This window comes from Somniosus microcephalus, chromosome 2 (assembly GCF_052327205.1).
Source record: "Somniosus microcephalus isolate GS21.2 chromosome 2, FLI_Smic_1.0, whole genome shotgun sequence".
NCBI lineage: Eukaryota > Metazoa > Chordata > Chondrichthyes > Squaliformes > Somniosidae > Somniosus > Somniosus microcephalus.
Window position 1 is genome coordinate 233,500,252 of NC_140988.1, and position 144,179 is coordinate 233,644,430.

Here is a 144,179-nt window from a genome sequence, read left to right on the forward strand (position 1 = left end):
CCCTGGAGGGGCCGGCTGCTGACTGCTCCAACTCTGCTTGGGCGGCAGCAGTCTGTCCAGCGGCTCGTGGCAGCTGCAGTGGCGGAGTGGCAGTGACGGCTGCAGGAATGGTGCCAACCTGACAGATCGCAGGTGCTCCCTGGTCGCCTGATACATTGGCACTCGCACGGGCCAGCACTGCAGCATGCGCAGCAAACAGCTGAAGAACAGATTGCTGGGCTGCTGCTGCGCGGCGAGTGCCCTGGCGATGCCTGGCTGATCCAGCGAGGGTGGCAGCAGTTAGTGCCCGTGTGGCCCTGGTCTGTGTCCGCCTGACAACAGCCAGTGAATGGACGGCACGACTGAGCACTTGGCTCGAAGCCGCCTGTGCTGCCGCGAAGTCCTGCAGACTCCTGGCCTGTGCTGCACTGAATTGATCCAGACTCCTGGCCTGTGCTGCTCCAAATTGCTGCACACTCCTTGACAAAGACTCAATGGAGTCAGGCATCCTTGCCACTGCAGCCGTGAGCTCATTGTGCCTGCGCTCAGCCTGGACGGCCATTTCCTCCAGGAGCCGCACCTCCTCTGCGCTCACCGTCGCAGGACTGGAGGCCGCACTCACCCTCTGGGGAGAAGTCCGCCGAGCTTCCCCACCCCTCCCGCATTGCTGCAGCCTGCTGGGCCCCGGAGCTTCACTCTCCTCCGACCCTTCCCCCCGGCTCCCCTCCAGGGAAGACGTGTCCCCTTCATCGCCATGGGCCTGCGCGGCTGAGGGTGGCACTGATGGGCTGGCTTCCTCTTCCTCCTCCTCTAATTCGGAAGCACTGACAGTGGCAGCTTGAGGGCCCGCCTCCTCACCTGGCGATTCACCATCTGAAAGCAGGAAGGCACAAGAATAGCTTTAGAGTGAGGACAGGGTGGCAGCGAGGGAGGCATGAGTGCTGCCATTCACTGCATTGGTCGGACAGTGGCAAAGGATGCTGATCTGAGGCGCAAGTGGAATGAGAGAGGTCAAAAAGGTGATGCCCTTACCATTGGTGCCCAGAACAGGGTCGGCATCTCCACTGGCGACGGGGCCAATCAGCCGGCCTGCCATAATGCGCTCCACACGCTGGTCGAGGTCGGAGAGCTCTTTGACATCAGGACGGCCTCCCCCGGTCTCACTTCATTTCCGCCGGTTGTGCGCCACCTTGGCCTGCAAGAGAAAGGACGGCCTCTAAGTACAGTGTGAAGCCCTGATCTTGTCTGCACTGCCTCCCATGGTCGAATAGCTTGTACAGTGTGTAGCCCTGATCGTGTCTGCACTGCCTCCCATGGTCGAATAGCTTGTACAGTGTGAAGCCCTGATCTTGTCTGCAATGCCTCCCATGGTCGAATAGCTTGTACAGTGTGTAGCCCTGATCGTGTCTGCACTGCCTCCCATGGTCGAATAGCTTGTACAGTGTGAAGCCCTGATCTTGTCTGCAATGCCTCCCATGGTCGAATAGCTTGTACAGTGTGCAAAGTGCTGAATGTGCAAGTGATTTTCATGACAGTCCCATAGCTGCTGGATGAGAGCTGGCCATTAGGGCTTTCAGGTCCCTTTGCCCATAAAGTGAGGTGCACATGCAGGGATGAGGAGGACACTGGAAAGGGTACTCACCCTGACAACCCGAGTGAGGTCGTTGAACTTTTTCCGGCATTGCACAGGAGTCCTGGCAACCACGCTGTTGGAAGACACCCTGTTTGAGACCTCCCTCCAGGCTTTCCGGTAGGCGCTGGGCAGCGGCCTCTTGCCACCTTCTGGGAACAGAACATGGCGCCTGCGCTCCACTCCGCCAACCAGCAGCCTCAGGTCACCGTCGCTGAAGCGCTGCGCTCTCTCCCTGGCCTTCTCCATAGCCCTGGGCGTTGTGCAGATGAAGCTGAAGTGGTCAGGCCTAGGTTGAGGGCTGCAGTGTGCAGGGCATGGCAGGCAATCAAATCCACCCTCCCCCTTTAAGAGCTGACCGGCGCCAGAGTGTCTGCCGTCAATCAACAACTCGCTGCACCGGCGCTGCGCCCGGCCTCGGGGGTATCGCTCAGCACCGCCGGCTTAGCGCCTAAAGATAATCGTGCATCGCCTGTTTTAGCGCAGCAGCAGCCTCTTGGGGCGATGCGACTGAATATCAGCGAAGGTGGCGCGACTTTGCGCCGGGCGCAAACTTTAGCGGCCGCCCGACTTTAGCGCCCCAAAAGTGGCTATACTGAATTTCTAGGCCATGGTGTAGAGGAGAAGGGCCCACTGGTTGTCCCCCTGGGTACACAGAGCTGGTGGTCCCCTCCAATAAACTGCCAGGAGTAACCCAGGGCAGAGACTCTGGAGGCATATTGATTTGGTTTAAAGCAGAGCTTAGGAATTACATTGAATTTATAAAAAAGGGCGAAAACCACTTCTGGCTCAAGATTAAGAAAGACATAATTTCTAGCATGCAAAATGTTTTCATTTGCGCAATCTACATCCCCACTACAGAATCCCCGTACTTCAAAGAGGACACCTTCTCCAACATTGAAAGGGAGATTAACCATTACCAGGCCCATGGGAACGTGTTGACCTGTGGTGACCTCAACTCAAGAACTGGTGAAGAACCAGACTTTATCAGTACTCAGGGGAATAATTACATATTTGGAAATAACCAGTTTGATCTCCCTTTACATTCACACAGGTGTAACTACGACAAACAGATAAATGCAAACGGAAAGCAGCTCCTGCAGCTCTGTCAAAGCCTGGGTCTGTACATCGTCAATGGTAGGTTCATAGGAGACTCCCTAGGAAGATCGACCTATTCTTCACCTCTTGGCATCAGCACCATAGACTATATGATTACAGATCTGGACCCATCCTCTTTCAGAGCATTCACAGTCAAACCACTGTCAGATCACAGCCAAATTACTGCGTATCTTAAAAGGACAGAAGCAACCAACACAGAAACACAGCCCAGTAAGCTGTACAACATTAAAAAATCCTACAGATGGGCCCAAAACAGTACGGAAAAATACCAGAAAGCAATTAGCAGCCAATCAACTCAATCCCTCTTGGACACCTTTCTGGAAAACACACACACTCACAATAAAGAAGGCGTAAACCTGGCAGTGAATAACCTAAATAATATTTTTGATAATTTGGCAACAATGTCGAACTTGATATCTCGCAAGAGTAAACCCAAAACACAAAACCATGAAAAATGGTTTGATTCAGACTGTCATAACATGAGGAAAAAACTCAGAAAAATATCAAACCAAAAACACAGACAACCAGAAAATGAGGAACTACGCCTTGCTTATTGTCAGGCACTAACACAATATATAAACACACTCAGAGCCAAGAAAGAACAGTATATTAAGAATAAACTCAGCCCCATTGAGGAATCTATCGATTCTAATTGTTTCTGGGACAACTGGAATACATTACACAAAAAGCAACACGACGAATTGCCCATTCAAAATGGAGACATATGGGAAAACCATTTTGAAAAATTATACCAGAAAAACACACTAAGCCCAGAGCAAGATCTAATATGCAAAGAATTGTAAAAGCTCGAACTGGCCATAAAAGACTACCAAAACCCATTAGACCACCCAATAACTGAAAAAGAGCTATTTGAAAAATTCAAGGACCTGCGAGCAAGAAATGCTTGTGGTGCAGATGGCATCCTAAACGAGATGATTAAACACACTGACGATAAAATGAAATTGGCTATCCTAAAACTCTTCAACTTGGCTCTGAGTGTTGGTTACTTCCCTGATATCTGGAACAAAGGACTCATAACGCCCATATACAAAAGTGGAGACAAAGTTGACCAAATAACTATCGAGGCATCTGTGTGAACAGTAACCTGGGGAAGGTATTCTGTAGTATCATAAACCAAAGACTTATAAACTTCCTTGAGGAGCACAATGTCTTGAGTAAAAGCCAAATTGGATTCTTACCAAATTATAGAACATCGGACCATATTTTCACCCTACACACCCTAATTGACAAACATGTTCACCAAAACAAAAGCAAAATTTTTGTCTGCTTTATAGATTTCCAGAAGGCTTTCGATTCTATTTGGCATGACGGTCTATTCTTAAAACTTATTGAAAGTGGTGTAGGGGGAAAAACATATGATGTAATTAAATCAATGTATACAAACAATAAATGTGCAGTTAAAATTGGAGACAAACAAACAAAATATTTCTCACAGTGGCGTGGCGTGGTGCAGGGCTCGCCTATCTCACCGACACTCTTTAATATTTACATAAATGAATTGGCAAAACTACTCGAACAATCTATAGAACCTGGCCTCGCCCTATATGACTCCAAGGTTAAATTCCTCCTCTATGCAGATGACCTGGTTCTGCTCTCACCAACTGAGGAGGGTCTGCAGCAGAACCTGGATCTGCTAGAGTCATTCTGTCAGACCTGGGCCCTGACAATAAACTCCAAAAAAACCAAAGTTCTTGTGTTCCAGCAAAGATCCAGACATCAGGGACCCAGAATAAACTTCACACTAGGAGCAACTAAAATTGAACAAACTACAAATTACACATACTTAGGCTTAAAAATCAGTTCTACGGGAAACTTTCATTTGGCTGTGAATGAACTCAAAGAGAAAGCAAGAGGGGCTTTCTATGCCATTAAAAAGTCAATCCAAATAGAAATTCCAATTGGCATTTGGCTCAAAATTTTTAAATCAGTAATTGAACTAATTGCACTCTATGGCAGTGAGGTGTGGGGTCCGCTAACACAACAAGAATTCGCAAAATGGGACAAACACCCAATTGAGATCCTGCATGCAGAATTCTGTAAAAGTATCCTCCGGACTCAGAGGAAAACCACAAACAATGCATGCAGGGCAGAACTAGGCCAATATCCACTACTAATTAATATCCAAAAACGAGCCATCAAATTTTGGAAACACCTAAAAATGAGCAACCCCCACTGCTATCATTACGAAGCCTTGAAATGCCAAGAGATTATCATAGAGAAGAGTCCTCTCAGTCAACTAGTCCTGGGACTCAGTGAAGTAACTACCAACACTACTAATAATAACCAGCCCCAGGACAGTGACATCCTAGCACAGAGAATTCAACCCAACACAATTATCACTAAACAAAATAAAAATACTTGAACTATTGGACAGAAAGGACAAAAACCCAAAACAAACTCGATTGCTATTTGGCCCTAAACAGACAATACACCATGGCTGAATACCTGACCATGGTAAAGAATAGCAAACTGAGAAAAGCCTTGACAATGTACAGATTTAGCGAACATAGACTGGCCATCGAAAAAGGCAGACACAGGCAGACCTGGCTGCCCAGAGAGGACAGGATATGCTCTCACTGCAGTCATGGAGTGGTGGAGACAGTGTTGCACTTCCTCACAACTTGTGGAAACTATCAGGACTTAACGGAGAATTTCTACCCAAAATTCACAAAAATATGCCCTGAATTCAAAAATTTGAATGACCACCAAAAACTCCCATATCTATTGGGGGAACAGAGAAAATGTGTAACTATAGCAGCAAACTATGTTACAGCTTGCCACAAGCAGAGGGACAACCAGTGACCATCAAATCTAAGAAAAGATTATATGCATATTATATGTGTGTATATCTATGTATAAATGGGTATACTTGTCTATACACTATGTCTAGATCGGTGTTTATGTGGTCAATCATACATGTATTTTTGTGCTTTGGCAACATAAGATGTATCATGTCATGCCAATAAAGCAATTTGAATTGAATTGAATTGAGTGTGGAGTATTGGGTACTGGAGTGAGACTGGTGCATGGAGAGTGTGGCTATTGGGTAGTGGTGTGAAACTCGTGGATGGAGAGTGTGGATTATTGGGTACTGCTGTGAGACTGGTGTATGGAGAGTGTGGAGTATTGGGTACTGGTGTGAGACTGGTGAATGGAGAGTTTGGAGTATTGGGTACTGGTGTGAGTCTGGTGTACGGAGAGTGTGGAGTATTGGCTACTGGAATGAGACTGGTGTACGGAGAGTGTGGAGTATTCGGTACTGGTGTGAGACTGGTGTATGGAGAGTTTGGAGTATTTGGTAAGGGCGTGAGAACTGTGAATGGAGACTGTGGAGTATTGGGTACTGATGTGAGACTGGTGTACGGAGAGTGTGCAGTATTGGGTACTGGTGTGATACTGGTGTATGGAGAGTGTGGAGTATTGGGTACTGGTGTGAGACTGGTGAATGGAGAGTGTGGTGTATTGGGTACTGGAATGAGACTGGTGTATGGAGGGTGTGGAGTATTTGGTACTGGTGTGAGACTGCTGTATGGAGAGTGTCGAGTAGTGGGTAAGGATGTGAGAGTGGTGTACGGGGAGTGTGGAGTATTCGGTACTCGTGTGAGACTTGTGTATGGAGAGTGTGGTGTATTGGGTAATGGTGTGAGACTGGTGTATGCAGAGTGTGGAGTATTCAGTACTAGTGTGAAACTGGTTTCTGGAGAGTGTGGAGTATTGGGTACTGGGGTGAAACTGGTGTATGGAGAGTGTAGACTATTGGGTACTGGTGTGAGACTGGTGTACGGAGAGTGTGGAGTATTGGGTAATTGTCTGACTCTGGTGCATGGAGATTGTGGAGTATTGGGTACTGGTGTGAGACTGGTGTACAGAGACTGGAGTATTGTGTACTGGTGTGAGACTGGAGTAACGACAGTGTGGAGTATTGTGTACTGGTGTGAGACTGGTGTATGGAGAATGTGGAGTATTGGGTATTGGTGTGAGACTCGTGTATGGAGTGTGTGGAGTATTGGGTACTGATGTGAGACTGGTGTATGGACAGTGTGGAGTATTGGGTACTGGTGTGAAGCTGGTGAATGGAGAGTGTGGAGTATTGGGTACTGGTGTGAGACTGATGTATGGAGAGTGTGGAGTATTGGGTACGGGTGTGAAACTGGTGTATGTAGAGTGTGGCGAATTCGGTCCCGAGGTGTTACTGGTGTACAGACAGTGCAGAGTATTGGGTAGTGGTGTGATACTGGTGTACGGAGAGTGTGGAGTATTGGGTACTGGTGTGAGACTGGTGTATGGAGAGTGTGGAGTATTGGGTACTGATGTGAGACTGGTGTACGGAGAGTGTGGAGTATTGGGTACTGGTGTGATACTGGTGTGCGGAGAGTGTGGATTATTAGGTACTGGTGTTATGCTGGCGTACAGAGAGTGTGGAGTATTGGATACTGGTGTGAGACTGGTCTATGGAGAGAATTGAGTAATCGGTACTGCTGTGAGACTTGTGTATGGAGAGTGTGAATTATTGTGTACTGGTGTGAGACTGGTGTATGTAGAGTGTGGAGTATTGGGTATTGGTCTGAGACTGGTGTATGGCAATTGTGGTGTTTTGGGTACTGGAGTGAGACTGGTGCACGGAGAGTGTGGAGTATTCAGTACTGCTGTGAGACTGGTGTATGGAGAGTGTGCAGTATTGGGTACTGGTGTGAGACTGGTGTACGGAGAGTGTGCAGTATTGGGTACTGGTGTGAGACTGGTCAATGGAGAGTGTGGTGTATTGGGGACTGGTGTACTGAGTGTGTGGATTATTGGGTACTGATGTGAGACTGGTGTATGACGATTGTGGGGTATTGGGTACTGGAATGAGACTGGTGTATGGAGGGTGTGGAGTATTCGGTACTGGTGTGAGACTGCTGTATGGAGAGTGTCGAGTAGTGGGTAAGGATGTGAGAGTGGTGTACGGAGAGTGTGGAGTATTCGGTACTCGTGTGAGACTGCTGTATGGAGAGTGTGGAGTAGTGGGTAAGGATGTGAGAGTGGTGTACGGAGGGTGTGGAGTATTGGGTACTGGTGTGATACTGGTGTATGGAGAGTGTGGAGTATTGGGGACTGGTGTGAGACTGGTGAATGGAGAGTGTGGTGTATTGGGGACTGGTGTACGGAGCGTGTGGATTATTGGCTGCTGATGTGAGACTGGTGTACGGAGAGTGTGCAGTATTGGGTACTGGTGTGAGACTGGTGTAACGACAGTGTGGAGTATTGTGTACTGGTGTGAGACTGGTGTATGGAGAATGTGGAGTATTGGTTACTGGTGTGAGACTTCTGAGTGGAGAGTGTGGAGTATTGGGTATTGGTGTGAGACTCGTGTAAGGAGTGTGTGGAGTATTGGGTACTGATGTGAGACTGGTGTATGGACAGTGTGGAGTACTGGGTACTGGTATGAGACTGGTGTATGGAGAGTGTGGAGTATTTGGTGTTGGTGTGAGACTGGTGTATGGAAAGTGTGGAGTATTGGGTGCTGGTGTGAGACTGGTGTAATGACAGTGTGGAGTATTGGGTACTGGTGTGGGACTGGTGTATGGAGAGTGTGGAGTATTGGGTACTGGTGTGAGACTGATGTATGGAGAGTGTGGAGTATTGGGTACGGGTGTGAAACTGCTGTATGTAGAGTGTGGAGAATTCGGTCCTGATGTGTTACTGGTGTATAGACAGTGCGGAGTATTGGGTAGTGGTGTGATACCGGTGTACGGAGAGTGTGGAGTATTGGGTACTGGTGTGATACTGGTGTACGGAGAGTGTGGATTATTAGGTACTGGTGTTATGCTGGTGTACGGAGAGTGTGGAGTATTGGATACTGGTGTGTGACTGGTCTATGGAGAGAATGGAATAATTGGTACTGCTGTGAGACTTGTGTATGGAGAGTGTGAATTATTGTGTACTGGTGTGAGACTGGTGTATGTAGAGTGTGGAGTATTGGGTATTGGTCTGAGACTGGTTTATGGCAATTGTGGCGTTTGGGTACTGGAGTGAGACTGGTGCAGGGAGACTGTGGAGTATTCAGTACTGCTGTTAGACTGGTGTGTGGAGAGTGTGGAGTATTGGGTAAGGGTGTGAGAGTGGTGTACGGAGAGTGTGGAGTATTCGGTACTCATGTGAGTCTGGTGTATGGAGTGTGTGGTGTATTGGGTACTGGTGTGAAACTGGTTTCTGGAGAATGTGTATTGTTTACTGGTGTGTGACTTGTGTATGCAGAGTGTGGAGTATTGGGTATTGGTGTGAGACTGGTGTATGGCGATTGCGGCGTATTGGGTAATGGAGTGAGACTGGTGTACGGAGAGTGTGGAGTATTCAGTACTGCTGTGAGACTCCTGTACGGACAGAGTGGAGTATTGGGTAATGGTGTGACTCTGGTGCATGGAGATTGTGGAGTATTGGGTACTGGTGTGAGACTGGTGTACGGAGACTGTGGAGTATTGGGTACTCGTGTGAGACTGGTGAATGGAGAGTGTGGTGTATTGGGTAATGGTTTTAGACTGGTGTACGGAGGGTGTGGAGTATTGGGTACTGGTGTGATACTGGTGTACGGAGCGTGTGGATTATTGGGTGCTGATGTGAGACTGGTGTACGGAGGGTGTGGAGTATGCGGGACTGGTGAATGGAGAGTGTACTGGAATGAGACTGGTGTACGGAGAGTGTGGATTATTGGGTAAGGGTGTGAGAGCGATGTACGGAGAGAGTGGAGTATTCGGTACTCATGTGAGACTGGTGTATGGAGAGTGTGGTGTATTGGGTATTGGTGTGAGTCTGGTGTACAGTGAGGCTTGAGTATTGGGTACTGGTGTGAGACTGATGTACAGAGAGTGTGGAGTATTCGGTACTGCTGTGAGACTGGTGTACGGAGAGTGTGGAATATTGGGTACTGGTGTGAGACTGGTGAACAGAGAGCGTGGAGTATTGGCTACTGGAATGAGACTGGTGTACGGAGAGTGTGGAGTATTGGGTAAGGGTGTGAGACTGGTGTATGGAGGGTGTGGAGTATTCGGCACTGGTGTGAATCTGGTTTCTGGAGAGTGCGGAGTATTGGGTTCTGGTGTGAGACTGGTGTATGTAGAGTGTGGTATACTGGGTACTGGAGTGAGACTGTTATATAGAGAGTGTGGAGTATTCGGTACTGGTGTGAGACTAGTGTAACGACAGTGTGGAGTATTGGATATTGGTGTGAGACTGGTGTATGGAGTGTGTGGAGCATCGGGTACTGGTGTCAGAATGGTGTAACGACAGTGTGGAGTATTGGGTACTGGTTTGAGACTGGTGTATGGAGAGTGTGGAGTATTGGGCACTGGTGTGAGACTGGTGTAATGACAGGGTGGAGTATTGGGTACGGGTGTGAGACTGGTGTACGGAGATAGTGGAGTATTCGGAACTGGTGTGAGACTCGTGAATGGAGAGTGTGGAGTATTGGCTACTGGAATGAGACTGGTGTACGGAGAGTGTGGAGTATTGGGTAAGGGTGTGAGACTGGTGTACGGAGAGTGTGGAGTATTCGGTACTGCTGTGAGACTGGTGTATGGAGAGCTGTGAATGGAGAGTGTGGAGTATTGGGTACTGGTGTGTGACTTGTGTATGGAGAGTGCGGAGTCTTGGGTACTGGTGTACGGAGAGTGTGGAGTATTCGGTACTGCTGTGAGACTGGTGTATGGAGAGTGTGCAGTATTCGGTACTGGTTTGAGACTGGTGTACGGAGAGTGTGGAGTCTTGGGTACTGGTGTGAGACTGGTGTATGGAGTGATTGGAGTATTGGGTACTGATGTGATACTGGTGTATGGAGAGTGTGGAGTATTCGGTACTGTTGTGAGACTGGTTTATGTAGAGTGTGGAGTATTGGGTAAGGATGTGAGAGCGGTGTACGGAGAGTGTGGAGTATTCGGTACTCATGTGAGTCTGGTGTATGGAGTGTGTGGTGTATTGGGTATTGGTGTGAGACTGGTGTATGGAGAGTGTGGGGTATTGAGTACTGGTGTGAAACTGGTTTCTGGAGAATGTGTATTATTGTTTACTGGTGTGTGACTTGTGTATGCAGAGTGTGGAGTATTGGGTATTGGTGTGAGACTGGTGTACGGAGACTGTGGAGTATTCAGTACTGCTGTGAGACTCCTGTACGGACAGAGTGGAGTATTGGGTAATGGTGTGACTCTGGTGAATGGAGAGTGTGGTGTATTGGGTACTGGTTTTAGACTGGTGTATGGAGCGTGTGGATTATTGGATACTGGTGTCAGACTGGTGTATGGAGACTGTGGAATTTTGGGTACTGATGTGAGACTGGTGTACGGAGAGTGTGGAGTATTGGGTACTGGTGTATGGAGAGTGTGGTGTATTGGGGACTGGTATACGGAGCGTGTGGATTATTGGGTGCTGATGTGAGACTGGTGTACAGAGGGTGTGGAGTATTCGGTACTGGTGTGAGACTGGTGAATGGAGAGTGTACTGGAATGAGACTGGTGTACGGAGAGTGAGAGTGTGGATTATTGGGTAAGGGTCTGAGAGCGGTGTACGGAGAGTGTGGCGTACTCGGTACTCATGTGAGACTGGTGTACGGAGAGTGTGTAGTATTGGGTACTGGTGTGAGACTGGTGTACAGAGATTGTGGAGTATTGGGTACTGGTGTGAGACTGGTTTATGGAGATTGTGGAGTTTTGGGTGCTGGTGTGAGACTGGTGTACGGAGAATGTGACGTTTTGAGTACTGGTGTGAAACTTGTTTATGGAGAGTGTGGAGTATTGGGTACTGGTGTGAGACTGGTGTATGTAGGGTGTGGAGTATTGGGTACTGGTGTGAGACTGGTGTATGGAGCGTGTGGAGTATTGGGTACTGGTGTGAGCCTGGTGTACGGATATTGTGGAGTATTCGGTACTGGTGTGAGACTCGTGTATGTAGAGTGTGGAGTATTGGGTACTGGTGTGACACTGGTGTATGGAGAGTGTGGAGTATTGGGTACTGGTGTGAGACTGGTGTATGGAGAGTGTGGAGTATTGGGTACTGATGTGAGACTGGTGTACGGAGAGTGTGGAGTATTGGGTACTGGTGTGATACTGGTGTACGGAGAGTGTGGATTATTAGGTACTGGTGTTATGCTGGCGTACAGAGAGTGTGGAGTATTGGATACTGGTGTGAGACTGGTCTATGGAGAGAATTGAGTAATCGGTACTGCTGTGAGACTTGTGTATGGAGAGTGTGAATTATTGTGTACTGGTGTGAGACTGGTGTATGTAGAGTGTGGAGTATTGGGTATTGGTCTGAGACTGGTGTATGGCAATTGTGGTGTTTTGGGTACTGGAGTGAGACTGGTGCACGGAGAGTGTAGAGTATTCAGTACTGCTGTGAGACTGGTGTATGGAGAGTGTGGAGTTTTGGGTACTGGTGTGATACTGGTGTATCGACAGTGTGGAGTATTGGGTACTGGAGTGTGGCTGGTGTACGGAGAGCGTGGAGTATTCGGTACTGCTGTAAAACTGGTGTATGGAGAGTGTGGAGTATTGGGTACTGGTGTGGGACTGGTGTATGGAGAGTGTGGAGTATTGGGTACTGGTGTGAGACTGGTGAATGGAGAGTGTGGTGTATTGCGGACTGGTGTATGGAGCGTGTGGATTATTGGGTGCTGATGTGAGACTGGTGTACGGAGAGTGTGCAGTATTGGGTACTGGTGTGAGACTGGTGAATGGAGAGTGTGGTGTATTGGGGACTGGTGTGCTGAGTGTGTGGATTATTGGGTACTGATGTGAGACTGGTGTATGACGATTGTGTGGTATTGGGTACTGGAATGAGACTGGTGTATGGAGGGTGTGGAGTATTCGGTACTGGTGTGAGACTGCTGTATGGAGAGTGTGGAGTAGTGGGTAAGGATGTGAGAGTGGTGTACGGAGGGTGTGGAGTATTCGGTACTGGTGTGAGACTGCTGTATGGAGAGTGTGGAGTAGTGGGTAAGGATGTGAGAGTGGTGTACGGAGAGTGTGGAGTATTGGGTACTGGTGTGATACTGGTGTATGGAGAGTGTGGAGTATTGGGTACTGGTGTGAGACTGGTGAATGGAGAGTGTGGTGTATTGGGGACTGGTGTACGGAGCATGTGGATTATTGGCTGCTGGTGTGAGACTGGTGTACGGAGAGTGTGCAGTATTGGGTACTGGTGTGAGACTGGTGTAACGACAGTGTGGAGTATTGTGTACTGGTGTGAGACTGGTGTATGGAGAATGTGGAGTATTGGTTACTGGTGTGAGACTTCTGAATGGAGAGTGTGGAGTATTGGGTATTGGTGTGAGACTCGTGTAAGGAGTGTGTGGAGTATTGGGTACTGATGTGAGACTGGTGTATGGACAGTGTGGAGTACTGGGTACTGGTATGAGACTGGTGTATGGAGAGTGTGGAGTATTTGGTGTTGGTGTGAGACTGGTGTATGGAAAGTGTGGAGTATTGGGTACTGGTGTGAGACTGGTGTAATGACAGTGTGGAGTATTGGGTACTGGTGTGAGGCTGGTGTATGGAGAGTGTGGAGTATTGGGTACTGGTGTGAGGCTGGTGTATGGAGAGTGTGGAGTATTCGGTACTGGTGTGAGACTGATGTATGTAGAGTGTGGAGTATTGGGTACGGGTGTGAAACTGCTGTATGTAGAGTGTGGAGAATTCGGTCCTGATGTGTTACTGGTGTATAGACGGTGCGGAGTATTGGGTAGTGGTGTGATACTGGTGTATGGAGAGTGTGGAGTATTGGGTACTGATGTGAGACTGGTGTACGGAGAGTGTGGAGTATTGGGTACTGGTGTGATACTGGTGTACGGAGAGTGTGGATTATTAGGTACTGGTGTTATGCTGGTGTACGGAGAGTGTGGAGTATTGGATACTGGTGTGAGACTGGTCTATGGAGAGAATGGAATAATTGGTACTGCTGTGAGACTGGTGTATGTAGAGTGTGGAGTATTGGGTATTGGTCTGAGACTGGTTTATGGCAATTGTGGCGTTTGGATACTGGAGTGAGACTGGTGCACGGAGACTGGAGTATTCAGTACTGCTGTTAGACTGGTGTATGGAGAGTGTGGAGTATTGGGTAAGGGTGTGAGAGTGGTGTACGGAGAGTGTGGAGTATTCGGTACTCGTGTGAGTCTGGTGTATGGAGTGTGTGGTGTATTGGGTATTGGTGTGAGACTGGTGTATGGAGAGCGTGGAGTATTGAGTACTGGTGTGAAACTGGTTTCTGGAGAATGTGTATTGTTTACTGGTGTGTGACTTGTGTATGCAGAGTGTGGAGTATTGGGTATTGGTGTGAGACTGGTGTATGGCGATTGCGGCGTATTGGGTAATGGAGTGAGACTGGTGTACGGAGAGTGTGGAGTATTCAGTACTGCTGTGAGACTCCTGTACGGACAGAGTGGAGTATTGGGTAATGGTGTGACTCTGGTGCATGGAGATTGTGGAGTATTGGGTACTGGTGTGAGACTGGTGTACGGAGACTGTGGAGTATTGGGTACTCGTGTGAGACTGGTGAATGGAGAGTGTGGTGTATTGGGTAATGGTTTTAGACTGGTGTACGGAGGGTGTGGAGTATTGGGTACTGGTGTGATACTGGTGTACGGAGCGTGTGGATTATTGGGTGCTGATGTGAGACTGGTGTACGGAGGGTGTGGAGTATGCGGTACTGGTGTGAGACTGGTGAATGGAGAGTGTACTGGAATGAGACTGGTGTACGGAGAGTGTAGATTATTGGGTAAGGGTGTGAGAGCGATGTACGGAGAGTGTGGAGTATTCGGTACTCATGTGAGACTGGTGTATGGAGAGTGTGGTGTATTGGGTATTGGTGTGAGTCTGGTGTACAGTGAGGCTTGAGTATTGGGTACTGGTGTGAGACTGATGTACAGAGAGTGTGGAGTATTCGGTACTGCTGTGAGACTGGTGTACGGAGAGTGTGGAATATTGGGTACTGGTGTGAGACTGGTGAACAGAGAGCGTGGAGTATTGGCTACTGGAATGAGACTGGTGTACGGAGAGTGTGGAGTATTGGGTAAGGGTGTGAGACTGGTGTATGGAGGGTGTGGAGTATTCGGCACTGGTGTGAATCTGGTTTCTGGAGAGTGCGGAGTATTGGGTTCTGGTGTGAGACTGGTGTATGTAGAGTGTGGTATATTGGGTACTGGAGTGAGACTGTTATATAGAGAGTGTGGAGTATTCGGTACTGGTGTGAGACTAGTGTAACGACAGTGTGGAGTATTGGATATTGGTGTGAGACTGGTGTATGGAGTGTGTGGAGCATCGGGTACTGGTGTCAGAATGGTGTAACGACAGTGTGGAGTATTGGGTACTGGTTTGAGACTGGTCATAGAGTCATAGAGTCATAGAGTAATACAGCACGGATAGAGGCCCTTCGGCCCATCGTGTCCGCGCCGGCCATCAAGCCCTGTCTAATCTAATCCCATATTCCAGCATTTGGCCCGTAGCCTTGTATGCTATGGCATTTCAAGTGCACATCCAAATGCTTCTTAAATGTTGTGAGGGTTTCTGCCTCCACAACCCTTTCAGGCAGTGAGTTCCAGACTCCAACCACCCTCTGGGTGAAAAAGTTATTTCTCAAATCCCCTCTAAACCTCCCGCCCTTTACCTTGAATCTATGCCCCCTAGTTATTGACCCCTCTACTAAGGGAAAAAGCTCCTCAGCATCCATCCTATCTATGCCCCTCATAATTTTGTACACCTCAATCATGTCCCCCCTCAGCCTCCTCAGCTCCAAGGAAAACAAACCCAACCTGCCCAGTCTCTCTTCATAGCTGAAGCGCTCCAGCCCTGGTAACATCCTGGTGAACCTCCTCTGCACCCTCTCTAACGCGATCACATCCTTCCTGTAGTGTGGCGACCAGAACTGCACACAATATTCCAGCTGTGGCCTAACCAGTGTTTTATACAGCTCCATCATAACCTCCTTGCTCTTATATTCAATGCCTCGGCTAATGAAGGCAAGTATCCCATATGCCTTTTTTACCACCTTATCCACCTGTTCCGCCGCCTTCAGGGATCTGTGTACTTGCACACCCAGATCCCTCTGACCCTCCGTCTTGCCTAGGGTCTTTCCATTCATTGTGTATTCCTTTGCCTTGTTAGTCCCCCCAAAGTGCATCACCTCGCACTTTTCCGGGTTAAATTCCATTTGCCACTGTTCCGCCCATCTGACCAACCCATCTATATCGTCCTGCAGACTGAGGCTACCCTCCTCGCTATTTACCACCCTACCAATTTTTGTATCATCCGCGAACTTACTGATCATACCCTTTACATTCATATCCAAGTCATTAATGTAGACCACAAACAGCAAGGGACCCAGCACCGATCCCTGTGGTACCCCACTGGCCACAGGCTTCCAGTCACAAAAACAACCTTCGACCATCACCCTCTGCCTTCTGCCACTAAGCCAGTTTTGTATCCAATGTGCCAAGGCACCCTGGATTCCATGGGCTCTTACCTTCTTGACCAGTCTCCTGTGCGGGACTTTATCGAAGGCCTTACTGAAATCCATGTATACCACATCCACTGCGTTACCCTCATCCACACACCTAGTCACCCCCTCAAAAAATTCAATCAAATTAGTCAGACATGATCTTCCCTTGACAAAGCCATGTTGACTATCCCTGATTAATCCTTGCCTCTCCAAGTGGAGACAAATTTTGTCCCTCAGGATTTTTTCCAATAATTTTCCTACCACTGATGTTAGGCTCACTGGCCTGTAGTTCCCCGGTTTTTCCCTACTACCCTTCTTGAATAATGGTACTACATTAGCGGTTCTCCAGTCCTCTGGCACATCCCCTGTGGCCAGAGAGGTCCTGAATATATGTGTTAGAGCCCCCGCAATCTCCTCCTTTGCCTCACACAGCAGCCTGGGATACATTTCATCCGGGCCTGGGGATTTATCCATTTTTAGGCCAGCTAAAACCGCCAATACCTCCTCCCGCTCGATGTTAATATGTTCGAGCATATCACAGTCCCCCCACCCTATTTCTATGTCTACATCGTCCTTCTCCATAGTGAAAACAGATGCAAAAAATTCATTTAGAACCCCTCCTACATCTTCCGGCTCCACACACAGATTGCCACTTTTGTCCCTAATGGGCCCTATTTTTTCCCTAGTTATCCTCTTACCCTTAATATACTTATAAAACATCTTCGGATTTTCCTTTATTTTGCTTGCCAGTGTTATTTCATGGCCCCTCCTTGATCTCCTAATTTCTTTTTTAAGTATCCCCCTGCACTTTTTGTACTCCTCTAGGGCTTCCTCCGTCTTTAGCCTTTTGTATCTACCAAAAGCCCTCCTTTTTTTCCTAATCCATTCTCGTATATCCCCTGTCATCCAAGGTTCCCTGTGGTTTTTGGAACCACCCTTGACCTTTACGGGAACATGTTGCCATTGTATGATCTCAATCTCCCTTCTGAAAGCCTCCCATTGCTCCGATGCGGATTTTCCTACAAGTAGCTGATCCCAGTCCATTTTGGCCAGATCCTGCCTTATCCTATTAAAATCGGCCTTCCCCCAATTTAGAACCTTTATTTCTGGCCCATCCCTGTCCTTTTCCATGGCCACCTTAAATCTTACCATATTATGGTCACTATCACCAAAGTGCTCACCTACTAGCACTTTTTCCACTTGGCCGGCCACATTCCCTAGAATTAGGTCCAGTACCGCCCCCTCTCTTGTAGGACTTTCTACATGCTGGCTCAAAAAGCTCTCCTGGATGCACTTTAAGAATTCTACACCCTCTGAGCCTTTCACACTCTGACTATCCCAGTTAATATTGGGGAAGTTGAAATCCCCCATTATTATTACCCTATTATTTGCACATTTCTCTGAGATTTGCCTACATATCTGTTCCTCTATCTCCCCCTGACTGTTTGGAGGCCTATAGTACACTCCCAGCAAAGTGCTTGCCCCCTTTTTGTTTTTAAGCTCCACCCATATGGCCTCATTAGAGGACCCTGCTAATATATCATCCCTCCTTACTGCAGTAATTGACTCCTTAATTAATATTGCGACACCCCCTCCTCTTATACCTCCCCCTCTGTCTCGCCTGAAGATTCTGTACCCCGGAATATTGAGCTGCCAGTCTTGCCCTTCCCTCAACCATGTCTCCGTGATAGCAACAATATCATACTCCCATGTGTTTATCAACACCTTCAGTTCATCCACCTTATTCGCAAGACTCCTTGCATTAAAATAGATGCCATCCAGCCTTGCCTTTATATATTTGCCCTGTCTACCAAGCTGACTTGTTTTTTTCTCTATAATTGGCAGCACATCCCCCCCTATTTCAGCTCCCCTCTGTATCCCATCCCCCTGCCAAGTTAGTTTAAACCCCCCCCAACAGTGCTAGCAAACCTCCCCGCAAGGATATTTGTCCCGCTCTGGTTCAGGTGCAACCCGTCCGACTTGTACAAGTCCCACCTTTCCCAGAAGCAGGCCCAGTGATCCAGGAAAGTAAAACCCTCCCCCCTACACCAACTCTTTAGCCACGCATTCATCTGCTCTATCCTCCCATTCCTATACTTACTAGCACGTGGCACTGGGAGTAATCCAGAGATTACAACCTTTGAGTTCCTGCTCTTTAATCTGTTACCTAGCTCCCTAAATTCTTGATGCAGGACCTCATCCCTCTTTTTACCTATGTCGTTGGTACCAATGTGGACCACGACCATTGGCTGTTCACCCTCCCCCTCCAGAATGCCCTGCAGCCGCTCAGTGACATCCTTGACCCTGGCACCAGGGAGGCAACAAACCATCCTGGATTCACGTCTACGGCCACAGAAATGCCTATCTGTTCCCCTTACTATAGAATCCCCTACCACTATTGCTCTCCCACTCTTTTTCCCCCCTTCCTGGGCAGCAGGAGCACCCCCAGTGCCAGGAAGTTGGCTGCTGCTGCCTTCCCCTGGTGAGTCATCCCCCTCAACAGTATCCAAAGCGGTATACTTGTTTGAAAGGGGGATGCCCGCAGGGGTTCCCTGCACTACCTGCCTGCCTTTGTTGCTCCGCCTGATGGTCACCCCCTGTGCTGCCCTGCCCTGAGGCGTGAACAACTCGCTAAACGTGCTATCCACGAGCCTCTCAGCATCGCGCATGCTCCAAAATTCATCCACCTGCATGGAGAGTGTGGAGTATTGGGCACTGGTGTGAGACTGGTGTATGGAGTGTGTGGAGCATCGGGTACTGGTGTCAGAATGGTGTAATGACAGGGTGGAGTATTGGGTACGGGTGTGAGACTGGTGTACGGAGATAGTGGAGTATTCGGAACTGGTGTGAGACTGGTGAATGGAGAGTGTGGAGTATTGGCTACTGGAATGAGACTGGTGTACGGAGAGTGTGGAGTATTGGGTAAGGGTGTGAGACTGGTGTACGGAGAGTGTGGAGTATTCGGTACTGCTGTGAGACTGGTGTATGGAGAGCTGTGAATGGAGAGTGTGGAGTATTGGGTACTGGTGTGTGACTTGTGTATGGAGAGTGCGGAGTCTTGGGTACTGGTGTACGGAGAGTGTGGAGTATTCGGTACTGCTGTGAGACTGGTGTATGGAGAGTGTGCAGTATTCGGTACTGGTTTGAGACTGGTGTACGGAGAGTGTGGAGTCTTGGGTACTGGTGTGAGACTGGTGTATGGAGTGATTGGAGTATTGGGTACTGATGTGATACTGGTGTACGGAGAGTGTGGAGTATTCGGTACTGTTGTGAGACTGGTTTATGTAGAGTGTGGAGTATTGGGTAAGGATGTGAGAGCAGTGTACGGAGAGTGTGGAGTATTCGGTACTCGTGTGAGTCTGGTGTATGGATTGTGTGGTGTATTGGGTATTGGTGTGAGACTAGTGTATGGAGAGTGTGGGGTATTGAGTACTGGTGTGAAACTGGTTTCTGGAGAATGTGTATTATTGTTTACTGGTGTGTGACTTGTGTATGCAGAGTGTGGAGTATTGGGTATTGGTGTGAGACTGGTGTACGGAGACTGTGGAGTATTCAGTACTGCTGTGAGACTCCTGTACGGACAGAGTGGAGTATTGGGTAATGGTGTGACTCTGGTGAATGGAGAGTGTGGTGTATTGGGTACTGGTTTTAGACTGGTGTACGGAGCGTGTGGATTATTGGATACTGGTGTCAGACTGGTGTATGGAGACTGTGGAATTTTGGGTACTGATGTAAGACTGGTGTACGGAGAGTGTGGAGTATTGGGTACTGGTGTATGGAGAGTGTGGAGTATTGGGTACTGGTGTGAGACTGGTGAATGGAGAGTGTGGTGTATTGGGGACTGGTATACGGAGCGTGTGGATTATTGGGTGCTGATGTGAGACTGGTGTACGGAGGGTGTGGAGTATTCGGTACTGGTGTGAGACTGGTGAATGGAGAGTGTACTGGAATGAGACTGGTGTACGGAGAGTGAGAGTGCGGATTATTGGTTAAGGGTCTGAGAGCGGTGTACGGAGAGTGTGGCGTACTCGGTACTCATGTGAGACTGGTGTACGGAGAGTGTGTAGTATTGGGTACTGGTGTGAGGCTGGTGTACAGAGATTGTGGAGTATTGGGTACTGGTGTGAGACTGGTTTATGGAGATTGTGGAGTTTTGGGTGCTGGTGTGAGACTGGTGCATGGAGAATGTGACGTTTTGAGTACTGCTGTGAAACTTGTTTATGGAGAGTGTGGAGCATTGGGTATTGGTGTGAGACTGGTGTATGTAGGGTGTGGAGTATTCGGTACTGGTGTGAGACTGGTGTACGGAGAGTGTGGAGCATTGGGTACTGGAGTGAGACTGGTGTACGGAGAGTGTGGAGTATTGGGTACTGGTGTGAGACTGGTGTATGGAGCGTGTGGAGTATTGGGTACTGGTGTGAGCCTGGTGTACGGATATTGTGGAGTATTCGGTACTGGTGTGAGACTCGTGTATGTAGAGTGTGGAGTATTGGGTACTGGTGTGACACTGGTGTATGGAGAGTGTGGAGTATTGGGTACTGGTGTGAGACTGGTGAATGGAGAGTGTGGTGTATTGGGGACTGGTGTACGGAGCGTGTGGATTATTGGCTGCTGATGTGAGACTGGTGTACGGAGAGTGTGCAGTATTGGGTACTGGTGTGAGACTGGAGTAACGACAGTGTGGAGTATTGGGTACTGGTGTGAGACTGGTGTATGGAGAATGTGGAGTATTGGTTACTGGTGTGAGACTTCTGAATGGAGAGTGGAGTATTGGGTATTGGTGTGAGACTCGTGTAAGGAGTGTGTGGAGTATTGGGTACTGATGTGAGACTGGTGTATGGACAGTGTGGAGTACTGGGTACTGGTATGAGACTGGTGTATGGAGAGTGTGGAGTATTTGGTGTTGGTGTGAGACTGGTGTATGGAAAGTGTGGAGTATTTGGTGTTGGTGTGAGACTGGTGTAATGACAGTGTGGAGTATTGGGAACTGGTGTGAGGCTGGTGTATGGAGAGTGTGGAGTATTGGGTACGGGTGTGAAACTGCTGTATGTAGAGTGTGGAGAATTCGGTCCTGATGTGTTACTGGTGTATAGACAGTGCGGAGTATTGGGTAGTGGTGTGGTACTGGTGTATGGAGAGTGTGGAGTATTGGGTACTGGTGTGAGACTGGTGTATGGAGAGTGTGGAGTATTGGGTACTGATGTGAGACTGGTGTACGGAGAGTGTGGAGTATTGGGTACTGGTGTGATACTGGTGTACGGAGAGTGTGGATTATTAGGTACTGGTGTTATGCTGGTGTACGGAGAGTGTGGGGTATTGGATACTGGTGGGAGACTGGTCTATGGAGAGAATGGAATAATTGGTACTGCTGTGAGACTTGTGTATGGAGAGTGTGAATTATTGTGTACTGGTGTGAGACTGGTGTATGTAGAGTGTGGAGTATTGGGTATTGGTCTGAGACTGGTTTATGGCAATTGTGGCGTTTGGGTACTGGAGTGAGACTGGTGCACGGAGACTGTGGAGTATTCAGTACTGCTGTTAGACTGGTGTATGGAGAGTGTGGAGTATTGGGTAAGGGTGTGAGAGTGGTGTACGGAGAGTGTGGAGTATTCGGTACTCGTGTGAGACTGGTGTATGGAGAGCGTGGAGTATTGAGTACTGGTGTGAAACTGGTTTCTGGAGAATGTGTATTGTTTACTGGTGTGTGACTTGTGTATGCAGAGTGTGGAGTATTGGGTATTGCTGTGAGACTGGTGTATGGCGATTGCGGCGTATTGGGTAATGGAGTGAGACTGGTGTACGGAGAGTGTGGAGTATTCAGTACTGCTGTGAGACTCCTGTACGGACAGAGTGGAGTATTGGGTAATGGTGTGACTCTGGTGCATGGAGATTGTGGAGTATTGGGTACTGGTGTGAGACTGGTGTACGGAGACTGTGGAGTATTGGGTACTCGTGTGAGACTGGTGAATGGAGAGTGTGGTGTATTGGGTACTGGTTTTAGACTGGTGTACGGAGGGTGTGGAGTATTGGGTACTGGTGTGATACTGGTGTACGGAGCGTGTGGATTATTGGGTGCTGATGTGAGACTGGTGTACGGAGGGTGTGGAGTATGCGGTACTGGTGTGAGACTGGTGAATGGAGAGTGTACTGGAATGAGACTGGTGTACGGAGAGTGTGGATTATTGGGTAAGGGTGTGAGAGCGATGTACGGAGAGTGTGGAGTATTCGGTACTCATGTGAGACTGGTGTATGGAGAGTGTGGTGTATTGGGTATTGGTGTGAGTCTGGTGTACAGTGAGGCTTGAGTATTGGGTACTGGTGTGAGACTGATGTACAGAGAGTGTGGAGTATTCGGTACTGCTGTGAGACTGGTGTACAGAGAGTGTGGAATATTGGGTACTGGTGTGAGACTGGTGAACAGAGAGCGTGGAGTATTGGCTACTGGAATGAGACTGGTGTACGGAGAGTGTGGAGTATTGGGTAAGGGTGTGAGACTGGTGTATGGAGGGTGTGGAGTATTCGGCACTGGTGTGAATCTGGTTTCTGGAGAGTGCGGAGTATTGGGTTCTGGTGTGAGACTGGTGTATGTAGAGTGTGGTATATTGGGTACTGGAGTGAGACTGTTATATAGAGAGTGTGGAGTATTCGGTACTGGTGTGAGACTAGTGTAACGACAGTGTGGAGTATTGGATATTGGTGTGAGACTGGTGTATGGAGTGTGTGGAGCATCGGGTACTGGTGTCAGAATGGTGTAACGACAGTGTGGAGTATTGGGTACTGGTTTGAGACTGGTGTATGGAGAGTGTGGAGTATTGGGCACTGGTGTGAGACTGGTGTAATGATAGGGTGGAGTATTGGGTACGGGTGTGAGACTGGTGTACGGAGATAGTGGAGTATTCGGAACTGGTGTGAGACTGGTGAATGGAGAGTGTGGAGTATTGGCTACTGGAATGAGACTGGTGTACGGAGAGTGTGGAGTATTGGGTAAGGGTGTGAGACTGGTGTACGGAGAGTGTAGAGTATTCGGTACTGCTGTGAGACTGGTGTAGGGAGAGCTGTGAATGGAGAGTGTGGAGTATTGGGTACTGGTGTGTGACTTGTGTATGGAGAGTGCGGAGTCTTGGGTACTGGTGTACGGAGAGTGTGGAGTATTCGGTACTGGTTTGAGACTGGTGTACGGAGAGTGTGGAGTCTTGGGTACTGGTGTGAGACTTGTGTATGGAGAGTGTGCAGTATTCGGTACTGGTTTGAGACTGGTGTACGGAGAGTGTGGAGTATTCGGTACTGCTGTGAGACTGGTGTATGGAGAGTGTGCAGTATTCGGTACTGGTTTGAGACTGGTGTACGGAGAGTGTGGAGTCTTGGGTACTGGTGTGAGACTTGTGTATGGAGTGATTGGAGTATTGGGTACTGATGTGAGTCTGGTGTACGGAGAGTGTGGAGTATTGGGCACTGGTGTGATACTGGTGTACGGAGAGTGTGGAGTATTCGGTACTCGTGTGAGTCTGGTGTATGGAGTGTGTGGTGTATTGGTGTGAGACTGGTGTATGGAGAGTGTGGGGTATTGAGTACTGGTGTGAAACTGGTTTCTGGAGAATGTGTATTATTGTTTACTTGTGTGTGACTTGTGTATGCAGAGTGTGGAGTATTGGGTATTGGTGTGAGACTGGTGTACGGAGACTGTGGAGTATTCAGTACTGCTGTGAGACTCCTGTACGGACAGAGTGGAGTATTGGGTAATGGTGTGACTCTGGTGAATGGAGAGTGTGGTGTATTGGGTACTGGTTTTAGACTGGTGTACGGAGCGTGTGGATTATTGGATACTGGTGTCAGACTGGTGTATGGAGACTGTGGAATTTTGGGTACTGATGTGAGACTGGTGTACGGAGAGTGTGGAGTATTGGGTACTGGTGTATGGAGAGTGTGGAGTATTGGGTACTGGTGTGAGACTGGTGAATGGAGAGTGTGGTGTATTGGGGACTGGTATACGGAGCGTGTGGATTATTGGGTGCTGATGTGAGACTGGTGTACGGAGGGTGTGGAGTATTCGGTACTGGTGTGAGACTGGTGAATGGAGTGTGTACTGGAATGAGACTGGTGTACGGAGAGTGAGAGTGTGGATTATTGGGTAAGGGTCTGAGAGCGGTGTACGGAGAGTGTGGCGTACTCGGTACTCATGTGAGACTGGTGTACGGAGAGTGTGTAGTATTGGGTACTGGTGTGAGACTGGTGTACAGAGATTGTGGAGTATTGGGTACTGGTGTGAGAATGGTGTACGGAGAGTGTGACGTTTTGAGTACTGGTGTGAAACTTGTTTATGGAGAGTGTGGAGTATTGGGTATTGGTGTGAGACTGGTGTATGTAGGGTGTGGAGTATTCGGTACTGGTGTGAGACTGGTGTACGGAGAGTGTGGAGTATTGGGTACTGGTGTGAGACTGGTGTATGGAGAGTGTGGAGTATTGGGTACTGGTGTGGGACTGTTGTGTGTCGAGTGTGGAGTATTGGGTACTGGTGTCAGACTGGTGTACGGATATTGTGGAGTATTCGGTACTGGTGTGAGACTCGTGTATGTAGAGTGTGGAGTATTGGGTACTGGTGTGAGACTGGTGTATGGAGAGTGTGGAGTATTGGGTACTGGTGTGAGACTGGTGTACGGATATTGTGGAGTATTGGGTACTGGTGTGAGACTGGTGTATGTGGAGTGTGGAGTATTGGGTACTGGTGTGAGACTGGTGTATGGAGAGTGTGGAGTATTGGGTACTGGTGTGAGACTGGTGTATGTGGAGTGTGGAGTATTGGGTACTGGTGTGAGACTGGGGTATGGAGAGTGTGGAGTATTGGGTACTGGTGTGAGACTGGTGTATGGAGAGTCTGGAGTATTGGGTACTGGTGTGAGACTGGTGTATGTGGAGTGTGGAGTATTGGGTACTGGTGTGAGACTGGTGTATGTGGAGTGTGGAGTATTGGGTACTGGTGTGAGACTGGGGTATGGAGAGTGTGGAGTATTGGGTACTGGTGTGAGACTGGTGTATGGAGAGTGTGGAGTATTGGGTACTGGTGTGAGACTGGTGTATGGAGAGTCTGGAGGATTGAGCGTTACTGCAGGCTCTGACTCGCACTCTGTCGACTTTGAGAGCACTCTACACATTCATGCGTAATTCTCCACTCTGCTTGGCTCAAAGTTGAGGCCCAGCTTTCTGAGAAAATTCATATAAAGCTCGACACTAAGTTTGTAAAGTGCCCACGAGCTTACACAGACTATTTCAGCACTTTTTTAGACCTGGATATATACGAGACTGTAGTTACATTTACCTCTGCCAAACTCAACCAATGCGAGATGCTCTCCTGGTAGGGGATTGAGCGAGGTGGTGGTGTTGGGGGCTTTGGGGGCTTTGGGGGAGGTCTAATACTGCCTGGCTTTAGTACACTAGGGAGATTGTTTGGGATCTGATTCTTGAATGATATCGATTAGTCCCAATGCACAGCCCAAACCAGTTTGCAGGCCGCAATCAACAATATAAAGGATATATATGCATATACTCTAGAAATAATACAGTCTGAATATTGAATAAAAAACGCGACTGGTTGAAGAGAGAATGGAGTTGACGAATCATACACTAGTTTATATTGAAGAGTTAACCAGTGATCTGGATCATAGTAGAATGAGTTAGATGGGTCGAGTGGGATGTGAGCTTTCCTCATTCCCCAATCCCTAAATAAAATTATATCACTTGAGGTCGAACCTGATGTGCTCTCACATTGAAAGGCCCCTCTTCTTAAAAAATGGAGTTAGTAGCTCGGACAAGGCTGTTATTGACTATTTTAAGAATATTCGTGGTTGAAACAGACAGTACGAATGGATTTCCAGCCAATTAGATGCGTTTCTGGGGAAAGAAGCGGTTGATGGATGCAGTGAGGCGGCCAGTGGTTGCAGTTAGTCCATCAAAATGCCTTTGCCTGTTACTAAATGTCCTTGAATCTGATTAGATTGTTAATCTATTCCAAAATGACCATGGCAGTCCAATAAATGCTGGATTCCTGTCAGAAAAAAAGAGTAACAACAGACACGATGGTCGTGGAGCTAAACAGATAAAGTTGGGGAATTCACCCCCAGGAGAGAAATACATTAGTACGGTGCCACTGGAAATCAATCAAACCTTTTTTTCTGGCGAGAACCTTAGACTGGTAAAGACACAACAATACCGCTCAACATTTAATTCCATACAGACACCCGCGACCCAACAAACCATCCGACATCCAAAACAACCCCGATGGTTTATGATCATAAAACAAAGCTCGCACATTGGAAACAATTGCGTTAATTGTTGTAAATTTTAAGCATGGACGAGCATCGGCTCGTAAAACCGTAGTTTTAAAGATGGGATCAAAAGCCAGAGAAAGTCTTCGTTTACAGTGGAGCCACGGGCTACACCGAACACTGTGCTCACATTTACTCAGAGACTCGGTCCAAGTAGTTTACAATTTAAAGCTTTCCGCAAAAAAATAATAAAACTACCCCTCCCTCCCCCAAAAAAGCTTCAGCCATTTGGAGCAAATTATTTGTCCTGAAAAAGAGGAATAGCGCTCACTGCAGGGGCTGTGGGCATGTCACAGAGCCTGAGCTCTATTCGTGCTCACTTTGAACAAATACAAGCTTTGTGCAGGAGGCTAATGTTTTACTAAATATTCGACAAACACATTGGGAATGATAACAGCCTGTTATCATTGTGATCGGTCATTTTGTCTCCCAGCACTGTGTGACATATGGTCAGGGGAGCTTGCATTGAGGTGACTGGGGACCCTCAGCAAGCCATCGAGGGACACATATGGTGTGCATTTTAACGCTTTCTATCAGACGCATAGCCTGATAAGAAACAAATAAACAAACAGACCTGTCAATTTGGGAGAGATTTTTTACCCTCCTTTTACCCATTAGGACCACACAGAGCCACCCTGCTTGCTGGGCAGTTTCCTAAATTGCCTTTCCCGGCAGATTTATTCACTCCACTACAAGGAAGAGTCCAGCTGGCCCGATTTACTTAACACACCGCGTTAGGTGAAAGCCACAGAGAGGGTGGAAAATGTTAGGAGAAGCTTTAAATAATGGGATTCGCAAATAGTGTCCCACTTGGTGAAATGTTTTTCTTGGTCTCAGTGATATTTACATCGATGCTGCCCTAATAAAGTCGAGGCAATCAAATGAGGAGCTTGTCTTCTCTCATTAAATTAAATTAAGCAGATTAGCTACCAAGTGAAGACTAACTGCGTTTCAGGCACGGAGCTGGCTTTGCACAGCCAATCCCCTCCTCCCGCCAAACTCACAGAGCTGCAAATAATTCTTCACACAAGGGAACTTTTTTTTGGTAAATGTTTATTAACGAGCGCGAACCAGAGATTATTGGAATGAGACTGGTAATTCGAGTTAGATGGGCTAAAAGGAGCCGGGGTCATGCCTCATTCCCCAGTGAGTGACAGGCTCGGCTCTCTGGCTGCTGTCCCGCGGATGCACTGAAGCTCCATCCACTCACTGGATGATCATAAACAGGACGATCCTTTGATTTCCGTTCTGTAACGCTGCTGTTTGGGACAGTTTTGCTTGTTTAAAAGATACACATCAAAGCATTCATTTCGAATAAGGTCACAATACAAATGGAAAATGAAACCTAAGTAATTGCCGGAGTGCAGAATGCTGCAGCAAATCGCATCTTATTACATGAAATAGAATGAAATCTACGGGGTCGCCTCCACCCAGACTTGGATATAACAGCAATGGCTATACTTATAATGTTTAGAATAAACCTTGACGAAGATTATGCTTGCATTAGGGTTATTTGTATATGAGTGGCCTATCATCTTCAAATATTTACGGGGTTATGCTGTCGTGTGTTTGTGTAAAGAGATATATGATTGCATATCTGGGTCCGTTATCTACAACGTATCTATACACATCTGGAGTGATCGTGTATACAATAACGTTGGGATTCAGTGTTTCCCCTTTATCTATGAAGGAAACAATCCCATCCAATCTGGGCCAATGCTACGTTAACACGTTTGTGCATGGGTACAAAAATGTCCTATTCGCAGAAGCACAATTGTCACTATTTCAGTAAGTCTGGAATTAGATGGCAACATTAGAACAGGAACAGTGGTGGTTTCACACCATTCTGCTGTGTTCAGGGCTACTTGAGTTCAGATGCCCAGCGGTAGGTGAGGAGGGCTCCTCTGCATCAGGGTATGAGGAATCTCAGCTAAGCTCATCATGGGACAACTGGTTTCCCCAACCAATCATGCCAACTCTCGCTTTCATCCACTCCCACAGATTGTGTGTAGCCTCCTGGGGGGAGGGGATTAATGATGTCCCTCTAGTGTGGAATTGGTTTCAAGATGACGTGTTTAGTGATGAGAAGTTGAAACTGGATCCTCCATGGCAGACAGGTAATCTGATACCCGAGCTAGGCAGGCCACTGATGGTGATTGAGCCTGGCTATATGGTCATTGTCCAGATTAGATGGTCATTGTCCAGACGAGGAGAGGTAGGCTGATCACTGGAGGTGGCATTCTTCCAACCGATTCTAGACAACCCTGCAGGGCAATGCACGGAAGGAGACTGATCTGAGCCGAGGCGCAGCGGGTAACCAAGTGCTGGTAAATTGCATGGTTTTAGCAGTTGAGCAGCAGAACCCCCACCCTGCCAGTTCACTGTACACCAAGTTTGCTCTGCGCTTGACGTTCATCCATGTATGCATCATCCCGACAAAGTCGATAATCGGTATGTTTCCAAGAGCCAGCAATGGCTTTCAGAGTACAACAAGCTCAATCAATTGGAAGCACAGGATAACTCCGTCTGTCCAATGTTGTACACTCAACAGGTCTCAGGCCTGTAAATGTAATATAACTGCACTCTAACCAGAATGGATCATTATCATTAATCAATTGCCTATAAGTTAACGGAATTGGTAGTTTCAAAGGCAGCTAAAAATTACTAACTTATTTTAAGTTAATTTCCTAGTATGAAGATAGTTAAACAAAACTGAAACACGAGTATGAGTGCCGCACGCGCATATACGGACAGTGGGGTGAAAACTAGACAAGGCCGGGAGAAAGAAGGCGAGAAAAACAGAGAGAAGTACAAGGGGGGCAGAAAGGATACGAAAAGGTAGACAGAAAGAGAGGAGGAGGAGGAGGAGAAGCAAAGATACAGATGAAAAGAACGAGAACTTTTCCCGTTTATAACGTGCCCTTGTTTACATCAAAAACATTCAAATGTTGCCCCCGATAATGACGATGCTCTCAACTGGTTCTTTCGGGGTAATACGGTATCTGCGAGCATCCAAAAAACAAGAGGCTGCCCAGATTGGCCTCGCTGTTGCCTCCAATGATTTCCTGAAGCACATGTGGAAGTAATAGTTCGCCTGTACATTCACAGCGCTGAAGATATATTACTGCAGCTAGCGGCTGGAAGCAAGATGAGAAACAGCACAGAGCAACAAAAAAAACAGGAGACCATCAAACTTTCAGCAGAGATCCAGAGCTGGCACGTACTTTACACACCCGCTTACAGCCCCCGCACTTATTGCAATGTTTCTCTCCCCACCCCCAATCCTTGGGCTGTTTTCTGCCCCAGCGATGATCTGTCCGTAATGAAGGGGGACAGGGCCTGAGCCTGCGAGACAAACAAACATTGCAAAACGACCTTATTATGCATCCTGTTAGGATTTTCTATGCACAGGGACGAGGCAGTCGTCAGCATCACCTCACAGTTGGTCAAGAACCCCCTAGAACAGAGCAAGGGCGCCTCCTTCTCTCATTGAGGGCAGTTGCTTTCTGTCATTACACAAAACGATCAATTTACAACATAGTAAAATAATTATACCCAGTATTAAGGAATGCGTGCTGCTTTTCTATAACCCTTAAAAAACATTTTTTATCTGCAACTTTATTGTGGCTGACAACGTCCAGAAAAATAAACGCATTTATGCAGTCCCTCCCCCTAAAAAACCGTCCAATTTCCCCTCAACCCCAAATCGCTTTCATTTGAGTTAAACTAACGCCGCAAATGCAAGTTATCTCTTCACGGGTAGGTTTGCACTGAGAAGTTGTCCCGATAAATTCAACAGCGGTCAGCTTGAGATGGAAATCCATTCATAAAGAACAGGATTCCGCCAGCGCATTCTCAGAAGAGGGGGGCTCGAGAGAAAAAAAACATTTTTCTTCACATAAAACTTTCTTCAAAAAAAACACATATGGCAATTTTCTGAGCAGGACAGCCCTGGATGTGACTGTGCCCTGCGTGGATAAGAGTTTAGGAGGCCCAACCTCCAGAGCCTGAAGCCAGCATGACTCCAGGCGCTGACTGAGAGCTGCCGACTCTTATTCTGAAGCGACCACAGGGGCTCCATTTCCTGACAGTTATTTACTTAAAGCAGATGATTAGTTTTTTTGGAAGGATGGACTGCAACATTGAATCAATTACAAGCCGCCGTTCTTTGCGCCCATTAACAATCTGAGCCTGGCTCCAGCCTTAAACCTATATGCTGCCCCTCGTTGTAACAGGAGTTTGTGGATTTACCACTTTATGCAAGGTAAGGGGAAACGAAATCTAGATTTATTAAGGCGGAGGTAGTTTGTTTTATCGCCTTGTGCAACCGATTTAGTGAAGAAAGCTCGCGTTCCAGAGGACCAACGGAGAATCCGGATTGTCAGCAGCCCTGCCTCGCCGCCCTTGCACTTATTTCGCTGCCGCTTTCTGCCAGTCTGGATGCACACACGCACCCAAACACTTGGTAGAATTGTTTCGACGTTATTCTCTGAGAGTTTTTAGCTCGTTGTATTAATATCGCCGACTATTCTCAGAAGATTGTTGTCTTTGGCAAAAAAAAAATCGTGTATGAAGATTGTGCATTGCTTGGACTTGGATGAGGGTTTGAGGTTTGAAGTTAAGCGCTTAGGATTGTAGTATGTTTGTGTTTATTGCTATTGAGTGAGGAAAGTAAGCGGTTCTCTGCACCGTGTAGTGTCAGTCAGCCCGCCCGCTGCACTTTACTTGGACAGCCCTTTGGATGATGGCTCCATTGCGCAGATTCTGTAATGACAAACACATTGGCGGTGGATGTGGAAGCCATCGGGTGCCTGCGTCAGGGATTTAAGGAATTTCGAACGGGATACAGGCTTTCTTTTTCTGGGAATACTCCGCTGTCCTGGGATCGAGGGTGGCGGAGGGAGAGATTTTGGGATTGTTCGGGAGCTCTGCCATGCGGATGAATCACGTAAACAGGAAGGAAAGGAGAAGTGTGCCAGGAAAGTTGGACAGTCTGTGAAGTAGGCGATACCGAGAGGCTTCTGCGAAACTTTCGCTGGGGCGAAAAGGAAAATTAGCAGAGAGGCTATCGAGGTAGGAATGAAACAATAATTTATTTCACTTGTCTGACTCTTGCTTTGTCTTTGAGTTTTCGATCCGCTTCTCTCCTCAGCACTTCGCTCTGTTCCATCCAATCCCCGAGTTTCCATCTTTTCCCACCCGCTTCCATCTCTTTCCCCTCTCTCCTCATTCTCTTTCACACGTTTTCTCTCTTCTCTCCTCTCACTCTTTTCTCCCCCCCCCCTCCCTCTCTCTCTCTTACTTTCTCCCTCCCTCCCCCTCTCTCTAATACATCTGTAGTCTATTATAAGTTTCTGGGTTTTTCTAAAAAGCATTTGATCCCGCAGTTGCCCAGCTCCGCTTGCCCAGCCACACCGCTCCCCTTTTCCTTTCTGTGATATTCTCGGTGCAATCTCCCCCTTTCCTGTCATTCTCGCCCCCCCCCCCTCCCCACCCACATTTTGCCAGATTTTCACACAGGAGATTGAAAAGCAGCAGACGGGCGATCGAGCTACCATTTGGCTCGAAGCTGTCACAGCTCTTTATCCAAGTGCCAAAACTCAGCGGGAAGATCGAAGCAGCCGGGGCTGTGCTCGGTGGCACTGAAACGGTTAACATGAGCCAAGGCGATTAAAGAACCCGCACAGAGAGCGGCCATCCGTGCTCTGTCGGTAGCTGGCACTTTAAGGAGCAGCACCGTGCTGCTTTATTTAGATATGTAAAGTCTGAAACAATGGAGCTCTTGTAAGACTATCTTTTGATAAAGCAATTTCTGTCACAGGGAAATCCCTTCTGTTTGTCTCAGTTTAATCCCCTTATTTGACAAACTTGAGGCGACTGTTTTAAACTATTATAACCTGGTCTTTTTTGATTGTAATGATCGTGTGGTTATGTAAGTTCATTCTGCGCGCGAACAATTCAATCTTTTATTCAGAAAGATTTCGAACGCGGACTCAAAGCAGCCATTGATGCTGGTCACTTTTCTCAGATGCGGGATGTTAATAGCAGAGAGGAGAGTTTCTCCTCGACGTATTCAAGTTGCCAGCTCAAATAAGCACAGGGGGCTTTCATTAAACAGGTCCTTGATTTGTAACAGGAGACAGGCGCGCTTTGCCCAATCGCTCCTCTCAGTTTCTAAGGGATTGAATGTAGGATTTTGCAACAAGGGTCGCGAATCCTGGCGGTGGTGTGGTTCTGTCCCTGTCAGGCTGTTGTCTGCTCCCCTTTTTGATGGACTCCGGAAGTTGAACATTAAAGGGGGTTCGCAGAGTCTGATCAATAAATACTCCGCAGGAATAGTGTCTGACTTTTACTACAGTAGGTAGTGTAATAGTTTACACAGAACCCAAGTATTCTTCAAAGCACTTGGGTTTACACTATGCAGTGCTCAGGTAAACTCATTTTACTTGAACAACCTTTGGCGGACAAGAGGAGAAGTGTGTGTGTGAGTGGGGATCGATCTTTTCACTAGAAATCGTCAATTATTGGGGTCCAAATCAGAAACCTCAACATGTATAGGTTTGAACTGACAAAAAATACAATTGAGTGGTATCGACCTTATAGCCCTGCAAGGTTAATGTTTGTAGGTGTTTGGTGTTGTATTTCTTTGTAGCATGGAGGTGTTACAAAGTTGTTCTTTGTCTTTCTCCAAAAGGCACGTCGTTTGAAATGAGGAATATTGGATAAATAATAATTGAAATCCTGAATGTCACTTTCTGTTCATCTCTCATCTTACAACCATTAAAAAAGAGGTTTAAAAGTGTCACAACAATAAGACAAATGGCGGCCTCCCGCAGATATACATGTATGGTGAGAAAACTGAAATGAGGAAGGTTTAGCTTTGTATTTATTTTTCCTAATTTGCAAGTATTTAGAGAATGTAATGTGTATATATAGAGAGAAACTAACGTGCACAACATAGTACTTCGCTCAACCGCGCACTTATGTCTGCAGTTATATAGTATAACAGTTTACATATATGTAAATAGAAGCCCCATGTGTGCATCTATCACTCCCCCTATAGACGTAGAGTAGAATTGCAGGCGGGATTCAACAAAAGGTAAATCATTGTAAGATAGCAAAATACTGCAGATGCTGGAAATCCGAAATAACAACAGAAAATGGTGGAAAAACTCAGCAGGCCAGGCAACATCCGTGGAGAGAAATTAGAGTCGACGTTTCGGGTCGAACCCTTTTTCAAAACATTGTATGTTGTTGCAACGCCCCTCTTGTTTCCTACTGACTGGGAATAACTGACTAGGAATAAATAGCTAGTTTTCAGGAAGTGACATTTCTAGGGGTAATCGAATTGACGAGGATTGCTCCCAGTCATTGTCTGTGTGAAGCCACAATGCCATTGTTACTCTTGCCTGTATCGGGGGAGTGACACACACACGGGCTTCTGTTCACACATATGGACACTCAGACACTACCCGGCTATTCGGATTCGCTGCCTTCACCGCACTGGCGAGTTACAACAGGCCAACCAGAAAAGTAAAACAAAACAAGCACTGACTGCAATGTTATGACAGTTGATGCCACAATATTGGCAGACGGATTACTGAAGTGACATCGCCAATGCAGGAAGAGCCAGTTTGCAGGCCTTCTCTACATATCCCCATGTACATCCGTTTACTCCACGCAGAATATGGGAAACACGAATAATATCAACGTTAATTAGATGTAATGGAAAATTTAAAATCTGGTGTGCTTCACTGGACTTTGCTTGAATGATGTTGGAGAATTATATGTTCTCAGATGTACCAGAGAACTAGACTTTGGTTCGACGAAGTAATGCAGGCATCTCTATGGTAATCCCATAGCGCCATCGTCTCCGAAAGGGGTCAGTGTTGGTTAACTATCATGCTTATTACATGCTTACCGCTTTTAGTTTTACTTATAATCTATAATAGCCTTCATTTAACGAACACAGTATATCTTTAAACTAAAATAGCTATTTCTGTTTCCTCTCCGAGCCTGTGTTTTAAAGTGGGAAATACTCCTATTTATCCAAAACGAAATTGCAGGATTAAAATCCTGGGGAAGTTTATACACCAGCGCCTGATTTAAATTTAGTTCCGAAATCTGGCAGTTCGGTTCGCAGTAAATAGGATTACTCGGTTTCCCAGAAATAAATGTTTTAAGTTTCTGCTTGTTGGGACGCATTGCCGTCACACCTACAGGCAAATCACTGCTGGATTCGGAAAACGCCTTTTCTATAGATTCGAACTTCCAAGAAAGGTTTGTTTTTGTACTCTTCCGTGCAATGGTTTCCTGCTATAACTCGTCTGTTACAGAGGATGAGAATGAGAAATCGCTTTTTGTCTTTGTTTATTTTATCTGGAAAAAGTCAAAATCAGGTTAATCTGATTGGTTAAATACTCTACGAAACGATTAACCAGATCAACAACAACAACTACTTGTATTTATATAGCGCCTTTAACGTAGTAAAACGTCTCAAGATGCTTCACGGGAGTATTATAAGACGCAAAATAATTGATTAGAATATTCGAATTTGTGTAAAGTAAATACATTTTACTTATAGAGGCGGGTTGCTCTTTAATGTGTTGACGTTAACATTAATATCAATGTAGAGATTTTGCTTTTGGACCTGTTTTTTTCTGGATCGGAGTTATTTAGATTTATTTGGGTGACAATGTAACACGTTGACGAGTTGTTTCCATTTTCAGAGGCAAAGGCTGCAGGCTGCAAATACAGTAGTATATCCAAGTTTGGAAAAAGTACAAAATTACAGTGTTGGGAAGTAAATATATACTGCAAAATATAAAGTCAGGAGGATGTTGTGTCTGTGCAACGGAGTTGTGCGCGCCTCCTGCCAGTCTAAATGATAGGGTGGGGGTGGGCTTGTACACTGGCTCTTCAGGCAACACCCTGCTGTCGGCTGCTGGTCAGTGGAGACACAGCTCCCCCTTGTGGACACTCTCTCGTAGTATGAAAAGTTACACTGTTAACCCTTCCTTTACTGGCTTTTCCAGCAAAGTTTTCAAATAGACTGCTTATTGCTTTCTGGCGGAACACAATGTATAAGCTCATAGACAAAGAAATCTATGTAAATGGTAATGCTATCCTTATTACTTTTTAAAATCAATAATATTATTTAAATTAATCAATTCGTAAATAACTGAGTTAGTTCTAAATTTAGAAGAATTTGACTGAAAAATCCAGCTGCGAAAAGTGTTAAGAAATCGCTATCTAGTCTTAGTCCCAAGCATATTTCAATAGTTACTGAACGTGTAGTAAAGAAAGTGCGATTTGGTTAAGCGTATATTTCAAAACTTTTTTTCCCTCTAACATTACAGCTGGTGCATTCAATTCAGCCCTGTTTTGAACTATAGAACTCCCGCAACTGTAACAACACTGGGACTTTTGTTTTCGTAACGAATTTGCTTTAAGATATTTGCTTCGAGCTGGTTGGCTGAAACCGACTCCCATCGCAACCCCCGAATACAAATCCACAATTCTGAATTCGGATTTATTTCTAAAAAAACCAAAGCAGCATAAAAGATCAAAAACAACAGAAGATCACCCGAGTGGATGATTTACCCGCCGGCATTTTGACCACCGGTTTTATTTTGCAATAAAACTGTGTTTAAATATGCGAATGCACAGGTTAGGTTGGATCTGCGGTGCTTCAGTAATGTAAACGCACTGCCCAGTGTGGTACTGAATTGTACAGGTGACCCTGGTCGATGCCACAGTAACTGCCTCGGGTGGGGGCGGGGGAATCAAAACGGGTTCCTTCCTGCTTGGGCCTGGTTGTGATACCCCGCCCTTCCCAAGTGTGAATAGCCATCGCACATTAGCTGTCCAGATTTGAACAGTGAAGAATGGGGTGTTGGGACTGGCAGTAGGAGAGCCAGGCTACTGGTGTAAATGGCATCATAATACAAATAAAAGGTGCCCGGGTGGAGTTTGGGAATTGATCTGAAGACAGAACAACTGCACGAGAAAAAACATCTGTTCATCTACACATTCAATAAATCTGGTTTGGGAGAAAAAGTGAAAAAAATCTGGATTATGGGATTAGGTTTTATGTAATTAAGTGGGCGAATCTAAACATTCCGCATTATCAGTACTCAGGATCGTATACATACGTCAATTGTATTTGTATCTGTGCTCTAAGATCAGAGTGAGGGAGGATGTAGTGTGGAAGATGCAGACTTAGGCCCTGGGGACAGTGCTTGTGTTTTCTCTGAGGGTCAGCATCTTGCCAGTTGCAGCAGGCTTTCAATGAACAGAGAATTTCCTTCCATTCACCGATCATCTGCTAAATGAGATTCTAATTCTAATTTGCCAAGTAGGATCTATACAGAAATGTACAGAATCGTACATTTGGGGGGAAATTCGGATTTTGATGTCATCTAAAGAGTCACAGCAGGTAATCAAAATAAACTTCACACCCCCTTTGGCACCAGGGGAGGGGCTGGTTTGTCAGTATTTCGAGTGAAATGGATACGCGTTTTAAAAGGTTACGATTTTACTAGAAATTCCGACCTGAGGAAATCTGGATGAAGCCATTTAGATTTCACTACAGGTAAAGACTAGAACATCCACCCCGCCCCCCCCAACTCAATAGGATGCAGTTTTCTCAATTCGCCTGCAGGCTATATCCAAAACTCGTGTTATTAAGAAAGATCCACCAAAATCACAGAACTAAGCTCTGGAATTCCCCCTAAACCTTTCCGCCTCGCTACGTCTCTTTCCTCCATTAAGACGCTCCTTAAAACCCACCTCTTTGACCAAGCTTTTCGTCACCTGACCTAATATCTCCTTATGTGGCTAGGTGACAAGTTTCGTTTGATAATGCTCTCCTGCTGCGCCTTGGGACGTTTTACTAAGTTAAAGGCGCTATATAAAAGCAAGTTTTTGTTGTTGCTGCTTCATAGCATACTGGCCGAGTAACCTACAAGTACAACATATTTATAACGTATTCTAATTTCTACCCTTATGCCCCTAATCTCTCCCCATCCTACATACTTTTCTATGATGTATGTGAGAATGTTGTAGGAGATGCCCCTTCCTGTCGCCCCGGCAATTGGGCAAGGAGTGGGAGAGGCTCGAGACCTCTCCATAGCAAGCATGGTTGTCATCGGAAGGAGGACATTTCTTGTGTGCTCTGTGTGGAACGGAAACATACACAGATTCTTTATAAATGAATCTACGATTTTGTTACTCATAGCATACGCACCCCCTCTCCCCACCACACGTGTAGGTTCAAGGCCACTAACCCACGCCCTGAGCTCCTGCTGTATATTGCTATCATATGTTGCAAAAAAACGCAACTGTCGACTTCTAAGGGTTAATGTAGATGGCCAGGATGAACCAATTTGGAGTGACCGTGTGCTGAAGCGCTGGGTGAAACAGTGTAGCAGTCCAGTCACTGGACTAACTGATGCCTGTGATTGAAAGCTGATACAAGTTGTGGAAACCTTTGATCGTTTTCAGCAAAGTTACTCTCCATTTGAATGACTTTTTTTCAAATGAGGCTGTTTAATTCACTGTTCACAGTGTCTATACAGTGTTTAATTGTTCATCAGAGACACTGAGTGCACACAAACTGACGGGAGAAGAGAAAGAGCTGCAAGGACCCTGGATTGCTCAGCGCTCAACAGATTTTGCTGAGTTTAATCCCCAAGCTGTTTCAGTCTGCAGTCATTTCCACTGATGGAATCACTACCACGGCTTTCTCAACCCAGCAGGAGAGGCAGTTTTGTGGGGAGGGTGGTTGGATGCGGGGGTGGAAGGGGCTGGAGATTGGGTGGGAGCATCCTTCTCACCAACCACCTAAGGTCTTTCTCTTCTCAAAGATCACCTGGCTGAGCCCGGGGAAACTCGCCCTCTGCAGGAAGCCGCTGTGAATGGAGGTCAAGCCTGGAATCTGAACTTTATAAATGCAAGTCCTATCCTTTCCTTTTCCTTTTGAGTCTCTCGCTCCTTTTGCCTTGCTTTCACAGTAATGTGCTGTAACGTGTCACAATTAAGAATAGAGGAGATTGAGATTTCCCGATCATGGTATATTCCAGAGCTATTTTCTTACTGGAACTTTCACATCTAGGCTATCAGTCAATCAAAACAAGTAAAAACAAAACTCAATAATATCTTTAATTTAATCTATGGACATCACTGTAGCAATATGAAGGCTGAAATACTGATTGGTAAAAATGGCTTTAGGGAACTTCTTTCTTAATGTTGCTATTGAGTAATACAGGGAGTATGGATTGGTATTTATAAACTCTTGAGGCTTTAACTAAATGTCTTCAGCAATTATCAGTGCAATAAAGTGAAATACTTCCTAAAGTCGCCTTGTTTGTTTAAAGGCTGTAATGATTTGCAGTTTCCTATCCTCGCCCTTCTTATCAAACACAGCTCCATTTTCAGACCTTATTTTCCCTTTCCGCTAACAGATAATTATGGGGACACCATTCTTCAAACAATCAAATAAAGGAACCTATTGTGCTACATATTGAATAGCACTGTAACTGTCCTGTTCAGGAGGGAACTCTCCACACGCAGAACTCCTCTTCCAACAGTTAGAAATTTAAATGTTTAGAGAGGGGAAGGGAGGGGAAAATCTCCGATCTCTAAAGATTTCAAATTAAGGTTGTGTAGGTTTATAAATTGTCCAAAAGGTCCAACAGTCCCCCCTGAACACTTCACAAACCTGGTTTGATGCTACTGGGCTCACTCCATGTGGTGTCAAACTGTACAGAGGTAATAGGAACTGTGTAAGTTTAAATACCAAGTTTACCAAATATTCTAGCACAAGATTATTATTTTGTAAACATGTAAACATTTACATTTGAATTTCTGTGACTAATAAGTTCATGGGATGATCCTAAAATGTATGTGTTTTTATACAACTCTGCATGTCCACAAACATGTCCCTCTACCCCTTGCGCACATATATACCCTTCCACCTCTGGGCACTCATTCAAACATCCTTTCATCCCTGTATACACACACACAAACACACACACACACACACATCTCCATATCTGTGCATGCACACAACATAAAGGTGTTTATATATTGCACTTAGTGGGGTGCTAGGACTGCTGGCTCCTATAACAAGGAGGACATATGCAGCAATAATCAGTGGCAATTCCAGAATAAATTGTTGGGTTTGCTGAGGCTAGATGCCAGAAAGACCAGGTCAAAAAGTGGCTAGTGCTGGTGAATCCAGAAAGTTTATTCTGGGCTTTCTTCCATCTGTGTGAAACCTGCAAGTTAGAAAGCTCTATCACCACACCAAATGCAATGTTACAGCAGCTTTTATCATCATCAGGCTCCCTCATAACATCTGTTCTTCCTGCATTCAATTTGAGCTGGAGGGCAACCCAGAGTTAAGTGCACATACTCTGTCAATTTAGCCATTTCCACTTCACACTGACACTAAACTTCCAGTTTAAATCTGGACTCAGAGCCTGACCTGGACTGAAGTGGTATAAGGGTCCCTGAAGATGGTAGTCTCACACTGTGACAGTTTGACACCACATGGAGTGAGCCCAGTAGCATCAAACTAGGTTTGCGAAGTGTTCAGGGGGGACTGTTGGATCTTTTGGACAATTTATAAACCTACACAACCTTAATTTGAAATCTTGAGATCGGAGATTTTCCCCTCCCTTCCCCTCTCTAAACATTTAAATTTCTAACTGTTGGAAGAGGAGTTCTGCATGTGGAGAGTTCCCTCCTGAACAGGACAGTTACAGTTTGAGCCAAGCAATGTTGGTGCAAAGCAAGTAAAAGCAGAGTGAGAGTCTTGAGAGACCAAAGTCTCTCATCGCTTGGGATTGAGACCATGTGAAGTGTAACAGCAAATTTACCTGGAGTTAATTTAAATGTTTAGAGAATGCTCAGGCACTGGTGTGTAAATGCACCACAAAGTACCCTGATAGTACTTGCCAAACAGTATTGGCTGGCAGTCAAGATGAATGGAAGCTGATTTATTTTGTGCAGCTTTGGCTGGCGTTTACAAACTATTGCTTTAGTACTGCAGTATTTCATATGGTTCCATGGAGCCCTAGGAAGCTGCAATTAATATGGCCACTTAGCCTTTACTGTTGTTTGTATAAGCCTGCATTCTTATATAATATCTGGGGAGTCTAGGCTGGAGACTCCGTGCCATTGGTACTGTCCCATCAGCAACCAGCAGGAATTGTAGCTCCTCGGGATCCATTCTTACGCCATGGACTGAACTCAAAGTGAATCGCTCCCAAGTTCACTTGGAGTTTGAAAGCCTCATTCATACGGGAATGTCCAAAACTCGGTATGTGCTGATGGTGATGTCATGATGCATGTTACATAAAACTGTTTTGAACCTTTTATATATATTTGAAACTTTAAGCTCAGGTGGGACAACAAATTAGGGAATGATTTTTAAAAATATATTTAATTATTATTGTCACCTTGGCACTGATAAACTTTGCCCTTTGGGACACCAACAGTAGAAAACCACTTCTACACTGCTCTCTGAAACCATGGGGTGCCAATGTTAGTTGGTTCTGATCTTGCTTCAGCCTCTGCCATCTACTCATTTACACCCCATCTTTAGTTGCAGAGAATCAGGAGCAGCTTTCCACAACACTAAAGATGATTCATGATCATAGAATCTTACAGCACAGAAGGAGGCCATTCGGCCTATCATGGCTGTGCCTGCCCTTTGAAAGAGCTGTCCAATTTAGTCCCACACCCCAGCCTTTTCCCCATAACACTGCAAACTAGTCCTCTTCAAGTACATGCCAAATTGCCTTTCAAAAGTTCCTATGGAATCTGCTTCGACAACCCTTTCAGGTAGCGAGTTCCAGATCTTAACAACCCACTGTGTGGAAAAAAATTCTCCTGTTTTCACCTCTAGTTCTTTTGCCAATTATTTTAAATCTATGACCTCTGGTTACTGACCCACTTGCCAGAGTAAACAGTTTCATCCTACTTGCTCTATTAAAACCCCTCATAATTTTGAATACCTCTATTAAATCTCCCCTTAACCTTCCCTGCTCTAAGGAGAATGATCCCAGCTTCTCCAATCTCTCCACATAACTGAAGTCTCTCATCCCTGATATCATCCTGGTAAACCTCCTCTGTACCCTCTCAAAGGCCTTAGCATCCTTCCTAAAGTGTGGTGCCCAAAAATGTACACAGTACTCCAGCTGAGGCCTAACCAGTGATTTGTAAAGGTTTAGCATGATTTCCTTGTTTTTGTATTCAATGCCCCTATTTACAAAGCGAAGTATCCCATACGCTTTCTTAACTGCCTTATCAACTTGCCCTGCCACCTTCAAAGATTTATGAATATGCACCCCAAGTCCCTCTGCACTTGCACCCCCTTCAAAATAGTACCATTTAGATTATACTGTCTCTCCATGTTGTTCCTCCCAAAGTGCATCACTTCACACTTATCCACATTAGATTCCGTCTGGCCATTTCACCAGCTTAAGTCCTCCTGAGGTCTGCTACTATCCTCACTATTTACTACATTGCAAAGTTTTGTATCATCTGCAAACTTCAACATTTTACTCCTATTATCACGTCCAGGTCATTTATATATAACAAGATGCACCCTTAGTTTCTTCCTCCTACTGACAGAGGTCATATTCCATCTCCAAAATCAAGAACTCCAACACAAACTCGCTCATCAAGGGTAGCTGAGTTTGAATGGGACTCTCCACATTGAGGTTTGCATTGTGCCCATTAGGTAGGAGGTCCAGACTCTAGGTAATCTTCAGCCAATTATTTACATTTGGCTTAATCTTATTCCAATATAAACAATTATTTATTATTACCAAATTGAATATTGAATTTGAATCCCCTGTGGGGTTTTCTATCAGGAGCTGACTATAGTCTAGTATGCGGATGATAATTGTTACGGGGAAAAAAAGGAAAACCCTTAACCAAATATTAATATGAAATGAGGGATTTTAATTCTTCCATGATCATCAAACGGCTCAGAGATAAGAGCACCCTAAGATTATCGCTGGTAAGAACTAAAGCCCAGAAAGGCATGACCATAACCACCAAGATCAGAATGAACAGACCAAAGGTGTACAGTACACCTCCTTCCCTGAATGGCGCCCTGACAAGTCCACTCACTGACTATTTACATTTGCTTTGGATTTTGATTTAACATTGATAACAGTCTTGTAATACGCTATCCATATAGCTTCACTTTCCTTTGGAGTGTTGGGCCTTTGTCTAGACCAATGCTCAGATTCAGCTTTCAGAATGTGTAATGCTGCACATATCAAATCTCAACCGGGTAGAGTTACACAAATGGAAAAACTGACCGTGCCCTTCCTCATCCCTGCAGTAGGCTTTCAATCAACTGATTCCAGCCAGCATTGACATCACAGTCTGAAAATGGTTGGAGACTTGTGGTTGCAGGAATAAGTAAAAAGCCTAAAGAGAAGGACATATTACAAAAACAACTTTGTGTTGTCATCTGTTTTTATGCGCTGCACTCTGATAAATTTTCTCTTCAGCAGTTCCCATTAGCAGAATTGAGCTGATCTTATGCTGTCCAGGACACACACACACAGAAATAGAGAGAGAGAGTACAGTGAGAAAATGTATAAATTACCTGGTAGAGTAAAATGTAATCAGGCCAAGCGGGTGATTCCCCATGGAATGCTGAAGAATAACAGTCCAGGTCTGAAATACTGCACTGGCGTCCAGTAGGAATGTGGGTGTTCTTGGCAATGTAGGTGGGGGATTTGGGTGTGAGAAAAAGAACGAGACACCTTGTGAAACCGATCAATGGACAAATCTGAGTTTATTTAATTTTCAAACTGTGGCCGCATAAAGTATACATCCTTTGCCAGCTGCAATGTTCAAAATCCACACAGCACATCTCCCATGAGAAGGATTGCTTGGAATGGACAGATTTCCCTCTGATTGTCTTGGCTGTGATGCATCAAAACCAGGCTGCTGCGTACCAGTCCGATCAGATCATTCGGTGAAGGAAAAGCCCAGTTCAGATAAGACCAAGCAGTGCCTGATGATGGGAAGACAAGAAAGCGACCAAAAAATAAAGGCATCAAAGGACACTGTTCTCAAACGGCCAAGTGAGATCCAAGTAATTCATCCCTACTGGGAGGCAGTTCAAGTTTAGATAGCTGAAGATTCTCATATCTTTCAACTCTAGTTGTAAATTCACAGTGCTTGTTAATGATTGGCCCTGGAATTGCTAGAATAGTGCATCTCGTGGCGAGTGCCGTGAATTGCATTTTTTATCTCAACCTTCAGATTGTATTACTTTTGCGCTGCTAATTGCTAGAAGTGCGAGTTGATAACGGAGCAGCAATGCCAACGGGGCACCTTGGACCTCGGGAATGTCATGTCCTATGGTCTATCTCCTTAACCAATTATATTTTAGGATAGAGAAAGGAACGGAGCAAACGACAGAGAAGGAAATAGGATGAATTAGAGTCAAATTAGATACAGAAAGAGAAATAAAGAGAGGGAAAGAAAGAGTGGATTAAGAGAGAGAAAAAAGAGACAGACAGGAAAAGGATCAAAAAAATGTTAAAATTAAAAAAACCTCTAGGAACAATTAGTACCTGCGGGAGTGTGACTCCACAGTTTTTATGTCTCCAAGGTTGAGTGGTATGTCAGGACTATGAATCATGTCATTAACAGGGTCCTTATGACATGAATTACCAGCCCTAAATGACTGCGGCAAGATAACAACATAAATCCAACAATTTCATGACACACAATGGGAAGGCTCACGGTGAAATGGAAATTATTTTGGTTTTGGCGAGGTTCCCGGCGGAGCGGTGCAAATCTTCCAGCTTTTTCTGGCAAACTGGAACTTAGCTCTGGTCAAACAGATTGAGGTCAGGGCCCCCTCGCTAGCGAACAGGGGGCAGAGGGCTGAAGTCTCCCTGTAGGTTTCTATCATAGAGTGTCAGCTGAAAGGATGCATTTTAAATTTATAATGATGCATATTATAAAGGGTGGTAAGGGGAAGTGACTGTACTATAGAAGCTTTATCATTAACGGTATATTGTGAATATGCTGATCTACAAATCAAAATGTTATTTAAACTTGAATTGATCTTAGCCCGAAATACACCCTTGCATATGTAATTCTGTATACCTACCATTTTCTGAAAATCAGCAGCGAAGTCAAGCAAATGGCTGTGACACAAAGGGTAGTGACATGGTATCAGGTGAGTGATACAGGTTCTTACTGGCTGAGAGTGGCAGGGAAATAACATACCTTGTACATAATAATAAACTATAGAACATCTACCAATGTTTCTGGAATAATGTACAGACTGTCCCTTTTCTCTTTTTATTCAGTAATTTTCTGCAAACATGGGCATATTCTGGAAGATATTCCTGATAGTGGATTGCTTCTTCCTGGGAGTCTTCAAAGGTAACCATCTCAGTATGTTGTTATAAGTGAAAATTCAAAAAATGCAACTCTGGTAGTGCAATACCATTGAAAATATTAAACTGACATAAAATCTTAATATGAAACAGAAAAAAATGTTCCCCCTTCTGTTTGTTGTGGTCCTGGCCTAGTCTGGAATTAAAATCTCCAAGGAAGATGAGCTTGTCCTCCTTTGGGAAAAAAGGAGATGGTCTGGTGCAGATTTTCATAGCATTTCTCCTTCTTGTCGTTGCTTGTTTGGTACATGGGTAGGCACTAAAGATTGTATGATCAGATTTTAGGAGTCATGAGACCATCACCATGAGTCAGTGATTGATCTCCTTGGGGAGGCTTTCACATCTGGTCATAAACATAAGTACATAAGAATTGGAGCAGGAGTAAGCCATATGGCCCTTTGAGCCTGCTCTGCCACTCAATAAGATCATGGCTGATCTTTGCCCTCAACTCCACTTTCCTGCCCTATCCTCGTATCCCTTGATTTCCCTAGAGTCCAAAAATCTATCTATCTCAGCCTTAAATATACTCAATGATGATGATTCAGCATCCACAGCCATTTGGGGTAGAGAATTCCAAAGATTCACAACCCTCTGAGTGAAGAAATTCCTCCTCATCTGTCTTAAAAGGCTGACCCCTTATCCTGAGACTATGCCCCCTAGTTCTAGACTCTCCAGCCAGGGGAAACAACCACCCTGCCAATCCCCCTCAGAATCTTATATGTTTCAATGAGATCATCTCTCATTCTTCTAAATCCTGAGATTATAAGTCCAATCTACTCAATCTCTCCTCCTAGGACTACCCTCTCATTCCAGGGATCAATCTAGTGAACCTTTGTTGTTAGGTCTCTAAGGCAAGTATATCCTTTCTCAGATAAGGAGACCAAAACTGTGCACAGTACTCCAAGTGTGGCCTCACCAAAGCCCTGTACAATTGCAGTAAGACTTCCTTACTCTTGTACTCCAACCCCCTTGCAATAAAGACCAACATGCCATTTGTCTTCCTAATTGCTTGTAGTACCTGCATGCTAACATTCTATGTTTCCTGTATGAGGATACCTAAATCTCTCTGAACAGCAACTTTAAATAGTTTCTCACCATTTAAAAAATATTCTGTTCTTCTATTCTGAATAACCTCACATTTCCCCACATTATACTCCATCTGCCACCTTATTGCCCATTCACTTAACCTGTCTATATCCCTTTACAGGCTCTTTGTGTTCTCCTCACAGCTTACTTTCCCACCTAGCTTTATATCGTCAGCAAACTTGGATACATTGCACTCGGCCCCTTCATCTAAGTCATTAATATAGATTTTAAATAGCTGAGGCCCCAGCACTGATCCTTGCGGCACCCCACTGGTTACAGCCTGCGAACCAGAAAATGCTCCATTTATCCCTACTCTGTTTTCTATCCGTTAACCAATCCTCTATCCATCGTAATATATTACCCCCAACCCCATGAGCGTAGCAACCTTTTATGTGGCACCTTATTGAATGCCTTTTGGAAATCCAGATATACTACATCCACTGGTTCCCCTTTATCTACCCTGTTAGTTACGTCCTCTGTTCCCATAAATGGAGGACAAATACAATGTCAAACTTACCCTTGCTGTCTTCCTTTTCCAAAAGCTATATCTAGCACTTGCCTTGGGGAGTAGATCTTCATAAGTAGCCTAGGTTTTTCTGCCCGATCTACCACATAGGTTTATTTACTCAAAGACAGACATTCCTCGGTATTCATTAATGGCTGAAACAGCAGATGCCCTTATCTAATTTTGTCGCTCAACTGAAGCAAGTTGCCTAGGTGTGGCTGCCAATGCAGGGACAACTGCAAGGAACCAAAGAGGGGGTTGTATGGAGCACTGAGAGTAATGGAAGTACCTTTGTTCATCGAGTAGCTGTATTCTTCAGATGGCTCTAGACATTGGTCCTTACTTGGCACTCAGCTCTTATCCGAATAATATATACAACAATAAGTACAATTGATCCTGTTTTCCAAATGCATACTTTGGGCCTGGAGCTTCACCTGCCAGGAAATAGTAGGCATGCTCCTATGATTTTTCACCCATTTGGACAGAAAATCATGGGGAACATGCCTAAAAATGTAAAGATATGTGCTCCTGGTGGGTGAGGTTTCACACCGGGAACATTCATTTGGAAAACCATTAATCGTGTATTTTCATAGCCTGTATTAGTTCCAACATTCCATTTTTATTATTCACTTTTTATATTGATGGGAAAGTGTGTGAGCTTTTTCTTATTCAGAATTAAATTAAAAATAACATTATTTTTAGTGATTGGTGGCATAAAGTATTTGTGTAGTCTTAGGCTGTGGTGTGGTAAGATGTTCAATGTGTGCCTTCGTGATCTTCCAGTATCAGCCAGGCCATCAGAGGAGGAGCCAAGTGGATGTGAGATACTTGCCCATGGTGGGGAAGAATTCTTGGAAGTGCTCTCCTAAACCACCTAGCAGAGTGTTACAGAATTTGATTGGTGGAGGTCTGGTGCCAGGGCACTCGCCCATCCCCATAGCTGGTGTATAATTTATGGGAGGGACCAATACCAAAGGATGGGATGAAAAATGAATTTGGGAGCACTGTAAATAATTACTCCTTGTTTGAGCATTCCAATGTTTACACGGCATTTCATTCTGCTTGTGGTGACATTGAAGTAATCAACCCCGACAGAAGATAATTGAGCACAGCGGAGTATCCTTTTAGTTCTGTGAATAATGATCATGCTTCTTTTGCTTGCTTTTAGGGCCCCAACTGGCCAAGTGCCAAAAGTTACCAGATGTTTACCCCAACAAAGTTGAAATAAGAGTTGCTCTCCATACATCATTAAGTCTGAAGTGCTCTGGGGAGAATGAAGTGAATTGGGAGTTGCCATTTTATGAACCTTATGGTGAGAATATCAATAGAAAAGATGAAAACAACAACAGCGGAAACTTTGTGCAAACACTTGAGATCCATGATGTAACAGGAATCTATACTGGCATGTATACCTGCTACTATCCAGCACTCCAGCTCGATGACAATGATGAGATTGAGGGCCGGGATATCTATGTTTTCATTCCAGGTGCGTGTATGTGTAAGGGAACAGCTCAACTCTGTACACAAGAAACTATCAGGTTTAACTGCCAGTGGCTTTATTAGCTGCCTTTCCTCACACCCCTCCCATACTATTTTTCTCCCCATCTCATCTGAAAGCCCTATGCTGCTGTGGTAAACTTACTGGGGTACCACTACCTCAGCCACGTGATCACTCTAAGTGTGAGCCAATACAGCGAGTGTTGGCAACCTATCAACCCTTGTGAGGATTGCAGCTGAGCTCTATCATGACCGCACCTCATGACCTCAGAAGCACGCATTTTCCAGCAGGACTCATTGGCTAGCAGTCAGGAAAAGGGAACGGTGGCTGATTTTCTTTTCACCCTCTCTAGCCTGGGGACAGACACCAAGGGGGCGATTTTGTTAATGGGGGCACGTTGGAGGCGGGACTGCTGCTTGGCGGGTCGATGTCCCGCCTCCATCGATTTGTGACCATCCCACACTATTTTCCCTTGATTGACCTTGTTAAGCCCGCCTTGCGGGCTTAGCAGGCCAATTAAGGGAAAGCTAGTTGCAGAGAACGTCAACGTATGACGTTTCATCTGTCAAAAATTTTGACAGATGAATTATCATCATTTGACAGCTCTGTGAAGCTGTCAAACAATGATACTCTCTTTAGTTTGATGAGGTCTTGAATTCAAGACCTCATCAAACTTCTTTCTTTTACAGAAATGAGATGGTTGTTGCATCTGAGAATACAACGGCCATCTCTCATCTACAACACGGAGGTCTGAGACTCTTCGCATACTCACCGACTGAAGCCTGCAGGAAAAAACAAAGGTAAGTACACTTTTACTAACACTTTGCACTTACCTCAGATACTCACCTCTACACTCTTGCACCCATCACTTACCTTCACACCACACTTTTGCACCCCCCGACCCCCGCAGACCCAGTACTCGCCTCGCTGACCTGGCGGGTTTTGGAGCCTTCGGGAAGCCCGCACTTGTGAGGGCAAAAAGGGGATAATCCTATTTTCTGCCTGTTAATTACCTGTCATAGGCTTTAATCCCTTCCAGCCTCCAAGGAGACGGGACCCGCACGGGACGGCTACCTGCCTCCTAGGAAGATGGCATGGAGGTGCACCCGCCCCCAAATTCCTCCATTTTCCCAGCAGTCCCACCTCCATACCTGCCTCCCCAGGGCTGGCAAAATCTCCCCCCAGTTGTAACAACATGGCTGAGATCAGCTAACTCATGCGCTGCCTGGAGATTGAACCTGGCACTTCCAAGGACTGTATGGCTTTGGTATGTACCAACTGAGCTGTCAGGCGAGCTACTGCTACCTATCTTTTACCTTGGATATGCTGGGTATCTGACTACCTTTTTCAGATTTGGTTCAGAAGCCATAAAAGTTTATCTCAGAAATTTGTGCTGGCTGTTCTGACTCTGATATAATAAATATATTTTATTCTCAGCAAATTTCTTCCCCCTTCCTCTCCTGAAGGTTTTGACTCTTTTCTGGGGTTGATTGACAGATGCTGTTATCTAACTTATGTGCGCGCTTTGCTGATGAATATTGGCAGAATATTCAACTGTAGGGGACCAGAAAGAAAGATAGAAAGAAAGACTTGCATTTATATGGCGCATTTCATGACCACCGGACATCCCAAAGCGCTTTACAGCCAATGAAGCACTTTTGAAGTGTAGTCACTGTTGTAATGTAGGAAACCCAGCAGCCAATTTAACCAGGAGCAGAAAAAGGCAAAGACAACATAAAGATGTGCCAAGGATATTCCAGGAAGGATGCCAACAAAATCAATTGGGAAAGTCGTAATCCAGCACAAATTTCATGAAGTTTGAATCTTTCAAGATTTTGCAGTACGGACTGAAATGAGAATATGATTTTATTGGGGTGGGGGGGGGGGATGGTGGGGAGAGGGTGATGGAACATCATGATTGATTGCATTACCATCGCATGGTTTTCCTGCTTCCACTACCTCTAACATCAGAGTAAAGTAAAGATGAACACAGGTTTTTTTTATTGGCTGGGCTGGTTGAACCTGGAGTGTCATATATATATTTCCACTAATAACGTGCAGTGGTGTATTTAAATTATTTACCAACAGTTAACCTCAACCCTTATCATCTATATCTCAGCAGGCCTGCACTCACTTACCACCCCCCCCACCGTGCCATCAATGGTGACAATGGCTAGTCCCCACCGTGCCATCAATGGTGACAATGGCTAGTCTCCACCGTGCCATCAATGGTGACAATGGCTAGTCCCCACCGTGCCATCAATGGTGACAATGGCTAGTCTCCACCGTGCAATCAATGGTGACAATGGCTAGTCCCCACCGTGCCATCAATGGTGACAATGGCTAGTCCCCACCGTGCCATCAATGGTGACAATGGCTAGTCACCACCGTGCAATCAATGGTGACAATGGCTAGTCTCCACCGTGCAGTCAGTGCTGACAATGGCTAGTACACACCGTGCCATCAATGGTGACAATGGCTAGTCCCCACCGTGCCATAAATGGTGACAATGGCTATTCCCCACCGTGCCATCAATGGCGACAATGGCTAGTCCCCACCGTGCCATCAATGGTGACAATGGCTAGTCCCCACCGTGCCATCAATGGTGACAATGGCTAGTCCCCACCGTGCCATCAATGGTGACAATGGCTAGTCCCCACCGTGCAATCAGTGGTGACAATGGCTAGTTCCCACCATGCCATCAATGGTGACAATGGCTAGTCTCCACCATGCCATCAATGGTGACAATGGTCAGTCCCCACCGTGCCATCAATGGTGACAATGGCTATTCCCCACCGTGCCATCAATGGTGACAATGGCTAGTCCCCACCGTGCCATCAATGGTGAAAATGGCTAGTCTCCACCGTGCCATCAATGGTGACAATGGCTAGTCCCCACCGTGCAATCAATGCTAACAATGGCTAGTCCCCACCGTGCAATCAATGGTGACAATGGCTAGTCCCCACCGTGCAATCAGTGGTGACAATGGCTAGTCCCCACCGTGCAATCAGTGGTGACAATGGCTAGTCCCCAAGGTGCAATCAATGGTGACAATGGCTAGTCGCCACCGTGCCGACAATGGCTAGTCCCCACCGTGCCATCAATGGTGACAATGGCTAGTCCCCACCGTGCCATCAATGGTGACAATGGCTAGTCCCCACCGTGCCATCAATGGTGACAATGGCTAGTCCCAACCGTGCAATCAATGGTGACAATGGCTAGTCCCCAACGTGCCATCAATGGTGACAATGGCTAGTCTCCACCGTGCCATCAATGGTGACAATGGCTAGTCCCCACCGTGCCATCAATGGTGACAATGGCTAGTCTCCACCATGCCATCAATGGTGACAATGGCTAGTCCCCACCGTGCCATCAATGGTGACAATGGCTAGTCCCCACCGTGCCATCAATGGTGACAATGGCTAGTCTCCACCGTGCCATCAATGGTGACAATGGCTAGTCCCCACCGTGCCATCAATGGTGGCAATTGCTAGTCCCCACCGTGCAATCAGTGGTGACAATGGCTCGTCCCCACCGTGCCATCAATGGTGACAATGGCTAGTCTCCACCATGCCATCAATGGTGACAATGGTCAGTCCCCACCGTGCCATCAATGGTGACAATGGCTAGTCCCCACCGTGCCATCAATGGTGACAATGGCTAGTCTCCACCGTGCCATTAATGGTGACAATGGCTAGTCCCCACCGTGGAATCAGTGGTGACAATGGCTAGTTCCCACCGTGCCATCAATGGTGACAATGGCTAGTCCCAACTGTGCAATCAATGGTGACAATGGCTAGTCCCCACCGTGCCATCAATGGTGACAATGGCTAGTCTCCACCGTGCCATCAATGGTGACAATGGCTAGTCCCCACCGTGCCATCAATGGTGACAATGGCTAGTCCCCACCGTGCAATCAATGGTGACAATGGCTAGTCCCCACCGTGCCATCAATGGTGACAATGGCTAGTCCCCACCGTGCCATCAATGGTGACAATGGCTAGTCTCCACTGTGCCATCAATGGTGACAATGGCCAGTCCCCACCGTGCCATCAATGGTGACAATGGCTAGTCTCCACCGTGCCATCAATGGTGACAATGGCTAGTCCCCACCGTGCCATCAAAGGTGACAATGGCTAGTCTCCACCGTGCCATCAATTGTGACAATGGCTAGTCCCCACTGTGCCATCAATGGCGTCAATGGCTAGTCCCCACCGTGCCATCAATGGTGACAATTGCTAGTCCCCACCGTGCAATCAGTGGTGACAATGGCTAGTCCCCACCGTGCCATCAATGGTGACAATGGCTAGTCTCCACCATGCCATCAATGGTGACAATGGTCAGTCCTCACCGTGCCATCAATGGTGACAATGGCTAGTCCCCACCGTGCCATCAATGGTGAAAATGGCTAGTCCCCACCGTGCCATCAATGGTGACAATGGCTAGTCCCCACCGTGCCATCAATGGTGAAAATGGCTAGTCTCCACCGTGCCATCAATGGTGACAATGGCTAGTCCCCACCGTGCAATCAATGCTAACAATGGCTAGTCCCCACCGTGCAATCAATGGTGACAATGGCTAGTCCCCACCGTGCAATCAGTGGTGACAATGGCTAGTCCCCACCGTGCAATCAGTGGTGACAATGGCTAGTCCCCACCGTGCAATTAATGGTGACAATGGCTAGTCCCCACCGTGCCATCAATGGTGACAATGGCTAGTCCCCACCGTGCCATCAATGGTGACAATGGCTAGTCTCCACTGTGCCATCAATGGTGACAATGGCCAGTCCCCAGCATGCCATCAATGGTGACAATGGCTAGTCTCCACCGTGCCATCAATGGTGACAATGGCTAGTCCCCACCGTGCAATCAGTGGTGACAATGGCTAGTCCCCACCGTGCAATCAATGGTGACAATAGCTAGTCCCCACCGTGCCATCAATGGTGACAATGGCTAGTCCCCACCGTGCCATCAATGGTGACAATGGCAAGTCTCCACCATGCCATCAATGGTGACAATGGTCAGTCCCCACCGTGCCATCAATGGTGACAATGGCTAGTCCCCACCGTGCCATCAATGGTGACAATGGCTAGTCTCCACCGTGCCATCAATGGTGACAATGGCTAGTCCCCACCGTGCCATCAATGGTGACAATGGCTAGTCTCCACCATGCCATCAATGGTGACAATGGCAAGTCACCACCGTGCCATCAATGGTGACAATGGCTAGTCCCCACCGTGCCATCAATGGTGACAATGGCTAGTCTCCACCGTGCCATCAATGGTGACAATGGCTAGTCCCCACCGTGCCATCAATGGTGACAATTGCTAGTCCCCACCGTGCAATCAGTGGTGACAATGGCTAGTCCCCACCGTGCCATCAATGGTGACAATGGCTAGTCTCCACCATGCCATCAATGGTGACAATGGTCAGTCCCCACCGTGCCATCAATGGTGACAATGGCTAGTCCCCACCGTGCCATCAATGGTGACAATGGCTTGTCTGCACCGTGCCATTAATGGTGACAATGGCTAGTCCCCACCGTGGAATCAGTGGTGACAATGGCTAGTTCCCACCGTGCCATCAATGGTGACAATGGCTAGTCCCAACCGTGCAATCAATGGTGGCAATGGCTAGTCACCACCGTGCCATCAATGGTGACAATGGCTAGTCTCCACTGTGCCATCAATGGTGACAAAGGCTAGTCCCCACCGTGCCATCAATGGTGACAATGGCTAGTCCCCACCGTGCAATCAATGGTGACAATGGCTAGTCCCCACCGTGCCATCAATGGTGACAATGGCTAGACCCCACCGTGCCATCAATGGTGACAATGGCTAGTCTCCACTGTGCCATCAATGGTGACAATGGCCAGTCCCCACCGTGCCATCAATGGTGACAATGGCTAGTCTCCACCGTGCCATCAATGGTGACAATGGCTAGTCCCCACTGTGCCATCAAAGGTGACAATGGCTAGTCTCCACCGTGCCATCAATGGTGACAATGGCTAGTCGCCACTGTGCCATCAATGGCGACAATGGCGAGTCCCCACCGTGCCATCAATGGTGACAATTGCTAGTCCTCACCGTTCAATCAGTGATGACAATGGCTTGTCCCCACCGTGCCATCAATGGTGACAATGGCTAGTCTCCACCATGCCATCAATGGTGACAATGGTCAGTCCCCACCGTGCCATCAATGGTGACAATGGCTAGTCCCCACCGTGCCATCAATGGTGAAAATGGCTCGTCCCCACCGTGCCATCAATGGTGACAATGGCTAGTCCCCACCGTGCCATCAATGGTGACAATAGCTAGCCCCCACCGTGCCATCAATGGTGACAATGGCTAGTCTCCACTGTGCCATCAATGGTGACAATGGCCAGTCCCCACCGTGCCATCAATGGTGACAATGGCTATTCCCCACCGTGCCATCAATGGTGACAATGGCTAGTCTCCACCGTGCAATCAGTGGCGACAATGGCTAGTCCCCACCGTGCCATCACTGGTGACCATGGCTAGCCCCCACCGTGCCATCAATGGTGACAATGGCTAGTCCCCACCGTGCCATCAATGGTGACAATGGCTTGTCTCCACTGTGCAATCAATGGTGACAATGGCTAGTCCCCACCGTGCCATCAATGGTGACAATGGCTAATCTCCACCGTGCAATCAGTGGTGACAATAGCTAGTCCCCACCGTGCCATCAATGGTGACAATGGCTAGTCCCCACCATGCCATCAACGGTGACAATGGCTAGTCCCCACCATGCCATCAATCGTGACAATGGCTAGTCCCCACCGTGCCAACAGTGGCGACAATGGCTAGTCTCCACCGTGCCATCAATGGTGACAATGGCTCGTCCCCACCGTGCCATCAATGGTGACAATGGCTATTCCCCACCGTGCAATCAATGGTGACAATGGCTAGTCCCCACCGTGCAATCAATGGTGACAATGGCTAGTCTCCACCATGCCATCAATGGTGACAATGGCTAGTCGCCACCATGCCATCAATGGCGACAATGGCTATTCCCCACCGTGCAATCAATGGTGACAATGGCTAGTCCCCACCGTGCAATCAATGGTGACAATGGCTAGTCTCCACCATGCCATCAATGGTGACAATGGCTAGTCGCCACCGTGCCATCAATGGTGACAATGGCTAGCCCCCACCGTGCCATCAATGGTGACATTGGCTAGTCCCCACCGTGCAATCAATGGTGACAATGGCTAGTCCCCACCGTGCCATCAATGGTGACAATGGCTAGTCCCCACCGTGCCATCAATGGTGACAATGGCTAGTCTCCACCGTGCCATTAATGGTGACAATGGCTAGTCCCCACCGTGCAATCAGTGGTGACAATGGCTAGTCCCCACCATGCAATCAATGGTGACAATGGCTAGTCCCCACCGTGCCATCAATGGTGACAATGGCTAGTCCCCACCATGCCATCAATGGTGACAATGGCTAGTCCCCACCGTGCCATCTATGGTGAAAATGGCTAGTCCCCACCATGCCATCAATGGTGACAATGGCTAGTCGCCACCGTGCCATCAATGGTGACAATGGCTAGTCTCCACCGTGCAATCAATGGTGACAATGGCTAGTCCCCACCGTGCCATCATTGGTGACAATGGCTAGTCCCCACCGTGCCATCAATGGTGACAATGGCTAGTCCCCACCGTGCCATCAGTGGTGGCAATGGTTAGTCCCCACCGTGCCATCAATGGTGACAATGGCTAGTCTCCACCGTGCCATCAATGGTGACAATGGCTAGTCTCCACCGTGCCATCAATGGTGACAATGGCTAGTCCCCACCGTGCCATCAATGGTGACAATGGTTAGTCTCCACCGTGCCATCAATTGTGACAATAGCTAGTCCCCACCATGCCATCAATGGTGACAATGGCTAGTCTCCACCGTGCCATCAATGTTGACAATGGCTAGTCCCCACCGTGCCATTAATGGTGACAATGGCTAGTCCCCACCGTGCCATCAATGGCGACAATGGCTCGTCCCCACCGTGCCATCAATGGTGACAATGGCTAGTCCCCACCATGCCATCAATGGCGACAATGGCTAGTCTCCACCGTGCCATCAATGGTGACAATGGCTAGTCTCCACCGTGCCATCAGTGGTGACAATGGCTAGTCCCCACCAAGCAATCAATGGTGACAATGGCTAGTCCCCACCGTGCCATCAATGGTGACAATGGCTAGTCCCCACCATGCCATCAATGGTGACAATGGCTAGTCCCCACCGTGCCATCTATGGTGAAAATGGCTAGTCCCCACCATGCCATCAATGGTGACAATGGCTAGTCGCCACCGTGCCATCAATGGTGACAATGGCTAGTCTCCACCGTGCAATCAATGCTGACAATGGCTAGTCCCCACCTTGCAATCAATGCTAACAATGGCTAGTCCCCACCGTGCAATCAATGGTGACAATGGCTAGTCCCCACCGTGCAATCAGTGGTGACAATGGCTAGTCCCCACCGTGCAATCAGTGGTGACAATGGCTAGTCCCCACCGTGCAATTAATGGTGACAATGGCTAGTCCCCACCGTGCCATCAATGGTGACAATGGCTAGTCCCCACCGTGCCATCAATGGTGACAATGGCTAGTCTCCACTGTGCCATCAATGGTGACAATGGCCAGTCCCCAGCATGCCATCAATGGTGACAATGGCTAGTCTCCACCGTGCCATCAATGGTGACAATGGCTAGTCCCCACCGTGCAATCAGTGGTGACAATGGCTAGTCCCCACCGTGCAATCAATGGTGACAATAGCTAGTCCCCACCGTGCCATCAATGGTGACAATGGCTAGTCCCCACCGTGCCATCAATGGTGACAATGGCAAGTCTCCACCATGCCATCAATGGTGACAATGGTCAGTCCCCACCGTGCCATCAATGGTGACAATGGCTAGTCCCCACCGTGCCATCAATGGTGACAATGGCTAGTCTCCACCGTGCCATCAATGGTGACAATGGCTAGTCCCCACCGTGCCATCAATGGTGACAATGGCTAGTCTCCACCATGCCATCAATGGTGACAATGGCAAGTCACCACCGTGCCATCAATGGTGACAATGGCTAGTCCCCACCGTGCCATCAATGGTGACAATGGCTAGTCTCCACCGTGCCATCAATGGTGACAATGGCTAGTCCCCACCGTGCCATCAATGGTGACAATTGCTAGTCCCCACCGTGCAATCAGTGGTGACAATGGCTAGTCCCCACCGTGCCATCAATGGTGACAATGGCTAGTCTCCACCATGCCATCAATGGTGACAATGGTCAGTCCCCACCGTGCCATCAATGGTGACAATGGCTAGTCCCCACCGTGCCATCAATGGTGACAATGGCTTGTCTGCACCGTGCCATTAATGGTGACAATGGCTAGTCCCCACCGTGGAATCAGTGGTGACAATGGCTAGTTCCCACCGTGCCATCAATGGTGACAATGGCTAGTCCCAACCGTGCAATCAATGGTGGCAATGGCTAGTCACCACCGTGCCATCAATGGTGACAATGGCTAGTCTCCACTGTGCCATCAATGGTGACAAAGGCTAGTCCCCACCGTGCCATCAATGGTGACAATGGCTAGTCCCCACCGTGCAATCAATGGTGACAATGGCTAGTCCCCACCGTGCCATCAATGGTGACAATGGCTAGACCCCACCGTGCCATCAATGGTGACAATGGCTAGTCTCCACTGTGCCATCAATGGTGACAATGGCCAGTCCCCACCGTGCCATCAATGGTGACAATGGCTAGTCTCCACCGTGCCATCAATGGTGACAATGGCTAGTCCCCACTGTGCCATCAAAGGTGACAATGGCTAGTCTCCACCGTGCCATCAATGGTGACAATGGCTAGTCGCCACTGTGCCATCAATGGCGACAATGGCGAGTCCCCACCGTGCCATCAATGGTGACAATTGCTAGTCCTCACCGTTCAATCAGTGATGACAATGGCTTGTCCCCACCGTGCCATCAATGGTGACAATGGCTAGTCTCCACCATGCCATCAATGGTGACAATGGTCAGTCCCCACCGTGCCATCAATGGTGACAATGGCTAGTCCCCACCGTGCCATCAATGGTGAAAATGGCTCGTCCCCACCGTGCCATCAATGGTGACAATGGCTAGTCCCCACCGTGCCATCAATGGTGACAATAGCTAGCCCCCACCGTGCCATCAATGGTGACAATGGCTAGTCTCCACTGTGCCATCAATGGTGACAATGGCCAGTCCCCACCGTGCCATCAATGGTGACAATGGCTATTCCCCACCGTGCCATCAATGGTGACAATGGCTAGTCTCCACCGTGCAATCAGTGGCGACAATGGCTAGTCCCCACCGTGCCATCACTGGTGACCATGGCTAGCCCCCACCGTGCCATCAATGGTGACAATGGCTAGTCCCCACCGAGCCATCAATGGTGACAATGGCTTGTCTCCACTGTGCAATCAATGGTGACAATGGCTAGTCCCCACCGTGCCATCAATGGTGACAATGGCTAATCTCCACCGTGCAATCAGTGGTGACAATAGCTAGTCCCCACCGTGCCATCAATGGTGACAATGGCTAGTCCCCACCATGCCATCAACGGTGACAATGGCTAGTCCCCACCATGCCATCAATCGTGACAATGGCTAGTCCCCACCGTGCCAACAGTGGCGACAATGGCTAGTCTCCACCGTGCCATCAATGGTGACAATGGCTCGTCCCCACCGTGCCATCAATGGTGACAATGGCTATTCCCCACCGTGCAATCAATGGTGACAATGGCTAGTCCCCACCGTGCAATCAATGGTGACAATGGCTAGTCTCCACCATGCCATCAATGGTGACAATGGCTAGTCGCCACCATGCCATCAATGGCGACAATGGCTATTCCCCACCGTGCAATCAATGGTGACAATGGCTAGTCCCCACCGTGCAATCAATGGTGACAATGGCTAGTCTCCACCATGCCATCAATGGTGACAATGGCTAGTCGCCACCGTGCCATAAATGGTGACAATGGCTAGCCCCCACCGTGCCATCAATGGTGACATTGGCTAGTCCCCACCGTGCAATCAATGGTGACAATGGCTAGTCCCCACCGTGCCATCAATGGTGACAATGGCTAGTCCCCACCGTGCCATCAATGGTGACAATGGCTAGTCTCCACCGTGCCATTAATGGTGACAATGGCTAGTCCCCACCGTGCAATCAGTGGTGACAATGGCTAGTCCCCACCATGCAATCAATGGTGACAATGGCTAGTCCCCACCGTGCCATCAATGGTGACAATGGCTAGTCCCCACCATGCCATCAATGGTGACAATGGCTAGTCCCCACCGTGCCATCTATGGTGAAAATGGCTAGTCCCCACCATGCCATCAATGGTGACAATGGCTAGTCGCCACCGTGCCATCAATGGTGACAATGGCTAGTCTCCACCGTGCAATCAATGGTGACAATGGCTAGTCCCCACCGTGCCATCATTGGTGACAATGGCTAGTCCCCACCGTGCCATCAATGGTGACAATGGCTTGTCCCCACCGTGCCATCAGTGGTGGCAATGGTTAGTCCCCACCGTGCCATCAATGGTGACAATGGCTAGTCTCCACCGTGCCATCAATGGTGACAATGGCTAGTCTCCACCGTGCCATCAATGGTGACAATGGCTAGTCCCCACCGTGCCATCAATGGTGACAATGGTTAGTCTCCACCGTGCCATCAATTGTGACAATAGCTAGTCCCCACCATGCCATCAATGGTGACAATGGCTAGTCTCCACCGTGCCATCAATGTTGACAATGGCTAGTCCCCACCGTGCCATTAATGGTGACAATGGCTAGTCCCCACCGTGCCATCAATGGCGACAATGGCTCGTCCCCACCGTGCCATCAATGGTGACAATGGCTAGTCCCCACCATGCCATCAATGGCGACAATGGCTAGTCTCCACCGTGCCATCAATGGTGACAATGGCTAGTCTCCACCGTGCCATCAGTGGTGACAATGGCTAGTCCCCACCAAGCAATCAATGGTGACAATGGCTAGTCCCCACCGTGCCATCAATGGTGACAATGGCTAGTCCCCACCATGCCATCAATGGTGACAATGGCTAGTCCCCACCGTGCCATCTATGGTGAAAATGGCTAGTCCCCACCATGCCATCAATGGTGACAATGGCTAGTCGCCACCGTGCCATCAATGGTGACAATGGCTAGTCTCCACCGTGCAATCAATGCTGACAATGGCTAGTCCCCACCGTGCCATCAATGGTGACAATGGCTAGTCCCCACCGTGCCATCAATGGTGACAATGGCTAGTCCCCACCGTGCCATCAGTGGTGGCAATGGTTAGTCCCCACCGTGCCATCAATGGTGATAATGGCTGGTCTCCACCGTGCCATCAATGGTGACAATGGCTAGTCTCCACCGTGCCATCAATGGTGACAATGGCTAGTCCCCACCGTGCCATCAATGGTGACAATGGTTAGTCTCCACCGTGCCATCAATGGTGACAATGGCTAGTCCCCACCATGCCATCAATGGTGACAATGGCTAGTCTCCACCGTGCCATCAATGCTGACAATGGCTAGTCCCCACCGTGCCATTAATGGTGACAATGGCTAGTCCCCACCGTGCCATCAATGGCGACAATGGCTCGTCCCCACCGTGCCATCAATGGTGACAATGGCTAGTCCCCACCATGCCATCAATGGCGACAATGGCTAGTCCCCACCGTGCCATCAATGGTGACAATGGCTAGTCCTCACCGTGCCATCAATGGTGACAATGGCTAGTCCCCACCGTGCCATCAATGGTGACAATGGCTAATCCCCACCGTGCCATCAATGGTGACAATGGCTAGTCTCCACCGTGCCATCAATGGTGACAATGGCTAGTCTCCACCGTGCCATCAATGGTGACAATGGCTAGTCCCCACCGTGCCATCAATGGTGACAATGGTTAGTCTCCACCGTGCCATCAATGGTGACAATGGCTAGTCCCCACCATGCCATCAATGGTGACAATGGCTAGTCTCCACCGTGCCATCAATGTTGACAATGGCTAGTCCCCACCGTGCCATCAATGGTGACAATGGCTAGTTCCCACCGTGCCATCAATGGCGACAATGGCTCGTCCCCACCATGCCATCAATGGTGACAATGGCTAGTCCCCACCATGCCATCAATGGCGACAATGGCTAGTCCCTACCGTGCCATCAATGGTGACAATGGCTAGTCCTCACTGTGCCATCAATGGTGACAATGGCTAGTCCCCACCGTGCCATCAATGGTGACAATGGCTAATCCCCACCGTGCCATCAATGGTGACAATGGCTAGTCTCCACCGTGCCAACAATGGTGACAATGGCTAGTCTCCACCGTGCCATCAATGGTGACAATGGCTAGTCCCCACCGTGCCATCAATGGTGACAATGGTTAGTCTCCACCGTGCCATCAATGGTGACAATGGCTAGTCCCCACCATGCCATCAATGGTGACAATGGCTAGTCTCCACCGTGCCATCAATGTTGACAATGGCTAGTCCCCACCATGCCATCAATGGTGACAATGGCTAGTCTCCACCGTGCCATCAATGCTGACAATGGCTAGTCCCCACCGTGCCATTAATGGTGACAATGGCTAGTCCCCACCGTGCCATCAATGGCGACAATGGCTCGTCCCCACCGTGCCATCAATGGTGACAATGGCTAGTCCCCACCATGCCATCAATGGCGACAATGGCTAGTCCCCACCGTGCCATCAATGGTGACAATGGCTAGTCCTCACCGTGCCATCAATGGTGACAATGGCTAGTCCCCACCGTGCCATCAATGGTGACAATGGCTAATCCCCACCGTGCCATCAATGGTGACAATGGCTAGTCTCCACCGTGCCATCAATGGTGACAATGGCTAGTCTCCACCGTGCCATCAATGGTGACAATGGCTAGTCCCCACCGTGCCATCAATGGTGACAATGGTTAGTCTCCACCGTGCCATCAATGGTGACAATGGCTAGTCCCCACCATGCCATCAATGGTGACAATGGCTAGTCTCCACCGTGCCATCAATGTTGACAATGGCTAGTCCCCACCGTGCCATCAATGGTGACAATGGCTAGTTCCCACCGTGCCATCAATGGCGACAATGGCTCGTCCCCACCATGCCATCAATGGTGACAATGGCTAGTCCCCACCATGCCATCAATGGCGACAATGGCTAGTCCCTACCGTGCCATCAATGGTGACAATGGCTAGTCCTCACTGTGCCATCAATGGTGACAATGGCTAGTCCCCACCGTGCCATCAATGGTGACAATGGCTAATCCCCACCGTGCCATCAATGGTGACAATGGCTAGTCTCCACCGTGCCATCAATGGTGACAATGGCTAGTCTCCACCGTGCCATCAATGGTGACAATGGCTAGTCCCCACCGTGCCATCAATGGTGACAATGGTTAGTCTCCACCGTGCCATCAATGGTGACAATGGCTAGTCCCCACCATGCCATCAATGGTGACAATGGCTAGTCTCCACCGTGCCATCAATGTTGACAATGGCTAGTCCCCACCGTGCCATCAATGGTGACAATGGCTGGTCCCCACCGTGCCATCAATGGCGACAATGGCTCGTCCCGACCGTGCCATCAATGGTGACAATGGCTAGTCCCCACCATGCCATCAATGGCGACAATGGCTAGTCCCCACCGTGCCATCAATGGTGACAATGGCTAGTCCTCACCGTGCCATCAATGGTGACAATGGCTAGTCCCCACCGTGCCATCAATGGTGAAAATGGCTAATCCCCACCGTGCCATCAATGGTGACAATGGCTAGTCCCCACCGTGCATTCAGTGGTGACAATGGCTAGTCCCCACCGTGCATTCAGTGGTGACAATGGCTAGTCCCCACCGTGCCCTCAATGGTGACAATGGCTAGTCCCCACCGTGCCATCAATGGTGACAATGGCTAGTCCCCACCGTGCAATCAATGGTGACAATGGCTAGTCCCCACCGTGCCATCAATGGTGACAATGGCTAGTCCCCACCGTGCCATCAATGGTGACAATGGCTAGTCTCCACCGTGCCATTAATGGTGACAATGGCTAGTCCCCACCGTGGAATCAGTGGTGACAATGGCTAGTTCCCACCGTGCCATCAATGGTGACAATGGCTAGTCCCAACCGTGCAATCAATGGTGACAATGGCTAGTCACCACCGTGCCATCAATGATGACAATGGCTAGTCTCCACCGTGCCATCAATGGTGACAATGGCGAGTCCCCACCGTGCCATCAATGGTGACAATGGCTAGTCCCCACCGTGCAATCAATGGTGACAATGGCTAGTCCCCACCGTGCCATCAATGGTGACAATGGCTAGTCCCCACCGTGCCATCAATGGTGACAATGGCTAGCCTCCACTGTGCCATCAATGGTGACAATGGCCAGTCCCCACCGTGCCATCAATGGTGACAATGGCTAGTGTCCGCCGTGCCATCAATGGTGACAATGGCTAGTCCCCACCGTGCCATCAAAGGTGACAATGGCTAGTCTCCACCGTGCCATCAATGGTGACAATGGCTAGCCCCACTGTGCCATCAATGGCGACAATGGCTAGTCCCCACCGTGCCATCAATGGTGACAATTGCTCGTCCCCACCGTGCAATCAGTGGTGACAATGGCTAGTCCCCACCGTGCCATCAATGGTGACAATGGCTAGTCTCCACCATGCCATCAATGGTGACAATGGTCAGTCCCCACCGTGCCATCAATGGTGACAATGGCTAGTCCCCACCGTGCCATCAATGGTGATAATGGCTAGTCCCCACCGTGCCATCAATGGTGACAATGGCTAGTCCCCACCGTGCCATCAATGGTGACAATAGCTAGCCCCCACCGTGCCATCAATGGTGACAATGGCTAGTCTCCACTGTGCCATCAATGGTGACAATGGCCAGTTCCCACCGTGCCATTAATGGTGACAATGGCTATTCCCCACCGTGCCATCAATGGTGACAATGGCTAGTCTCCACCGTGCAATCAGTGGTGACAATAGCTAGTCCCCACCGTGCCATCAATGGTGACAATGGCTAGTCCCCACCATGCCATCAATGGTGACAATGGCTAGTCCCCACCGTGCCATCAATCGTGACAATGGCTAGTCCCCACCGTGCCAACAGTGGCGACAATGGCTAGTCTCCACCGTGCCATCAATGGTGACAATGGCTAGTCCCCACCGTGCCATCAATGGTGACAATGGCTATTCCCCACCGTGCAATCAATGGTGACAATGGCTAGTCCCCACCGTGCAATCAATGGTGACAATGGCTAGTCGCCACCATGCCATCAATGGTGACAATGGCTATTCCCCACCGTGCAATCAATGGTGACAATGGCTAGTCCCCACCGTGCAATCAATGGTGACAATGGCTAGTCTCCACCATGCCATCAATGGTGACAATGGCTAGTCGCCACCGTGCCATCAATGGTGACAATGGCTAGCCCCCACCATGCCAGCAATGGTGACATTGGCTAGTCCCCACCGTGCAATCAATGGTGACAATGGCTAGTCCCCACCGTGCCATCAATGGTGACAATGGCTAGTCCCCACCGTGCCATCAATGGTGACAATGGCTAGTCTCCACCGTGCCATCAATGGTGACAATGGCTTGTCCCCACCGTGCAATCAATGGTGACAATGGCTAGTCCCCACCGTGCAATCAATGGTGACAATGGCTAGTCCCCACCGTGCAATCAGTGGTGACAATGGCTAGTCCCCACCGTGCAATCAGTGGTGACAATGGCTAGTCCCCACCATGCAATCAATGGTGACAATGGCTAGTCCCCACCGTGCCCTCAATGGTGACAATGGCTAGTCCCCACCATGCCATCAATGGTGACAATGGCTAGTCCCCACCGTGCCATCTATGGTGAAAATGGCTAGTCCCCACCATGCCATCAATGGTGACAATGGCTAGTCGCCACCGTGCCATCAATGGTGACAATGGCTAGTCCCCACCGTGCAATCAATGGTGACAATGGCTAGTCCCCACCGTGCCATCAATGGTGACAATGGCTAGTCCCCACCGTGCCATCAATGGTGACAATGGCTAGTCCCCACCGTGCCATCAGTGGTGACAATGGCTAGTCTCCACCGTGCCATCAATGGTGACAATGGCTAGTCCCCACCGTGTCATCAATGGTGACAATGGCTAGTCTCCACCGTGCCATCAATGGTGACAATGGCTAGTCCCCACCGTGTCATCAATGGTGACAATGGTTAGTCTCCACCGTGCCATCAATGGTGACAATGGCTAGCCCCCACCATGCCATCAATGGTGACAATGGCTAGTCTCCACCGTGCCATCAATGTTGACAATGGCTAGTCCCCACCGTGCCATCAATGGTGACAATGGCTAGTCCCCACCGTGCCATCAATGGCGACAATGGCTCGTCACCACCGTGCCATCAATGGTGACAATGGCTAGTCCCCACCATGCCATCATTGGCGACAATGGCTAGTCCCCACCGTGCCATCAATGGTGACAATGGCTAGTCCTCACCGTGCCATCAATGGTGACAATGGCTAGTCCCCACCGTGCCATCAATGGTGACAATGGCTAGTCCCCACCGTGCCATCAATGGTGACAATGGCTAGTCCCCACCGTGCATTCAGTGGTGACAATGGCTAGTCCCCACCGTGCATTCATTGGTGACAATGGCTAGTCCCCACCGTGCCCTCAATGGTGACAATGGCTAGTCCCCACCGTGCCATCAATGGTGACAATGGCTAGTCCCCACCGTGCAATCAATGGTGACAATGGCTAGCCCCCACCGTGCCATCAATGGTGACAATGGCTAGTCCCCACCGTGCCATCAATGGTGACAATGGCTAGTCCCCACCGTGCCATCAATGGTGACAATGGCTAGTCCCCACCGTGCCATCAATGGTGACAATGGCTAGTCCCCACCGTGCAATCAATGGTGACAATGGCTAGTCTCCTCCGTGCAATCAATGGTGACAATGGCTAGTCCCCACCGTGCAATCAATGGTGACAAAGGCTAGTCCCCACCGTGCCATCAATGGTGACAATGGCTAGTCCCCACCGTGCCATCAATGGTGACAATGGCTAGTCTCCACCGTGCCATCAATGGTGACAATGGCTAGTCCCCACCATGCCATCAATGGAGACAATGGCTAGTCTCCACCTTGCAATCAATTGTGACAATGGCTAGTCCCCACCGTGCCATCAATGGTGACAATGGCTAGTCCCCACCGTGCCATCAATGGTGACAATGGCTTGTCCCCACCGTGCCATCAATGGTGACAATGGCTAATCCCCACCGTGCCATCAATGGCGACAATGGCTAGTCTCCACCGTGCCATCAATGGTGACAATGGCTAATCCCCACCGTGCCATCAATGGTGACAATGGCTAGTCCCCACCGTGCCATCAATGGTGACAATGGCTAGTCCCCACCATGCCATCAATGGTGACAATGGCTAGTCCCCACCGTGCCATCAATGGTGACAATGCCTAGTCCCCACCGTGCCATCAATGGCTAGTCCCTACCATGCCATCACTGTTTCCCATGGCTGCCCAGTGCTGCCAATATGCCCCCTGGTTACAACAACCCCCTGCCCACCCCATCCTGTGTCTACTAGTCAACTGTGGCTCAGTTGGTAGCACTCTTGCCTCTAAGGCAAAAGGCTGTGGGTTCATAGTCCCACTCCAGAGTCTTGAGCATGAAGATGTAGGCTGACACTCCAGTGCAGTACTGAGGGAGTGCTGCACTGTCAGAGTTGCCGTTTTTTGAATGAGACATTAAAACTGAGGCCCCAACTGCTCTCCAAGGTGGATGTAAAAGATCCTATGGCACTATTTTGGTGAAGAGCAGGGGAGTTTTCCCCGGTGTCCTGGCCAATATTTATCCCTCAACCAACATCACAAAAACAGATTTTGTGTTCATTATCACATTGTGGGAGCTTGCTGTGTGCAAATTGGCTGCCGTGTTTCCATTATAACAGTGACTACACTTCAAATGCACTTCATTGGCTGTAAAGCACTTTGAGACATCCTCAGGTTGTGAAAGACACTATATAAATGCAAGTCTTTCTTTACTGAAGCTGCTTGTGAATCTCCACTGACTACTGCAAAAAAACAGCAGTTTTTAAAAATAAGAATAGGTGATCTGATCCCATCAATCTCCCGCCAGGCGGGGTAGGTTAAAATGTTTAGGCTTTTTTAAAACTTCACATTCTAATTGCGTGGCTATATATTGTAGGATCACATGTCTGTTACTTAAGAAATGCAGGCTTCAGTTCAAAAAGCCAACAGTAGCTTCAGAAGGACAGAAGGTTCGGAAGTATTCTCACATATTCTAAAGATTTATTCATAAAAGCACAAAATTCTTCCAATTAGATTGTTACATTCTCCACCGCTAGTTTATGTAATAGCTGTGACCCTTCCATCTGGACGGCGTGGACAGTTTGAATTGGAGGTTTTCCATGGTGCTCTATGGTTGGCTCTTAGGAGTCAAAATATGAATGACAAGTTGGATGACATCACTTTTTCCTTTGCTCTAAGCTGCACCTCCCTTCTGCAGATTGGCTGAGAGCAGCTGAAAGTCATTCAAACCAAGAGAAATTAGTTGATGTGACAACCTTATAGTTGCCAAGCACTCAGCCATTTGAATTAGTTGGCTTTCTGTGACCAAAGCTCTAACTAAAGTCGCTGGGGTGTCGTCTTGTTCTAGTGCGACACTGGTACAAAGTTTTGTAATCCAAAGTTCATTCTGGAATTGAATAATGCTGGACTTACTTCAGGAAAAGCTCTGTCGTGGAAACAAGGCACAGCATAATAGTTCTTATTGAAAACATGTTGGACATTGGGTCCAAATTCTTGTTCTAACAGAAGCAGTGTAATAGTATATAAGTGACAGACGTAGAGTGTAAACCGTGTAAGTCGCTAATGCGAAATGAAAATACTTTCCGGTATAAACTGATTCCATTTAAAGTATTTTTTGATGTAGGTTATTGGAGATGCTTTGTGATATCCTGCAAAGTATGTCACACCTACATTTAGACTTTATACTAAATTCATTTTTAAATTAGCATTTTTCAAACACTGTCAAAGCGGAGTTAATTGTTAAATGCATTGGTCTTTTTTCAGATCCTGACTATCCTTTCGTCCCGCCAACAAATTTTGAAAATATAGTAATGGCAGCAGAGGGTGAGGTTGCAGAAATCCCATGTCGTGTGTCCGATCCAGATGTCCATGTCACCCTGCGTAATATGGATACTAAGAGCATGATCTCTGCCACCTATAATAATAAAGAAGGATTCATTGGCCTCTTCAAAGAGGGGACGTACATCTGCATCGCAACAATCAATGGTGTGGAGCACAGATCAGAAGAGTACATTGTTAATACATTTAAAGGTGAAGTAACTCTTGAAGTTATTGTCTTTCATTAGATCAACACTAGCTGTGATGTACAGAATTCTACTTTCTGGGATTAAGTTTATTTGTCATCAATTCAAAATAAAGCAATTCTATAGTCAACAACCTCCATGTCAGAGTTAGAGAAATATTGTTTATGCATTTAGATAATATTTTACCAGTTAGTGTGAAAGGTTATTGGTATTGAAAACAAATGCCTCTTTCTTTTTAAAAAAGTTAAACTTTGTTATTTCTTTCAAACATCTTTTCCTTTTAATGTAAGTGATATCAGTGTTGAGTATTAAGCCCACCTAAGCCAGGCATAGTGCAGACAGATACAGCATGAGCTCCCTGTACTCTGTCCAACAATGTGCCCTAACCAAAGCCTCGGGAGAATGCTGTCTGCTGTATTAGTGTAAATTTTCTCACACACCACCCATCTTCTCCTTTTAGCCTCTCTGAGTGAGATTGCCAAATTGTGGTTAGTGATGCCCATACTGATTAGGAACTGAGCGGAGCTTGCCTAGACCAATTTCACATTAGTCCCTTACAGTGAAAAAATAGAAGAGATTTTCATTCTATTGGTCTGGACTTATTTCAAACCTAGGTTGCATGGTGCAAGCACATTATGCCACTTAGTCCCCATCACAACCCTGTGTATATAATTATATGATAACTTAATGAGGCAATAAACTGTTCCTCTGGTGACTAAATGTCAAGTCCATTAAAGATAGTTAGTACTATGTTACCTTTTGGTGATTAATACTTAACTTTATAACCTTTGAAAGATCAAGGAAGTTTAAATTAGAAGACTATTTATGGTGATTTTGACATCTTGATATTAAATGGTAAATGACATAATTGGCACAGTATAATTGGATAATGATCAACCAGCATAAAACACCAAATACATAACTTGTTATTATTTCCTATATTTTTGTTACTCTACAATGTAATTTAATTAGGGATGCTATCGGGCTATAAAATGACATTTTACTTTAGAATTTCTTTTCATTGTAATATTGAGAATGTCTTTACTCTTTCTGATGATATTAAGGGGGAAGGTGTTCTCTTTTTGCCATTTGTAGTAAAATCATAAATGTATTCTACAATTTTGTTACAAATAACAAACAGAATCATTTATTAAAAACATTAAATTATATCTTTTTCATTTCTGAACAGCCTGTTGGTATTGATAAATTAAAAGTGTTATTAAATCTGTTCCCACTGAGATGGATTTTAACATTATCTTCTTGTACCTTATGTTTTAGTGGCTAAGGACCTTAAAGTTGAAATAGAAGCTCTTAAAACGGTAGTGAAAGTGGGTGAACCCATCTTTGTGACTTGTCTAGTAATGGATAATGAAGTGGTGAATATCAACTGGAATTACCCAGGAAAAACTGTAAGTAAAACTGATGTCCTTTTTTTCTTGGCTTACTTTGTTTCCTCATGTGGAATCAACTTTTGGAAGAATAGTGTTTATCTGTTGAATATAATGGAAGTGTAATATTTTCATGGTGCAACTAATATTTTAGCAGAACATGATGATGTAGACCCGAAGATAAGTTATTGCATAGATTTCCATGTATTATGATATTTAAGCAATCAGTGGATATGACTACATGATGCTGGCGTATCAAAATGTATGGTGTATTCTGGGTTGCAATGACTTTGTGCACTGTTTTCAGTACACTGACTAATGCAATCTTGTCAAATGATTGTGCACTTTATTTTAACAATGTCACAGTAACCAGTGCACTAGAAATAGCGCACCGAGATATTTCAACAGCATGGCGTTCATAAGTTGTTTAAATGTCACCAGATTGAGATTGGGTTGGTGTTTTGTTAATACAATCATAGAATCATACAGCATAATAGGAGGCCATTCTACCCACCGTGCCTGTGCCAGCTCTTTGAAAGAGTTATCCAATTTGTCCCATTCCCCTGCTCTTTTCCCATAGCCCTGCAATTCTTTTCTTTTTCAAGTATATATCCATTTCCCTTTTGAAAATTACTGTTGAATCTGCTTCCAGCACCCTTTCAGGCAGTGCATTCCAGATCATAACACTCGCTGTGTAAAAATAGAAATTATCCTCATCTCCCCTCTGGTTCTTTTGGCAATTATCTTAAACAATGGTGAACTAAAAAGAGTTATTAAAATTTCACAAAATAAAAGAAGCAGAGGGCCTCCTCTATTTACGTGTGGCATCATGAAGGCATACGAACAAGGAAATACCAAGACAGTTATGGTCAGATGTTCACGTCCTATGGATGGTGCAGGAGCTGTGAAGTAGTAATGTTTCTGAGCTTCAACAAAACATCCCCATCTTCATTTTGTTTGTGTATGCTTCTGCACTGGTGGGTTTCTGATTTTAAACGCTTTTTTGCCAGTTAATTGAAATTTGAATAGAGAAGGATTATTTCTGGCCAGGAGATACAGCTCACAATGGTTGAAAGTAGTGCCATAATAAAGTGATATCCTTTGGTGTTAGTCCACCATTCTGAACTCCAAAACCATTGCAGACAAAATACATAATGAGACGCCACCACCTCCAAGTTCCCCGCCAAGTCACACACCATCCTACTTAGAAGTATATCGCCGATCCTTCATCATCGCTGGGTCAAAATCCTGGAACTCCCTACCTAACAACACTGTGGGAGTAACTTCACCACACAGACTGCAGCGATTCAAGAAGGCTGCTCACCACCACCTTCTCAAGGGCAATTATGGATGGGCAATAAATGCTGGCCTTGCCAGCGACGCCCAGATCTCATAAGCGAATTTAAAAAAAAATGAGGGAAGTCTAAAATCAAAATAATCTGTCAGAACTGTATTATGCACAGTTGAATGTTGTATCAGAATGTTGAAGGATGTATCAGGACAGCTGCCCCTGAATTAGAAGACAAATTGTATACATTTTTTCACTGAATGGACTGAAGCTTGGATCTGTTCAAACATTTCTAAGGATGTATTTATACTCTGCTATGTGAATTGAAAGTGCATCACTCCTGAGTTTACTTTGGGTTTTGAGAACTAAATTACACTGGCTCTTCCAAACCTGATCTTTATTGCCTGGCGTTTACAATGGTTTTAATTGGTACTATTTTCTGACATCACGGCACCATCATATTTCTTATAACTGACCACTGAAGTACAGCAAAACACTTATTATTAAAAAAAGTAAATTTGCCAATCTAAATTGATATGTGGTTTGAGGAGAGATACTTTGATAGCACTTCCCTCCCCTGTGAACTCTGTCACTGAGAACAAGAGCAGCAATGCCATGGGTACATCATCTCCTCCAAGTCACACACCACCTTAAACATGGACTGTTCCTTCGTCATTGGGTCAGTGTCCTGGAATTCCCTACCTAACACATTGTGGGAGCACCTTCACCACAAGGATTGCAATGGTTCAAGGAGATGGCCCAACACCACCTTAGGGCATCTAGAGATGGACAATAAATGCAGCCATGCCAGCGTCGCCCGCATCCTATGAACACATTTTTAAAAAGAAAGTTAAACTTTTCTACCACCTCTATAAATAGGAAATGCAAACTCTACCTACAACTCTGCACTATTGACTGCAGAAGACCTTGTTCAAACTGTGGTTTTGGATCTGCAGTTTGGATGTGAAACCCGTAGCTACTAGTGGTTTCAATTCTACTGTTCTAGTGCAATCCATGGTGAGATCACTTGGGAAAATCCTTGCTTACACACCAACTTTAGTGTTGCCCTGAAATGGAAACCTTTTTGCTGTAACACTAATGTTGGTATGTAAGTGCAGCCTAAGAGTTCTCAAATCTTCCCTGTTGCTAACTGTTTTGTATTGTTGTAAGACTGTTAATTCTAAAAGACAAAACTAGGAGAAATCATAGTCCTTCACACAAATTCCTTGTTTCACTACAGAGGGGAACTGAGGCACATCAAGTTCTTAAGGAAGTAAGACAACCAAGCTTAAAAATAATGAAGACCCTGCAAATTGAGGAAGCCACGTTGGAAGATGCTGGAGTCTATGAATGTTCCGTGTTACATGCAACTCAAGATACCAACCGATTAAAGCAGGTCCACATCCATGTTAGTGGTACGTATAAATTAACATGTATTTGTCTATTTTTCTATTTTTATTCTGGTGCATGTGCTCAAACATACACACGTACAATAGGTTCCCTTTAAAAAGTTTTCTAATATATTGTCACCTGTCACATAAGCGCTTTATTGTATGATTACCAAATGTTTCACTTAATGTTCCAAAATATATTGGATTCACCCCCCCTTAGACTTGGGGCTGAGACCTGTGCTAATTTGGGGTACTGACTACTGAATGGGCATGTGGAGGATATCAAAGAATCCCAGCCATTTCTTCTCTCTACACCGATTGACTGCTCCTTAAAACCTACCTCTTTCATCTGCCCTAATTTCTCCTTATGTGGCTCGAAGTCAAATATTGTTTTACAAAAACACCTGTGAAGCACCTTGGGATGTTTTTACTACATTAAAGGCGCTATATAAATACAAGTTGTTGTTGTTGTATGCAAATTGGCTACCGCGTTTTCTACATTGCAACAGTGACTACATTTGAAAAGTACTTAATTGGCTGTAATGATCTTTGGGATGTCTTGAGGTTGTGAAAGTCACTATATAAATGCACGTCTTTCTTTATTTCAATGAGAATGCAATGCGACATGAGCTTAAGGTGAATTCATAGCTAATGTTATATTAGATGTGCTAGAGGGAAGAAACAAAACTGCACAAAAGTGTATTTTTTTGCAGTGGTGGATTAAGGAATTTCTGAAGGAGTTAGTGAGTACCAAAGGTGCAAAATGTATTTCTTAATGGGGAGTCTTACTGTAATTCTGCCTTTGAAGCTAAAAAATGGTAGCTCGTAGAGGTCACTAGATCCTCAGTCTAAAAATGGTAACCATATTGCTGAGAATTACAATACATCTTTCAGGGCTGATGCAATTTACTTGCCATTCTTTTGTTCTCATTCCCAGAGAAAGGTTTTATCAATTTGGATCCCAACTATGGAACAAAAGAGTTTGCAGACCTACATGAAGTCAAGCAGTTTGTGGTCAACATCGAGGCTTACCCAGAACCCACTGTATGGTGGCTGAAAGACAATGTCACCCTGCATGAGGATAACAACGAAATGATGATCAACACAGTAAAAACCCAGGAAATCAGGTAAAGCAGAATGCACACCACAGCACTAGTCCAATATATAGTCGACCACACATGACACACTTGTTGGAAGAAATCCATACAAAAGTATTTATCTTCTACATCACTGATAAGAGCAATACTCAACAGTACAAAGAATTGTGTATTAAACAGCTATCACCATCTTCATTTACTACTGTGTAATTTTTCAGTATTATGTTTTTCTGTAATACCAGGTTAGAAAAAAATACAGTCTAGAACTTCTATTCCTTCTTGGGGCAGAAGCAAGCTTTAGGCAGTGGGGCGGCGGGGGGGGAACAGGAAATTGGGACAGACCCCGTCTCTGTTGGGTTTCTGCAACCCTGGAAGCAGCCACAGCAAATTCCAATGGAGGAAGAATGGACGCTTCTTCTGCGGTGCTTCCTCTATCCCTCTGTCAGTTTGGGGATGCGTCATTGGCCGTTCCTTTTATAGTTAATGGTACATATGTTTGGAGGAAGCAGACAAACGTGCAGTTCCGTACCTCAGACATCAGTCGTGGTTCAGTGATACCACTCTCGCCTCGGAGTCAGAAGGTCATGGGTTCAAGCTCCATTGCAGATACTTCAACACATAATCTAGGTGGACAGTTCAGTGCAGTACTGAGGGAGTGCTGTACTGTGGGCGGTGCCGTATTTCAGATAAGATGTTAAACTGAGGCCCCATCTGCTCTCTCAGGTGGACGTAAAAGATCCAATAGCACTATTTTGAAGTGAAGCAGGAAATTCTCCTTGTTAACATTTATCCCTCAGCCAACAACACCTAAAAACAGATGATCTGATCTTTGTGGGATTGCTCTTTGTGGGATTGCTCTTTGTGGGATTGCTCTTTGTGGGATCTTGTTGTGTGCAAATTAGCTGCCCCGTTTTCTTACATTGAAACAATGATTATGTCCTGCGGTCACTCTAAACTAAAAGTCTTTCAGTTCACAAAGGTTTAAGAAAGTGAAACATTTAATGCCACCTCCATTTACTGACTCCCTACTTGCTATTTTTCTGGTGACTTTTTCCAGGTATCAAAGTAATCTGACCCTGATTCGTGCAAAGAAACAAGACAGTGGGGCTTACACCATTGTTGTTGAAAATGAAGATAATAGTACCACTTACACATTCTACTTACAGGTTAAAGGTAAGTCCACAAGCTCCATTGTGTCCTGTAGCCAATATTTGTAGTACCTGTACGTTTCTGCTTTAGCACTTCTTTGCAATATTATGTTATAGGGGCTATTTGAGGTAGTGGTGCTTCCAAACTTAAAAGATTTAAAGCACAATTGAATCATGCTGAAAATCTTAAATAAATTGCCAAATGCTGGAAATATACAGCTGGTCCACCAGCATCTCAAAAGAGAAGGAGCAAGTTAATGTTTTGGTTATAGGCCATTCTTCAGAAATGGCGGGATTGATTTTAACCCCCAGCAGATTTCAGGTAGGCGGAGGCGGGGTGAGTGCAAAACGCTTTTGCTGGCCTAAGTTTGAGGCCCAGGAAATTTTAACCACCGGGCCTCATCTACATGCCACTGGTCAGCTGCCTGCCTGAAACAGCCGGCACCAAAGGAAGGCTTGTTGGCAAGCAGGTAAGCCGAAGGGAAGGGGTTTCAGAGGGACCCACAGGAGGGTTGGGGGTTATCCGGGGCAGTGGAGGCTGCGACTTTCCTTGTGGGGCCTGGAGGAGCACTCCTGTTCCTCCAGACCACACAAAAAAAAGTTTTTCACTAACCTTGGACCTTTTCCTTTGTCCTTCCTGACAGCTCCTGACCTGTTTTCAGCTGGTGGGCAAGCCGTGGCAGCTTTCCCACTCAGATCCAGGTTAAAATACAATCAGGGTCCTATCCCTGATTAATATGAATTCACGAGGCCCCCACCTGCTTAACCCTGCAGGTTAAGCTCACAGGTGGCAGGAAAGAGGCAAGTGCCGAACAGGTAACTGACTTGCTCAGTTTTAACTGCCCACCTTCCCAGTTTCTGCCAGGCAGGTAGGGTTAAGATCGACCTCGGTGAGTCCACTGGTTAGTTCTGAAAATTGATCTCATGCTAATCTATCTTTTCACTTTCTTTAGCCATTTAAACAGATTCTCTTTCAAGTAAAGAATAAAATGTGACAAGGGTTTTATTTTATTAATGATCTGGGACTTTAGACATTCTGGGCTGGATTTTGTCAATGGGGACGTGATGGAGGCAGGACTCCCACTTTTTGGGGTTGTAGTCCCGCCTCCATTGATTTGTGGCCAACCCACGTGATTTTCCTTTGATTGACCTTGTTGAGCCCGCCCAGCGGGCTCAGCAGGCCAATTAAGGGACACCCGGTTACAGGTGATGTCAGGGATTGACATTTCATCTGTCAAGAGCTTTTGACAGCTTCACAGAGCTGTCAAATGCTGATATTTCATCTGTCAAGAGCTTTTGATAGATGAAATATCAGCGTTTGACAGCTCTGTGAAGCTGTCAAACACTGACAATCTGACTTCTAACTTGAGTCCTTCTACACAGACTCAGTTAGAAATCTCTCCAGAACAGAAAGCAGAAGGCTGCAGCTTTTGACAGCTCGCGGCCATTCTGCTTTCTGTGCCGGTGAGATGAGGGACTCCCGAGACCTGAAGGAAGGAAGCCTGCATTAGTAAGTAAAGGTAAGTAAAACTTATTTAAACACTTTACACACACCAAACACACTTACCTCTGCACTCATGCACCCATCACTCACCTAAACATCGGACATCTCGAACCCTCCAAGCCCTTCAGCCCGACGGTCCACCTCGCTAACTTGGCGTGGTTTGGAGTCATCGGGCAGCCCACACTTCAGGGCTAAAAATAGGGATTAGGCCAAAAACTGCCTATTAACTACCTGTTAACAGGCAGTTAATTGGCACTAATCCCCTTCCCGCCTCGGGGAGGCGGCTCCCAGCACAGGTCGGGTACCCGCCTCCTGGGAAATGGGCATGGAGGTGGGTTGGGGGCGGGAAGGGTTCGTGCCCCCCGAATCTGCAATTTTCCCCCCACTCCCGCCTCCAAACCCGCCTCCACGGGGCTTGGAAATGCGAGCCCTCTGACTTACTTGATCCTTGTGTGAGATGCCTGATATTTTAAGTCTCTGTATAGGCCTTTTAACTGAGTGTAATAATTGGGAAATACATTGTGTTGTCTATATCTTTAGTAATGCCTGTATAGAAACATAGAAAAATAGGAGCAGGAGTAGGCCATTCAGCCCTTCGAGCCTGCTCCACCATTCAACACGATCATGGCTGATCCTCTATCTGAATACCATATTCCCTCTTTCGCCCCATACCCCTTGATGCCTGTGCAGAATATTTTGAAAATTGCTATCTCTCCTATTATTTTTGGCAGACAAGCACAGATCAAGTTTTTATGTCTTTTTCTATTTTCTTTTACAGTGCCAGCAAAAATCATCAATCTTGTTGACCTTCACCATGGTTCTGCGAGTGGCCAGATAGTTTCATGTTCTGCAGATGGGACACCCAGCCCAGAGGTCGAATGGCTGATTTGTACCGACCTAAAAAAGTGAGGACTTAATCATTCAATCATGCAGCCTACTTAAGTGAGGAAACTACTTACTTTGAATAAATATTTACAGTTCTATTCATTTTCACTTCTGTCGGAATCCAAATAACAAGGTGCAGCTGAGTAAAATATTTCCCTTATTGCCTCTATCGAGCCAGGTTTTATTGTCGAAGGGTAATGAACTGAAAACAACCCTTAACTTTTATACCTTCCCATAGGTGTGCAAATGACTCCATGCTGTGGAATGTCCTCCACAACAATTCAAGTGAGATCAGCATTGAGACCCGTCAGACAAAGAAAAATACTGTGGAAAGCAAACTGACTTTTCAGAAAGTCGATAACACAGTGGCTGTGAAATGCATTGCAAAGAATGAGCTTGCAGTCGTTGCACGTGAAGTCAAACTGGTGGCTCACAGTAAGTAATGGTTTCTATTCTATCCCATACAAAGAATCTAGATTCACTGTGGGAATGGACCTGTGTGTGGCATAATGCCTTTCAATAAAGACTATTGCAGCATGATTCATTGATATCTATTTTAAGGGCTGTTCGTTATAATAGGTTTAATGAACTGGGGCTTTTATTTACTCTGGCAAAGCATTGACTTTTAGGGGATTTGTTTGAGGTCTTTAAAATAATCAAGAGATTACATTCTGTCCACTGGACAAGTTATTACACTTGATCTCATCCATATATATACTAACTCACACCAAGTCCTGTTCACACAGTACCCCTGAGCTCGCTGACCTACGATGGCTCCCAGTCTGGCAATGCCTCAATTTTGTTGGCCTATAAATCCTTGAACCTGGATAATTATCTACCTGGAAACACCTACCCCCATCATGGGACCTCTGGCATCTTATACTCTTCCTCAAAATAATCTGTTGTGGTCTCCTCAAAAACAGTTTGAAAATCAGCAATATGACACATTGCCCCATTCTTGAACCAGAATTGGGTAGGCTAAATTCCACTAGTAGGATAAAGTCATGGCCCATTGACTCAAAGTTCATTAAATTCTCTTCCAAGTAACAGGCCAAATTAATGGATTTGAAAAGCCATTCTGTCCAAATAAATATCGAACGTGTTTGAGTTTTGGTTGTCGGAAAATCACCCACAACTCAGATTCTGTCCAACATCCGATTTTCTATCTGGCAGTGAATTTATTGATAACTGGAAGATAACCCCCATCATCTTAAAAGAAGGTAACAACAAGTACTTTCAACGTGAAATATGTATTGACTATACGTCCCACAGTGTTAGCCATCAACAGCCACTGTACTTTATCAGCTGAAGATCACCTTTTTAAAGCCCAGAGAAGGATAATTCCTTCAAGCACACACCACTATCGAGCAAGGAACTCTTGAACTCACTGGCCAGCACCAATTTCTGTATAGTTAGTCTTTCGACAAACCAAGCAACAGATAACTTTGGCTTTTTAGTGCAATCCCTGCTGAATTTGCTGCCTTCATAACAAATCAGGGCAGTCTTTGCTAAATACAAAAACACAGTCAATTGCAATTTGTCTGTGACTAGAGCAACGTAGAGGGGATTCAATGGCAGTTAGTAAACATGATTCACAAGGAATCTCTCCCTGATGTTATTTGAGTGCATCCATTCTGATTTCACTTGAATGAAGCGTCCAGCTCCAGAGCTCCGTGGGGAGCCCATCATCTGACAATTGCTCTGTAAAGTAAGATAGCTGTTAAGGACTAGCGCTATGAAGTCCATAAGAGGGTTTTACACTGAAAGCAAGACCCCATAGATTTACCGCTGAAAATTTTCCATCAAAAGCATAAATACAATATGATTACTTTTGGAATAACAGTCTTTTAAAAATTATTTTCAGATTTACATTCTGAATTGACTGTGGCTGCAGCAGTTTTGGTGCTGCTGGTTATCGTGATCATTTCTCTGATAGTGCTCGTTGTAGTTTGGAAACAGGTAAGAAATAAATTTCGCAAGTCCATTAATGTTAAAATTCCTAAAATGCAATTGAAACAAATTTAAAAAAAAATCTAAGTGTATCCTTTGGCAGAAACATACACCTTTTTCAAAAAGACCCAAGTGATTTTTTTAAATGTGAAAAGCAAGTTAACTCAAGAAGTTGAGCATAAAACCCCCAGTCTGAAGACCAAAGGCCTGAGACTTAGACCTGTTTACCCCTTGAAGTTTCAATACCAACGGGAGCTCTGTCAGGTCCCGCTGCACCATTGGATGGCAGCACCTTGCAAAAAAATAGATTGATTTTGTAGGGAAGATAAATAGATAGTTTTGGGCCAACCTAGCTCTCCCCAGCTAGTCATGATGGAGCTGATAGCACCAGCAGCACATTCTCCTGCCCTTCTTCTGGGAACATTTAGTATTTATAGTCTTTGAGGAGAAAAAGGACGAATATGAGGAGAAAAATGTGAGTTTAAACTTAATAAAAGTAATGAATGCAAGAATACAGAACAGATCAGAATTCTGAAGGAATACAAGACCTGTAAATCCACAACCATTTTGGTGGTCATCTGTGGTAATTTCATTGGGATTCAGCTGGGACTTGGATATGCGGGGTCCTGGACTTGCACTCAATTTTCCAGGATGGCTTTGTGGGGATGGAACCTCTGCCTCATCAAAGTAAGGGGGGGTGGGAATTCTGAACATTGGAGTTCCCGTACCCAGGCCCTTCTATGGGACCTGGCATGTGGTTAGTACAGGAGCACCTGGTGAGATCGGGTGTACTGGCCAACCAAGGGGTAGATGTGTGCCCCACCTGGGGGTCTAGTTCAGAACCTGCAAACCTGAAGATTTTTTTTTAAATATAATGATTTCATGATGGTCCCATTACAAAGGGGACCACAGAGGCAGCTACAAAATGTTTCCGGAGGGGACCAACCACCCCCTCCCATATTTTGGGCCTGCTCAGGTGGACTTCCCAACAGAGAGAATGCCCCAAAACCACTGAAGGCATTTATATCATGGGGGAGCTGTCCTTTACCTCACAAATTTGGCAGCATCAGCATTGGAGATCTGGAGTAGTCGGATCTCAGCAAAAACGCCAACATTTGCTGTCCCACGATATATTTTTTAGGATTCTTTTGCATGATTCCTACAGCAGCCTAATATAATCCCATACAATTTGTATTCCGAAAAGATGTAATCGTGTTTTATTGGAATTTTTTTATTCCCAGGTAATTTGATGGCAATCCAGGACATTGATGGCGTTAATTAATATAAATAAACTTAATGGTGCAAAGTAGATACATTCTAAGAGATCTTTAAAATATAGTCTGCTTAAGACGGAAGAAAAGGATGATCTCATTCCAATAATGTAAAATATTGATGTATTGTTTTGTATAGAAACCAAGATATGAGATAAGATGGAGAGTCATTGAATCCATAAGTCCAGATGGGCATGAATATATTTATGTTGACCCCATGCAACTTCCCTATGATACAAGATGGGAGTTTCCTAGGGATGGACTTGTCCTTGGTAAGTCTTCATTGCGTTGGAGCTCAGAGGCATTCTGGTTTAAATACAAATCCTACTAGCTACTAACTACAATTGCTCAAATGTAAGGTAACAGGATGTTGAACTATAATGCAGAATGCCACTTAACCCTTTTGAGTCAAATGCCCTTTGCACTTCTTTCAGCCTTGGCTCAGTGGTAGCACTCTTGTCTCTGAGTCAGAAAGTTGTGGGTTCAAGTCCCACTCCAGAGATTTGAGCACAAAATCCAGGCTGAAACTGTCGAAGGGGCTGTCTTTAGGATCAGACATTAAACTGAGGCCCCGTCTGCCCTCTCAGGTGGGCGTAAAAGATCCCATAGCATCAAAGTCAAGCTGGGGAGTTCTCCCTGGTGTCCTGGCCAATCCCTCAACCAACATCATTGAAACAGATTATCTGGTCATCATCTCATTGCTGTTTGTGGGAGCTTGTTGTGCACAAATTGGCTGCCGCATTTCCCACTTTATAACACTGACTACACTTCAAAAGTATTTCATTAGCTGTAAAGCACTTTGGGACGTCGTGAAAGACGCTATATAAATGCAATTGCTTCCTTTCTTTTTATACAGTGCTTCTGCCATTGACACCATATAATCCTCCTGTAATTACCTAATGGTAACAATGATAAAGTAGAACTATAGGAAACAACAGCTGGCACCCCAACCTAATTGGTCTTTATGGTACTCTTGGCCAGAATTTTCTGGGGTGGTTGCGGACACGATTGCAGGCAGGTCAGGTGGGAAAGTTGATATTTTTGGGAGCGGGTCGGGAACCCGCCGTCATCCTGCCCCACGTGCCTTTCCCTCGGTGACCCAATTTAAAGGATTATTAGCTTGTTCTCAGACCCTTAAGCGTCTTTTTAACCATACCTTTTAAATTTACCTGGATGGCCACGCGAACCATGCTGCTTGTGAACCACGTCTGTCAACCTGAGGCGGGAGTTCTGTGGCCATTGCTTCAGCTAATTAGTTGACAGCATGAAATGTACAGTAAAAGCTCCCACTTCACAGCTGATCACTTTTCTCAGGCAGAAGCTGTTGCTCACTGCATTCCCAGCACAGATTCTGCAGGCTGCAAGTGTTTCCATGAAAGTCTCCATCCAGTGTCACCTCATTGGAAGAACTCTCTCACCATTGACCGAGTGCTACTATCATCTGTACTTCATCTGCCATCTATTCCATCAACATGGCTGCCGTTTATACTGTCTCACCTTGGTCCTCAGAATCTGACCACGATGATCCCCAACACCAGCAGCACCAACAATACCATCAACCTTCTCCGCAATCACCTGATGCTGCACAGGACAGAGGGCATCAGCACCCAAGCACATTGCTGCCCGGGAGGCCTGGGATGGCCTCATCATGGCCAGATTTACTTAACTTGATGCTGTGCACCCATATGGCTGCCACATGATGCGCCAGGTTGGCACCACCCCACACCAGCACCATAAATCATCCCTACAATGACCAAGCCATTCCTTTCACACTCATCACCATTGCTGGAGGTACTGTTATGTCTCACCATTCACTGCAACTCACTAAGTCACTTCCAAAGGTGCACACAAATGTGTCCAAGAGGAGAAAGTGGTGAAAATAAAGATTTTTATGTTTGACAGCACATTAATGGAACCTTTACATAAAAATTGGATCAAACACCCAAGTGGCTACCCTTGTGAATCTACTTGTGTTTCATCTTTCTCTTCCGTGTGCTTCTGCAAGGTGCTACCCCTGTGGCTTCAGCAGAGGTAGAGACAGGCTGCCCACTTCCCTGCTGCCAAGGCGCTGGAGAGCACCTTGCTGCACATCAGTGGGGCCATGAGGACCCACGTCTACACTGACATCCCTCCTAGAGAGGAGGTCTATGAGCCTCTGCCAACTATTCTCCATAGAGACCATGTGCTCCTGTGAGTGGCGCATTAGCTGCTCCATGCAGGTGGCCATCCTATCCATGGAGGAGCCAACAGTCACCATCGCCTGCGACACAGTGGTGCTCATGTTGGAGATGGACTCCTCCATTCTCTGAACATTTGCAGACATTGCACTCGCAAAACCTGTCAGAGCCCCCTGCATTTCTTCCTGCACCTCCAGGATCGCCCTCTTTCTTGATGGCCCGAGGCTCAGCACCTGCATGCAGCTCAGCACCTGCATACAGCTCAGCAGAGCTAGGAAAATCCTGCGCCCTCTGGCGAGGAGTCTCTACTGCTGTCCCTGTCTCCACCATCTGCTCTTGCTCACTTGTGAGTTGAGATACCAGGTGACAACACTACCTTATCTTGCGTGGGACCCACCGAGGTGTGCGTATCTGTGTTGGTGCTGGGTGCGCTTATGTCAGGTGATGGTGCACCCTCAGAGGCTGGAGGCTCTTCTGAGGAGTTGTATTCCTCCTCCAGCCGGACAGTGGGGGCGGGGGGCTCTTGATGGACCTGTGGGAGAGTAAAGAGATGAGTTCGATATGTCATATGAAGAATAGGTACAGATACCATTATGCACATGGTGACCATTCAATGGCTGCTGACATCAGTCACCATATGAGTGGCTGATGTATGCCATGTGGCTGTATGAGATGTAATTCTGTCACCAGGTTGCTGAGATGTCCCCCTCTCTGTCTCCCACCTCCAGCTGCTTGGCGACTCCAGATATTTCTAAAGCAGCCTCCTCTGCTATTGTAAGGTTTGCAAATGATGGAGGGCCACCACCGGTTCTCCCCCTCTCCCTCTTATTTTAGGCTCTCTTTTCCTGCAAGGAGGGAAGGAAGAGAAGGTTGAGTGAGAGTGATGGAATGAGTGTAAGGAATTGATGGGTTATATCTTTAGAGGGAGACTATGATGGAATGGGTGCCAAAGCCAAGTGGCCTCTTTGTGTGTTGTTAGTTGGTATGATTGCACTAGGATGAGGGTGAGTGTGAGGGGTGGCTAGTAAGATGGGGATGTGATAATGTAGATAGAGAGAAAGGGATGGGTGGAGGTGCAAGGTAAGTTGGTGTGAGTAAGGATGTGCAGGAGTAGAGTTGGGAAGTCAGAGTGATGGGGATGTGATGAGAGGCACAGCAGGATGAAGTAGAGTGTGGCTTTGTACTCACGTTTCCTGATCTAATGAGATCATTGAAACGTTTGCAGCACTGCACCCAGGTCCACTTGACCACATCCCTACTGGTGACCTCTTCTGCAATCTCCAACCAGGGTGTTTTGGTCTCCTGGGGAGTTCTCTTCCACCCATTGGAAAGAAAGAGGATGTCCCTGTGTGCTCTGATTCCCACCATAAGCATATGGAGGGAGTCGTTGGAGAACCTGGGTGCAGCCCTCTGCCTCTGTGCAGTCATGGTCAAAGTGTTTGCAGCACTCCAATGCTGTAATGCACTGACAGCACTATGTTACATTAACCTTCAAATGTAATGTAGTCATGGCCCCTTTAAAGATACTGGCTGAAAACGCATCATGAATGACATCACCAGACCCACACCATTTAATTGGGCCATGTAACGCGCTGGGAGGGCTTAATAGTCTCTATTAACATAAAGTTGTTCTGTGGAGTGGGATGGAGCCAGCAACGGGGTCACGACCCACCATGGCCACCGCCTGCACTGAACCTGTCCAGGTAGGGAAAATTCGGGCCTTAGTGTTAGATAAATTTAGTTTCTAGGTGGATGAAAACCACTATTGCTCTTAGAAAGTTAGAATATAAAGTAGGCCATCACACATACTTTAAAAAAAAACAAATATGCAAACATAATTTACCATCTGAAATGGCATTTGACCATCCTGACTCCCTTGTTCTGTCAGCTCTGGTAGTTTTTGATATTGACCAGAACCATGCTGTTTTCATGATAAAATTCTTCATGTCACATTAATTATTATATTCCTTGTGCTTTTTTAAGGGCGAATTCTTGGGTCTGGGGCCTTTGGAAAGGTAGTTGAAGGAACTGCATACGGCTTAAGTCGCTCACAGCCTGTCATGAAAGTTGCTGTAAAAATGTTAAAGCGTAAGTTAACCCGTGTTGTACATTGCACAGCTGGGCTTGGCCTGACAGCAGTTTACTTTGATGAAATCTTGGAAATTGTTGCAATACATTTTTATATGGATTCTTTGATATATGTTACATGAATTTTATTTTATTTTATGGAAGGTACCAATGCACAAACATAAATATTTCATAGAAGACTTTTGCATGTTGTGGTAGTACCTCAGACTTTACAATGGGTGTTCACTATTAAAGTGGATGATCACTGTTAAAATGGCCCACTGTTACTAAACCTACTTCTACAAGAACCCTTAAAACTGTAATATGCTGTGCCAGCATGGTGGAATAGACAAGTGGAAAACACGTACTTCCTCATGAGTTGGGAGGGAAGACTAGGGGCAGAAACACTAGAACTACCTTAAACAGGGGAAGGGGAGAAAATAATGGGCTTGAATCTGCGGTTGGAGGCTTCCGTGGGTGGATGCCTCCGAACCGCAATAAAACTACGCACCTACCTGATGGTCCTGGATCCACGGAGACTCACGCCCCTGGGCCTCTGCATAGGCCTGCGTAAAAGCCCACTTATCCCAGGGGCGCAGGTGGTTCACAAGCGCCCTTGGGATCACGTGGGCCAGCCCAACCAGTCAGAAAGGGGATTCCCATTATGTGTATGGGAATTCCATTTACATATGGAAACCCCATGAGCTTAATAAGAATCACCCAAAAAATACATTTTAACAGCACTGAAATAAAAAAAATCATTACATGTTAAAAATTAATTAAAATATAATTTAATTAAATATTTAAAACAAAAATTAAATTTTTTGAAAATTAAATGTAAACATTTTTCAAGGGGTCAAAAATAACACAGACTTATTTTACAAGTTTTTGAATGTTAAAATACAAAATTTTATTTTAATATTTATTTTCACCCTTACGCTGGTAAAAGAAGGCCCTACGCCTGCTTTTACCAGGCGTAAGAGTTTCACGGGCATTCGTTGGGCATTCGTTGGGCAAATAGCCCGACTCTCCGCCAGCGAATGTCCATTTCCCGGGGATGCGGAGGATCTGTCAAGAAAATTCTTGACATCGCAAGTTCTGGGTTTTTGCGCATGCACAGCGCAGGCCTAAACCTGGAATACCGCGTACACAGTCATAGGCCCCGGAAAATCCAGGTCAATATTAAACACTCTTTAAAAAGTGATCTAAAATATACGCTCTGCCATTTCATGTTATTTGCTCTTTTAAAAGTGGTAAGGTACTTTGGTAATTTCATAACTTTGTTTTAATAAAAAAGTATGTAGCTTACAAATTTTGAATTTTGTCATTAACAATGACTTTTTTCAATTAGCAATGTATAATTGACTTCTATTTCTAATTTTTCCACAGCTACAGCTCGATCCAGTGAGAAGCAGGCCCTGATGTCGGAGCTGAAGATAATGACCCATCTCGGCCCACATTTAAACATAGTCAACCTGCTAGGGGCTTGTACCAAAGCAGGTGAGTTTTGCTTTTCATGTTATTTCCCCTATTTTTCCCCCTTTTCCAATCTATTGTAGTCTGAATCCAGTTTAGATCCTTCTTTAGAATAGGAACTGTAAACATTAGCAGGGTATGAAGTTGAGCTTCAAATTCCCCTTTCCAACCAATCCATACTTGTACCACTCAGCAGATCATTGAGGAACATTTGTTTTATTCTGAAATGCACTGTACTAATTTTATTTTTCTATCCAATAGGTCCCATCTACATTATTACTGAATACTGTTTCTATGGAGATCTGGTTAACTACCTGCATAAGAACAGGGACAGCTTTATAAATCGATACTCTGAAAAAGGAAAAAAGGAAATGGACATTTTTGGTATAAACCCTGCTGATGAAAGCACAAGAAGGTGAGTTCAGTGGCTAACTTGTAATACAGCCACTTATAATTTACTTTATAACTAGATTATAATACGATCAATCAAATGAATTTATCATGTTAACAAAGCACTCTCTTTAAAAGAACCACAATACCACTTGATCCCTTTGCGTGCATTAAAAGAGTGATGTGGGAGACTTAGTGCAATCTCTTCATAACAGTGTTGCTTTCAGTGTATCCTGTATGTTTTTTTTGAAAATATGAAATAAAAAGCATAAAAAATAAATGATTAGTAAATTTCGCATTTCCATTTAACTGCTATTAAATTCAAGTTAATTAGAATATATCAAAATACAGAGAAAAAAAATCAGTAGTCCTTTTCAAGTCCTATAACCAACTTCAAACATTTAAGTAGCAGCTTGGCTCAGTTAATAGCACACCCACTTCTGAATCAAAAGGTTATGGACTCGGGCACCATTTGAGCATATAATCTAGGCAGAGACTCTTGTGTAGTTCTGAAGGAGTGCTGTGCTGTCAGATGTGCTATTATTTGAATAAGACGTTAACCAAAGCCCAGCTACTTGTTCCAGTAGTTCAGATGGATGTTTACGTTACCACAGCATTATTCAGAGAAGAGCGGGAAGTTCTCCTGGTGTCATGGCTAACATTCCCTCTCAACCAACACAATCCAAAAGCAAATTAAACTGGTTATTCATCCCATTGCTGTTTGTGGGATCTTGCTATTCACAAAATGGCTGCTGCATTTACCTACACAATAGCAGTCACTGCACGTCAAAGTATTTCATATGTGAGATGTTTCTGAAAGACCTGATAAGATGCTACATGAATGCGTTTTGTTAAAATTGAATAAAGAATACAACAGACATATAGAGGGTAAGATTGGTCTTTGCCAGGAGTGTGAAATGTGCTCATAGTGAACCGGCTAAAAAGAAAATCGACCACGGTATAAAACAGGTTGTTGATTCGTAGCATCAGTGCTACTGGCAAAGACCAATTTCACCCCAAAATTGCAGCTGTGATAGCAAGGACCATTATCCAACTTTATGGAGGAAAAGATCCTGCAGTGACTAATGCAAAGCTCTTAAAGAACAAGTCTCTGTCATTAAGAAAGTTGCTTGCGTATTGAAGATTAATGCCATGCTATTGTTTCCGTAGCTATGTGATCTTGTCCTTTGAGAATAATGGGGACTACATGGACATGAAACAAGCTGAAAGCACTCAGTATGTGCCAATGTTGGAAAGGAAAGGCAGCTCCAAATACACTGACATACAGCAGTACATGTACGACCACCCACCATCGCAGAAAAAGAAGTCCTTGACAGGTAAGAGCCGGCTGTTCACTTGTTCTATTTTATTCAATGATACTCGAAGCATGGTAGACTTGTGGAGCACATCCGATTGAAAAAGAAGAGCTGAGCCCAATAACTAATTGGATTGGTAATGTCTTCTGAAACAGTACTGATCTTGTAGAAATTAGCTCCCCTCAAAACATAGTGAGGTGACATTTTGCTGCAGCTGAACCTTCTGAACCTCACTTGTTATAGTGAATTTAAGACAATTGCACAACAATAACTTGCATTTATATGGCGCCTTTAATGTTGTAAAATGTCCCAAGGCGCTTCACAGGAGCGTTAGCAAACAAAATTGACACCGAGCCACATGAGATATTAGGGCAGATGACCAAAAGCTTGGTTAAAGAGGTAGGTTTTAAGGAGCGTCTTAAAGGAGGAAAGAGAGGTGGAGAGGTTTGGGAAGGGAATTCCAGAGCTTAGGACCTCAGCAGCTGAAGGCATGGCCGCCAATGGTGGAGCAATTAAAATCAAGGATTTGCAAGAGGCCAGAATTGGAGGAGCGCAGATATCTCGGAGGGTTGTGGGGCTGGAGGCGATTACAGCGATAGGGAGGGGCAAGGCCATGGAGGGATTTGAAAACAAGGATGAGAATTTTAAAATCGAGGCGTTGCTCAACCAGAAGCCATTGTAGGTCAGCGAGCACAGGGGTGATGGGCGAACGGGACTTGGACCAGTGTAGGTCAGCGAGCACAGGGGCGATGGGTGAACGGGGCTTGGTGCGAGTTAGGACACGGGCAGCAAAGTTTTGGATGAGCTTAAGTTTATGGAGGGTGGAAGATGGGAGGCCGGTCAAGAGTGCTTTGGAATAGTCAAGTCATGGATGAGGGTTTCAGCAGCAGATGAGCTGAGGTAAGGGTGGAGTCAGGCTATTGGTTATTTGTATAATAGTTCTTTAATATATGCAACATAATAATGTCATTTCTAAGAATTTAAAGAGGCTGCATACAAAATGCTTCTCCTTCCATTTTGTTTACAAATACAGGATGTAATGAAGCAAATCACCTTGAAATACATCATTGCATTATTTGCATATGATGTCATCTTGATGGAACTTTCACACAGTTCTTTAGGCAGTTTTCCTCCCTTCCCCCAAAAAGCTCTGGTCAGTGTGTTTTCATGAAACATGCCTCATTAAAAGTAAATGTTGCTGAGATTTCTTGAGATTTCTGGACATTTTTAAACTCTGAATTTTTGTGCTAATCAAGGGGAAGGTTGTTAGTGCTGGGAAATGGAATACTTTCCACTTCAGGCACACAATGCCAGCATCAAGAACTCCCATATCAGGTATAGCATGGTTCGATGCAGATTAAAGCTTTCTCTACTACGCATCTCCTTCTGCAATAATGTGACATTTCCCATTTCCCACATAGTTTGCGCTGCGCCGGGGCTTAACGCCGGAAATTTAGCGCCGGTGCTAAGTCGCGCTGTGCGCGCCAAAAATTCAGTAGCGCCGCGCCCAAACGGCTGCCGGCGCTACTGAAGGCTGTTTGCGCCTGAAAACTGGCGCTACGCGCCGCATTGCGGCGCTATTCCGGCGCTGCGGCGCCTGATGCGGTGCGGCAGGCTCGGGAAGTGCAGGCCTCCTCCTTCAGTTAAGGAGGAGCTGCCTGCACCCGCCCGCTGCCCGGTTAAATCGCCACAAAAATGAGCCCGGCACCTCGGGGAAGTGCCGGGCTCGCAGCCGAGAAGCATCTGTTCCGCGGGGGGGGGGGTGGGGGAGTCCGGGGAGGGAGGTGCGGGCAGGCGGCCGGCGGGAAAGCGGCCGGCCGCCGCTCCACCTTTATGCGCCGGCGCAAAGTCGTGCAAGACTCTGTTGCCAGAGTCTTAGTTGCGGCTGCCACGGGCGAGGCGGCCGCAACTGAATTTTGGCGCTGGGGCCCGTCACCACGGCAACCGGGACGTTGCGCACATCGATGACGTCATCGGTGCCGGCGCAGCGCTACCGGTGTAACGCCGATGTTGGGCCCTAGTCAATTTCAAAACCGGCTGTAAGTCCAGCGCAATGCCCTCTAGCGCCGCAAAATGGGCGCTAAGCCCACTCAATTTCTAGGCCAGGGTGTGGTTCCTATGAGTGAGATTGCCAATTAGTGCTGAATTAAGTGCAGCTTCAGGTTGTGAGCTCATGCCCACTAGTAACTGGATGGAGTCTGCCCATAGAGGACATTTACTGCCAGCAGACAGAGGAGACTGGACTGAATTTGAACCCAGCTCCAAGAAGTGAAAGTCCAGTGTTTAACTCACTGCATCACACAGCTCCCCTTTCTTGCTTTTTTAAAGTAAATCTCTCACTGCAGATTGTTTATTGGCCATTATAATGTAAGCAAATGCAAGCTCCTGATCACATCCTACAGTTAACATTTACCATTTATCCTGCAGAGACGACTGACACTTGGATTCCTCTTTTAGATGATAACTCAGAGGGCCTCTCTTTCTTGGATCTAATCAGCTTCACCTTCCAAGTTGCACAAGGAATGGAGTTTCTGGCTTCTAAAAATGTACGTGCAGATTGTTTTACAAGAAGAACTACTAAAGTAGATCGAAGAATGCTCTCATTTTACTTTGGCACAGAATATAATATGATTTGGCTTTAGTGTAGTAAAGTTGCAATTTTTGTTCATTGTTTTTACACAGTGTGTACATCGTGATCTGGCAGCTCGTAATGTCCTCTTAGCCCAAGGAAAGATTGTCAAGATCTGTGACTTTGGTCTAGCACGAGACATCATGCATGACACCAACTATGTTTCTAAAGGCAGTGTGAGTATCAGACAAGTCACCTTAGATCTGAAAATGCTTCCTTGAAGATTTCTGCAATCAGAAAAGAAAAAAATATACAACAATGGCTGGCCTGGCTTTAGGAATATTCAAACCTGCTCGGGTCTTAGATCAGCCATTGAAAAAATTCCATTATTGTGCTATTGTAGTGACTGTAAGAGTAAAGGCTCCACTGCACTAGACATCCCATACAACTGCTGCAGTATGGATTCTTACAATTCCATTGTTACATTTTAATCTTGGGTTCTAAACCTTTGTTTCTCTCCTCTTACAAACATGGTAAAGTATCTCATTATCAATATCCCTTTTAAATGATTATATAAAACTTTTAAAGTCAACTTGCATCTTTTCAATTTATTTTTTCAGACTTTCCTACCAGTGAAATGGATGGCTCCTGAAAGCATATTTGACAACCTGTACACTACGTTAAGTGATGTCTGGTCTTATGGCATTCTTCTGTGGGAAATATTCTCCTTGGGTAGGTGCAAATTATCTATGTAAATGATACAATATGAGGTGTTAATTTCCTTATATCCTAACAACGAGTTATTTTACATAAACAGCTGTTTGATGGAATCATATTTAATGTATAATCCATGTTTTTGGGAGATCACAGCCTGATCTGTTGCTCACCTAATATCCACATCTTCCAACAAGAGTCGGTGGATAGTGATCAGGACCAAGAATCCTCAGCTGCTTTTCTGCTTCCTAACCCATGGCCACTGAGTGCAATTATAATGCCCCTACCGCTGGCCTGAGAATAGGTAACTCAACATAGACCATGATTTGAACCTGGCACATCTGGTCTATATGGGTCAGTTATTACTACCTTCAGCAGCTGACCCATCCCAGGAACTGATGCCTCCCTTTTTGTTAGGAAAGCACCTTGCCATTACTTTACATCTCCTCCCAATGGTCTGACCAATATAGCTAGGTCACTGCGTAGGGAATTGTGGATTATTACCCTACTAAACTGTGTCAGCACCATTGCCAGTGGACTACTCGCAATTCAAAAGACTTTGAAGAACTTGCTTCAAGACACTTTATGAAAGATTTTGTGATTAAATTAGAAATAGCTTTGAACTTTAGCTGTATTAAATAGGGTGTTAACGCCCACCATATTCAATTATGAATTTCTATTATTTACACATTAGATGTTTCTAACTTTAGTAATTCTGTAATATTTAGTTAATTGACTCCTCAATGAAACAGCAAATTCAGCTTTACCTTAATTGATTAAGACCAGTTTTCTGCATGATCCATGGCAACTGTTAAACGGATGATTGTAGCCATTTTGATGCCTTTAACATTGTATATGAATTGCTGTGCCAGTGCTGTGTTTTAAGATAAGCTCATCTCTCATTATTCCTCACTGGGTTATCTTGTCTGTTTTAGGTGGCACACCATATCCAGGAATGATGGTGGACTCCAACTTTTACAACAAGATAAAGAGTGGTTACAGGATGACTAAACCAGAACATGCTTCTTCAGATGTGTATGTTTCCAGCTGACATGCTGTTGGCTTTTAGTTTCTAAAAAAACAACAATTAACATGAATAAATAACCATCTTGAATTTTAAGTTAAATCTGTGTTTTCTGTTTCAATCCTCCCCGATGTAGCTATGACCTGATGGTGAAGTGTTGGAATAGCGAGCCCGAGAAGAGGCCTTCCTTTACTCACTTGGCTGAAATTGTTGGCAGTTTGTTACCAGAGAACTACAAAAACGTATGTCCTGTTGCTTGTTGTACAACACCATAGTTTTAGTTAATAGCAGCCAGAATGATCAGTAAGGAAAGAACCTTGGCTACTACTATTCCTAAATGAAATAGTCCTCACTAGGTCACAAGTTAGATAAAACTGAGGAAAGCCATTCACCCCATCCATCCAGTAAAATCATAAAGTCCCTCCATTACAATATTGAACTGTTTCTTAAATGGTTTCAAGGCTTTTGCCTCCATTACTCTATGTAGAAGTCCATTCCATGTGTTGATCACATTTTGCCTGAAGAAGAACATCCTGATATCTGTCCTAATTTTCCATTTTACTAGTTTGAACTTGTGTCTACTTAATAATAATTCAACTTCATTGTCATTGTACAAGTACATGAACAACAAAATGTGATCTTGCAAGCTCCCATGAGTCCAGTACAATAACATTAAAAGCACAGTCCTGGGAGAAGCAAAGCCGCTGCGTCTGTGCGCGCCACCATTCCATTTCTCCTGTCTGACAATCTTCAGCCCAACGCCCGGGCCTGCTCACCAGCCGCCTCTCCCATGACCTTTTCACCAACCACCCCTCTTCAGGGCTCCTTCCGTGACCTTCTGCACCTGATTTTCCCTGATGGTCACCCCTCCAGGTACTAACCAGGCCTGGCTCCAGCTTAGCTTCACAAGCCTTGACAGTGACCCTGTCCCTAGTCCCAGTTTCTACACTGCATGCAATGTTGTTTATTTGGTAGTGTCACATTTCAGTTAATGCACAGAGAATAATTTAGTGATTTGTGGAGTTATAGAAAATATTTCATCCATGAGCTGACCTCATGACTACCATTCATTAGGTTATATAGTCCATGCCACTTCTATAATACTTTGTGCTTCAAGGATTCAGGCAATTGCTACCATTTTGGACCATCCAGTTAAATGGAAAAAGGTCTGTTAATGGTAGTACGAGCTGAACAGGTGTAAAGCTTCCTGACAGTAACAGATGATTTGGCCAGGTATTTGCTAGGCATCAAGTAGGCCAAATCTAGACACAGGTAGCCATATTTGCCATTGTTGTCAATGATATTGTTCAATGATACATACAATGTCTCCCATGGTGCAGGACCTCATATTATACAAATATAAACTTTGTTTTCAAGCCCTCTAATTATTTTTTTCTAATTGAACAGAGCTACAAACAGATGAACGATGACTTTCTGAAGAGTGACCATCCAGCTGTTGCTCGCATGCGGGCGGAATCCAGTGATTCCTACATTGGAATCACCTACACCAATGAAGATAAAAAGAAAGATCGGGAGAGTGGATTTGATGAGCAGAGGCTAAGTGCTGACAGTGGATACATCATCCCGCTGCCTGACATTGATCCAGTCACAGACAGTGAACCTGGTTCTTCAAGAAACCGGCACAGGTACAAGTATAGCAACATGTACCTCAAGATGAAGCATGTTCTAGAATGTCCTAGCGTGGCTGAAAAACCTCAATTGATTCTCTGTAAATTGGACAAGTCAATCAGTTGGACCATTTTATCATGCATTACAACTGATCTTTTCATCAGTTCCCATAACACCTCACTAACTGGAGCAGAAGAACATCCAGGAAATTAATCTCTCTGTTCAGGCAGTATTAGGAACTCCTTCAGAATGAACCTGCCATGGTGCCACTATTTTCCAAATTGGAATAAGTGCAGTAGTGGAATATGTATTAGTATAAGGATGGGCAATAAATGATGGCCTTGCCAGTTGCTAGTGATGTCCATATCCCGAGAATGAGTAAAAAATAAATATAGAGCAAAGGAATTTAGGTGTCCTTGTACACAAAATCATCAAAATCTAGTCCACAGGTCCAAAAAGCAAGCAAAAAGGCTAGTGGAATGTTTGCCTTTATCTCAAAGGTGCTAGAATACAAGAGTGAGGAAGTGATGCTTCCGTTTTTCAGACCCCATCTGGAGTATTGCATTCAGTTTTGGGCATCACATTTCAGGAAAGCTATATTGGCCTTGGAGGGAGTACAATACAATAATACAATAATACAATACAAATCGCTTTATTGGCATGATAAGGTACATCTTATGTTGCCAAAGCATCAAAATACATTTATGGTTGAACACATAAACGCGGTTCCCTTCATACAGTGTATAAACAGGTATATCCCTGAGTTTATAAATATATTTTCGCCTTGTTTATATATACTCTTGTCTTAGTTTACTGGTTGTCCCTCTGTTCATGGCAAGCTGTAACATAGTGTGCCGCCAGTGTTACACAGCTTCTCTCCTCCCCCAGTAGGAATGGGAGTTTTTGGTTGTCAGTCAGATTTCTGAATTCAGGGCATATTTGTGAGAATTTTTGATAGAAATTCTCTCTGATGCCCTGATATTTTCCACAGGCTGTGAGGAAGTGCATCTCTGTCTCAACTACTCCCTGACTGCAGTGAGAGCATATCCTGTCTTCTCTTGGCAGCCTGGTCTGCCTGTGTCTGCCTTTTTCGATCGCTAGGCTATGTTCGCTAAGTCTGTACCTTGTCAAGGTTCTTCTCAGTTTGTTATCCTTTACCATGGTCAGGTAATCAGCTATGTTGTATTGTCTGTTTAGGGCCAAGTAGCAATTGAGTTTGCTTTGGGTTTTTGTTGTTTCTGCCCAATATGACAGATATTTTTCCTTTTGCTTAGCGACGATTGTGTTGGGTCGAATTCTTTGTGTTACCCTGTCACTGTCCTGGGGCTGGTTATTGTTAGTATTGTTATTAGTTACTTTATTGAGTCCCAGGACTAGTTGACTGAGGGTATTCTTCTTTATGGTCAGCTCTTGGCATTTCAGGGCGTCGTAGTGATAGCATTGGGGGTTGCTCATTTGTAGGTGATTCCAAAATTTGGTGGCTCTTTTTTGGATAGTGATTATTAATGGGTATTGGCCTAGTTCCGCCCTGCATGCGTTGTTTACTGTTTTCCTTTGAGTCCGGAGGATACTTTTACAGAATTCCGCATGTAGGATCTCAATTGGGTGTTTGTCCCATTTTGCAAAATCTTGTTGTGTTAGTGGTCCCCAGACCTCACTGCCATAGAGTGCAATTGGTTCAATTACTGATTTGAAAATTTTGAGCCAAATGCTAATTGGGATTTCTATTTGGATTGATTTTTTGATGGCATAGAAAGCCCTTCTTGCTTTCTCTTTCAGTTCATTCACAGCCAGTTTGAAGTTTCCCGTAGAACTGATTTTTAAGCCCAAGTATGTGTAGTGAGTGGTTTGTTCAATTTTGGTTGTTCCTACTGTGAAATTTATTGTGGGTCCATGTTGTTTGGATCTTTGCTGGAACACAAGGACTTTGGTTTTTTGGGGATTTATTGTCAGGGCCCAAGTCTGGCAGTACGACTCCAGCAGGTCCAGGTTCTGCTGTAGACCCTCCTTAGTTGGTGACAGCAGAACCAGGTCGTCGGCATAGAGGAGGAGTTTAACCTTGGATTCATATAGGGTGAGGCCGGGTGCTGTAGATTGTTCAAGTAGTTTTGCCAATCCATTAATGTAAATATTAAAGAGTGTCGGTGAGATTGGCGAGCCCTGCGTCACCCCCCGCCCCTGTGGGAAGTATTTTGTTTGTTTGTCTCCAATTTTAACTGCACATTTATTGTTTGTATACATTGATTTAATTACATCATATGTTTTACCTCCTACCCCGCTTTCGATAAGTTTCAGGAATAAACCGTCATGCCAGATGGAGTCGAAAGCCTTCTGGAAATCTACAAAGCATGCGTAGATTTTGCTTTTGTTATGGTGAACGTGTTTGTCAATTAGGGTCTGTAGGGTGAAGATATGATCGGATGTTCTATAGTTTGGCAGGAATCCAATTTGGCTTTTACTCAAGACATTGTGCTCTTCAAGGAAGTTTATAAGTCTTTTGTTTATGATGCTACAGAATACCTTCCCCAGGTTACTGTTTACACAGATGCCTCGATAGTTGTTTGGGTCGATTTTGTCCCCACTTTTGTATATGGGTGTTATGAGTCCTTTGTTCCAGATGTCAGGGAAATAACCGACACTCAGAACCAAGTTGAAGAGTTTTAGGATAGCCAGTTTCAGTTTGTCGTCTGCGTGTTTAATCATCTCGTTTAGTATGCCGTCTGTCCCGCAAGCTTTTCCTGGTCGCAGGTCCTTGAGTTTTTCAAGAAGTTCTTTTTCTGTTATTATGGCGTCTAGCGGGTTTTGGTTATCTTTTATGGCCATTTCAAGCTTTTCAAGTTTTTTGCGTATTTGGTGTTGCTCTGGTCCTAGTGTGTTTTTCTGGTATAATTTTTCAAAGTGGTTTACCCATGTGTCCCCATTTTGAATGGACAAATCGTCGTGTTGTTTTTTGTGTAGTGTTTTCAAGTTGTCCCAGAAACAATTCGACTCAATGGATTCCTCCATGGAGCTGAGTGTATTCTTAATAAATTGCTCTTTTTTGGTCCTGAGTGTGTTTCTGTATTGTGTTAGCGTCTGACAATAAGTAACAATGCAGATTCACCAGAATGATAGTGGGGCTTAAAGGGTTAAAGTATGAGGACAGGTTGCATAAACTTGGCTTGTATTTCCTTGAGTTTAGACGATTGAGGGGTGATCTAATCAAGGTCTTTAAAATAATAAATGATTTGATGTGGCAGGTATAGAGAAACTGTCTTCTGGTGGGGAATCCAAAGCAAGGGGGCATAAACTTAAAATTAGAGCTCGGCCAGTTAGGAGTGAAATCAGGATGCATTTTTCACAAAGAGTAGTGGAAATCTGGAACTCTCTCAGGGAATGATACATGGCATCCTAAAGGAAGGGGGGCGGGGGAAGGAAACTTAAAAGCTTGGGATATATATATATATATATATGATGATTTCAAGACTGAGATCAATAGATTTTTGTTAGGCTAGAGTATCAAGGGATATGGAACAAAGGCAGCTAACTGGTGTTGAGACAGAGATCAGCCACAATCTAATAGAATGGTGGAACAGGCTCGAGTGGCTGAATGGCCGACTCCTGTTCCTGTAAGCAGGTGCAGGAAGAAAAATAAGGAAAACTACCAATATGCAGAGATGACAGAGCTGGTTGCCCCACCAGGATATTTGCATATATTATTCTTGCTTGCCTTTTATTTTGACACTCCTTTTCCTTTGCAGTTCCCAGACATCCGAAGAAAGTGCAATAGAGACAGGTTCCAGCAGCTCGACTTTTATAAAGCGCGAGGATGAAACCATAGAAGACATGGAAATGATGGATGATGTAGCAATTGATCCCTCAGACCTCGTGGAAGACAGCTTCCTGTAACCAGTTGCATTTATTGTGGGAAAATAGACTGCATCCTATTACAGACATGACCTTCTCTATAACCACTTTTTAAGGCATCCCCAAGAAGAGAACTTTGAAGAGGGAACTTGATGGTATATCTTAAAGCAGGGTTCAACTTGGAGAGATATCCTGGGAAAACAATATGATTCCTATTGTAGTACATATCATGTGCGTATTTCTGTGCATTATTTTTCTATTATGGTACTCTCTATAGTGTTTTTTAGTGTGTGTGCACACTGCCATTCCCATGGACTAAACATAAGGCCATACAAAGTTAATGTTTCAAAGGCCCTTCGCTACAAGGAAGATGGTTCCTTTATTCAGATAATTGACTACATTTATTACTTTACCAGACTGCTTCATATGAACATAATGATAACCATTACTAAGAATGTATGCTGTGTACCTGATGTTGTATCATATCATTACCCCTGTAGCAGAATGACTATATCGCTCCCCAGGTGGGTTATAATAAGTTGCTTGTCATTGTGTTCAAACCCCAGTGCACATCATCAGCAAACACGTGTTCTCTTCAGTGCTTACTTCCTACTCATTATGAATTCCGAGGTTTTTTTTGAAAAGCACAATTTTTGGAAGTTATTACATGTAAAGAACACACTGCATCATTGCAAGATTCTACACTTGAATGTTTCAAATGTTCGTGCAAATTTAGGAAAACCATTGATGTATAAAACACTACAAACATGGAACAGACCGATTGCAACCTACATTTAAAAGCTACGACTTTGGGATTCACTATTATTACTGGGCCAGTGGATTGAGCCAAAGTCTAAACTGACCTGTTTGTTAATGCAACTGCTATAGGATCGAAGGGTTTACCAAGCTTGGAAAATTGATGTGGTCGACCAGCTGTACATGTCCTGGTAGGATTGTGACGAGGGTATTTCAGGAGTAATGAGGATTGTTGCTGAAGAAGATTCTCTTTCAAGTGAGCTGAAAGGAAAAGCAAAGTGTCTCTGGTTTGAGCCGGGAGCTGATGGATAAACCTGGCAACAGAAGAACTCTTTGCTTTAAGTGTAAACAAATGCTACCAATGCTGTAAGGGCCAAAATTCTTGGAGTGATTCCCTGTCCACAACCACTTCTACAATTTGAAGGAGGATGCCACAAAGCACAGAATTCCATTATGTAAATATTGTAAATTCAGTTGTACTGACTGACGTACTGAAAGTTGATTGGTTTCAAGGCACCGTAACTTGTTGATTGATGCGGTGATGTGATATCAAACTGGACATATCTACCACCAGTAGGTGAAGGGCCCTATAAACAATCCAGGGTCTGGAGCTGGAGGAATGGAATTTGATGGTAGTAGCTGGTTAAAGAACAGTATGTGTTATTTGCTGGCATTTACAAACAGTAGGTTCCCGGTACAAGAATCATTGAGTTTTGTTTGTGAACCATAAGCGAAGGCATTTATAACCCATGCAGGATTTGGATTAAGTTTTCTGATTTTCTGCATACATCGTATATGCATACGTACATACCGTGGAAACTTCCACAGTTTGAAACCTTTTGAGAAATTATTTGTCAACTCAAATCAATTAACAAACATTAGCTACATTTATATAACCACTTCCTAAACTATCAATTTAAATCCAAACTAATCATCAAGTTTTCCCACATGAATGACTTCAGATAAATGTTGTCACTGAGATAGGCTAGAAGACGAATCGGTTCCACTTTGGGCCTCGCTCATTAGTCATTTGGCATATTCCTAATTCGGTGAGACACTACACATGTGCATCTATTTTTGATTGAACAAAGTGCATTAATGAGCCTCCTCAGCTCTAAAGTGTATTGACTGTCAATAATACATCATTGTTGCTAAGCTTTTTGTTTTTGTATTTTCCTGCATGCTAACATCCAGGATAAAACTGCCATTACTGCAACACACAACAAATCCAGTAGGTGGGGTTGATGTACTCTATCTGCTGAGGTATTAACATACTGCACAATAATATACATTCTATAGCACATTATACTTCCTGTAATAATGGTGGCATTATAGAATAATTACAAAGGGAAACTGACCACAAACTACTTTTCCAACTGCTTTCAGTTGTCAAGGCTCATATCCTGACCTCAGACCATTGTTAGAAATCACAAAACACTTTCCTCCATATCCAGCATTAAAAAACAAATCAATAATGATAAATGACAATTGGAACACTGAAGTTAAAAAAAAATAAAATGTAAGATAAAATGTAAAGAAAATAATAAGTAATTTTGCAGGCTAGGTTGTTCATTTAAAGAGGGATTTCAGACAATACCTTAATGAACAAATTAATGCAACAGAACAAATTGATGTAGCATTGCCTCGGAAACATGACTATCTTTGAATGGCTTGAATGTTAAAATGTGGTTAAACTTTTATCCAATGGTCCTACTAAGTGATGAGGGACATTGGATATATATGATGATGTTATACATCATGTCTGTATATATATATATGTATAATATGTATTTCAGTGTAGTCATTTGAGTTACTGCCATACATTTTTGTTTAGCTGTATCACTGCCTATGTTTATATTTTTGACTGTGATGTACTCCACAGGCACGTTACATGTTGCACTTTTGAATGTCTATAAAAAATTATATTTTAAAATTAAAAAAAAAGTTAAAAGATTTCAAAGGGATCGAATTGTGAATGCGTGGCTGGACTGTATGTAGGTTAAAGTCTTGAACATTTTATTATGATGAAATTACACAAAGTTTTAAAGACCTTTTTAAAAAAAAAATCTTTATGTTACGTCAAGTACACATTGTCTAAACTCAGAATCTCTATTTCAATAAATTCAGATGAATTTAGTCACTGGGCTTGTACCATCTTTCCCTCACCCTTACTGTCAAATTGATCAATTGTGGAGATTCCTCCGTAATAATGTTACCTCCACAATGTCTGAAATCTGTGACCGGCAACTAATTTTGACTGTGCAATAACATATATAGTGGGGAGAGGCAAAGCTTTCCTCTGTGTGCCTCGTGTACAAAAACCTTCCTCCATTGTTACAGTTCATTTTGTAAATAGTGTTGAGCATTTAAACATTCATGCATAGATTGAAGAATATAACATAATATATATTGGGGTCTATTTTGACTTTTGGATGACTGACTGTTGGAGGAGCATGCTAGTCGGCTGCGTATTCCAGTGGTGAAGAGGCCCTGGCAATTTTGAGGTCCCGAACTCATTTAAATCTGGTAGGCGAGCTGCGGGGCGCCAAACAGCTCCTGGTGCAGCTTGCTGGATTAAGGCCTCAAGAATGGTCTGGGGTGGCCGCCAGTAGCGCAAGGGGGGCCAAACGGAGAGTTGGGTCCCAGACAGCAGCAGCCCAGATTATTTTTATGGTCCCCAGAGGTCACTTTGTTTCTATCACCTGTGGAACTGGTCGGAGCCTGCACTGCGCAGGCTCCGACCAGTTTTTACCCAAAATGGCAATCAGTCCTATTTCCGTCATAAAGCACAATATCCATAGTAAAATGGGATGATTGCTTGAAACAGACGAGCACTTTGACCACCCAATGGTAGTCCCCTTTGAAAATGGAGCTGGCCGCATCGCCGGTATTAACAGGGCTTTAAGGCTACCGCTCCCATTTTGAGGTCGTTACCACCCTGTTAACACCAAGTGAGGCTATCAAAATTGGCCCCATTGACTTTAACATTTTTGGGTAATCATCTGTGGATGATTGAGACATGAATATTTATGCATATATCAAAATCACTAACTTTTCAGTCTGGATGCCTTCAAATACCAATTACACATAGTGTATTGGCATTTGGCGTCTACCACAATGTGTGCAACAGGGAAATAGAATAACAGCATTCCTGTGAATTTTACAGCGTTGACTGAAATGATAATGGTGATTTCAATGCTATAATCTTAATTCGGGATAGTTTAAGATAATTGGCAAAAGAACCAAATGGGAGATAAGGAGAAATCTTTTTACGCAGCGCGTTGTTGTGATCTGGAAAGCACTGCCTGCAAGCGCAGTGGAAGCAGATTAAATAGTAACTTTCAAAAGAGAATGGAATATATACTTGAAAAGGTGGAATTTTCAGGACTGTGGAGAAAGCAGAGGAGTGGAACTAATTGGAATGCTCTTTCAAAGAGCCGGCACAGGCACGATGGGCTGAATGGCCTCATTCTGTGCTGTAAGATTCTATGATTCTAGTTAAAAATTGTCGAAGCTTCACTTTCATGGCTTTTGATGTCTAAATAGCTCAACTAAGTTACTTCTTGGCTGCTCCAGAAGCTGGGGCAAAAACTTTCTAATGCAGAGATCCTTGAGTGGGAGCAGCTCTTTTCTGCGTGAAATATCCATAGTCATCTATTCAAACTGGACAAACATTGTAGAACATAGAAAGAATGAACTGGTCTTTCAGCGGATGTTCTCTTCAAATGAATGTTGCCTTTAATTGGGTGCTCATTAAGAGACTTTTACTATAAACACCAGTAGAGGACAGCGGATGCAAGTTGGACCAGGTTGTGGTATCTTCCTCTACATCTGTTCATTCTCACACTGACTACTGGCTCCTGTCCTATCTCATCTTGTTCCCCTAACTGATAATTTATGTCCCATCAGGCCCTGCTCGCCCACTAGCTCCTTTACCCTACTAACTGATTAAATAATGCTGGGTACTTATCAGATGGTGTCCATGTGAATAAAACTGCATCCTAAGCTTAGACTCTGAAGGCACTGTTAGCAGACTGCTTAAAAGTGGCTGATCTAGTCCTAACACTGTGAAAAATGAGGTCAACTTCCAATACAATGAAGGAATTAGAAATGTATTTCAGGTATGCTAAACTGCAAATTAGGAAGAATTTACATAATTTTTGATTCTTTTCTATCAATCTCAACCATGTGGATTATGGGAGGTTCTGAGAGGAAGAGCAGGTGCCCAACGGAGCATTGATACTTCATACAAGAAACAAACGCAGGAAATTAGGTACATTTAGGATACTGAATTACGGATCTCAACATTCCTATTTGCAATCAGTCAACTTGCTCTTGGGCTTACTGACAATCAGAATCTGTTATATTGCTGCCTATAGTGGGTTTTGCCTCACTCTGAAGAACAGCCTGATTTGATCATCCCAAAGTAGATAGAAGCAGGACGAGGGAAAAAATGTGAGAAGAGGAGGAAAGCTATCAATCCCCGTCACTGCATCAGACGAATGGTGCATTGACCCTAAGCATTTACTGTTCGGGATGAACTCCACAACTTTCTCATGCTTTTGAATTAGTAGACCAATTGCTAGAATTAAATATATGACACTGCCATACATTGCACTATATATTCTAACCAACAACAAGGACATATGGATGACCCTCAGTAAAAAGTTATTCCAGGAATACCAGATAGTATCTATTATAAGCCCACTGACTCCCACAGCTATCTTGATCACACTTCCTCCCATCCCACTTCCTGTAAGGACTCTATTCCTTTCTCTGTCTGCGTTCAACAATTTCGGATCATAACCACTGCACCCATTTTTTTCGGACAGCAGTTGCTGGTAATGGTCCTGCTAATGCCAAATACAGCACCTCTAGACCCATCTTTTGTTTCTGTACTTGCCCCATTATCACCACCTTTGCCTTGCAACGTCATACCTTTTGTCATTTAATCTCTCCTGCCTTCCACCCTATCACAGACCTTCCCTTTAGCTCTTTCCTCCCGCCTTCCTTTCCCTGTCTCTGTACTTGCTTAAGAATCTGTTACCTCTCTAACATCTTCCAGTTCCGATGAAAGGTCATCGACCTGAAACATTAACTCTGTTTCTCTCTCCACAGATGCTGCCTGACCTGCTGAGTATTTCCAGCATTTTCTGTTTTTATACCAGATTAGGTTAGCTCCAAGGATAAGATTTGGTCCAAGTGGGTCGGCTCTTCGAGGTAGATAGGTTAGGGAGCACCAGGGGACATCAGTATCGGTTACGTGAGCAGAGAGCTAGGTTAGATGTTATGAGTTACTTCATTTCACAGAGAGTCATTGACCTATGGAAAAATTGCCGGCAGGTGTAGTGAGTGCGGATTAGCGGCAGGCATTCAAAAAAGGGCTGGACAAGTCCCTGAGTGTGGTCAAGAGACGGTAGGTGGATATTGGGGGATGCATCTTCTGTTCACCGTGGTCTCTTGGAACCTGTTTGATCACCTTCAGGGATGGGAGTGGAATTCCCCAGAGTTTTTTCCTAAATTCGTTAACTTCTATTTTGTCCCTCCCAGGAGATTGCGTGGCTGTTGGTTGGGGTAGGGGAGGAGTGGATGGGGGTCATTTTGTGCAGAAGTTACACCATGACCAGGAGTACTCGATGGATCAGCTGATCTTTTCCTGTATTTTGTTTTCGTAGGTTTGTAAATACCATTAGGTGGTGCTTGGAATGTGTAAAACAATGTGAACATAGTTAAAACTAAATCATATCCAGAAAACTTATGGGGGACTTTACTGATCATTCGGGTTATGGGAGCGAGGACACTAAAGAGGACAAATGCTTACAAACCCTTTGGGAGCATAAAAAGTAACCTGTATTTCTCTTTCATGTACTGACCAACTTGTGCATTTCGAGCAATTTTTTTGTTTTTATTTCAGACTTCCGGCATTTATGGCTTTCTCATTTTGTGTATTTGTTTTTTACTCAGACATATAACTAGTCTGAGTCCTTCTCACTGAATCTTGAGAATGAGCGCGGTGATGATTACATAGTGCCTACTTCCAGCTTCAAGCAGGAGCTTTAAATGGGGACTGTCTGGAAAAAGTGAGTCACGCAGCATTTGCAGTGTGAGCACATCGTGATAAATGTGCTGTAATGAAGCGTCTGGGCACTATTTATGTCAGTGGATTGTGGGTTTGGTAATGAAAGAATAAAACGTTTGTGAAACGTGAAGACAGCGCACCTTTAAAGGGTTCGCGTGCGCCCTCATTCCCCCACAGTAATTCTCATTTTGGAATACTCATTTCAACATTAGTTTGTTCATTTGAACGTTGTGGGGGAAGTGGATCCTCAAATGACCAGTCACACAGCCCTTTGAGGTCAAATGCAGTAAGTGGTACAGCAGTGGAAGCCTGTCATTATAGAAATAGGGTCAGGCTGCTCCAGGACAGGATCAAACAACAACAGCTTTCTGGAATTGAAGCTTTCCAAACTACTGAGCTAGCCCGGGAGGAACAAGAACTGGTCCTTTCTCATTTTATTTTAAAGACATGGGGTATGGTCTTGTAGTGGTTATTGTACCAGACAAGCAACCCAAAGATCATGAATTCAATAAACGTGGTCATTTGTGCTCCAGAAAAAATGATGGTGAAAGATGCTGGATTGTTGTAAAAACCCAACTGGTTCAATAAAGCCTTTCAGGGAGGAGAACCTGCCATCCCTATCGGGTCTGGTCTGGCCTACGTGTGACTCCAGTCCCACTCTACCTGCTTGATTCGTTATGCTCTCCGAGGTGGCCTAGCAAGCCACTCAGTTGTAAAAACAATTGCTATGAAGCAAGTAGGCAGCCCACCACCACCTTCTCAGGGCAACTAGGAATGGACAATAAATGTGACCCCACTTCCTGAAAACAAAGTTTTAAAAATCCTCCGTCTTGAAACCTATGCTTTGTTTTCACATGTTATTAGTTAATATATTTGGGATGTTACTACGAGTAACTCAGCCCTGCATTTTTGCTCTGGCATGAACAGCATCACAGAATATTGCTTCTGCAACACATTGACATATGGCGGAGCCTGAGCAAATATTACTGCTAGAACTTTAACGAAAAAGGTTTAAAACGTGACTGACTTTATCTACTACGCTTTTTATGTTGGTGCAAAGCAATTTTGGCTTCGCCACAAAGCAAACTGACATGAAGCCACTGAAATAAAATGATGTCAGGAACTATGTCTACCCGGATGAAATAATCTCACATCTCTTCAGCTCTGCACTGGCTGTGCTGTAACTGTTTGAAATAAACCACAAAAAGATAACCTTTCAAACGTCCTTTTCTAATTGATTTTGTGCTCATCACGGTGGGAAGGGAGGGAGGGAAGTCAGTGCTGGAGAATTACAACACTTGCCATTGCAGGCACTCAGGGCTGGATTTTACCAACCTCGGCGGGTCTGTGGCGGGCGACGTCAGTGGCGGGTCCCAGCCTCGGTGCCGGCTCCAGCACGCTGTCGTAAATGATTTTCTCCTGATTGGGCTTGTTAAGCCCGCCCAGCGCGTTTGCCGGCCAATTGAAGGAAGCAGGTCTGCTGACGTCATTTGAAGATGCATCATCAGCCAGTTTCCTTACAGGGACCTTGCGCAAATTGATTTTGACATTTGTGCTGTCAGTGTTCTACAGCATTGAGGTGCTACAAACACTGACAAGCACTGCACAAAGGTGCAGGGCTGCACCCAGGCTCTCCCATGACTCCCTTAATATGCTTATAGAGGGAGTCACAGCACGCAGGGGGGTTCTATTCCCTTCCAATGGGTGGAATTGACCTCCTTAGTAGATCAACACAGCCTGGTTGCACATTGCACAGGAGGACACAAGTAGAGATGTCATTAGGAGGACTATGCTCCAGTGGCACAAATCTTTCAATGATCCAATTAGATCACAAAACGTTACTGCAAAGCCACACTCAACCTCATCCTGCTGTGCCACTCATCCCATCCCATCACTCTGCCTTCCCTACCCTACTCCTGCACATCTTTACTCACACCAATTTACCTTGCACCTCCACCCATCCCTCTCTATCTACATTATCACTTCCCCATCTCACCAGCCACCCCTCACACACACCCTCATCCTAGTCCAATCATACCAACTAACAACACACAAGGGTAGATACTTGGGTGTTTTATGTAATGTTCATGTAAAGTTTCTGTTAATGTGCTGTCAAACATTGAAACCTTTATTTTCAACACAGCATTCTTGGACAGATCTGTGTGCACCTTTGGAAGTGGCTTAGTGAGTTGCAGTGAATGGTGAGACATAACGGTATCCCCTGCAATGGTGATGAGTGTGAAAGGAATGGCTTGGTCATTGTAGGAATGCTTTATGGTGTGGGATGTTGCCAACCTGGCGCATCATGTGTCAGCCAGGGTTTACAGCATCAAGTGAAGTAAATCAGGCCATGGTGATACCATCCCTGGCCTCCCGGGCAGCAATGTGGTCGGGTGCTGATGCCCTGTGTCCTGTGCAGCTTCAGTTGATTGTGGAGAAGTTTGGTGTTGTTGTTGGTGCTGCTGGTGTGCCTGGTGCTGCTGGTGTTGGGGCTGATTGTGGTGGGATTCTGAGGACCAAGTTGAGATAGCTTCAAGGGCACCGATGCTGATGGAATAGATGGCAAGTGAAGTTGAGATGACAGAAGCGATCTGTCATAGGTGAGAGAGGTTGTCCCAATAAGGTGACATTGGATTGAGAGTTTGCTCCAAACACTTGCAACCTGCACAAAGCTCAATCTGTCTTCCAAATGTAGTAAGCAACAACTTCTGAGCTTGGAAAGTGAACAGCTGTGAGATGGAAGCTTTTATAGCACATTTGCAGCTGTCAAGTAATGAGATGATTCCATGGCCATTCAACTCCCGCCCAGCTTACCTGACATGATCCCCGAGCAGCATGGAACCCGTGAATGACCTGGTAAACTCTGAAGGTGAGCTCAAAATAGTTCTTAATGCTCTGTTAACCAGGTCATAATGACCTTAATTGCCTTCCCTGCCGCTGCGTGTCGGGTCTGTTCAGCGCTGACCGACCCGACATTTGGGAAAGGCGTGTGGCGGCAGGTTGACAGCGGGGTCCCGACCCGCTCTCAAAAAAATACATTTTCCCACCCGACCCGCCACCGGACACGCCCGCTGACTCCCTGGAAAATTCCCCCCTCAGTGTCATGTCAAGCACTCCCGGGCCAGATATAGTAAAGCTCCCATTACTCTGCCCCAACAATATGCCTCAGTGCCAACATGAGAAGAGCACCCTTTGTTGCATCAGTGAGACACTTTTTCCATTTCCTGCACCTACCGTGCATAGGCCTGTGTGAATCATATTACAAATTAATGTCAAATTAGGGCTAGTTATGATTGCTTATAAAATAATGTTGCAACTTTAACTGATTCCTTGCTAGTGCCCGAGTAGAACAAAATACATTAATTGGATTTGTGACTGACTCCTTTAAAACGAGTTCCATTATTCATGAGCGGTTGTAAGAGTTGAGGTGCTGGCACACTGTCCTGTTGAGAAGGACCAGCTGTTGTTTTCCGCTCTGTAAAAGTAGCTAGTTCTGAGGGTCTGCCACATCTTCATCAATGGCTTACAAGCAGAATGAGAACTGCTAACACAGCGTGTTGCTCCAATGCTACTGACTGAGTCAAATATTTAAGCACTCTGTGACAAACGTTCAAAAGTGACAATCATTTAAAAGATCACGGCTGGGTATAGAGAATCACATGGTGTGAGAGTAAAAGGATGCCACATCGAATTTTGTTGGAACACTCAATCAGATAGTTTTGGGCAATATTTATTGTCAAGGATCATATGCCACATAAGCTTTTAAAAATTCATTCTCGGGATATTGTCGTCGCTGGCAAGGTCAACATTTATTGCCCATCCCTAGCTGCCCTTCCGCAGGTGGTGGTGGGCCGCCTTCTTGAACTGCTGCAGTTCCAAAGCTGTGAGCAAAGGTGGGCTAAAAAGAAAATATAATTTTGCTCCAGAGCTTTAGGATTTTGTTCCAACATAATTAAGTGTATCCACTCCTGAACATGGACCACGCACACAAATGGAGAAATGGAGCTGATTCGCAGGAATGTATTTTCCGTGGTGCACTCTGTAGGACAATATACTTGGGTTGGATGTGAAAAGGTGAAATAGTCAAATTGCTACAGAGACAAGTCTAGGTCAAATCAATTTTTTAACGTGCTAGTCACCAACTGATTTGAATGACTGCGTAGTGGCAGGTGATGGCAGCATCCTCAGGTAAGCTGCAATAGCAAGGCAGCCATGGGAGGGAAATGATGGCCACTTGGAAAGAGTCACGGTGATTTGGTGAAGACAGCAGTAGGCTTGGGAGGGGAGCGCCAATTTAGGGATAAGAATGAAGAAAAGTACAGTAGGTTGGTTGGGTTTGAATCGATCGTTTTTGTAGCTTTTAAATGTGTTCAAGCCCATCTAAAATTTGAGCTGTGGGTTTTCTGGTGCTGCTCAAACTTCGAGCAGGCAAAAGAGTGCTGAATCTCAGCAGGGAGAGTATGGAAAAGTTTGGTTTAAAATATGTGGGTGGTTGGGTTACACCAAATGTTTCCATAATTGCTTCGAGTTTATTGTGTTTTGGTCGGGTCATTTTCACAGTACAACAGTGCCACCTACAGGAGAGAAGGCAGATTGCTACAAATCATTTTGAATTAAATTGCCGCAGGAGAGACATGCTGTGGTGAAAAGATGGGCTACCATCAAATTATCTCTAGCACTTCAAAGTTGTACCAACGTGTATTGTGTCCATTCATGCTTCACTTTGGGGATATTTTATTCTGCTTTTTATAACTGAGTTAAAAAAACAAAATTAATTCATACAAACATAGAAACATATTTATATAAAAAGTTATTGCTGTATTTTCTCAGGATTGAATAGTAGTCACGTGTCATGCTGCTAGGATTCACCAGGCAAAGATATAGTCTGGGGTTGAGTTGCTGATTGTATCTGTTTACTCAAAATCAAATTCAATTTCACTAGTGGTTTGTACGTTTTGGGTATTACTGCATATAGTTTAGAAACATTATTAATGCTACTGATTTATTTAAAGCATCAGTATTTTAGACAAATCAACTTACTTATCTGCAACCCTCCTATTTATTTTTTTGTCAAACCTTTCCACAGATTCCAGCCATCCTCGAGTATCTTGGTCAACTGGTTATTCTTCAGGTATAAGTACAGACAGTGAATGTCAGCAGACTACTCAAGCACAAGGGCATCAAAGACAAGCCAATCCTGTCCTTAGCCTGTGTCCACATATGCACACACACACACAAACGCACGCACACACAGACACACACAAACGCACGCACACACACACAAACGCACACACACACACACAAATGCACACACACACACACAAACGCACACACACACACAAACGCACGCGCACACACACAGACACAAATGCACGCACACACACAGACACAAACGCACGCACACACACACAAACGCACACACACACACACAAACGCACACACACACACACAAACGCACGCGCACACACACAGACACAAATGCACGCACACACACAGACACAAACGCACGCACACACACACACACAAACGCACGCGCACACACAAACGCACACACACACACACAAACGCACGCGCACACACACAGACACACAAACGCACGCACACACAAATGCATGCACACACACAGACACAAATGCACGCACATACAAACGCATGCATACGCACACAAACTCATGCACACACACAGACACAAACGCACGCACACACAAACGCACGCACACACAGACACACACACACAATCGCATGCACACGCACACACAAATGCATGCACACACAGACACAAATGCACGCACACACAGACACGCACACAGACATGCACACACAAATGCACGCACACACACAGACATGCACACACAAATGCACGCACACACAGACACGCACACACAAACACGCACACACACAGACACAAACTCATGCACACACAGACACACACACAAATGCATGCACACACACAGACACAAACACATTCACACGCACAAACACACACACACAAACGCACGCACACACACAGACACAAACGCACGCACACACAGACACACACACACAGTCACTGGATAGAGAGCAGGACATGAATCATGAGAGATTTCCCCTCCCCTCACCCAGAGGTAATGAGGTTAATTGTAGCTGCCTATTGCTGCCCCTGCTCAGATCAGCTATCTTAGTATAGATCAGTGATGGAGCCTGCTACCCTCAGGTCTCTACAATCGGGTCGCAGCCTGGTGTACACACTGATTGCAAATCTGGAAACTTACTATCCTGGGGAGACAAATTGGTGAACTCATTGCCAAGAGGGATCTGGCTGGGAAATCATTGCTGCTCTTCACTTTGAAACTTTACTCATTGTTGGTCTGGCTGCAATGTGCACGTAACTCTACTGCTTCACTCTGAGAGTGCTGTGGGAATTCCTGATCTTGGGATAAATCAGAAATTCCTGTTTGCAGGTGCTAGAACTGCAACCGGCAGTGGGGTTCCCCTTGTCCTCACCTTTCACCCCACCAGCCTTCACATTCAACGGATCATCCTCCACCATTTCCGCCACCTCCAACGTGATCCCACCACCAAACACATCTTCCCCTCACTTCCACTTTCAGCATTCCGAAGGGACTGCTCCCTCCGCGACACCCTGGTCCACTCCTCAATCACCCTTAACAGCCCCTTCCCCTTTACCTGGCACCTTCCGGTGCAAGCGCAGGAGATGCAACACATGCCCTTTTACCTCCTCTCTTCCCACTGTCCAGGGCCCCAAACACCCCTTCCAGGTGAAACAGTGATTTACTTGTACTTCTTGCAATTTAGTACAGGTACACTATCCCTTATCCGAAAGCCTTGGGACCAGCTGAGTTTCGGTTTTCGGAATTTTTCGGATTTCAGAAGGTATTATTATAAGACTGGGAAATTTGTATTTAATATAAATTTTAAAAGTTCAGGCTACCTCTTGCGACTGTTCCGTGTCTCATTCCCCTTCCTGCTTCTCTGGAAAGCCAGATACCGGCTGACTCCTACTAAGCTGGCCCGCAAATCAGGTCGGGGGTCGGGTGGGGGGGGGAGAAAAGAATATCGGACGGGCCGCGGTTCGGTTCGGGTCGGGTCGGGGGGAGAAAAGACTATCGGACGGGCCGCTGCAGCTATCGGACGGGCCGCTGTATTGTTGGGTTCACTCTCCCGGTACCTCCTTCACACTGCCCGACTCGGCCTGCAATCTCCTACCCAGGAGGGAACTCTGTGACCCTCTGCCCTGCTCAGCGTAAGTTGTGCGCCACTCTGGTCATGTCGTGCACACGACTTACGCTGAACGAAAAAACTTTCGGTTTTTAGAGGTTTTCGGTTTTCGGAAGTTCGGATAAAGGATAGTCTACCTGTATACTGTATTCGCTGCTCACGATGCGGTCTCCTCTACATTGGGGAGACCAAACGCAGATTGGGCGATCGCTTTGCGGAACACCTCCGTTCAGTCCGTAAGGGTGACCCTGAGCTTCCGGTCGCCTGTCACTTTAATTCACTGCTTCACTCCCACTCTGATCTCTCTGTCCTCGGCCTATTACATTGTTCCAGTGTAGCTCAACGTAAGCTCGAGGAACAGCACCTCATCTTTCGATTAGGCACTTTACAGCCTTCCGGTCTCAACATCGAGTTCAACAATTTCAAACTATAACCCCTGCCCCCATTTTTCATGCTGTATGATTTTGCCATTCCCATTTGCAACATTTTATCTTTCCTGCCTCTTACAAAAGCACAGATTGTTCCTTCAATTCCTCCCCGCACCCCCAACCACCCCTGTCTCTGCACCTGCTTAATGGCCCAGAAATTCGGGTTGGAGGCTTCCTGCGGGTGCAAGCCTCTGACCTGCACTTACCTAGCGTGCCGGCCATTGAGCTGTGGGCCCGCGTGGGATTCCGATCCTGGGCCTCCTCCAACTGCCGGCGCGCAGTGCTTGCATATCCCAGGAGTGCAGTTAGTTCGATGCGTCCCCTGGGATCATGTGGGCCATGGAGAGCCAATGGTAGCAGGGAATGCTTCATTCAAAGTTTGACAAGAAGAGCTGTCAAACCTATAAATACTATAAGCCCCAAAACATCACTAAAACTTCAAATGAATTTTTAAAAAAATCACATTTTTAAATAACTATAAATTACATGAAATAACTATTTTAAAGAATAAATTTAAATTTTTGAAAAAATTAATTACATTTTCTAATGGGGCTAAAAATAAACTTACCTTTCTTTAAAGTATTTAAAAATAATAAGCCTGTGGAAAAAATGTTTTAATTTTAATTAATTCACCACTTACCTTGTTAAAAACAGGCCTTGCACCTGCTTTTTAAAAGTGTAGCTGCTGGAGACTTACCCTTCCGGAGAAACCTGCAAAAAAAACGTAAGTTCGATGCGCCCGCGCTGCCTCTCCGGCGCACACGTTCGACCTGTGAACCCCTTCTTTCAGGGGAACGGAAGTGCCGGTTTCCCACGCATGCGCAGTGCATGCACGAAACCGGCACTTTCGTTGGGCCTACGCGTGAGTACCCAGCGCGTACTCACGTGTGGGGACCCGAATTTCTGGGATCTGTTACATCTCCAGCTTTTTCCAGTTCTGATGAAGGGTCCCAGACCTCAAACGTTAACTCTGTTTCTCTCTCCACGGATGCTGCCTGGCCTGCTGAGTTTTTCCAGTGTTTTCTGTTGTTATTTCAGATTTCCAGCATCCGCAGTATTTTGCTATTAAAGAAGAGAGAGTACATCTGTGAACTGGAAAATGTGGGAGGGAGTAGAGTGCCTCTCTGCATTGGGAGTGAGATGTGCGGTGGGGTGAGAGGGGAAATGTCTCTTGGAACTTCAGGGAAGGGAGTGCATTTCCAACTCGGGACTACTGAGCGTCCCCTCTTCCCTCTGGTCCCTGGGTAGTGGCAGAACCTTCAGCCACCATGCCCCTGGCACTCCCCAGTTCGTATCCTGAAACGTTAACTCTGTTTCTCTCTCCACAGATGCTGCCTGACCTGCTGAGTATTTCCAGCATTTTCTGTTTTATTTCAGATTTCCGGCATCTGTAGTATTTTGCTTTTGCCAAGAGTTAACCTACTGTGCTACGCAGTTATCCATTGTCTTTAATTCCACGTTATTTGAGAATTTACTAAATTTACACCATCTTCATGATTCTGAGAATCTAAATTGTGGTGGAAAAATGCCAGATTTTCACAGAAATACCCTGAGGTTTGAAGGCATTTACCACCCATGCAAATCCATGTTATTGAAATCTAACAGAGGTGTAGGTACACAACGCAAATGCTGGCTGTTGGCTTGTTATGTCCCACCTCATGTTTAATCCATAGTGGTTTGAATGATGTGAAAGACAAATTTAGGACCAGTGCTGCCTGAGGAACATGCATTATTAGCAGAACCAGAGCTTGCTGGTCGAGTGGGTTCACCAGCCGTCCAGTGGGAACTCAGGGTGTTGATGAGTACCAGATACTAGAGGGAACTGGAAAAATCAAGAGGCCAAGTAGGCATCTGCCAGTACGGACAGTACCACCTACCTCAAAAGGTAAGTGTATATAGATAGGTAGACCCCAATTTTACTCATAACCTTTGGTATAAAAATGCAGTATTAGAAACATAGAAGATAGGAGCAGGAGTAGGCTATTCGGCCCCTCGAGCCTGCTCCGCCATTTAATGAGATCATGGCTGATCATCCAAATTCAGTACCCTGTCCCTGCCTTCTCCCCATATCCCTTGATCCCCTTAGCCTTAAGAAATATATCTAACTCCTTCTTGAATATATTTAATGAATTGGCCTCCACTGCCTTCTGTGGTAGAGAATTTCCACAGGTTCACCACTCACTGGGTGAAGAAATTCCTCCTCATCTCTGTCCTAAATGGCTTACCCCTTATCCTTAGACTGTCACCCCTGGTTCTGGACTCCCCCGCCATCGGCAACATCCTTCCTGCATCTAGTCTGTCTAGTCCTGTTAGAATTTTATAAGTTACAATGAGATTCCCTCTCATTCTTCTAAACTTCAGCGAATATAAGCCCAATCGACCCAATCTCTCCTCATACGTCATTCCTGCCATCCCAGGTATCAGTCTGGTGAATCTTTGCTGCACTCCCTCCATGGCAAGAACATCCTTCCTCAGATAAGGTGACCAAAACTGCGCACAATACTCAAGGGCCTAGAAATTGGGTTGGGGCGCCAAAGTGGCGCAAAAGTCGCCTGAGCGCAGGATTTAGCGCAGCGATCGGAGTAATACCGATCGCCAGAAATTCAGTTTAAGTGCCACTCGAGGAACACGGGGCGAGGCTCGAGGCGCTCCGCGTCCCTCTTAGGGCGCTGAAACTGATTATCGCAGCGCAACGTGCCGCAGCGCCACACGCTGCGGCACGGCACGCTGCGGTACTGCAGGCCTTCCTCTCACTGTTAAGGGGGAGGTGCCTGCAACAGTGCGATCCCCGCTCACGAGTGCCAGCAAATGAGCCCGGCACCAAGGAGAAGTGCCGGGCTCTCCGGAAACAGCCGGCAATGCCGCGGGGGGGGGGGGGCGTTAGGAGGCCGGGGACGGAGGTGCTGGCAGGCGGCCGCCGAAAAAGCGGCCGCCCCGCACCTCCACCTTAACTTGCGCCGCTGCCGGCACAGTAAGGCCCCATGAACCGGGCGCGGGTAGCGAACGGCACAACTGCGGCGTTCGCTACCAAATATCGCGAACGGGGCACGAATGGGGCGCTGCGCACACCGATGATGTCATCGGTGGCGGCGCAGCGCAAATGCCTAACGCCACCATTAGCGCCCCTACTGAATATCGCGGGAGACGCAGCCAGTGGCGCTACAGCCACTGACAGCCTCTTTAGGCGCTAACAGGTGGCACTACTCGCCCAATTTCTCCCCCAAGGTGTGGTCTCACCAAGGCCCTATACAACTGCAACAAGACATCCTTGTTCTTGTACTCGAACCCTCTCGCTATGAAGGCCAACATACCATTTGCCTTCTTAACCGCCTGCTGCGCCTGCATGCTTACCTTCAGCGACTGGTGCACAAGGACACCCAGGTCTCGTTGCACTTCCCCTTCTCCCAATCTATTGCTGTTCAGATAATAATCTGCCTTCCTTTTTTTGCTACCAAAGTGGATAACCTCACATTTATCCACATTATACAGCGTCTGCCATGCATCTGCCCAATCACCCAACCTGTCCAAATCATACTGGAGTTTCTCGACATCCTCCTCACTGCACACACGCCCACCCAGCTTTGCGTCATCTGCAAACTTGGAGATATTACATCTACTTCTCTCATCTAGATCATTTATATATATTGTTAATAGCTGGGGTCCTAGCATCGATCCTTGCGGTATCCCACTAGTCGCTGCCTGCCACTTGGAAAAATACCCGTTTATTCCAACTCTTTGAACATAATAACATAAGAAGTAGGAGCAGGAGTAGGCCATACGGCCCCTCGGGCCTGCTCCACCATTCAATAGGATCATGGCTGATCCGAACTGAGACTCACGTCCACTTCCCTGCCCTCTCCCCGTAACCCCTTATTCCCTTATCAGCTAGGAAACTGTCTATCTCCGTTTTAAATTTATTTAATGTCGCAGCTTCCACAGCTCTCTGAGGTAGCAAATTCCATAGATTTACTACCCTCTGAGTGAAGAAGTTTCTCCTCATCTCAGTTTTGAAAGGGGAGCCCCTTATTCTAAGATTATGCCCCCTAAGTTTTAGTCTCATCCATCAGTGGAAACATCCTCACCGCATCCACTCGATCAAGCCCCCTCACAATCTTATATGTTTCGATAAGATCGCCTCTCATTCTTCTGAATTCCAATGAGTAGAGGCCCAACCTTTGCTCATAAGTCAACCCCCTCATCTCCGGAACCTTCTCTGAACTGCCTCAAGAGCAAGTATATCTTTTCTTAAATATGGAAACCAAAACTGCACGCAGTATTCCAGGTGTGGCCTCAACAGTACCCTGTATAACTGCAGCAAGACATCCCTGCTTTTATACTCCATCCCCCTTGCAATAAAAGCCAAGTTTCCATTGGCCTTCCTGATCACCTGCTGTACCTGCATACTAACCTTCTGTGTTTCATGCACCAGGACCCCCAGATCCCTTTGTACTCAGAATCACAGAAATGCCACAGTGCAGATAAAGGCCATTTCGGCCCATCGAGCCTGCACCGACACATATCCCACCTGATCCCTGTAACCCCTACACCAACACATATCCCACCCTATCACCGTAACCCCACGTATTTAATCCCCCTAACACTAAGGGTCAATTTATCATAGCCAATCATCCTTACCCGCACATCTTTGGACTGTGGGAGGAAACCGGAGCACCCGGAGGAAACCCACGCAAACACGGGGAGAATGTGCAAACTCCACACAGACAGTCACCCGAGGCCGGATTCGAACCCGGGTCCCTGGCGCTGTGAGGCAACAGTACTAACCACTATGCCACCGTGCCGCCCTTTGCACTTTGCAGTTTCTCTCCATTTAGATAATAACTTGCTCTTTGATTTTTTCTGCCAAAGTGAATAACCTCACACTTTGCAACATTATGTTCCATCTGCCAAATTTTTGCCCACTCACTTAGCCTTTCTATGTCCTTTTGCAGGTCTTTTATGTCCTCCTCACTCACTGCTTTCCCTCCCATCTTTGTATCGTCGGCAAACTTGGATACGTTGCACTCGGTCCCTTCCTCCAAATCGTTAATATAGATTGTAAAGAGTTGGGGTCCCAGCACTGACCCCTGCAGAACACCACTAGTTACTGATTGCCAGCCCGAGAATGAACCATTTATCCCAACTCTCTCTTTTCTGTTAGATAGCCAATCTTCCACCTATGCCAGTATATTGCCCCCAATCCCGTGATTTTTTATCTTGTGCAGTAATCTTTTGTGTGGCACCTTGTCAAATGCCTTTTGGAAGTCCAAATACACCACATCCACTGGTTCCCCTTTATCCATCCTGTTTGTTACGTCCTCAAAGAATTCGAGCAAATTTGTCAAACATGACTTCCCCTTCGTAAAACCATGCTGACTCTCTCTCATTAAATTATGCTTATCCAAATGTCCTGTTACTGCTTCCTTAATAATTTTGTATCAGTCTTTACAGTAGAGGACACCAAGAATATCCCAACACTGGACAAGCAGGGGGCTACAGGGGTGGAGGAGATAAACACGATCAAAATCACTAAGGAAGTGGTACTCGGTAAAATAATGGGACTCAAGGCGGATAAATCGCCTGGACCTGATGGCTTACATCCAAGGGTCTTGAGGGAAGTGACGGTAGGGATTGTGGATGCATTGGTAATAATCTTCCAAAACTCCCTGGACTCAGCAAAGGTCCCAGCAGACTGGAAAACTGCTAATGTAACACCCTTATTTAAAAAGGGCAGTAGACAGAAGGCTGGAAACTATAGACCGGTTAGCCTAACATCTGTGGTAGGTAAAATTTTGGAGTCCATTATTAAGGAGACAGTAACAGGACATTTGGATAATCATAGTTTAATAAGACAAAGTCAGCATGGTTTTATGAAGGGGAAGTCATGTTTGACAAATTTGCTGGAGTTCTTTGAGGAAGTAACATACAGGGTGGATAAAGGTGAACCAGTGGACGTAGTGTATTTAGACTTCCAAAAGGCATTTGACAAGGTGCCACACAAAAGATTATTGCTTAAGATAAAAAATCACGGGATTGGGGGTAATATTCTGGCATGGATAGAGGATTGGCTATCTAACAGAAGGCAGAGAGTTGGGATAAATGGTTCATTTTCAGACCGGCAATCAGTAACTAGTGGTGTTCCGCAGGGGTCAGTGCTGGGTCCCCAACTCTTTACAATCTATATTAACGATTTGGAGGAGGGGACCGAGTGTAACATATCAAAGTTTGCAGATGATACTAAGATGGGAGGGAAAGTAGTGAGAGAGGAGGGCATAAAAAACCTGCAAGGGGACATAGACAGGCTAAGTAAGTGGGCAGAGACTTGGCAGATGGAATACAATACTGGAAAGTGTGAGGTTATGCACTTTGGCAGGAAAAATCGTAGAGCAAGTTATTATCTTAATGGCAAGAAACTGGAAAGTACTGAAGTACAAAGGGATCTGGGGGTCCTGGTGCACGAAACTCAAAAGGTTAGTATGCAGGTGCAGCAAGTGATTAAGAAGGCCAATGGAATGTTGGCTTTCATTGCTAGGGGGATAGAATATAAAAATAGGGAGGTATTGCTTCAGTTGTACAAGGTATTGGTGAGACCGCACCTGGAATACTGCATACAGTTTTGGTGTCCATACTTAAGAAAAGACATACTTGCTCTCGAGTCAGTACAAAGAAGGTTCACTCGGTTAATCTCGGGGATGAGGGGATGGACATATGAGGAGAGGTTGAGTAGATTGGGACTCTACTCATTGGAGTTCAGAAGAATGAGAGGCGATCTTATTGAAACATATAAGATTGTGAAGGGGTTGGATCGGGTGGATGCGGGGAGGATGTTCCAGATGATGGGTGAAACTAGAACTAGGGGGCATAGTCTTAGAATAAGGGGCTGCTCTTTCAAGACTGAGATGAGGAGGAACTACTTCACTCAGAGGGTGGTAGGTCCATGGAATATGCTGCCCCAAAAAGCTGTCGAAGCTACATCATTACATAAATTTAAAACAGAAATAGACAGTTTCCTAGAAGAAAAGGGAATTAAGGGTTACGGGGAGCGGGCAGGAATTTGGACATGAGTTTAGGTGCGGATCGGTCATGGCCCTGTGGGTAGCGGAGCGGGCCCAGGGGCCGTGTAGCCTGATCCTGCTCCTGTTTCGTGTGTCTAATTCTGTTAGATTCAGGAGATAGTCCTGTCATAGTGGATTGGCGGTTAGGATCAGATCAGCCATGATCTTATTGAATGGCGGAGCAGGCTCGAGGGGCCAATTGGCCTACTCCTGCTCCTATTTCTTATGTTCTTATGTTCTTATAATGGACTCCAACATTTTAGCAACCACAGATGATAGGCTAATTGGTCTATAGTTTCCAGCCTTTTGTCTGCCTCCCTTTTTAAATAAGGGCATTACATTAGCAGTTTTCCAATCTGCTGGGACCTTTCCTGAATCCAGGGAGTTTTGGAAAATTACCACCAATGCATCCACAATCCCTACCGCTACTTCTCTCAAGACCCTAGGATATAAGCCATCAGGTCCAGGGGATTTATCCGCCTTTAGTCCCATTATCTTACCGAGTACCACCTCCTTAGTGATTTTAATCGTGTTAACTCCTCCCCCCCTATAGCCCCCTGTTTGTCCAGTGTTGGGATATTTTTAGTGTTCTCTACTGTAAAGAGTGATACAAAATATTTATTCAGCGTTTTTGCCATCTCCATGTTCCCCACCACTAATTTCCCAGTCTCGTCCTCTAATGGACCAACATTCACTTTAGCCACCCTTTTTCTTTTTATATAACTGTAGAAACTCTTGCTATCTGTTTTTATATTTTTTGCCAGTTTTCTTTCATAATCTATCTTCCCTTTCTTAATTAATCTTTTAGTTATTCTTTGCTGGCTTTTAAATGCTTCCCAATCTTCCATCCTCCCACTAGATTTGGCTACTTTATATGCCCTTGTTTTCAGTCGGATACCATCCTTTATTACTTTACTTAGCCACGGATGGCTGTCTTTTCTTTTACGCCCCTTTTTCCTCACTGTAATATATTTTTCTTGAAAGTTATGAAATATCTCCTTGAATGTACACCACTGCTCATGTACCGTCTTACACTTTAATCTATTTTCCCTGTCCACTTTAGTCAACTCTGCTCTCATACCTTCATCGTCTCCTTTATTTAAGCTTAGTATGCTGGTTTGAGATCCAACTCTCTCACCCTCCAACTGAATTTGGAATTCAACCATGTTATGGTCACTCATTCCAAGGGAATCCTTTACTAGGACATTTTTTATTAATCCTGTCTCATTACACAGGACCAGATCTAAGATTGCCTGCCCCCTGGTTGGTTCAGTTACATACTGCTCAAGGAACCCATCCCTAATGCACTCTATGAACTCTTCCTCAAGGCGGCCCTGCCCAATTTGATTTGTCCAGTCAATATGAAAGTTAAAATCCCCCATGATTATAGCTGTTCCTTTATTACAAGCCCCAACTATTTCCTGATTTATACTCCGACCAACAGAGTTACAACTGTTAGGAGGCCTATAGCCTACACCCACTAGTGACTTTTTCCCCTTATTATTCCTTATCTCCACCCAAACTGTTTCACTATCCTGATCCTTTGACCCAATATCATTTCTCACTATTGCAGTGATTCCATCCTTTATTAACATAGCCACCCCACCTCCCTTTCCTTCCTGTCTGTCCTTCCTAATTGTCAAATACCCCTGGATGTTTAGTTCCCAGTCATGGTCACCTTACAGCCATGTTTCTGTAATGGCAACCAGATCATACTCATGTGTAGTTATTTGTACCGTCAACTCGTCTATTTTGTTACGAATGTTGCGTGCATTCAGATAAAGAACTTTAAAATATGTTTTGTGACAATTTATTCCTGCTTTTACCCCCTTTACTACTCTACCTTTATCTTTATACATTCTGTCCCTTCCTGACACGCTCTGGGTTTTAATTCCCCCACTGCTACCGTGCTCTATTACCTTCTCCGCTGACATTTTTATTTTTCGCTCTCTTGAAACCTCCCCCCCCACTAATTAGTTTAAAGCCCTCTCTACAGCCCTAGCTATTCGATTCGCCAGGATTCTAGTCCCAGCACTGGCCAAGTGAAGTCCGTCCCAACGGAACAGCTCTCTCCTGTCCCAGTACTGGTGCCAGTGTCCCAAGAAGCAAAACCCATTTCTCCCACACCAGTCTTTGAGCCACGCATTTAACTCTCTGATTTTATTTACCCTAGCCAAATTTGCTCGTGGCTCAGGTAGTAATCCAGAGATTATTACCCTTGTGGTTCTGCTTTTTAATTTGGCCCCTAGCTGCTCATACTCCCTCAGCAGAACCTCCTTCCTTGTCCTATCTATGTCATTGGTATCAACATGGACCACGACAACTGGATCCTCCCCCTCCCACTCCAAGTTTCTCTCCAGCCCAGAAGAGATGTCCTTAACCCTGGCACCGGGCAGGCAACACAGCCTTCGGGACTCTCGCTCTCGGCTGCAAAGAACCCTATCTATCCCCCTAATGATACTATCCCCTACCACTACAGCATTTCTTTTTACTCCCCCCACTTGAATGGCCCCTCGTTCCACGGTACTGTGGCCAGGTTGCTCATCCTCCCTGCAGTCCCTGTTCATGTCCTCACAGGGAGTAAGAGCCTCAAACCTGTTGGACAAGAGCAAGGGCTGCGGCTCCTCCAACACTACCTCCTGGATCCCCATAACTGCCCCACTCATAGTCACACCCTCCTGTCCCTGACCATGGAATACATCTGAATTAGTTAATCTAATTGGTGTGACTACTTCCTGGAACACAGAGTCCAGGTAACTCTCCCCCTCCCTGATGTGTCGCAGTGTTTGAAGCTCGGACTCCAGCTCATCAACACGGAGCCGGAGTTCCTCTAGCAGCCAACACTTACTGCAAATGTGATCATCGTGAGCATCAATGGTGTCCACCAGCTCCCACATATTGCAGCAGTAACACATCACCTGATCTCCCATTCTATGTAATTAATTAAATTTATTATTATTATTTTTAAATACCCTCTGCCCTGATTCTAGATTATGAATATCACACCTCTATTTAATTGAACTTACCAATTTATAAAGGTTTAAAAGGGAAGGAAAAGTACTCACCAACCAGCCAATCACCTACCAGCTTGGCTGTGATGTCAATTTTGAATTCTGACCTCCCTTTGGAATGTTGCCTGTGGAGCCTGTTTAGGCTGCCTCGCCTCGCTGCTCTGACTCGACACCCGCTGCTGCTCCCGGCTGCCTCGACTGGGCCTCGCCTCGCTGCTCCGCCTCCGCGATGTCTGCTAATGCTGAGACTGGCAGGAAAAACAAGACAAAAACAAAACAAAAAACAGCACCTCACACCCCACTTACCCGAACTCTCTCACTTACCCAAACTCCCAAAAGGCACTCTCTGCTGCTAGCACTCCATCTGCTTCCTGTCTGCCAACCAGTTCTCTCTCCAAGTCAGTACCTTACCCCAAATTCCAAGTGCTTTAACTTTGCACACTAATCTCTTATGCGGGACCTTATTGAAAGCCTTCTGAAAGTCCAAATACACCACATCCACTGGTTCTCCCTTATCTATTCTACCAGTTACATCCTCAAAAAATTCCAGTAGATTAGTCAAGCATGATTTACCTTTTGTAAATCCATGTTGACTTTGTCCAATCCTGTCATTGTTTTCCAAGTGCTCTGCTATTACATATTTTATAATGGACTTTAGCATTTTCCCCACTACTGATGTCAGGCTTACTTGTCTATAATTCCCCATTTTCTCTCTACCACCTTTTTTAAATAGTGGGGCTACATTAGCTACCCTCCAATCCATGCGAACTGTGCCAGAGCCTATAGAATTTTGGAAGATGACCAGCAATGCATCTACTATTTCTAGGGCCACTTCCTTAAGTACCCTAGGATGTAGATTATCAGGCCCTGGGGATTTATCGGCCTTCAATCCCATCGATTTCCCTAACACCATTTCCCTACAAATACTGATTTTATTCAGCTCCTCCCTCTCATTAGACCCTATGTTCCCGACATCTCTGGGAAGTTATTTGTGTCCTCCTTTGTGAAGACAGAACCAAAGTATGTATTTAATTGGTCAGCCATTTCTTTGTTCCACATTATAAAGTCCCCTGATTCTGACTGCAAGGGACCTACGCTTGACTTCACCAAACTTTTTCTCTTCGCATATCTATAGAAGCTTTTACAGTCAGTTTTTATGTTCCCTGCCAGCTTACTCTCATACTCTATTCCCCCCCTCTTAGTTAATCCTTTTGTCCTCCTTTGCTGAACCCTAAACTGCTCCCAATCCTCAGGTTTGCTGCTTTTTCTGGCCAATTTATATGTCTTCTTCTTGGATCTTATACTATCTCTAATTTCCCTTGTTAGCCATGGTTGCGCAACCTTTTTTGTTTTATTTTTGTGCCAGACAGGGATGAACAAATTTTGTAGTTCATCCATGTGATCTTTTAATGTTTGCCATTGCCTATCCACCTTCAACCCTTTAAGTAATGCTCCCCAATCCATCCTAGCCAACTCACGCCTCATACCATCGTAGTTTCCTTTATTTAAATTCAGGACCCTAGTCTCTGAGTCAACTACTTCACTCTCCATCTTAATGAAGAATTCTATCATATTATGATCACTCCTCCCCAAGGGGCCTTGCACAACAAGATTGCTAATCAATCCTTTCTCATTACATAATACCCAGTCTAAGGTGGCCTGATCTCTAGTTGGTTCCTCGACAAATAGGTCCAGGAAACCAGCCCGTATACACTCTAGGAATTCCTCCTCCATAGTATTGTTACTAATTTGGTTAGCCCAATCTATATGTAGATTATGTCACCCATGATAACTGTTGTGCCCTTATTGCATGCATCTCTAATTTCCCATTTAATGCCATCCCCAACCTCAGCATTACTGTTTGGGGGTCTGTATACAACTCCCACTAACGTTTTCTGCCCCTTGGCATTTCTCAGCTCTACCCATACAGATTCCACATCATCAGAGCAAATATCCTTCCTTACTATTGTGTTAATCTCCTCTTTAACCAGCAATGCTACCCCACCTTCTTTTCCTTTTTGCCTGTCTTTCCTGAATATTGAATACCCCTGGATGTTGAATTCCCAGCCTTGGTCACCCTGGAGCCATGTCTGTGTAATTCCAATTCTATCATATCCATTTACATCTAGTTGCACAGCTAATTCATCCACCTTATTACGAATGCTCCTCGCATTAAGACACAAAGGCCTAGAAATTCAGTATAGCCACTTTTGGGGCGGTAAAGTCGGGCGGCCGCTAAGGTTTGCGCCCGGCGCAAAGTGGAGGCCACTTCGCCGATATTCAATAGCTTTGGCCAAGGAGTTTGCTCGAGCGCTAAAACTTGCGATGCACGGCTATCTTTAGGCGCTAAGCCGGCGGTGCAGACTGATACCGCCGAGGCCAGGCACAGCGCAGGTGCGGTCATTTCTTGATTGACAGCAGACACCCTGGCGCCGGCCAGCTCTTAAAGGGGGAAGGGTCGACTTGGTCTGCTGCCACGCCCTGGATACTGCAGCCCTCCAGCTAGGCCTAAACACTGCTGCTGGAGAGAAATAGCGCCAGGAAGGATGCAGAGGGCCCGTGAGCGAGCGCAGCGCTTCTCTGCCCATGATTTAAAGGTGCTGGTTAGGGCTTTGGAGAAGAGAAGCCATATCTTGTTCCCGGACAGTGGCAAGAAGCCTCCCAAGAGGGTGTACAGGAGAACCTGAAGGGGTATCGCCCAGAGGGTCACAGCCACGTGCGGTGTCCCCAGGACTGGTGTCCAATGCCGGAAAAAGTTTAACGACCTCACTCGGATTGTCAGGGTGAGTACCCTTTCCAGTGTCCTCCTCATCCTTGCATGTGCACCTCACATTATGGGCAAAGGGACCTCAAAGCCCTAATGGCCAGCCCTCATCCAGCAGCTATGGCACTGGCATGAACATCAATTGCACTTTCTGCACTTTACACACTGGCCAAGCTATTCGACCATGGTAGGGAGTGCATACAGCAACAGGGAACCACACTGGCCAAGCTATTCGACCATGGGAGGCAGTGCATACAGCAACAGGGCACCACACTGGCCAAGCTATTCGACCATGGGAGGCAGTGCATACAGCAACAGGGCACCACACTGGCCAAGCTATTCGACCATGGGAGGCAGTGCATACAGCAACAGGGCACCACACTGGCCAAGCTATTCGACCATGGGAGGCAGTGCACACAACAACAGGGCACCACACTGTACTTAGAGGCCGTCCTTTCTCTTGCAGACCAAGCTGGCCCAGAATCTGAGGAGCCGGACTGTCACCGGGGGAGGCCGTCCCCAGTTCCAGCAGCTCAGTGACCTGGAGGAGCGCATGGATCGACTCATGGGTGGCCGGCTGATTGGCCCCGTTGCATGTGGAAGATGCCGACTCTGTGCTGGGCCCCAATGGTAAGGACATGACCTTTTGGACCTCTCTCGTTCCCCTTGCGCTTCAGATCTACATCCTTTGCCACTGTCCGACCAATGCGCTGAATGCCACCACTCATGCCTCCCTCGCTGACGCCCTGTCCTCACTCTAAAGCTACTCTTGTGCCTTCCTGCTTTCAGCTGGTGAGGAGGAGGTCCCTGAAGCTGCCAGTGACAGTCCCTCGGAAGAGGAGGACGAGGAGGAGCAAGAGGAATGCGGCCCATCGGGGGAACCCTCATCCGCGCCAGGGGATGGCAATGGAGGGGACACGTCTTCCCTGGAGGAGAGCCAGGGGGAAGTGTTGCAGGGGGGTGTAGCTCCTGTGCCCAGTGGCGTCGAGCCACGCGGGAAGGGTCGGGCAGCTCGGCGGCCTTCTCCCCAGAGGGGGGAAGTGTTGCAGGGGAGTGTAGCTCCTGTGCCCAGTGGCGTCCAGCCACGCGGGAAGGGTCGGGCAGCTCGGCTGCCTTCGCCCCAGAGGGGGGAAGTGTTGCAGGGGAGTGTAGTTGCTGGGCCCAGTGGCGTCCAGCTACGCGGGAAGGGTCGGCCAGCTCGGCGGCCTTCTCCCCAGAGGGAGAGTCCGGCCTCCAGTCCGGAGACGGTCCTCGCCCAGGAGGTGCGCCTCCTCGATCAAATGTCCGCGGACTCGGATCGCCGGCACACCGAGTTCATGGGGGTTGTGGCACGGTTGCCTGAGGCCATCGAGTCCCTGGCTCATAGTGTGTCCGATTTTGGGGCCTCACAGGCCAGGGGTTTCGAACAACTCGGGGCAGCACAGGCCAGGGGTCTCGAACAATTCGGGGCAGCACAGGACGTGAGTCGGGCCGAATTGAGGGCAGCACAGGACGCGAGTCGGGCCGAATTCAGGGCAGCACAGGACGCGAGTCGGGACGACTTCAGGGCAGCACAGGCAGCGAGTGGCCAGTTGATCAGTGGTGCAGTGCAGTCACTGGCTGGTCTGATGCGGGCACAGACCAGGGCAGTACGGGCACTCACTGCTGCCACACTCGCTGTGTCAGGCAGGCATCGCCAGGGCACCCGCCGCGCTGCAGCAGCACAGCGGTCTGGCCTTCAGCAGATTGCTGCGCTTGCTGCAGTGCCAGCCCGGCCGAGTGCCAGTGTCTCAGGCGAGCAGCGAGCGCCTGGCATCAGCCAGCTTGCCCCCATTGCTGCAGCCGCCACTGCCACTCCCCCAGCGAAGCTGCCACGAGCTGCTGGAGAGACTGATGCTGCCCAGCCACAGCTGCAGCAGTCAGCAGCCGGCCCCTCGAGGGCCAGAGCTCGTCTAGGCCGACCCCCAAGGGCATCTGCCGTCACGCAATGTGCCCCTCAGGAGCCTTCCCCCAGCCTTGCAGCACCCACAGGGCCCAGGTTGAGGTGGAGCAGCAGGTCGGCCAGGGGCCGGAAAAGGCTGGACAAGGACTCGCCCTCTCTGCACACAAAGTAGAGTGTGTTGCCAAATGTTTTTTTGTATGGGGGTGGTTGTGTTGTCTATGGGGGGGGTTGTTTTGGTAAGGCCGAGGATGAAGGCCATTTGGATGGAAAAGTTTTGTTATTCCTCCCCAGGTTGTGGGAGTGAGTCATGTGTTTGACTGTTTTTTGGGGGTGTTGTCTGTTTTTGGCTTTCATGTGGGAAGGTCCCTGAGTTTGTTCAATAAAGCTTTTTCTTTATTCAGCTTGTCCATGTTTGATGTTTGAAGTGGTTGTTGCGTTAACCGGCTGAGGGCTTGTGGAGCGGCTGCATTCATGTCCCTTCATTGCCACAAGCCATTCCCTGACAGGGGGCCTAGAAGTGTCGTTCAATAAGCCGCCGACGGACGGCCCTTGGACCTTGTGGCTCCCTCCTGGGCTGGTACTCCTCCTCCTCCTCCTCCTCCTCCTCATGGTCCTCCTGCTCCTCCTCCTGAGGTGGTGGTCCAACGTGAGGTGGCAGTGCCTGAGTCCTGCGGATAGCCAGGTTGTGCAGCATGCAGCAAACGACGACGAACTGGGAGACTCTATCCGGCGAATACTGCAGAGATCCGCCGGAGCGATCCAGGCAGCGGAACCGTTGCTTGAGGACGCCAATCGTTTGCTCTATGATGTTCCTTGTGGCTTGATGGCTTTCGTTGTATGCCTCCTCAGCAGGGGTCCTGGGCGCGTGGAGCGGGATCATGAGCCATGTACACAAAGGATAGCCTTTGTCCCCGATAAGCCATCCTCTTGGGGGAGGCTGTGCCTGGAACATGTCAGCCACAGTAGTCTGGCGCAGGATAAATGCATCGTGGCTGCTGCCTGGAAAGCAGGCATTGACAGCTAGGATGCGCTGCCTGTTGTCACACACCAGCTGTACATTGAGGGAATGGTAGCCCTTCCGGTTGCGGTAACCCTCGGCATTGTCGATAGGTGCCCGCAAAGCCACATGCGTGCAGTCAATGGCGCCCTGCACCATGGGGAAGTCCGCGATCCTCGCAAATCCGACTGCACGCTGCTCCTGCCTCTCCAGGGTCATGGGGAAGGAGATGAATTGGTGTCTCCTTGTGAAAAGGGCATCGGTGACCTGCCGGATGCAGTGATGAACGGCGAACTGGGATATGTTAGCTATGTCCCCAGCAGCGGCTTGGAAGGAGCCGCTTGCATAAAAGTTCAGAGCCACCGTGACCTTCACTTCCACCGACAGAGACGTCCTGCACATCAGCTGTGGACGCAGATCTCTGTGAAGCGGCTGTCAGATCTCTGCAACCACCTCCCTTCTGAAGCGCAGCCTCTTAACACACTGCGCGGCAGTTATGGTGAGATAGGACACCTGCTGGCGGTATTCCCTGAGTGGGTAAGGCCTACGTTGCCGACGCCTGATGCCCCCTCTGCGTCTAGGCATGGCTGCCCCTCTCACACAGCCTCTGCGAGCCCTTCGCACATAATGCTGGAACTGAAGGTTGGAACCCCATGCAGCCCCCATAATATACTTGCAAACAATGAAATCACAATGAGGCAAATTTCCAAGCTCTGGCCAGAAGCCAAAAATACCTCTCCTATGTTGGGCCAAATCAGTAAGGTCTCTTCCTTGGTCTCTGTCCAGAAATCCGTTGCACAAAAGTCATTGCAGCAAAATGGCTGGCCTTTATAGTTCAGTGTAAGTGCCCTTTAATTAGCGCTCCCCGAGGCCCGCAGGGCCTCTGCTGCGTTCCACTTCACAGTCCTTAGCACCGCCACGCCCACATTGGGCCGGCGCAACTGAAGTTCCGGTTTGGGGCGCACAAAGGGCGTTGCACGACGAAATGACGTCATAAGCTGCGCGCGCAGCTGAGCACGCGCAAACACTTTGCGCCGGCGCTAAATGTCTACTGAAGTTGGGCGTAGGCACAGATCGCCCTGTGCCCGGCCGCTAAGTGCCTAGCGCTCGAGATCTACTCCTCCTAAGGCGCTAACGGCTGGCGCACGCAACTGAATTTCTAGGCCAAAGCCTTCAGGCTTGTTTTTTTAACACGCTTAGTCCTTTTAGAATTATTATTTACTGTGGCCCTATTTGATTTACACCTTTGATTTCTCGGCCTTCCACTTTTGCTTTTCTCCTTCCTATCTTTTGCTTCTATCCTTGCTTCCCTTTCCTCTGTTTCCCTGCACAGGTTCCCAACCCCCTGCCATTTTAGTTTAAACTCTCCCCAACATCACTAGCAAGCATTCCCCTTAGGACATTGGTCCCGGTCCTGCCCAGGTGCAAACTGTCCAGTTTGTACTGGTCCCACCTCCCCCAGAGCCGGTTCCAATGTCCCAGGAATTTGAATCCCTCCGCCTTGCACCATTCCTCTAGCCACATATTCATCTGAAATATCCTTCTATTTCTACTCTGACTAGCACATGGCACTGGTAGTAATCCTGAGATGACTACCTTTGAGGTCCTATTTTTTAATTTACCTCCTAACTCCCTATATTCAGCTTTTAGGACTTCATCCTGTTTTTTACCTATATCGCTGGTACCTATATGCACCACGACAGCTGTCTGTTCACCCTCCCCCTCCAGAATGCCCTGCAGCCGCTCCGAGACATCCTTGACCCTTGCACTAGGGAGGCAACATACCATCCTGAAGTCTTGTTTGCTGCCGCAGAAACGCCTATCTATTCCCCTTACAATAGAATCCCCTATCACTATAGCTCTCCCGCTCTTTTTCCTCCCGTCCTGTGCAGCAGAACCACCCATGGTGCCAGGAAGTTGGGTACTGCTGCTTTCCCCTGATAAGCCATCTCCCCCCAACAATATCCAAAGCGGTATATCTGTTTGAGAGGGGGATGGCCACAGGGGGCCCCTGCACTACCTGCCTGTGCCTACTACACTGCCTGGTGGTCACCCATTCCCTTCCTGCCTATGCAGCCTTTACCTGCGGTGTGACCAACTCCCTAAACGTGCTATCCACAATGTCCTCAGCATCGCAAATGCTCCAGTATGTATCCATTCGCAGCTCCTGCATCACAATGCAGTCAGCCAGTAGCTGCAGCTGGATACACTTCCCATACACATGGTCATCAGGGACACAGGAAGTGTCCCTGATTTCCCACATAGTGCAGGAGGAGCATGCCACAGGGCCGAGCTGTGCTGCCATGACTTACCCTTTAATTAATTCAAATTAAATTTAAATCAAATCAATACCACTAATTACACTACAATTAAATGACATACTCAAGTGCCCTTGTTTACTAGCACTCCCCGCTACACAACAGAGACCTTAGAAACTATAAACCACAAAAATTAAGTTTGGAAAAAAGTGAGTATTCTGGGCAGGTTGTGTTTGAATTTGGGGCAGTACCTGGGATTGTTAGGTCCCTTAGCTTTTTTTGATTTGCCAAAATTTCCTCAGAATTTGGGGGCAGGCACATGTTAATGAGGCAATTACACATTACAGTATAACTCCAACAGTTGTTCACTTGGCAACTCTGGGTGGAGGGCATGCCTCGGTGACCCTGGCATCCAGCTTGCTAATGGATTTTAGGGTAGTTTCTCTACTGCAAAATGATTGCAGAGCAATTGTTGCATTATGAAAATGGACCTGTTAAACGAATGGGGCGATTTTTATTTTTGGAAGCTTCGGGAGCACCGACAGCTCACTTGCATAGTGGACAGGCCCCTACTGCCGATTCCACAAGGCAGACACCTCAGTTGTGCTGTAAATGGCCTGGGTACCTGGCAATAATATGCAAATATCCCTGACCATGGACTCTGGGATGTGCTTAGGGTTATATTCATTGGATGGATGGAAGTTTCACCCTGCCTTCGATCCATCCTTAAAAGGCCATCACCAAAAATTCAGCCCTGTATAGTTTAGATGGGACAGGCAGCTGTGATAAATTGAGATTGATCGAAATAGCATGATGGAAAAAAAGGTGACAGGAAAGTGTTACAGGAAGTAAGTGTGATGCTAACAGGAACTGCATATCCATGCAAGACTTCACATATTTCTCACATTTCCATTGAAAAGTCCTAGGTATCTCTTTTAGCCCTGGCACCTGCTAGGATTTTCCAGTGTTCATGTGACGCTTGTCTCTGCAATTTATTTGAGCAACTGCCATGCAAAGAAGTGCCTGAGTGTTCCCTTCAGGCGTGAGGACTTTCCAAATTACCTTGGTGTGGTTCTGGATTGTAGTCTGACATACTGTCAACATCTGACAAAAACTGCAGCCAAGATAAAGACTAGGATCAACTTAATCCACAAATTATCTGTAACCAGCTGTGGAGCAGATGCTCACACCCTGCAGACAGCCACCATTGCCCTTGTTTTCTCAGTGCCTGAATATTGCAGTTCAGCCTGGGCAGGAACTGCACAAACAAATCTTGTTGATGTGCAACTGAATGTCGTCTTGAGAATCATCACAGGATTGCTTAAACCAACACTGACTCCCTGTCCTCACACAAATCTTGTCACCATCTCCCAGAAGAGAAGTAGCAATAATCAGAGAATACAACCGGGCCCCAGCAAACGCGGATCTGTCTATTAATGCCGATCTCCAGAAACTCCCAAGATGTCACCTTAAGTCCAGGAACCCCTCAGGTTAGTGGCTGAAACTCTCCAAACCTCGGAACACTCACTTAAAGAGAAGTGGCGGAGGATGTGGGAAAGCAGCAGGTGAAGAATCAGGACCTGATCATGGACCCTGTGGATCAACCACCCGGCTTCACCATGCCACGTAAAATATGGGTCACTGTGAACTGCGTCAGAACTTCATATGGGCACTGCAACCACCTGCTACCTAAATGGAAGATGAAGGATAGTGTAAAGTCTGTGGGTTGTATAGCGAAGTAATACACAGACTACAAGAGTAACTTAAACAGGACTTTACTATTCGAAGGTCAGGGCGAATCTGCCCAATAAATTCTGCCACAGCACTTATATACCGGTGTGGTCACCGTCGGTATTACAGTATACAGCAGCCAGGATAAAGTAGTGCCACACCTAAAATAGTTCTCTTAAAGGTGGACGGTTACATACAATAGTTCTCTTAAAGGTAGAACAGTTACATACACTACAGATAGCTCAATGCGAGACTGTGTATAGGCTATCCAAACCACGGAGCATCTGGTGAAACATTTCTCATTAAGGTCCTACCCGGGTAGAATACTTTCTATTCACTCCTTATCACCAGAGACCATAGAGTGGATGACGAACTTGGACGTCTGCATTTAATGTTACTTTCCAAGCTGCCATTCTTTTCTTGCCCTATTTCCATCCCCTTTTGCCTTGCACCATCATCCCTTTGTCATTTACTCTCTCCTGCCTTCCACTCTATCACAGACCTTTCTTTTTCTTCTTTCTTCCTCTCCCCCGCCCCCACTTTCCCTGCCTCTGTACTTGCTTTAAACCTGTTACATCTCCAGATCTGATGAAAGGTCATCGACCTGAAATGTTAACTCTGTTTCTCTCTCCATAGATGCTGCCTGACCTGCTGAGTATTTCCAGCATTCTCTGTTTTTATTTCAGATTTCCAGCATCCGCTATATTTTGCTTTTGCATAAGAAAGTTAGGGCTGGATTTTACCAGCCCTGAGGAGGCGGGTTTGGAGGCGGGACTGCTGTGAAAGTCAAAAAGAATGGGAGTGGGCCCCGAACCCGCTCCCAACCCGCCTCCAACCAATCTTCCCAGGAGTCGGGTCCCCGATTTGTGCAGGATCTGACTCCTAGTGGCGGGAAGAGGATTAAGCCACTTAACTGCCTGTTAACAGGTAGTTAACAGGCAGTTAAGAGGCTTTTCCCAATTTTTCAACTGCTGCTCCGGGCTTCCCGACATTGGGGAACCCCGCCAGGATAAGTGAGGCGTGCTGTGGGTCCCGCATAAAAGATTAGCATGTAAAGTTAAGACACATGGGATTGGGGGCAAGGCACTGACTTGGATAGAGAACTGGTTGACAGACAGGAAGCAAAGAGTTGGAATAAATGGCTCTTTTTCCGAGTGGCAGGCAGTGACTAGTGAGGTACCACAGGGATCGGTCCTAGGACCGCAGCTATTCACAATATTTATAAATGATCTAGATGAGGGAACTAGATGTAATATCTCCAAGTTTGCAGACGGCACAAAGCTGGGTGGACGTGTGTGCTGTGAGGAGGATGCCGAGAAACTCCAGTATGATTTGGACAGGTTGGGTGATTGGGCAGAAGCATGGCAGATGCAGTATAATGTGGATAAATGTGAGGTTATCCACTTTGGTGGCAAAAACAGGAAGGCAGATTATTATCTGAACGGCAATAGATTGGGAGAAGGGGAAGTGCAACGAGACCTGGGTGTCCTTGTGCACCAGTCGCTGAAGGTAAGCATGCAGGTGCAGCAGGCGGTTAAGAAGGCAAATGGTATGTTGGCCTTTGTAGCGAGAGGGTTCAAGTACAGGAGCATGAATGTCTTGCTGCAGTTGTATAGGGCCTTGGTGAGACCACACCTTGAGTATTGTGTGCAGTTTTGGTCGCCTTATCTGAGGAAGGATGTTCTTGCCATGGAGGGAGTGCAGCAAAGATTCACCAGACTGATACCTGTGATGGCAGGAATGACATATGAGGAGAGATTGGGTCGATTGGGCTTATACTCGCTGGAGTTTAGAAAAATGGGAGGGGATCTCATTGTAACTTATAAAATTCTAACAGGACTAGACAGACTAGATGCAGGAAGGATGTTGCCGATGGCCGGGGAGTCCAGAACCAGGGATCACAGTCTAAGGATAAGGGATAAGCCATTTAGGACAGAGATGAGGAGGAATTTCTTCACCCAGGGAGTGGTGAACCTGTGGAATTCTCTACCACAGAAGGCAGTGGAGGTCATTTCATTAAATATATTCAAGAAGGAGTTAGATATATTTCCTAAAGCAAAAGGGATCAAGGGATATGGGGAGAAGGCAGGGACAGGGTACTGAATTTGAATGATCAGTCATGATCTCATTGAATGGCGGAACAGGCTTGAGGGGCCAAATGGCCTACTCCTGCTCCTATCTTCTATGTTTCTATGTTGTTATGCTGGTGTTTGGATGACAGCTGCAGAAGTGGTGTGAAGGATATCAGAGGTAAGGAAATGTTGAGGAAGTCATTTTTAATGTGGTTAGATGTTTCTGCAGGTGACAAGCTGTGAAGTGTTTGTGTAGTCTCATCTCATCGGGAGAAGTGACAGATGGCTTCTGCAATCTTAGCTGCAGCTGCCATCTATTTTATCCTAAGGAGAGAGTAGTTGGAGAGCCTAGGTGCAAGGGCTCACCTTTGGACAGTGATTTTCAGTGTTTGACAGCACCTCAATGCTGTCAAACACTATCAAATCATCTGTCAAACAAGTGTGGTGCCTATGCCTTTAAGAAAACCGGCAGATGAAGCGTCATCACCTGACATCATCTGACACTGGCTTTATCTTAATTGGCTGGCAAGCCCGCAGGGTGGGCTTAACAGGGCCAATCAGGGCAAAATAGCATCAGTTCATCAGACGTCGCTGGGGGCGGGACTAGAACCCGGAAGGCAGCAGTATCGCCCCCAACTTGTAAGTAAATTCCAGCCCAAAGAGATTGCTTTGAGTCTACATGTAGTTCTAGATTCTGGCCACACATTGGTGCTGTAGAGCAATTTTTAAATTCTGAAAAGGAACTGTCAGCCATCTTGGATTTCTTCATTCACACATACGCACTGAGTTTTATTTTACAATTTATTAATTCATTACTATCTTTTTTGTTTATTTTTTAAAACTTTTCTCTACTCAGATGATCTTTGGCTGCTCTGTCCAGCTGCCCCTTCAACTCACTTGGATGCACAGGCCCGGGTGACCTTCCCCTCCAACACTCCTGCTCTCTCTCAGGCCTCTGCCTTATTTTACTTGGGACAACCTCGCAAACTGCGATTAAATGGGAATTTCTATAAAGCGGGAAGCAACAAAAGTGACCACTGATTTGCTGCATATCAATCTTTACTTGGTTAAACACACTTTGCGCCACACTTGCACCTAAGCGCAAATTGCAATAAAACAAACTTTTCAAAATTGGAAGTACAGGGAAAAATTAGACTTTCGAAAAGGTTGGATTAAAGTGGGAATTGCAATTAAGCACATTGCAAATAAATGGGTATGACTGAATAGGGATGTACTGGTGGCAACCAAACAAGGAAAAATATATTTGGAAAAATCAAAAAAATGGCAATGCACAAGCTGTGTAACATTACATCAGAAAGTTAATCTAGCTCTGTTGGTGATTTACAGGACACAAAGTTACAGCATTAATAATGACGCTAAACCATACAGTATCCATTAAATACTGGAATACTGGCTTATTAAAAAAGTTAATAGAGCTTGGCCCAGTGTCAAAGCATATTGCTAAACCAACAAACTGACTTTGTACCCACAATTCATCATACAGTGAGGTCCCAATCAAAGCCAGGTGATTAGGAAGACAGAGAGGGAAGGATAAATGTGGGAGAGGTGCGAGTTATGAATAAACCTGGGCAGCTCTCAAACATTTCCCAGCAGTTGGTGATAAAGTGAAGAGACCTGGGATTAGGCTGCCTGTCATCTCCTGGACAGGGAATAGCAGCAGGCATAGGAATTGAAGGAGGAGAAATGATCAAACTGGGAAAAGAACAAAACCACATTACAGTTAAAGGACTGCATGTTATTAAAGAGTTATTAAAGGCAGAATAACTGCCATGTTTGTCTGCACAGCAACAGCAACTGCTCTCCAAAATAATATGTGGAGTGCTTTGAGACGTTTCAACATAATATGGTGACTTATAAATCCACAGATCCTTTATCCTGATATAGCATCGCACGATAGAAGCTCGAATAAAGTAATTTCTCATGACATTTCAAGGCTCAAAGCTGGACTGTCACATCCACTAAAAAAAGGCTTTGAGAGTGCTGACTTTGTAAAAGAGACTGCAATTTTTTGACATACTGATGGGCATTTTTCTGCTCAATCACTACTTTTTTCAAATCTTGAATTCAGATCAGTTGCTTTTCTCTCGTTGCTAAAAAATTTAATAGAAGGACCAACACTTTTCTAACCACCTGATCAATAGCTTTAAGAACATTTTTTGTTTTGTTTCTTCTTCTTTGAAGTTCATGCCCCACCCCAGTTCCGGTCAATAGAGCAAATTTACACTTCTTCCTATGTCTGTGGTGACATGTCACTAGCTGAATAAAAGACTCAGGCCCCGATTTTAACTCCAGATGGGTTTTGAGTGGGTGAGTAGCCAGGTGAGTAGGAACCTCCCCTGCTGGTACAGAAATGAGATCCAGGTTATTATAATTCCCGGATCTCATGTAAACCCTGCCTGGAATGAAAAATCACGTGACCCGGAGGTCACCCGCCGACACAAGGTAGGTGGTGCGATCGGCTTCCGGGGCCATGCCATGGGAGTCTGACGTTCAGGAAGGGAGGAGGAGCTTATGGCTAGAGAGGCCTTCGTTTTCCTTGTGAGCCATGTAGGAGCATTTCTTAAGGCTAAAGGGATCAAGGGATATGGGGAGAAGGCAGGGACAGGGTATTGAATTTGGGTGATCAGCCATGATCTCATTGAATGGTGGAGCAGGCTCAAGGGGCCGAATGGCCTACTCCTGCTCCTATCTTCTATGTTTCTATTCCTGCTCCTCCGGACCATCAGTTAAAATTGCAGTTGGGTCCAGATGATGTCATCGGGACTTGACATGCATCTGTAAAGAAGGACCCCGCCGGCTTTGAATGGGTGTCCTTGCTGCCTGATCAGTAGAGCAAGTTAAAATTTGTAACTGTGGGCTCCTAATACCTTTCTGATGAGTAAGTAAACTGGGTTTTTTTAACTGCCACCCACTCACCCAGCTTACCAGTGGGCAAAGTTAAAATCAATCCCTCACTTTTTAATTTGATTGTGCAAAGAAAGAAAGACTTACATTTATATAGCACTTTTCACATCCTCAGCATGGCCCAAAGCGCTTTACAACCTCGGCATGGAAAGTTTTGAAGCATCAAATGGGTTCCTGTGCTGTTGGAAAGTGAGACACAATCAGCACTGATGGGAGAGGGGGAAGTGGGTACAACTGTGGGCCTCGAGCTGGGGACGGGGTGGTGGCAAGTTTGTGAATGAAACTGCTTAGTGATAATAAAACATGCAGTACGAATGAACGAATAAACTAGCATTTATATAGTGACTTTCGCAACCTCAGGACCTCTCAAGGCATTTACAGGAATTGACCTGAGGGCCACTGCTGGTGAAGCAGGAGGCCCTGTAATGTATACAACATTGAAGGGACTACTTTGTTTTGCGGATGTACATCCTTAGTTGCGAGCGTATATAACAGACGCGTATCGATTTGTACAGTCAGTGCCGAAGTTCCAGTTACCCAGTAAAGATCACTTGAAGTTACTCTCAGTCTCTGCTGCTTTATTATTTTATGTAGTTGTGTATAGCGGTACAAACACAACAAATTGGCAACGAGAATTATGAACCTACGTCTTCCTATTCCGGCATCGCATCCAGAGGACACCGAAATTTGGAAGAAAGGAGCGAGAAGGTAGAGAAAATGGAGCACGCTTGCTAAGCTAGGCAGGGGATACGTAAGTCAAGTGAAAAGTGCACAGGACTTGCATGACGCTAGCTAACTAGTAAAGAAAGAAAAACGGGTTTGGAAAAAAAAAATGGCGATGATTGGCACGATTGCAGCATTTGATAGCAGCATTGAAGACTGGGCAACTTACATTGAAAGAGTGGAGTTGTACTGTGAGGCTAACGGAGTGGAGGTAGAAAAGAAAGCCACTGTTTTGCTGAGTGTTATGGGTGCAAAGACATATGGGCTGCTACGTAGTTTATTAACTCCTGAAAAGCCAGCAAACAAAACATTCAAACAAATAGTGGACACACTCCAAGACCATTTAAGCCCCAAACCACTGCTCATAGCCAAAAGATTTAAATTCCATAAACGGAACCAGAGCAAAAATGAAAGCATTTCTGAATATTTGGCAAAGTTGCGCAAATTATCAGAACATTGCCAATTTGGAGTGGACTTATCAGACGCATTGAGGGACAGATTTGTGTGTGGCATGCAAAGTGAAAGCGCACAAAAGAAGCTCCTGTCTGAAAAAGACCTCACATTGGAGAAGGCTCTGAGTATTGCAATATCAATGGAAGCAGCAACACGTGGCGCTTTAGAAATTCAACAAAAATCCCTGGCATACTCAACTAATAAAATGTCACTGAAACAAGAAAAGAAGTGCTATCGCTGTGGCAAAATGTCACATGACCACAATGACTGTTGCTTTAAAAACAAAGACTGCAGACAATGTGGCAGACGAGGGCACATTGAAAGAGTCTGCAAAGCAAATAAGAAGCTGAAAACTGATACAATACAGAGTAACAAAAAGGTACATCAAGTGACTGAAAACAAGAAACCTTTCAAAGATAGATACAAGAAGGTACACCACGTGACTGGAGACAGTTCAGATAAAGAAAAAAGTGACACAGACTCAGAGGAAGAGGATCTGGCTTGTCTAAAACTACACAGTGTGAAAGAGACAGGGGATCACAGAATAATATGGGTTACTCCAGAAGTGGCAGGAGTTAGGCTGAAAATGGAGTTGGACACAGGCTCAGCTTTAACAGTGATCTCTGTACATGACTACTATTAAATCCATGTGTTAATGGAGACACAGAATGCAGGAGTTGGTTTAACAAGTCTTTACTGAATGGAGACAATCTGGAAACTGAAACTACAGAAGCCTGCCAGGGCCTTTTAAACAGGAATGGTCACTGCCGGTACTGCAGTCTGAGACCAGTTATTCCCTTAAAGGGACATACACAACAATTCCTCCCCTTTTAGATAAACAGTACATAACATTCATTTAACAACTAAATAATAACTAATTACAATTACAATTACGGTTGCTAGATACATTAGTTGAAGTTAAGCAGTTATAAGTTCAGTCTTTGAGGAGGCTTCCTGATTCTGTCTGGATAACGCCTCTTTGGGATATCAGGTTCTTCTGGCAAGGTTGAGTCGGGATCAATGTCGTTGTTTGGTTCATCTGCTTCCAATATCACCGATTCTGCGGTAGATGCAATTGGCAGCACGGTGGCATAGTGGTTAGCACTGTTGCCTCACAGCGCCAGGGACCCGGGTTCAAATCCGGCCTCGGGTGACTGTGTGGAGTTTGCACATTCTCCCCGTGTTTGCGTGGGTTTCCTCCGGGTGCTCCGGTTTCCTCCCACAGTCCAAAAATGTGCGGGTTAGGTTGATTGGCCATGATAAAAATTGACCCTTAGTGTTAGGGGGGATTAAATACGTGGGGTTACGGGGTTACGGGGATAGGGCTTGGGTGGGATGGCTGTCGGTGTAGGGACTGGGTGCTAGGGTTTGGATGGTCAGCCATGATCTCGTTGAATGGCGGAGCAGACTCGAAGGGCCGAATGGCCTACTCCTGCTCCTATCTTCTATGTTTCTACTTCGGTTTCATCGCCAGGTGTATCAGATCGTGGTGTGGAGTTGAGGTTTTCCAGTGACTCTAGAATCTGGTCAGCATGGCGTCTTACAATGCTTTCTCCAATGTCCACGGTATACATTAGAGGTCCTTGCCGTGTACAGATCGTTCCTGGCTGCCATTTCTCAGTGCGGTAGTCCCGGACCAAAACTGGTTGACCTATCTTAAAACTCCTGGTCGGCCTTTCATACATATTCTGAAACTGCCTGTTCTCCACATCTCTTCTGATGTTTGGCTTAACCAAATCCAAGTGGCATCGTAGTCTTCGATTGAAGAACATCATGGCTGGAGTTTGGTTGGTAACCGCATGTGTCGCATTCCGGTAGGCAAACAAGAAGTTATCCACCTTGTGTTGTAGGGGTATATCTTCATTACACATTGCCTTGATAGCCTTCTTAAATGTTTGAACAAACCTCTCTGCCAATCCATTAGTGGCTGGATGATATGGGGCGGATGTGTAATGCTTAACACCATTGTTCTTTAAGAACCTCCGGAACTCTTCAGACACAAACTGTGGTCCATTGTCAGAGCAAATCTGTTCAGGCAGCCCATTCCTGGCGAATATGGTTCGGTGATCCTCTTTTACGATTACGTTGTGAAGTTTGAGACAGCTTAGTCTCTTGTTCCCGGATTCACTATCGCTCATCTGGTCTTCGGAACTACTGTCCGTCATCTTTTGTACTTTCCTGTACGGTTCCTTAGTAGCCTTTTTATTGTTGTTGGTCTTCTTCTCAGACCTGCAAACTCGTGCAATGTGTCCCATCTTTCCGCATTGCCTGCATATTTTGCCCTTGGACCAGCAGTCCTTCTGGTCATGGTTTGTTCTGCCGCAGCGATAACATTTTGCAAATGCCCCTGTCATTTTGTGGGTGCCGTATTCCTGTGGCTTTTGTTGTATTTCCACAACTCCCCTTGCTGCTGCTTCGTACGATACTGCCACGCTGAAAGCCTTATCTAGCGTCAGCTCTTTCTCTGAGAGTAACCTCTTCTGGGTTCCTTCACTCAGGAGTCCACAGACAAACTTGTCCCGTAAGGTATCTGCCAGTCCTGCTCCGAACTGGCAGTGCTTTGATAGCTTGCGTAGTTCCGTAAGGTAATCAGCATTGCTCTCATTTTTATGCTGATTTCTCCTGTGGAATTTAAATCTTTCTGCTATCAGCAGCGGTGTAGGATTTAGGTGTTCCTGTAGGATAGCAACAATTTCGTTAAAATTCTTCGTCTTCGGTTTGGCTGGTGTAATCAGGTCCCGCAATAGGCCGTACGTTCTTGCGCCCATTAAATTTAGCAATACCGATGCCTTTTTCTCCTCGGCTATTTCGTTTGCCTCGCAATATACCTCGACTCTTTCCACATACGTGGTCCAGTCTTCTGTTGCATTATCGAAGGCAGTGATAGCACCAGTCTTTGGCATCTTGAAAACCTAAGATGGCGCCTCCCGCGTTTTTCCTTCGTCCCCGATGGATCAAAATGGCGTCTCCCGCGCTTTTCCTTCTTCCCCGCCGAGTTAAGATGGCGCCTCCCGCGCTTTCCCGCCGCTGCCGCTGCTGTCAATGCCGCTCTCCGCGGTATTTTTATTTTTAACCGTTCCCGTCGTGGAGCGGACCCTCTGGGACACTTCCCTCCCTCTTCTTAGGTCCGAACGCTGCCCGGCTGCGAAGCACCGGCCGCGCCCTGTGTGCTCTACCCTCTCTCTCTCTCTTTGCTTCCCGACTCGCTGCTCGGCCCCGTTGCAGAGCCACCTGATCGAGCTCTAGCCCGCCGCAGCCCAGGAAGGATCAGTGCACTACCTGCCACCAGCCCGATTAGCTGGGAAACCACAGACTGGGGAACCAAGCCTGGCTCTTGACAGTCTCTCCTGCAAGTTTTCAATCCGATGATTTGGAGGGCGGTTGCCCACGGTCGACGCCCGTTTCTTGAGTTTCTTTGGATTTTTTTTTTTCTTTTCAGGCTTCGACCTTCAATAACGTCGTCTGAGGTGCTGCCGAGTTGCAGGTAAGTTCGTTTCTTACTCGTCGCCAGTATTAAATCCGTGTGTTAATGGAGACACGGAATGCAGGAGTTGGTTTAACAAGTCTTTACTGAATGGAGACAATCTGGAAACTGAAACTACAGAAGCCTGCCAGGGCCTTTTATACAGGAATGGTCACTGCCGGTACTGCAGTCTGAGACCAGTTATTCCCTTAAAGGGACATACACAACAACTACAAACGGCTGTTTTCACACATACCGCTAAGGCCAACTAAAGTACTGTTAAAGGCATACACAGGACAAAGAGTGTGCCCCAAATGTAAAATAAAAGTGACAGTGACATATAAAGAAAAAAAAATACCACAATTGAACCTCCATGTAGTGGAAAATGGAGGCCTACCATTGCTGGGATGCGAATGGCTCAGGAAAATACAGTTGGATGGGCACACCATCCAAGCACTGTTTGTGTCAGCAAAGGAGGACAGCAACGCCACTCCTGAGAGACTGTCACAAATACTCTCTGACTCTCAGGAAGTGTTCAAGAAGGGAATAGGAACAATTAATACTAATAATTCAACTTTATTGTCATTGTACAATGCACAAGTACATGAACAACGAAATGTGATCTTGCAAGCTCCCATGAGTCCAGTACAAATAACATTAACATTAAACGTAAATAGCACCGTCCTGGGAAAAGCAAAGCCACTGCGTCTGTGCGCGCCGCTATTCCATTTCCACCATTCCTCCTGTCCGACAATCTTCAGCCCAACGCCCGGGCCTGCTCACCAGCCGCCCCTCCCGGGGCTCCTTCCGTGACCTTCTCACCAACCGCCCCTCCTCGGGGCTCCTTCCGTGACCTTCTGCACCTGGTCTTCCCTGATGGTCACCCCTCCAGGTACTAACCAGGCCTGGCTCTGCTTAGCTTCCAAGCCTTGCCAGTGACATGAAGGGCATGAAAGCAAAAATTAAGATTGAGGAGAACGCAAATCCAAAGTTCCACAAGGCCAGACCAGTGCCTTATGCAATTCGCCCTTCAGTAGAAGCAGAGATGGAGAACTTGGAACAGTTAGGGGTCCTGTCCAAGGTGGGTTGGAGTGAATGGGCCACACCTATAGTTCCAGTGATGAAGAAAACCTCCAGCACAAAACCAGGAAAGCCAAGAAAAGTGCGCATCTGTGGAGACTTTAAAGTGACTGTTAACCCAGTCCTCCACACAGTACAGTACCCATTGCCTCGCATTGAGGACATCTTAGCTTCCCTGTCAAGAGGGGAACACTTCACAAAGATTGACTTGGCCCAGGCCTATCTCCAAATGGAAATTGATGATGCATCAAAGAAGTACCTGACAATAAATACGCACAAAGGCCTTTAACAGTGCAATCTGGTATTCGGAATAGCATCAGCTCCTGCAATCTGGCAAAGGGCAATGGACCAAGTCCTGCAGGGGATCCCAGGTACTTAGTGTTATCTTGATGACATCATAATTACTGGCAAGAATGACAATGACCACCTTTCCAACCTCGAACAGGTGCTCATCAGGTTACGGGAGTATGGGCTCCGAGCGAACCGAGACAAGTGTGAGTTTTTCAAAAAGGAAATCTCATACTGTGGACATGTGATTGACAAGGACGGTTTACACAAGTTTCCAGACAAGATTGAAACTGTGATTAATGCACTAACACCTGAAAATGTGTCTCAGTTGAGATCATATCTTGGACTGGTGAACTACTATCACAAGTTCTTGCCCAACCTATCCACAGTGTTACATCCACTAAGTGCACTGCTACAGACAGGGTCACAATGGAAGTGGAGTGACAGCTGTGAACAAGCTTTTCAAGAGAGTAAAAGACTCATTACTTCAGAAGAGGTGCTAGCTCACTTTGACCCATCCTTACCTATTCGACTGGCATGTGATGCTTCACCCCATGGCATTGGTGCCGTGTTGTCACATAAGTTCCCAGACGGCTCAGAAAGACCAATAGCCTTTGCCTCAAGATTATTGACTACAGCTGAATGCAATTATGCACAGATTGACCGAGAAGCCCTCAGCCTTGTGTGGGGAGTCAAGAAATTCAACCACTACTTGTATGGTCAACAGTTTACACTGTTAACTGACCACCAGACTCTCGTTTCAATCTTCAACCCAAGGAAGGGCGTTCCAGTGATGACGGTACAACAGCTGCAACGATGGTCACTCTTCCTAGGGGCTCACCTGTATGACATTGAATACAAGGGGACCAAGCAACATGGCAACGCCGATGGTTTGTCACGTTTACCACTGCCGACCTCAGAGAGAACTACAACAGTTGACTCAGCAGAGGTATTTCACACGACAATAGTTGAGCAGCTACCAGTGACAAACTCCCTCATTGAAAGAGAAACACGCAATGACCCTACATTGTCAAGAGTTTATGACATCACTGTGAAGGGATGGCCAGCGCATGGTGACTCATTGTTTCCAGCATTCTCAGCTAGGAGGGAGCAGTTATCAATGTGTCGGGGAACACTGATGTGCGGCTCACGAGTTGTGATTCCTCCCAAGCTTCGTAACCGAGTGCTAGATGAACTGCATGAAGGCCACTTAGGTACGGTAAAGATGAAAAGCCTTGCTCGTGGTTATGTGTGATGGCCGGGAATTGACAAACAGATTGAGGACCTGACAAAGAGCTGCTCAGGATGTCAAAAGGTTCA

The 144,179-nt window shown here is 46.1% G+C and overlaps 1 protein-coding gene across 2 annotated transcripts; it reads left to right on the plus strand.

Moving 5' to 3' along the window:
- Window positions 1-30,518: 30,518 nt before the first annotated feature.
- On the plus strand, window positions 30,519-100,350 carry pdgfra (platelet-derived growth factor receptor, alpha polypeptide). 2 transcript variants are annotated; one of them, XM_085969999.1, is made up of 23 exons: window positions 30,519-30,790; window positions 44,886-44,961; window positions 47,735-48,052; window positions 68,251-68,517; window positions 69,789-69,919; window positions 72,427-72,601; window positions 73,515-73,704; window positions 74,732-74,847; window positions 77,105-77,231; window positions 77,450-77,646; window positions 79,076-79,170; window positions 80,572-80,704; window positions 84,593-84,697; window positions 86,066-86,176; window positions 86,414-86,567; window positions 87,713-87,879; window positions 90,286-90,404; window positions 90,541-90,663; window positions 91,048-91,159; window positions 92,077-92,176; window positions 92,302-92,407; window positions 93,573-93,811; window positions 97,535-100,350. In XM_085969999.1, the coding sequence occupies exons 2-23, from the start codon at window positions 44,901-44,903 to the stop codon at window positions 97,680-97,682; spliced, it is 3,294 nt and encodes a 1,097-aa protein (XP_085826125.1). In that variant the 5' UTR covers window positions 30,519-30,790; window positions 44,886-44,900; the 3' UTR covers window positions 97,683-100,350. The 2 variants fall into 2 exon arrangements, with proteins under 2 accessions (XP_085826125.1, XP_085826128.1); XM_085970002.1 differs by lacking the exon at window positions 30,519-30,790 and adding an exon at window positions 30,809-31,599.
- Window positions 100,351-144,179: the final 43,829 nt, after the last annotated feature.

What these genes read in the sequence shown, in the direction of transcription:
- pdgfra (XM_085969999.1), top strand. Translation starts at nt 44,901, where the DNA reads ATGGGCATATTCTGGAAGATATTCCTGATAGTGGATTGCTTCTTCCTG. An exon ending in AGTCAAACTGGTGGCTCACA is followed by an intron (nt 77,647 to 79,075) that starts GTAAGTAATGGT and finishes AATTATTTTCAG; the next exon opens with ATTTACATTCTGAATTGACT. An exon ending in TCGTTGTAGTTTGGAAACAG is followed by an intron (nt 79,171 to 80,571) that starts GTAAGAAATAAA and finishes TGTTTTGTATAG; the next exon opens with AAACCAAGATATGAGATAAG.